The sequence below is a fragment of the Cyprinodon tularosa genome, unplaced genomic scaffold (genome assembly GCF_016077235.1).
Source record: "Cyprinodon tularosa strain WSP-4 unplaced genomic scaffold, ASM1607723v1 ctg417, whole genome shotgun sequence".
In the NCBI taxonomy this organism is placed as follows: Eukaryota; Metazoa; Chordata; class Actinopteri; order Cyprinodontiformes; family Cyprinodontidae; genus Cyprinodon; species Cyprinodon tularosa.
In genome coordinates this window covers 806,049-950,227 of record NW_024039138.1, presented here as the reverse complement: position 1 = coordinate 950,227, position 144,179 = coordinate 806,049, and the positions used below count along the sequence as shown (strand labels likewise).

Sequence of the window (144,179 nt, the reverse complement as noted above, 5' to 3'; positions counted from 1 at the left end):
TCCGGAATATTAATTATTGGGAAAGAAGATGATATCAATGCAAATGGATCGCTCCAACTGACTAATCTAAAGAAGGACCAGACAGGAGTTTACACTCCACAGGTTTTTGATCAAACTGGAAGAAAACAGGCCACAAAGAAAACACATTTATATATACTGGGTAAGTATAAAATGTCTTTTAGTTGGAAATGTCTCACTCTAGAACACACTAAACCTCCCAATTCATATTTGAAAGCTTTTAGTTGATCTTTTTATTATTGATTGGTTTTTTGAAAATATCCAAATAGAGGCTAATTTCAGGTCAGGTTATAGAACTATAGGTCAGTGTGTTAATGCATCATAAAATCCTAAACATGCATCAGCAGCATTTTTACATTTCCATATAATTTCTTGTGTCTTTAATCAACCATCTCAGATCCTGTGAAGAAGCCTAAAGTAAATGCAACATGTAAGGATAAAACAGTGGTCTTTACATGTGTTTCTAATAAGGTAAGAATCTGATTTATTAAATATTTATAATTCATTATTTTTAAATTAGAGAATCTGAATATTTATCAATATTTGTATGACATGTATTTTTTTGGCATGTCATCGGGAGTGATGGGCTGGTGATAATAGAGCCGAGCTTTTGCATTCTGTAAGGTCGCTGCTTTGAAAAACCTTAATAACCACTTTGAGTCCCTGAGCTCCAGGTTGATCTCCTGGTGCTGCAAGCAGCTCACTCCTCCTGGGGGGATGAGATGAATGCTGAGATTGAAAAATTGTAATTTAAATTTACAATGACAAATAAAGGGGGACATTTTTTTAGAATTTTTGTTCACATTCATTTCTCCTGTCATACAACCTTATCAAAGTAAAAGCCATAAAGATATGAGCCAAAACTGAGGTCTTACAAATTTGTTTCATACCTATCGCTGTCTTTAGCATTTTTTTTACACTGAACAGCCCTGAAATGTTTTCTTTTTTTTGTTTCTTTTAGCAACCTAACACTGCAGAATATGAATGGCTACTGAACGGTGACACGATGAAAAAAGAGAAAGGCTTGTCTCTTGAAGTGTATGCTACAGAAACTGAAGCGGACAGATTTGCCTGCAAAGTTTTCAACAAAGCCAGTTCTGAAACCAGCGAATATGTCATTCATACATGTTCAAGTCAGTATGCGGTGGTAGTCACCATTTACCATTTATTATGGCTTAAAGCGACTGTTGCACAATGTGTTCGAGCTAACAACTGTTACCTAAGATAAAATGAATCAAATTAAAATAAAATGTATTAATACACTGCTAAAAAAATTAAAGTAACACTTGAAAACACATCAGATCTCAATAGGGAAAAAAATCATGGTGTTTATTTATACTGATATGGACTGGGTGATGTGTTAGGAACAAAAGGATGCCACATCATTTGATGGAAATGAAAATTATCAACCTAAAGAGTGCTGAATTCCAAGACACCCCAAAAATTACAGTGAAAAAATGATGTGGCAGGCTATTCCATTTTACTGACATTTCATTGCAACTCAAAATGGTATTCAGTAATTTGTATGGCCCCCACATGCGTGTATGCATGCCTGACAATGTCGGGACATGCTCCTAATGAGACGACGGATGGCATCCTGGGGTATCTCCTCCAAGTACTGGACCAGGGCATCACTGAGCTCCTGGACAGTCTGAGGTGCAACCTCGCAGCGTTGGATGGATTGAAACATAATGTCCCAGAGGTGTTCTATTGGATTTAGTTCAGGCGAGCGTGGGGGCCAATCAATGGTATCAATTCCTTAATCCTCCAGGAACTGCCTGCATACTCTCGCCACATGAGGCCTGGGCTTTGTCTGGCACTAGGAGGAATCCAGGACCCACTGTACTAGCATAGGGTGTGAAAGCGGGTGCAGGGATTTCATCCCAATACCTAATGGCGGTCAGGGTACCATTGTCTAGCCTGTATAGATCTGTGCGTCTCTCCATGGATATGCCTCACCAGACCATCACTGACCCACCACCAAACCGGTCATGCTGAACGATGTTACAGGCAGCATAACATTCGCCACGGCTTCTCCAGACCCTTTCATATCTGTCAAATGTGCTTAGGGTGAACCTGCTCTCATCTATGAAAAGCACAGGGTGCCAGTGGCGAACTTGTCAATGCGGTGTTCTGTGGCAAATGCTGATCGAGCTCTAAGGTGCTGGGCAGCGAGCACAGGGCCCACTAGAGGACGTTGGGCCCTCAGGCCACCCTCGTGAAGTCTGTTTCTGATTGTTCGGTCAGAGACATTTACACCAGTGGCCTGCTGGAGGTAATTTTGTAGGGCACTGGCAGTGCTCCTCCTGCTCCTCCTTGCACATAGGAGTAGATACCGGTCCTGCTTATGGGTTGTAGACCTTCTACGGCCCTGTCCAGCTCTCCTGGAGTAACTGCCTGTCTCCTGGAATGTCCTCCATGCTCTTGAGATTGTGCGATATGACACAGCAAACTTTCTATAAATGACACGTATTGATGTGCCATCCTGGAGGAGTTGGACTGCCTGTGCAACCTCTGTAGACTCCAGGTAGCGCCTCTAACAGTAGTGACAGTGACTCTAGCCAAATGTAAAAGGAAAAGGGGAAAAATGTCAGTGGCCTCCATCTGTAAAACCATTCCTGTTTTGATGGTCGTCTCGTTGCCCCTCTAGTGCACCTGTTGTTAATTTCATTAACACCAAAGCAGCTGAAACTGATTGACAGCCCTCTCTGCTACATACCTGGCCTAATCAATATCCCAGAAGTTTAATTAACTTGATGCTATACTCTGATTATAAAGTGTTCCTTTATTTTTTTTTTTGAGTGGTGTATATAGCAGTAGCCATTTAAAATTTCCTCACTTTCATTAATGGGCCCTTGGCTGGTCCCCTACAATTCCTTTTTAAACATCAATCTTTGTACTAAAATATTCTTTTTTTAAGATTTGTGGACATTAAGATCTAAAGAAAAGCGTTATTTCCTGTGAAAGGATGGAGTCAGAATACAAAAAAACATGTCTACCCAGGAGAATCCCAGTGGCTGGAAGCTGGAGGGGATTTTGCTGGGAGTTGCAGGGAATTGGGCTCCCATTTGGCTAGCGTTTGACTGGGAAGGGCCATTTTGATTGGCTGCTACTGTAGCATAACTAAGAACAACTACACAGGCTAAAAAAACAAAAGAAGTAAAAGTGATTTGAACATAAGAGAATATAGAGACAGATTTTAAAACAGAAATTAAACATAAAAACCCATAAATATAAAACTTGCACACTGTTTTAAAAGCCAGTGGATGCAAATATGTTTTAAGAAGTGGCTTCAAAACATCAAGATGAAACCTAATATAAAGAGGATGATTTAAAAAGGCCCAATACCCTTTAAGGATCAACCTGGGCTTTGGGACAACCAATCACAGATTAGCTATCAAGAGAGCACCTAAAGCTGCAGGAGATCAGACAAATATAGAAGTAGTTTGCGTGTATATTTGCCTCTAAGCTTTATATGTAAAAAAGACAACTTTGAACTCATTTCTAAAACAAACACTAAGCCAGTAAACGTTGTCCTGTTCAAACTAAATGTTTGCATTCTTCTAATTGTGGTCATCATAATAGAGGTGGACACTCAGGCAGCGACAAACAACAGCAACGGATAACATCATTGCTAATGTTAAACCCAACAGACATGGCTCCACACCGATGGTTACATTTCATGCTTTTTGGTCACTTGTCTCTGAGGAATTTAATTAGCAATGGAATTGGAATTGGAAGGATTTAAGAAGTCCATAAATTATAAGGCAGCAAGGATGAAAAGTTAACAGGTTTAGTTGGAATGATCAGAAGTCTTGTCGCTGAGAACTTTACAGAAGAATAAAAACAATGTATTTATCCTGTAAGTAATGTATTAGTTTTTCTCTAAATTGTTTCATGCCCCAGCATGTTTTATATATACATATATTGTTTCCACATTCTTCCATACGTATCATCTGGTCAGAATGTATTTTATTTTACTTCTAAGGGGAAGTTTTGTTGACATTATTGACCACATTTTCTTTTCTTAAGTCTTAATTACAATATATCATAATATATAATATATTGGTACACTAAAAAGGATTGATGTCTGCCTTCTATAAAGTCTTCATCTTCTATGGATCCTGCTCTTATTCGTAATGCTTTTTCTTTCTGATCCAAAGTTTGTGACCAGTTTGCTGCAATGGGCCAGAACTTCAGTGTTCCTTTGGGATATGAACTGAAGTCTACCGACACCCTGAAGTGGAAGTTTAAAGAAACAGTAGTGTTTTATAAAAAATCCGGAATAGTAATTATTGGGAAAAAAGATGATATCAATGCAAATGGATCCCTCCAACTGACTGACCTAAAGAAGAACCAGGCAGGAGTTTACACTCCACAGGTTTTTGATCAAACTGGAAGAAAACAGGCCACAAAGAAAACACATTTATATATACTGGGTAAGTATAAAATGTCTTTTAGTTGGAAATGTCTCACTCTAGAACACACTAAACCTCCCAATTCATATTTGAAAGCTTTTAGTTGATCCTTTTATTTATTTATTTGCTGAAAATATTCAAATTATTTCAGGTCAGGTTATAAAATTCTGAGATGAAGTTCATGTATAAGAAACGCGGATCAGCAGCATTTTTAATCTTCCTGATTACTTGTTGTGTCTTTATTCTAATCAATCCTAGATCCTGTGAACAAACCTACAATACATATAACATGTAAGGATATAAAAGTGATTTTTACATGCCTGTCTGATAAGGTAAGAACCTCATTTTGCAACTTTTTTACTAAAGATTCAACACTTAAAACATTAGCTAAGTTTACTTACGTACTTCAACAGATTGAAATGTATTCTGATTCCAAATAATAGTGATCTGATTGAATTGTTTTTTAAGCAATAAATGGTATTGTAATCACAATAAAATTGCTGATCAGACTAAAACAATGTCTCCTAAACCTGTAGAACAGAATACTCTGATGTCAGCTAGCCAGAGCAATTAGCCACACAAGGCGGAAATACCAACATTAACCACATGCTCACTTAGTTCAGAATAACTTAAGGCTGTCTGTATCTACATAAACCACCACTATCAGTCAGATAACAAATTAACTTATTTTAAGTCCAGTCAGCTATCTATTCTGATTACTTACATCCATGTAAACATAGCTACTGATGTCTATATTGTATAATATATTTTCCGTAAAAGTTTAAAAAACAATCCACTGGACTTTGTTTCCAAGGTTTGAAGACATTTCACTTCCCCTCCAGGAAGCTTCCTCAATTCAAAATGTCTTTCACCGAATGACTATGACCTGGATGACTGAGAATCTTCACCAGTGTATTAAATTTTCTGTCTTGTCATGGAAAGTGGTGGCCTAACTGTTTGAGAGCAGGGGGTTTAATTAGTGGGAAGGCAGCGAGGTTGCCAGTTCAATATACAGACTGACACTCCAGGTCGCTGAGCAATGATGTGTTAAAACAGAGGACAAAACTCACTCTAATGAGATTTTTTTATTTCAAAATACCCTTTACATCTATTCCTCCTGTAAGGCCACCCTGTTAAAATAAAAGCTAATATATAGTACAAATTTAAGGTTTTCAAAAATGTATGTATGTTTTTATGCGTTATTGTTGTGGTCTGCGGAATAACCTGTTCTGATCACTTTGTTTTCTCACAGAAATCTAGCGATTTGGAATACGAATGGCTTCAGAATGGTAACAAGTTGGAGAAGGAACAAGATTCTACTCTTGGAATGAATGCTGCTGAAACCAAAGCAGACAAATTTGCTTGCAAAATTTTCAACCATGCCAGTTCTGAAACCAGTGAGGCTGTCACCCATAAATGTTCAGGTCAGTCTGAGGTTGTGATCATGGCTTAAAGCTACTGTTGCACAATATACTCCAGCTAATAACTCCTACCTAAGATAAAATGACTCAGATCACATTTGTTTATATAGAACATTTAGAACAACAGCACTGGACAAAGTACTGCACAACAAAAGAAGAGAAATTCCAACATTGCAGAACATAATGACACAATATAAAACAGAAATGTGAACACAGAAATACCAAGAGATGAAACTTTGTTTTAAAGCCAGTGGGTACAAATGTGTTTTAAGAAGGAACTGAAAAACACTAAGTGGAAGCCTGCCTAATATAAAGATGAAGCTGGTTTTACAATTTAGGAATATTCTAGACCTGAAAAGGCCCAATCACCATTGTGAATCAAACTGGACTTTGGGATTTGTTTAATTGTGGTCATCATAATGGAGGTGGACACTCAGGCAGCGACAAACAACAGCAACAGGTGACATCATTGCTAATGTTAAACCCAACAGACATGGCTCCACACCAATGGTTACATAAAAAATCATGCTTTATGGTCACTTGTCTCTGAGGAATTTAATTGGTGATAGGATTGGAGGGATTTAAGCAGCCCATAAAATAAAAAGGAGCAAGGATGAAGTTCCTTATAAAATTAACAAGGAGAGGCTGCATCACTTTCCATGTGTTGAGAACTCACACCCATTTCTCTTTTCATGTGTTTTTTCGTATCCCTTTTCCTGTAGGCGTGTCAGGAATGAAGATCTCAGTTTATAATGGCTGCAAATTGGGTATGTCTTTAAATTGCTATAGATTTTATTTTCAAATACATCGCAAGGGACATTGACATGAACAAACCTACATATAATGTGCACAGATGTGTCTGAACATTAATTCTGTTATTTTGTGATTTTATTTTTCTAGGTTTTATTCTTGTATTGATCATCACTGCCATTGTGAGGTGTGTCAGAACTGAACGAACAAGCAATATTCGACTTAAGGGTATGATGTTTCAATGTACTAAACAGCTGTTAAATGTTGTAACCTTGTACACTCAAGAAAAAGCACATGAACATTTTGAAGGCTTTTCATGCTCCATATTTAAGGCAATTTATAATTTTCAAGTAGAAAAAGTATAGATTATGTAGAATTTTAAAACAGCTTAAACTGTTGTTGATGGGTAAATGAGTGGCTTCCTGTGAAGTGTGAAATAAATGCTTCTTAACAGCAGAGGCGTCAAAGGTATTCATGTTTATTACTCAAGTAGAAGTATAAATACAACTTTTTAAAAACACTTTTGTAAAAGTTAGAGTATAAACTAATGCTTTTTACTCAAGTAAAAGTACCATTTTTAAAGCTATTATAAGTATAAAAGTAAAAGTAATGTAGGACAGATGCTTTACTGCAGGAAAATTTTTCTACAATTCTGGATAATTCCCTTAGACATAATTTTCTTAGTTTTGCAACTAATGGTAACAGGCTCAATTTTAGCAACAAGTTGGGGCAGTACCAACCACAAAGAAATACATTTCTGAATAAAACAAATTTTTTTAATGTTTTTTATTCAAACAGGCTATAACGAAAATGACCTTAAATGAAACAAAACTAACAAGTATATTTTTAAAATGTAAGGATTAGAAAGTAGAGAAGTAAAAAATAAATAATTACTCCAATAAAGTATAGATAGACAAATATTCTACTTAAGGAAGGTAAGTATTTGTACTTTGTTACTTAAGGCCTCAGATTAACAGAAAAGTTTGCTTTATTTGTTTGATTTTATTCTATTTTGTCATCTAACATATTATCTTTACTCTCTGAACAGCTGAGGAGGAGCTTCCTTTGGAGCAGATCAAAGCATCATCCCCATCTTCCTCATAGATATCATCAGTCTCATCACCATCAGCCATTCAATAAATAATCATATCCATCAATTCTTTGCACTCTCTCTGATTTTATGAAAGCCATTCTGTAAAATCCAGACAGACTTTGTGACATCTGCAGAGGTTGGTAGTAATTAGTTACATTTATTCAGATACATCTACATTAATAACTTTTTTGGGGGGAAAAAGGAACTTTATAAGTAGTTTTACTTTATTGTACTTTTAACTTTTACTACCTTTTGGTACTCAAGCCTTATTGGTTAAATTACTTGCTGTGTGTTGATTATGCTGCCATATAAAGGTCAAATAAAGATATAGCAAACAATATGCTGTATCTTGTTACCGGAAGTAATTTACCCCAACCTAACCTATATACATGCTGTAAGTATTAATTTCATAATAGGTATTTGAGTATATTTTGATTTCTTCCAAGTGAAGCTTTTATTTAGTAAAATTTGCATGCTTTATTTTATTTTGGTATCTAATTCTTTAAAATAATATAATTTGCATATAACTTATGATGTATAACTGTATAATTTTTTTTAAATATAAAATCACATGTTATGATCATAAGTAGTAAGTATGTCATTTACTCAATTTTTGCTTTTACTTGACTGATTCCTTCAACGACTACTAATTACTTTTACTTATTAAAAAAAATGAAGTAGTGCTAAATTTAAGTACAATGTTTTGGTTATCTGTAACCAGTGGCGGCTGGCCAATAGAGGATGCTAGAGCACCGCCCTACATCCCCAAAGACCCTGATTAAGACATGGAAAATAAAAAAAATATTTTTTAATGACGAGTAAAGTGTCATTTAATTTTTCATCAGATTGGTGATGCAAGGGTGCAAGAATGTTTACCCATTGACTCTTGTTAAAAGCTGTACATGTCATGACTGAGACAGATGAACCCAGAATTCAAGGTAAGACAGATGGTGGGAAAGTTCAAAACGTTTAATACCAAAAACATAACAGAACTAAAGTGCAGCGCTGTGGATCTGCAGGGGGAAGGAGTGGCACCACCAAATCACTGACACTCTGGAGGGAGAAACACAGGTTAAGCAGTGATGGGAGTAACTGTGTTGAAAGTTACTAACGCTGTTACCTTTTTTAGTAACGAGTAATCTAACTAATTACTATGAGTGTCACTATAATGCAGTTACCATTGTCGACACCCCGTTGCTTTTTTTCATGATAGGACTCGTGCGCGCCTTGTCATGAGTGTTAGGTTTATTCTTTATACATCATGTGCGTTATTACTTTGTTAGTCAGATTAGACAGAGTAGAGGGCCTTCCTTCACATTGTGGATGTCACGGTGTGTACGGAGGTCATCTAATCAGGACAGCCTTCGTGTCTTTAAGAATACACAGGATATGGGCACATCTTGGAGCCGGTCTGATAGAGGATAGCTATCTGTAACCCTGAAGCATAGAAGCAAGTTGCATGAAGTTCAAGACATGGATGGCGTGTCAGTTTCTGATACGGCCAGCTCAACATCAGCATGATGCAACACATAGACCCATGAGCTATAAGAAGCACCTTGTTCGGGGCTCAAACTTTGCTGGACGCTCACGGACATGATTTTTGAGACCACAGCTGTGCAAGCTCTGAGCATTTTTCTCTGTCCTGTAATGACCTGATCTGGAATAAACTCTGTCATTTTTTACTCCTGTTTTTATAGTCCTTTTTTATAAATAACTGTAAATAACTTGCTCCCAGGAAAAGAACCGGTGAGAAGACCCCGGGGCGCTACAGCCTTTGTCACAACCAAAGGGGACAAATCCTCCTCATTTTAAAATGAAAGAGGGGAGGATAAGAATGGCTGATGTATAGTGAGATTTCGTCTGTGTTGGGATCTGGAGGCTTGTCCACTTTCTCCACCAGAGGGCGCCTGAGATCTTCCTCCTGAGGGCATGAGCTTACTCCTACACACCTGTTTCCTGTCTGCTCATCAGGAGACCTATTTAAGGAGGAGGAGGCTGACACTTCCCTGCCAGAGTGTTTGCCAGTAATGGTATAGCAAGACCTGAGCCAGCCTGCCTGATCTGAAACCCTGATTTTGTGAACCTGTCTGATCCTGTTTCTCTCTGCCTCACAGATCATGACTTTTCTGGAAACCTGAAACCCTGGAGATAGAAATCTCTGTCTGGAATCTGCCTGCCTGCACTCCGTCTCAGTCTCTGCCTCTGCCCTCAGCCCTCTGCCTGCCGACTAGCCTCTGGACTCACAAGGTTCCCCCCCTGCTGATCAGAATCCTCTCTGAGCAGGTATTTATTCCCATCATCTGTAAACTGCAAGTTTCCTGGATCAACTCTAACTGCTCTGTCCTCCTCAGTGGCTTCCCTCCCGTGACCAGTCAGAAGAACCCAGAACCTGAGCTCTATTTAACTTATAAACATTGTAAATAAATCATTTAAACTTTTTCCCTGTTTCAAGAGTGTTTTCTGCATGTGGGTGAGACGCCTTGAACCCAACATGACAGTCTGTCAGTTGGGTAGGTCGGTGTTTCCGCTGGCGGGTGTTACGTACAGCACACACAGAGAGATGGAGAGTAAGGATGACTCCAGCAGCAAAACAGCGTTTTCCAGATGTGTCATTTTTTGCTGAAAGCCCTCAAAAGAAAAGGCGATGATGTATTTGGAAAAAAGACATGGCTGAACGGACGTGGCTACTGCGGTCTGTCAATTTTACAGACAGAACTGCATTTCACTCATTGCATCCCAAGAACAATCCTTTGCGCATGCGCCCTGAGCAATTTGCCCACGACGGTCGGGAGAAAATCAAACATGTTTGATTTTCTCCCGACCTAATGATTCCTGATCGGGAGGTGGTCGTGGTAGGCTGATCGCCGCTCATAACCCCCTGTACACTACCTGACGCATGATCAGGCTGAAAGATTCTTGCACAACTGGAAAATCGCCCTGAAAATCGCAGTGTACGCCAGGCTCTATACAGCTTTTCTCTCAGCTACAAACAAGCCATTGCTCCAGCAGACAGCTCTATAGAAGATGGCTGGTGCCAAAACAGGGTCATAGAAGGTCTTTAGGAGCATCCCCTGCACTCCAAAAGGCCTCAGTCTCCTCAGTAGGAAGAGTCTGCTCTTACACAGAGCCTCTGTGTTGTGAGTCCAGTTCAGTTTGTTATTCAGATGAACACCTAGGTACTTATAAGAGTCCACTATCTCAATGTCCATTCCCTGGATGTCACCGGTGTCAGTGGGGTGGGTCTGCTTCTGTAAAACTCCACCACTTCTCCTTGGTTTTCCCTGCTTTAATGAGAAGGTGGTTCTGCTGGCACCAGACCTCAAATTTTTGGGTCCACTCTCTGTATTCTAAGTCTTCCCAACCTGTGATGAGGCCAACTATGGCAGAATCATCAGAGAATTTCTGGAGGTGGCAGTGTGGGGAATTGATGTAGAAGTGTGCAGTGTAAAAGGTGAGGAACATTGCCAGCATTGTTTCCTGTGGGACCCCCGTACTGCAAACCAACCTTTCTGAGACACAGCCCTGTGCCCTTACATACTGGTAAATGGCATGTACTTATATAGCGCCTTTATTCAAGTCAGGAGACTTGACCAAAGCGCTTTACACTACATTCATTCACCCATTCACGCACACACTGATGGTGGCAAGCTACATTGTAGCCACAGCTGCCCTGGGGCTCATTGACAGAAGCGGGGTCGCCGTACTGCCCTCTGGCCACCATCAGTAGACAATGCAGGTGAATTGTCTTGCCCAAGGACACAACGACACTGAAAGTCAGAGCCGGGGCTTAAACCGTCAATCCTTCGATTTCAGGGCAAACTCCTACATCCTACGCCACGGTCGCCCTAGTAGAACACAGTTCTACTGGCCTGCAGCTGCTAAGGTCTGTTGAATGTTTTATCTTTGGCACCGGTGCCACACAAGAGGTCTTCCACAGCTGTGGTACTTCTTCTAGCCTCAGGCTTAAGTTGAACATGTAGCATGAGATGCCACACAGTTCATCTGCACAATATCTCAGAAACCTGGAGCTGATACCATCTGGACCGACGGCCTTTCACACCTTGATCTTTTGCAGCTCATTCCTCACATGTTTTCTTGAAACCCACAAAATGGATGGTAGGCTGTGTGATGGAATTCTATTGAGTAGGGGTGTTGGGTGATGGTTTGGAGCCGGAAGGTGTGAAGTAGTCTGTCATTGAAAAAAGTGAAGGTAACAGCAGGGGGTTCTGGGCTGGAGAAGGAGTGCGTGGCTGATCAATCCTGTTGAAAAACTGGTTCAGGCCCCGTCCACACGAAGACGAACCCTGGCCTAAACGCACAAATTTTTCACCAAACCAGCCTCTCATCCACACGAAGCCAGCGTTTCGGGGGTCTGTAAACGATCTTTTTTTTATTCAGCCTTCAGAGTGGGAAGATTTCGAAACGCCGTTTTCGCGTTTCCATCTTTACGCTCTAACCGCATTTTTTTTTTACACGCATGCGTCATAGCGTCGCCTCTAAACACGCATGCGCGACACATCACAACAACAATGGCCCCGTTGCTGCTAATGCTACTCACCCTGCTGTCGGGCTTACAACAGAATCTTCTTCTTCTGGAATATCTCCAGGAAGAACAGAGCAATATCGACGACATAGTTCACCACCTGAATTTGACTTAACCACGAAAAATGACCCGCAGGGCAACCATGTATAAATATTAGTGCGCATGCCCAACATTTCGTCGCTTATTTTTGCTTTGGCACCACAGCGCCACTTACAGGCCTGGCATACATTTTGCAGCGTTTTCATGCATTCGTGTGGACGCTCACATTTATTTTACGTCTCCGTCTTTACGGCAAACGTTTTGGAAAATATCAGCGTTTCGTGTTCGTTTTGACTTCGTGTGGACGGAGCCTCAGTTCAGTAACCCACTTCAAGTCTCCAACAGCCTGGGTGGTCTGATTTTGGCCTGAGATTGTCTTCAGGCTTTTCCAGATCCCTTCTGATGTTTTGCTGCTGCAGCTGATCCTCAATCTTCTTCTTGTAGCTGTTCTTCAGATCCCTGATTTTCTTCCTAATTTCTTTCTGCACAGCTCTCATAATAAATAAAGTAAGAAAAACTCAGAAAAACAAATGGTGCTGCTGAAACAGGATGCCTGCTCCTTGATGGTGCCAGTAGAAAAAATTTATTTTTTGTTTTCTTTACATTTAGACTCATAAGACTGGCAACCACCCAATTAAGCTTTTTCTAACATACATTACACAAAAATATGAATGACTTGTGTTGATATTGTATTAAGTCTATCAATATCATATTGGAAATAAAGACGTTTTATTCGAACGACCTAAAAATAAAGATTTTATATAAAACTGATTGGTAAAACAGTAGACAAGGACTTAGTATACAGTAAGTTAAAATCCTTTATGGAAGTTTTTAATAACGAAAAGAATAATCACTATTATCATCAAGTCTGCAACTAATCATTGTTTTTCTTTTTAATTAATCTGACGGTTATTTTTTCCAGCAGACTGTTTGACAGAATTAGAACCAGATTGGCTCCTATCGGCGGTCCATGATACTACAGCTCTCAAGGCAGGACTTAGGTGTACAAAAATCGCAGCGCCTGTTATGTTCAGGAACTTATGTGCCTGGATAGCATCACTCCACCCAAATTTCAAAGAGAGCCTCAGTCTCTACATCAGGCATCCCCAAACTCGGTCCTCGAGGGCCGCTGTCCTGCAGGTTTTAGATGTTTCTCTGCTCCAGCACAGCTGATTTTAATTGATAGTTGATTAACAGGCTTTTGCTCTACTGCAATCATCATAATCAGCTGTGCTAAAGCAGAGAAACCTCTAAAACCTGCAGGACAGCGGCCCTCGAGGACCGAGTTTGGGGATGCCTGCTCTACATCATCCCAGGTCACACCACGCTCTTCTGATGACATTTATTGTTATTAGGCTGAGAAGAATTTTGTGTTGTGAACAGGTTAAGAGATCTGTGAATTGCAAAGCAAGACCTGCTGGAAAACCCACAAAATGAGTCAGTTGACGTCAAACAGGAGCTGATGCGGTCTGCTTATGTACTTTTTTTATCAGAGAACAGAGCCACAGCTGAAATGTGGCGAGCCATACGGTTGAACTAGTACTAGATTTCCAATGATTCGGTTGTGTCTGGCATGGCCGAGTTCAGTTGCGTTCAGTTCACACTCAACAGTTATCTCAGGTTCACTACACTATCACTATCACATCACTACATGGTAATCCAGGAATAGAGATAGAAAACATTTGAACCAATCTGTCCCTTTGGAACACCGTTTACATACAGTTAAATGAAGCATTCTTGTAGGCCTGCAGAATCCTGGATTTTTCTGTCCTGACATTTGTTCCCTAAAAAATTAATTGGTTAAAATGTTATGCAAAGTTAAAAATATACACACGTTTCTATTTGAATAAAAAATATATAGGAAATAAAAACAATAACAGCAACATGAGAGAAAACAAAAAAGGGGGCATCAAAAAGAGATTGCTTGAAATAATACGGCAACATGGCTTTACTACCCAGGGGGACTTGGCCAAGGAGTGCAGCAGAAGCATTTTCCAAAGAAAAAATAATCTCCACGTTAAAAAGATATTGCTGTTAGACAGAACACAGCCACAGTTATGTGTCAGTAAATCTAGCACTAGTTCAACAGTATGGCTCGCCACATTTCAGTTGTGGCTCTGTTCTCTGATAAAAAAAAAGTACTTAAGCAGACCGCGTCAGCTCCTGTTTAACGTCAACTGACTAATTTTGTGGATTTTCCGGCAGGTCTTGCTTTGCATTTATCAGATCTCTTAACCTGTGAATTTATGTAGTTATGTGTCAGTTTGAAGTAGGCATACGTGAAGCCAAAAAATTGGGTTTTGTTTCAGTCACACGGTCAAATAAAACACAGCTCAAAGATTTGGTATGAGTGTTTTCTTTTTTCTCCAACACAAACAAACATTTAAAACTACATATATGATCATTATTTTTTCATAACTGCAAAATATATAGTCAGTAAAACCAGGTCATTACATTCAGTAGCCATTAAGGACCTATGGAGAAAATGGCATATGCCACTTCTCAAATTGAATATGCCTCTTTTTTTTTAAGCGACATGCCAGATGTCACTTTTGGATTCCTCTGTCACTCCCACTTCAGCTCTATGTTTTGTCTTATTTTTGGAGGCTCCATCAAAAATTAGAAAAAAAGTTGGCAGCTATTCTGGTCATTGAAAGGCTGCCTGGCATGTGTGAGGTGATCTGCAGAGCCCTCAACAGCCAAAATGAGTTGTTAAGTGAGTAGAAACGCAAATAGGATGTGATCCTCGCACAGGTTCGCAGGGTGGGTGCACTTACTGGACTGAGAGGCGAAATGGTAAAAATAAACCTTCTTAAAGAAAGTTTTAAGCTCAGATTTTGATGAAAAACACTAGAAATTTGTTTATTTGGATTTGCCAAGGCGAGGCATCAGCAGAGACTTAAGACTTGCAGGGAAAATCTGCAGTCAACCTGACACAAGCAGTCTGTTTCTATCTAGAATCTGGCTCTCATGTGCAGTCTTGGGAGGACACATATTCTTAACTCCTCCTGGATATTATTTAAACACAACACTCTGCCCCCTCTTCCCCTTCCTTCCCTAAGGACGTCTGTGAACCTGCTCTGTTTGCAACCATTAAACAACTCTGCTAACTCCAAACTTTCTTTCTTCTGCTTGATTACTGTTTTTGGCTCCGTATTTTTCTACTTGCAGCTTGTTCTTAGCAGAATATGATTTTCTTTTCTGTGCCAGTTTCTCTGTTGTTTTTATAAGTTAACTAAATGTTGAAGTTGTCAACAAAGGCCTAGAGCACCCTCTTGTGCTTTTGTGCAAAAATAACATGTGAAATTCTATAGTAATGTGTTCATATTTCACAGTCGCTCCAGAGTATAAGTCACACCCCCAGCCACACTATGAGAAACACTGCGAGAGAGCATTAATATGCACCAAGTGCTGAATAGTAATATATCTTAAGTTAACCTAATACCTGAGTCACTTTAAGGAATTAAAAATCTGATATGATAATTCAAAAATGTTCAGCTCATTGTCATAAATAATTTAAGTTATGTTATCTCCCATATGCCACTGTCAAAGTTAAAGCAGGACAGTAAAATATGAGCTTAAAATGCATTTTTCATTGATACATTTTCTACTGATTGTTCAGAGATTTTTGGGTTTTGTCTAGTTTTACTATTATTTAAATTTAAATTACCTGTCATGATCTTGGCGCAGATGACTGGCTTAATTGTTCATTCCATTCACCTTCCTTGCTCCGCCCACTTTCTTATCACCGTTCATTTGTGTCACCTGCTCCAGTCTCTATTTAACTTGCCTGATTCCAGTCATCAATGCCAGATTATTCAAGCCTTTGGTGAGGGTTCTCTAGCCGACCTGATTGTGTTCTGTTTGCCTGATCCCGACCCGTTCTGCCTTTGAAAATCTAATCCTGCCTGTTCCTGTTCTGATTGTCTAACTTGTCTTCGGACTCCTGCTGGATTTTGCCTGTTGACCAAACTTGGATCTGCTTTCTGACACCGACCTGGATTTCTGTTCGGTACTCCTCAAATATTTGTTCTTCTGTTCTTCAGTAACTGTATAACTTGTATCTGTAATCTGCAGATGTCTCTTTTTAAATAGATACATACAGTGCAATACAAATAAAACCCAGACCTGGAACACATTAAAAACAAATTAAAGACTTTACCAATCTGACAAGCCCAATATGCTTAAAATGTCAAAAATAAAACATCTGAACATGATGCCACATCATGCTTTCTGTATCATTGGAACTAAATCTTATTTAATTTTAAAGCTCTTGGATTTGAGTTACAGCTTCACAGCAATGCCCTTCAACAAATAAAGACAAAGACAAATTAATAAAAAAAAACTTTTTCACTAACTTCCTTTAACTATGGAAAAAAGTCACGCAACCGTGCTGGTTCTTTGAAAATAGAAGTCACACGCTCATTGAATCACGCATTTATTGTTGTTGTTTTTAATCATACATTGACAGTTACTATCAGATCTCAGAAACTTTTGGGACCTGCCTGAAAAAATGTGTTAAGCCAGAAGATCTCAAGAAAAAACTATTTTTTTAAATCCACATTTTAGGCCTAACCCCCTTATATGAAACAGCCAAGGTGTGGCTTTATTAGGTCCAACTGCTCGTTAACACTTAATTTCTAGGTAGCCAATCACATGGCGGCAACTCAGTGCATTTAGGCATGTAGACATGGTCAAGACAATCTCCTGCAGTTCAAACCGAGCATCAGTATGGGGAAGAAAGGTGATTTGAGTGACTTTGAACGTGGCATGATTGTTGGTGCCAGAAGGGCTGGTCTGAGTATTTCAGAAACTGCTGATCTACTGGGATTTTCACGCACAACCATCTCTAGGGTTTACAGAGAATGGTCCGAAAAAGAAAAAACATCCAGTGAGCGGCAGTTCTGTGGGCGGAAATGCCTTGTTGATGCCAGAGGTCAGAGGAGAATGGCCAGACTAGTTCGAGCTGATAGAAGGGCAACAGTGACTCAAATAAGCACCCGTTACAACCAAGGTGGGCAGAAGAGCATCTCTGAACGCACAGTACATCAAACTTTGAGGCAGATGGGCTACAGCAGCAGAAGACCACACCAGGTGCCAATCCTTTCAGCTAAGAACAGGAGACTGAGGCTACAATTTGCACAAGCTCATTGAAATTGGACAATAGAAGATTGGAAAAACGTTGCCTGGTCTGATGAGTCTCGATTTCTGCTGCGACATTCGGATGGTAGGGTCGGAATTTGGCGTCTACAACATGAAAGCATGGATCCATCCTGCCTTGTATCAACGGTTCAGGCTGGTGGTGGTGGTGTCATGGTGTGGGGAATATTTTCTTGGCACTCTTTGGCCCCCTTGGTACCAATTGAGCATCGTTGCAACGCCACAGCCTACCTGAGTATTGTTGCTGACCATGTCCATCCCTTTATGACCACAATGTACTCAACTTCTGATGGCTACTTTCAGCAGGATAATGCGCCATGTCATAAAGCTGAAATCATCTCAGACTGGTTTCTTGAACATGACAATGAGTTCACTGTACTCAAATGGCCTCCACAGTCACCAGATCTCAATCCAATAGAGCATCTTTGGGATGTGGTGGAACGGGTGATTCGCATCATGAATGTGCAGCCAACAAATCTGCGGCAACTGTGTGATGCCATCATGTCAATATGGACCAAACTCCCTGAGGAATGCTTCCAGCACCTTGCTGAATCTATGCCACGAAGAATTGAGGCAGTTCTGAAGGCAAAAGGGGGTCCAACCCGTTACTAGCATGGGGTACCTAATAAAGTGGCCGGTGAGTGTAAATAACAGAATAAGGTTAAGGTTAATTCATGAAACTTTAAGAATATTTTTTAATTAAAAAACTATTTTAAAGGTTACTGGGTAATTCCGTACTGAAAACAAAAAGATCCCAATCAAGTTTTGAAACTACTGTAGCTTTTCCATTTGCAAGATGTGCAGCAAAAAAAACAAAACAAAAAAAACAGTGTTGTGATAAATAAGAGAGTTTAGTGAACTTTTGATCATCTCTGTCCAAAGATTTCAAACCAAAGGGAACATTTAGATGAAATCAGTAGCATGCCCTGGCATGCACTGACATGACATGCAGCAGTTGGATGATGATTAAAGCTTGAGGGCTGTAATTATATTTAGTAAGTAAGGGGGCAGAAGTAAATAAAGAAACACGCCTCTGTATTATAACCACACAACCTCACTATTAAACACCTCATTGGCAAAAGGGCACAAAAGCACATATACTTCCTGCGGAGGATGAGGAGAGCCCACCTGCCCTTCCCCTTCCCCATGACCTGCTACAGAAGCACCATAGAGAAGGTTCTGACCAGCTGTCTCACTGTGTGGTGTGGAGGCTGCAGCATCGCAGACTGGAGAAGAATGGTGAAAATAGCAAAAAGGATCATCGGGGCTCCTCTTCCCTCCATAAAAGACATTTCATCCCCCGGAGCCCGTAATATTATCAAGGACCCCTCACACCCCCGCCATGGACTGTTCTCGCTTCTGCACTCTGGGAAGAGGCTTCGCAGCATTTGCTGCAGGTCCAGCAGATTCAGAAACAGCTTCTTCCCTACCGCCATCAGACAGCTGAACTGTTGAGAAAACTCTGAATCACTGACAACTGTTGTCATCGACAACACCAAACCAAAACACTGAATAATTACACCATATATATCTAATTCTTTGAACCTCCATATCAATGCGTTTTTTGCACCATGTTTCTCTCCCACGCTGTTTACATTTTATCACTGCTTCACTTGAAGAAATGGAAATGTCATGAAAGCTGTACAAAATGAAATTTCTTTTTGTATACACTCTGTGTAAACAAAATGATAATAAAAATCTTCTAAGTCTATTTCTAAGTCTAAAGGGCAGATAAGACTTCTGCAACCGCACACATCAGATGTGGCTTGGGTCTGGTCGCAAACCAGTTGTGCTGTTATGCTTCTGTACCATCAGTCTGGAATTTCTAGGGATGCATAGCAGTTTCCCGCCGAAGTCCAAAGGGGAGCCTATTCGAGAACTCGGCGGATGGTCACGAGAACTTTGTTTTGGCAGAGACCTTAGCATCTTTATATAATTTGTCTGAGGCATCATACAAGTAGTTGTACTTTCAAACCACCTGGATTAACCTGTTTTTGTATTTTTCCATTGTAGTTGTTCCTCGGTTTTCAAAAATGTCACGCCCCGGCACCGAATCAAAAGAACCACAAAGCCAGCCGGAAAGGCATACCGAGGACAAATCACACCTGCTTTTTGTCTGCGCACTATCAGTCGAGGTCTATGCAGGTTTGCGACCGTCCAACGTATAGTCAGGATTTTTTTAGGTGTGCGACGACGGTTGCAGGACCTCTGCGCACAGAGACAGATTTGACGGTTGAAGAGGCTATATGTCAGAAGCATAAATTAGCCTTAAGGGGTCTTGGATGTAAAGGTGCCTACTGACGATGCTAAGGCCCTTCACTTTAAATAGGATTTAAATCAGTTGATTGATGTATCAGAAAGGCTCACAAAGTTTTCCGAGCACTCTAATAAAAGTGAGTGATCATCAGTGCTGAATGCTGCACCTAGGTTTATCATTTTCACCACTGTGGTTCTTTCACAGTCTGGATTTATCTGAATCTCACTGAACTCCTTGACATTTGTGGTCTTTGTACTTGTCATGATTTTCTTAAGAGATCTGACCCACAGGCAGTAAATCACTCAGAGAACCAGGGTAAAAGTTGAACAAGTTTATTGAGGAGGTGAACAGGGGTTGGATTCAGGAAACTCAGTGTACTGGTGAACCAGAAGTTAGTGGAGAAAACCTTCTTCCCAGGATCCAGTCTGTGTGGGTTTAACCAGAGGAAGGTGCTCGTTGGAGGGCGGACAGGTTTAGACTTGGTTGCGTTCTGAGGAGCTATGGAGCGGACTGTCACTCTGAAATCCAGGAGGTCTTGAACGGAATTTGTGGAGGTTAATCCCCTGCTCAGCGTGAGACTCAAACAATCCTTCCAGGGGTAGAAGGCCAAAACATCCAGCTTGTAGGATGATTTCCTGCTGAAAAGGCAAAGATAAAAAAAACAACGTTAGGCTCAGTGAACAAAGACTCAGTTAGACTCAGCTAATCTCAGTTTGGCTAGAGTACCCAAAACTGGCAAACACTCTGGCGTCGAGGTAGTGACAGTCCATCACTCAAATAGTCCTCAGTAATGAGCCAACCAGCCACAGGTGTGTGGGAGGACCAACGAGAACAGGGCACCACCTGGTGGTGGAGGGAGAGAAAAACACAAAAACACAGCCCACACAAACTGGATTCCTAACAGTACTGTGATGATCACAGAAGCCTGACTGGTAGCAGCTGAAGCATCTGTTCATAGTTAGGAAGATGTTTTTCTGTTAAAATTAAGCTTTTTCAGTAATTTTACTGATGGAGGGGAGTTTTAACATGGGCCTATAGTTCTGCAGTAGTGGCTTGTCCAAGTTGTTCCTTTTGAACAGCAGTTTAAATTTCAACTTTTAAAGCCTGGGGAAAAAAACCTAACCTAAGAGATACATACATAGTTATTATTTGAGTTAACTTAAATGTTTTGTCAGGTAGCGCTCTCAAGGAAGGCTGCGTGTAAAATATCGAGGCAGTAGGAGGAGAAGCTTAGTCCGTGTAGAAATTCTTTCTAGTTTTTTGTAGTTTATTTGATGAAAATAGGATATTTTGTAAAGATCAGTTATAGTTTGAGACAGCCTTGACACATGATTTGATATGAGTGTACAGATTGCCCCTCTAATCCTTGGTCATCTAAAGGAACAACTGAAGATATATTAACATCACCACGAATTAAAATGTTGAGTAATGAAGAACGGTAAACAATAATATGTAATCTTGCACATCATTCCATTTTTAAGTAAGTTAAAATTGTGTAGGTTTGTATATATATATATATATATATATATATATATATATATATAGCAATTTTTATAAATGCCTGCATTTATTAAAATTACTAAAATTAATTAGACTAACAACAAAAAGTGTTTCTAGGTAATATAAGGGAAATGGTTATAGGAACAGAGAATCGCTGCCGACCAGGAAGTTTTAACTTCTGCTTTAATCCCTTCATATCCCAAGAAAAAAAAAAAAGTTTAGTATTTCTTCTTTCCTTTATCTCCATCGCTGCTCGTGATAATCACGATATCCTTTTTTACATTCCTGATGGTATTTAGCACAGTTTTCCTTGTTCTTGTTAATAGACCTGTACAGCTCATATGTTTAATAATAAATAATAATATAAATAAAAAGAACTGGAATAGTTTTTTGGGAAAAACTATTTATAATGCAGATGGATCACTCAAATCCACAGAAGAACCATACAGGAGTTTGTACCAATGAGGTTCTTTATCAAGCTGGGAGAAAGCGGAGCACAAAAATAACAAATATATGTATTTTAGATCTGTAAAATATATATATTTTAGTGACATATGTCTCTCTCCAGAACTTATTTAACATGACTATACTGTACATATTTAAAAATTTGTACTTTGTTATTAATTTTTCCCATTGAAAATATCCAATTAAATATGAGATTCTGGTCAGCTTTTAAACTCTGTGTTTAATACGTTTATCCCTCAGACAATTCTAAGAAAGCAAGAGAATCAGACAATTTCTTAGAATCAGACAATTCTAAGAAAGCAAGAGGTTTGAAATAAACTTTTTTCCCAAGAGGGAACGACTAATAAAGGTGTGCTAAAGCATGCAGAGCCCATTTTTCCTGGTGCACGCTCTGTTTAAAAGTGCTGTTCTCATAGCAGCTCATACAAGCTTATTGTGTCTGAACGTCCGCCCTAACCCCTAAATCCCTCAATCACTATATATAGTGAGGACTATATAGTGGACTTTAAGGCAAAATGCTTTTTTCTCCCCTTTGGTCACATAACTCCTCCTCCAATACGCAATGCCTTCGCAATCTTTATTATTAGTCGCCGCTGTCTGGTAGCGACAGCAGGCTGCTGTGAGATCACATCCCATAATGCTTTGCAAGGAGACCTCTCTTGCCTCTTCTGAGGCCGTTTTTTCTCCTCATACATGGGCTTTCAGACACAATAAGCTTGTATCAGCTATGAGAACAGCACTTTTAAACAGAGCGTGCACTGGGAAAAATGGGCTCTGCATGCTCTAGCAGACCTTTATTAGGCGTTCCCTCTTGGGAGCGGGTACAGGGTTGTGCATGTGCATTTTTCTTTTAAGTGAAGAGGGAAGGTCTTTTAAAAAAATTGTGAAAATCCTCCACTGTTAGGATAACCTAGGTTGGCTTAACAGCTCATTTTTTTCATTTTTCTTTTTTTATTTCAAAAAGTTTATTTCAAACCTGCACACACAGCTCCAAAGTAGATAAAGCAAATGCAACTACTAAATGTTGGTCGTCATCAAGTCAGTGATGGAAAAATTATTATCATAGCCATACAATAGAGAACAAAAAACATGTCTGATCAGATAACTTTCATATCTATTTTGCTGCCTAACAATAACTTTTAGCTTAGCTGGGTTTCTTTTTTAGTGATGGATCCTGCCCTCCCAAGCTTTTTAGAAGAGCAGCCTGTAGAGAGCATTAATATGAACCAAGTGTTGAATATTGACTTGAAAAATAATTCATTATATCTCAAGTTAAGCTAATATCTGAGTCACTTTAAGTAATAAAAAAATCTGTTACGAAAATCTAAACATGTTCAGCTTCTTGTGATAAAACATTTAAGTTATGTTATCTCCCATATGCTACTGTCAAAGTTAAAGGAGGACAGTAAAATATTAGCTTAAAATGCATTTATACATTTTCTACTGGTTATTCTGAGATTTTTTGGTTTTCTTTAGTTTTTCTTTCATTTAAAATTTTTAAGACTTGAAGTACTTGTCATGATCTTGATGACTGGCTTAATTGGTCATTTCATTCACCTTCCTAGCTCCACCAAGTTTCTCATCACTGTTCAATTAACAGTCATCAATGCCAGATTATTCAAGCCTTTGTTGAGAGTTCTTTAGCCTACCTGATTGTGTTCTATTTGACTGATTCTGACCTGTTCTTTGGACCTCTGGTCCTGCCTGTTCCTGTTCTGATCTGTTTGTCTGACCTTTCTTCGGACTCTTGCTGGATTCTGCCTGTTGACCAAATCTGGATCTGCTTCCTGACTCAGACCTGAATTTTCCTTCGGTACCTCTTCGAATCTTTGGATTGTGCTGTTTCCTTCGCCTGCTTTGACCTGATCTCCTGTCGGTTCTGCTGTCTTCAAGCTTTCAGTGTCTGGAACTCTCTGGGCAGCATTTGTTGCATCGTTTTGGCAGCCGTGTAGTTGAAATCCACCTCCTCCTCTGGGTATGGAACGATCTTTAAGACAGGGTTAGTGACTCACACATTTGTAATCCTCCGTCAGATTACGTGATCACTAACCTGTTTCCCTCCTGCGGAGTTTCCTGCCCTAGATGCCCTAGCTGCTATTGCCCATCCATCGTTTTTAAATAAACACTTTTTTTTATTAATCTTACTGCTCCCTTGCTTTGAATACTGGGTCCTCTGTTCTGAGCCTTGACAACACCAAATCCACAATCGTTCAAATACTACTAGATCAAAACTTCTGGAGCACCCCAGGGCTGACTGTTAGGTCCATTATCTACCCTATGGTCTTGATCAGCTCTACACCCTCTACAGAGAGCTCAAGGGTTAATGGGAGTTTGTCCAACCAGTCCATATGTGCTTTGCAGACCTGGTGAAGGCATTTGACCATGTCACTCGCAGTGCCTTGTAAGGGAACTCAAGGAGAATGGAGTCAGTGCCTCTTCACCAGGGATTATCAGGTCACATCTTAAAAATGACATCCAGTCTTGTTTGGGTCATTTTGAATTAGAAATAGAAAATATCTGATTCTATAAATGGGTATAGAAAGGTGGTTTGTGTTTCGCTGAGAAGAAATGTGTGTGGGGGGAGTTTTAAATGGTTGTTATTGACTGTTGCCAAGGGGCTATTTAGGTGGTGGGTAACCAGGCAAGACACAACAAAGGGCAAAAAATAGAAATAAGCTGTAATCTTCTATTTTAGTAACTTTATAAACTGTATCTGTAGTCTGCAGATGTATCTTTTTAAATAAATACATACAGTGCAATACAAATAAAACCCAGACCTGGAAAATACTAAAATCAAATTAAAGACTTTACCAATCTGACAAGCCCAATATGCTTAAAATGTCAAAAATAAAATATCTGAACATGATGCCACATAATGCTTTCTGTATCATTGGAACTAAGTCTTACTTCATTTTAAAGCTATTGGATTTGAGTTACAGCTTCCCAGAAATGCCCTTCAACAAATAAAGCTGACAAAGACAACTGAAAGAAAAGTTTTCCACTAACTTCCTTTAATGAAAACGTCACCCAACCATCCCAGTTCTTTGTAAAAGGAAGTCCCAAGCTCAGCGAATCACCATACATTGACAGTTACTATCATACCTCAGAAACTTGCTGGACCTGCCTGAAAAAAAATGTCTTAGGTTAGAAGATCTCAAGAAAAACCTATTTTTTTATCCACATTTTAGGCCTGACCCCCTTATATGAAACAGCCACGTTGTGATGGCTTTCTACTCAGAGACTTTTCATCTTTTTTTTTGTCTTTTATGAGTAAATAAGGATAAATAACATTTTTTTTAGCTTTTGGTGTTGCACTAAAGCTACAAATAACTGTTAAATGTATATATAAATAACACAGAATAAGGTATAGTTTAATTCCTAACGCTAACATATTATTTATAAAAAACTATTTTAAAGGTTACTGTGTTTTTAAGTGCTAAAAAAAAAAGATCCCAATGAAGTTTTGAAACTATTGTAGTTTTTCCATTTGCAAGATCAATACAGCAAAAAGATGTGCAGCAAAAAAGAAAAACTGTGGTGATAAATAAGGCAGTTTAATGAACTTTCTATAATATCTTTCCAAAGATTTCAAAACCAAAAGGAACATTTAGATGAAATCATCGGCATGCCCTGGTATGCAATGACATGCAGCAGTTGGGGGAAACGTTGATGATGTATAAAGCTTGAGGACTGTAAATATATTTAGTCAGTAAGGAGGCAGAAGTAAATAAAGACACACGCCTCAGTGTTCTAAAAATGACATTATAAACAACTCTTTGTTCTTGCTGCTTTGAAAGTAAACGGTGGGGGGGCCTCTTGGATCACTTCCTTTCTAAACCATAAGCTCGAGCATATGCGCAAATGTGCAGTGACAAGTGAGATAAGTGCTGCAGAGGCAGGAAATAACCTCGATGATGGAAAGTTCTTCTTTTCAGCCAAATGTGAGGAGGACGACAATGAAGATGGCATCGATGTCTCTAGTCTCTGTGTTTCTGCTCAGCTGCCTCGCTGTCACCTCCATCAGCTCTCAAGGTATAGATTAATATAAGTAATCTCTATTTACTGCTAAAAGGAGAAGAAGTGGTACTAATGTAAAGCACGATTTAGGATTGGTGTGATTTTAGTAGTTGGTTCTCTGGAAAGTTCTATCTTTTCTTCTTACTTCAAGCTGTCCTTTGCTCTCTTATTTGTTAAAAACATAAATTATTCCATGTGGGATGTTTCTATTAGATTTTATGCAGTGAAATCCAAATTCAAGTAATTTTTTAAAGAAAAACTAGTTTATATAAAACTTGTTAGTTTAAAAACCCATATTTAATTAAATTAAGTAAATAAAATCAATTGTTTTCAACCACAAACCTATAGAGTATATTTTTATCTTATTTAGATTGTATATTTAGTCACTTAAAAAGAAAAGAGGATTCACAGCTACAGCAGACCTCCCATCAGTGTTTTTTACATTTCATCTCTATATGAGCTGTAAATCGCCCATTTGTTCAGGTTTTTACAGCACATATAAATTCCTTTATTTTATTTATTTAGAAAAAATGTTGGCCAGAATTTGGAGATAAAAATGGCAGCAATGAGCTAACCAGCCATATATAGAAACATCATCCCTGAGTGGTACTTCAGCCGACAGAAAAAGGTGCTGCTGTGGTCTGAAATAAGGTTGCAGAGGACAAACAGGAAGACGCTGCAAAAGCTAAAAAATGAAGGTGACCGTGCAGCATATAAAAATTTTTTCTAAATGCACACAAACGTAATAGTACCATTAATCATATATATTAAGGTAATATACTCAGATAATTAAAAATAGAAAGTTTCGATAAAATCTGTTTTATAAAATTTAATAAAGGTCTTAAATGAAATATATAATTATTGAGTTTTTGTAAGGTATTCTTACAATATTAATCTTTTGCAATCTGATCTGATGCAATATTGACTAGAAATGCAATAAGTTCAAAATATGCATTTAATTTTGTTTTGTTATCAGTATTTAAAAGATTTTCTGTGGCATCAATGCTCAAGCTTGGGTGTGTATTTTTAGTTGCAGATGAATTCAAATTAAACTTATGATTGCACAAAGGGAAGGAAGTTTTATCGGCATTCAAAAACCATATCAAAACCTGAAGAATTGGTTTATAACAGCTAAAGCAGCACAGATCAGCCTAACCACATTCAGACGCAGCAGAACCAACATGTTTCTGAATCTTTCTGGTAGTCATGGAGGAAAGTGGGTTGGATCAAGGAACTAAACCATTTCTCCTTTAAAGGTCATCAACTTCAAAGCTTTACATTTTTTCAGTTTTATTTGAAACAAACAAACAAACAAACAAATAGCATTCACCATCTCAAATGGTTCTGCTTTGCTTTTTTTTTTGCAGCGATCGGATTTGGTGTTGCTGTTTTCGCTTTTTGGTGTTTAATAATAATAATAATTGAACATAACTGATCTCACAATGGAGAAATTCCCTTCGGCATCTCAACCTATCCCCTTAGGGAGCAGTGGGCTGCCACTGCGGGGCCCCCGGGGAGCAGTCCGGGGTTAAGGGTCTTGCTCAGGTACCCAGAGTACAGGCTGTGGGGATCAAATGTGTGAGTCTGGCTGCCATGTTCTGGCTGTGCCAATCTTGCTTTTATTTTGCTAAAACCTTAGAAGCAGTTATTCAACTGAAATGATTCTTGTTTATTGCAATGAGTTTTGAGGTTAGAAGCAAAATAGAAAAAAGAGAACAATTTTGGTTAATGTTGAGGGATAATTGTGGTTTTTGATTAAAGTTCCAGATAACACCAGATAACACTGGGTTTCTGCTTATTTTCAAAATTTTTTTTAACTTTTATTCACTTTGGCTTAAAAATCAAAAGAACAGCAGACCACTAAGAGGAACTATCTTCTTAACAGAGAATGTACAGCTTTTTTATTGTCATACAGACAAATGTGGTGCCGTGAAAGAATGACTCAGATAACAGTTAATTTCCCGCAAGGTTATTTCACAGACAGCCAAAATCATCTTAAGTTGTTGAGAAATTGCATAACAGTTCTGCTCCTTAGAACCTCTGCCATGACAAATAAAAGTTTCCATCCACTTTGAAAAACTTCATTTGTAATTCTAAAGATTTGCAGCTGTGAGGCTGCAGTGATCCACTGTGAGGGAGCCCAGGCTTGGCTTTGAGGCGCTCTAACAGAGCAGTGTGGGAGTTGCGCTCTGAGCGAGGTGCTGTGGTCAGAACAGAGAAAACAGGATGCACCGCGCATATCATCTGTCAGCAGCAACATTTTAAAACACAGGTTCTGTGCAAAAGGCTGCAGTTTCGTTTTGACTTTCATTTGGCTTTGAATTCCATGTTTGCACTGAAGAAAATAACTAAATAAAGATTTTAGTGTATCTCCCTTTTTTGCCTGTAATGCATTGGAAAAGTATTCTCACTAGGGCTGCAACTAACAATCAATCAATGTGTGGATTTTTTTTTTTTCGATTAATTGATTAATAATCGGATAGGAAAATGTTGCTGGTAAACACAGTCATCCAGGTCATAGTCATTCCAAAAAAAAAAACAAAAAAAAAACAATCCACTGGACTTGTTTCCAAGACATTTCACTGCTCATCCAGGAAGCTTTTTCAAATTAGTATGTCAGAATTAGCGTTGAGTTTGAAGCTTTATATACTAGCCCAAAAAGATTGTTTTGGCTTAGAAAACATGCAAATTGAACCAGAAGAACTGTTCAGCCCCTTAGGAATAATAGCGGGAAGGAAGGAATCAATGATAGAGTTGATTCCTTCCCACTATCATTTCAGGTGGCTCGCCAACAATTGCCCCTAACAACCCCCTTTCAAAGGCATATACCAGTATCGATTATTGCACCAAAAACGACTCCCCATTCCTAAGGGGCGGACCCGTTCTTCTGGTTCAATTTGCATGTTTTCTAAGCCAAAACAAGGCTTTAGGATACCATATTAAGCTTCGAACTTAACGCACATTCAGACATTTTAAATAGAAAAAGCTTCCTGGATGGAATGGGAAGCGAGATGTCTTTAGATTGGGAAAAAAAGTCCAGTGGATTGTTTTTCAACTTTTTTGGAATTGCAAAATGTTCCGTAAAGAAGTCATTTGGGGAAATTAAACCAGGTGAAACTTAAACTTATTCACTTGAGGAGTTCTGGATAGGGCATATTGACAGATGGAAAAACTTGTTTAGTTCTTTTTTTTATAACTTTGGTATAATTACTGCAATTATAAGTGGGTTTTTTTTCTGTCAGCTAAAAGCCCATTTTAGAGCCTCTTCACTCCAGTTAATGATTGATCGATTACTAAATTAGTTGACGGTTATTTCAATTATCAATTAATCACGATTTATCTGATTAATTGTTTCCGTCCTAATTCTCTTCTACTGAAACTTTTCTCAATTTGTCAAATTTTTTACAGTAAACTTCATTGTGTTTCACTGGGATGCTGGTCAACCTACTGGGGATACGATTTTGGAATAGTTGATAAACAATATCTACAGCAGTAGGATAAGGGACTACAAAAAGTGATGAGAATAAGATAATCTGGTTTAAGCTGCTAACACCTGTTCTTCTCCCCTTTTCTTTCTGATCCAAAGATCCTGAGTATACTGCAGTGGGTCGAAACCACACTGTTAAACTGGGAAACCTAACCCTAACTTCTACTGATACCCTGAAGTGGTGGTTTAATGGAAAAGTATTGTTTCATAGAAAATCCAAAGTAATAATTATTGGGGGAAAAGATGATATAAATGCAGAAGGATCCCTCAAACTGACTAATCTAAAGAAGGACCAGGAAGGAGATTACACTGCTGAGGTTTATGATGGTAATGGAATAAAACGGAATACAAAGAAAACAAAATTAATTGTGCTGGGTAAGTATGAAATGTCTTTCAGTTTTACATGTTTTACTCTAGAACTTAATAAACATTCATGTTTATATTTGCAAGCTGTTTGATATTTCTCTCTATACCCTTATTGAAAATATCCAAATTATTAGAGACACATTTCAGGTCAGGTTATAAAGCTGTAAGGTCATTACTTTAATGGATCAGAAAGTCCTAAACACGCATCAGCAGCAGCATTTTCACATTTCCTCATAACTTTGTCTCTAATCAACCTTCCCAGATCCTGTGAACAAGCCTACAATAAAAATATTATGCAATGATAAAACAGCGAAATTTGAATGTGTTTCTACAAAGGTAAGAGCCTATTTTTTACATCTCTCTAACTAATCAACACTGGACATTTTCTGTAAAAGCTTCCTGAAAATCCAATCCAACTAAATGCTTATCAAAACTGTAATATGTGATTTTAAAGACATTAAACCCTCTTCTGCTTCACTGTGAATAAACTGTAAAATAAACTTTCTAGGATATGGCCCTGTCAAAGTAAAAGCCACAGAAAATCCATGAGATATGATACATTTCTGTCTTATGATATCTTACATTTCTTGTATTCCCTGTGTGACATTTTAACATTAAGTTGTTTTTTCTTTTCTTCCTTTTTTTAACTACTTGCCCTCACTGTAAGTTTTAAAGTGAGTGTTTGACTCTTATTTTCCTGTAGCCACCTCGTGATATAAAGTATGAATGGCTTAAGAACAATGTTAAGCTGGGGAAGGAAGTACAAGGCAAACTTGAAGTAAAACTTAAAGAAGCTAAAGACAACACATTTTCTTGCAAAGTTTTCAACGAAGCCACTAATGCCATAAGTGAGCCTGTCTCTAGAAGTTGTCTTGAGAAAGGTCAGTATTTTTTCATCACCTTGACGAAAATATGGTGGCTAGGGGGTGCAAATGTAAATACACAATTTCACAGCAAATTCAAAAGATCTTGCAAAATTAAAAAAAAAAAAAATAGTAGAAAACTAAAACACAGGCAAAGGAATACTGCAAAACTGCTGAAGGGCAAAATAACTGCAAGTTTAGAAAAGCTGCAATCACAGAAAATAGAGAGCAGCAAAGTGGGAACATATGCTGCAAACACAATAAAGCTGCAAGTACATAAACTAGGCTACCTTACAACAAACACCTGCAAAGGAAAAATGCTGAAAGGTAAATAAAGCTGCAGGTTTTAAAAAAAAGGGACAGACAAGCGCTACATAAGGAAGGTGATCCAGACTGGGAGCAGACTCCTAGTAGAACCATAAACTGGATTCTAAGAGAGATTTATAGTTGACAAAAGACTCATAGGAAAACTTAACTGTTTTTTCCTTTCAGACTGATTTATTTGATTCCCACTGCAAACAAGCATTGGGATCTTGAGATCCAATATAGAAAACAAATTTTTGGATTGCTGAATGATGTTTTCACCCCTCGACCACCATAGTAAAAGAAGCTGTTGCATAATGCACTCTAGCTAATAACTGTTATCTTAAAAAGGATAGAACATTTTAGTACAAATCCTTTGGAACAAAAGTGCTAAATTGTGTATACGTATATGTAAATACAATTTAAACACAGTTAAACCTGTTTCTTTTTTTGTGTCTATGATTTTGTAGGTCCATTAGGTTTGCTGGATGAAGATCTAGAAATCTGGGTTTTGATAGGTGGCGGAAGTGGTAAGTTTTTATATGCCTTTGCAGTACAATGTTAATCAAAAATGAAATACCTTTGAAATGCGTTATATTGGGGGAAAGCTGCACCTGATGGAGATATCTAAATTTTTTTATATTTTACAAGTGGAGAAATAATCTTTTAAAAATCCAGTTGTTGATTTGAATGCATTTATTTAGCTTAGAATTGGCAATAAATCTCTAACTGTATAATAATCCTGTTAAAACTGGTAAAATAGTTGTATTGATGCCAAAAAGATAAACCAACAGATTTTGCTTTCACAAGTGGAGTAGTACGGCTATCGTCATAGTGTTCTGCTTGATTTATGCATAGAAATAGGTTTGTTCCCTTTTTTTAAAAATGATCTATGTGCAGATTTGTTAAGTGTTTGTGTATATAAATACACAAAGCTGATCTCCCCTCAGGCCTCATGTGTAAAACTTTTCCTAGGCAAAAAAAATATATGACACAATGTTTTACACACATATCAGGTTATATAAAGGTGATAATTCTGCAAAAGTGTTCGAAAAATCCATGCAGACTTCCAGATATTTTAATGAATGAGAAAAAAAACAGTTCCTACTATATGTTGAGAAGCTCCATGTCGAATAAGTAATGTCAATGGCCCTGTTTTTTTTCTCTTTACAGTTATTTTAATTATTTATTTTACTATAGGTTTTGTTTTCTGTGTTGCCTTTTTTTATTATATTAATTTATTTAATTGATTTCCATTATCTGTCAAGCTACAGTATCCCCGCTTTTCATTGTTAGAAAATCTGCTGATTTTTCTTATTGTCATTAACGCTAATACTTTTGGTAATCTAATATGGTCTATCTTTATTTAAAAAAATGTATACGGATTTTATGGTGTGCATGCATTTTAGTTCTTAGACGTTCTTGAGCTGTGTGTGCAGCTGTAAATGTTATAAAATACAATAAAAATATTCAGAATAAAAAAAATAACAAATTAGAGTACCAAAAGAATTCCCCAAAACTAAAGTGTGACTATTTAGATTATTTCAACTCAAGGAACAACCCTTTTTTCCTTGAGTTTTAGGTTTTATTTTAGTTCAAACCCAATTGATGAAAATGAATCACATTTAAAAGCTAACAAGTAAGGAATGAGATAAGATCAGTTGGATGTAAACTATAAATACACCCTAGATTTTAGTTAGGTGAACAGAAGTTGATTTGTGGATCAAAGAGCATAAAATCCACGTGTTTTCTCTGCCCACTTTTATTCTAACTGATCTAAAAAGTTGAAAAATCAGCAGATTAATTCCAAGCAAGTCAGGAGTTATGATTTATCAGGGGGACGAGCGTTGGAAAGTTATACATGTGTATATATCGCTGCGTGATGCCATGCATATTTGTAGAAAAATAACAACATTGGCAGATTGATAATATATAGCACTCAGGTTTAGTTTTACACATTATTAATCTGTGACTGCTTCCTTAGAATCGGTTCAGGAAAGAAAATAAGAAGAGTTCAGTAGAACTTCTGAGCTAATTGGGCGAAGCAAAACCAAAATACCACATGAAATAGCAGCAAACACCAAGAGCAACCGCAACAATTTACGCTTTTATACTCTTCCTGTTCTTCTTTCAAAGATGAAATTTTGGATTCAGCAGCTAAGCGTACAGCTACACATAAAGTTTCGTGTGCTGCCATTTTAAGTTTTTGGTTAAACTGTGGGTTTGCATATGTACCGCCTTAAACCGCCTTCCTGTTTTTATTCTATCTGTAATGGTTAAAACAGGATTAACCTCTAGGTTTATCATTAGAATAATAAGATTAATGATAACCTGTTAATCAGCTCTACGCCTGATTGCCACATCTTACACAATATAAAGATATATAACAGTCTCGGTAATTGTGCTGATATTGGTATCAAAAGTCCAAATTTAGAAGCCAACGTCCAAATGTAATCAGAGCTATGACTGCTTTTATAGTGGGGCTTATCTCTAAATGTCAACTTTGCATTGAATTAAAAGCTATTTTATCAATTTAAAGAATTTTTGAGTGAATTTCAAGCATATTTATACCAATTTTGTGTATCAGAATTGTGATTTGCAAACGTGTGGTACAGTAGTGGTTCGACTAATCTTCCCTTCAAAGGCTATTTTGAATAATAATTATGTCCAATTTTAAAATAGTTTTATAAGATGAAGACTCTAAGCAGGCTTAATGGATGTTTTTTTTTTAGGAATTAAGTTTTCCATGACGGTCTGAATCACTTAAAAGAGTCATTGTTCTTCATATAGTATGTGTAGTCACGTGTTCCTAACAGGAATAATGTGGGTGGGGAATATTTACAATTTGGGATACATTAAAATGATCAGCATTAATCGGCAATTGAGTACAATGCAGCAGTTAGACAGTGCCAATTTGATTTGATACAAACACTGTAGAATGAAACGGATAAGAGACGACAAACTTTTATTTTTTTGCTCTGGACTAGTGGTGGATGTCTTTTAGCTTTTTACACTGATTTACACAAGTACTTTGGTGCAGTAATGGAAAAGTCACAAACATGTCTGCATTCAATTCCACACTTATTAGGATGTATAAAGGTAGAGTAAGCAGTTATAGAGTTTACCAAGTTTTGATGCAAAAGCCACCAACTTTTATTTTGAAAGACTTTTAAATGAGCAGAACAGCTGGTGCAGAAATTTTGTGAGTTTGCCTTTATAAATCTGCACAGGATACGGCATCCCTTGTTCTTTTAAGTTTTACTTTAATAATTTTCAGCATTTTAAAGGCTTTTACTCAGCTTATTTAGCTTTTAGAGAAACCTAATATAATCAGCTTTACAGATAATATGAACTATTAATAATATTGCTATTACCATAGCAGTGTTGGCCCCAGGGCAGCTGTGTCAACACTGTAGCTTGACACCATCAGTAGGAAAATCTTTGAATGACTGAATATAATGTGAAGCGCTTTGGGATCCAACTTGATAAAGTGCTATATATGTACATGCAATTTACTATTAGTTCAAATATCACTGGTTTCAAACTTTATGTTCATTCTGCAGCTATTTCTCTTGCCAGAACCAATAGAGACAAATGCAAAATCCTGATTTCAATTGAACAATTAACCACTTTTGCACTTGTTATCAATTGTGCATTTTTTTAACAGATCACTTGCAACACTGTAACTGGTTTCCAGAAGCAATTAATAGCTCCTCATTAGAAAATATTATTAGACATGGGCCTTTTTCTTATGAAATAATTATAAGTGTTTGGTGTATCAAGTACATGAAGATTACACTCCCTCTAAAATATCCAAAGTCTCAGGTTCTCTGAAAAGTTTCCATTGCTTTAGCTGAATTCATTTTCTAGAAATTTGGACTTAAATAGGAAAAGAAGGGCTCTTTTGCTGGACCATTTGTGTGCTAATGTGGCTATAAAAGATGTAATTGTAATTCAGGTACTTGCAATGCAATCTGAGAAAGTCCTTAAGGTTTTGGTAGAGTCCTTTATTTATCATCCTTGTGGGAGAGAAATAAAAAATGTTTACTCTATTTAACAGCTATAGTGGGGCAGCAACTAAATACATTTATTTAGTTACATTCAAATATTTTGGGAGGTGTTTCAATTCCCAACATTCCTTACTTTAATTTGAGGAATATTATAAATGTTACGTCTGATAACTGAACTTTTAAATATTTATTCAAACGTCAGCGTCAGAAACTCAGTAGTCTTTAATACTCTTGCTTGAGTTTTTTCTTGATAGATATTTTTACTTCTACTTGACTAAAAATGTGTTGTGAGAACAATTATTCGGGTTATCTACCCAACCCTGTTAACAAGCTTATCAGAGCAAAGTCGACACTTCGAGCTACAGTTCTGGTGGATTTTAGCACCATGGTTTTAAAACAAAAAAAAAAAAACATTTTCACATACATGCTTAAAAAAAACATAAAGATAGTAGCTAATGATTATAATGGAAACCATTTTAATGTAATAACTGTAAGTGGGTGCTCTCTAAATATAGATTCCCAACAAGCCTGGAGACTTTTCAGTATAAGAAACTGATAAATAAGAACGTGTTACATGTATTTTAAAGCAATTGTTTTCCAAAATTTTCTCAGTTTTTCTCAACTGAAACCTAACGAAATAATTGAATTTCTTTATTCTGCACAACTGACATCATTCCCTATCATATTCCCCAGGTATTGTTTTCTTGCTGATCCTTATTGTCATTATTTGCTTCATCCAAACCAAACGAAGAAGGAGGCTGCGTCTGAAGGGTAATATTTTTACTTTAACATAAAGGCTAGAAATCAGTGTAACTCATATATTTTCTATCTGACCATTTATCTGATTGAACTGTCTGGAGAGCCCCAAGGCTCACTGTTAAGACTATTTTTGTTTATGATCATGTTTTTTAATGTTTCAAAACATGAACATGTTTCTTTTCTTTACCACATATCCAGCTTTAGTTAACCTAGTCTTGCTTCAACCATTTTTACTAGTGTTTATTGATACAGATAATGAAGGAGACTAAAGAACTAGATTATTCGAGAAAAGTCAAGAGTCAATCAAGTTCCTAAATTTGACATTAAAAGAGGAAATGACGCTTAAGCATGAATTCAATCTGGAAGACTCTTATCAGCTTCACTTGAACCACCTACGATGTCCCTCTTTCGGCTCCAACCAATAAAGTGGGGGGGCCACTCCTTCTTCGAAGTCAATCAATTTTCAATATCCCCTTCACTTAGCTCCTGGCCTAGCTTCTCTTTCCCGCACACAAGCAAACTTTCAGCCACCTCCACCCCATCTCCTCCCTTATTCTCAGTCCCATTAATCCTCTGACTTATTCCACCACCAGGCCCCCGGGGGAAGAATACTCTAATCATTTTCTGGGATCCTCATCCAAGCGTACGTTAATTCACAGCATCAAACTCTTTTGCCGGGGCCAGACCGCCAAAGAACATTTTTTTATTTATGTTATGCTTCTGTCTCCTTGAATCCCAGTCATCATCGGCAGATGGCCGCTCACACTGAGCCTTGTTCTGCTGGTGGTTGCTTCCTGTTAAAAAGGAGTTTTCCTCTCCACTTTCGCTACATGCATGCTCAATAAAGGGAGTGTAGAGAGTCAATGAGTCTTTGTAATCAGCTGGTTTTCCTTAGATAGGAATATGTTAATAATATGATTTTGTTACTTGTATGAATAAATTTGATATTTTATAATTGTAGCTTTTCTCTGTGTGAGTCTCTCCAGGTTGAAATATCCAATCCATAATGTGATTCAATGGTTTCTTTGACAAAATCAATGCGATTCTTATCCTTTGAGAACTCAAACATATTTTCTGAACAGATGAAGATGAGCTCCGTTTGGCCTGGACCTCCAATGAGCAGCATAAACGCCTACATGATTGTCCCCCTCTTCCTGATCATCCTCCTCCTCCCCATCCCAATCGTCACAATCATTCCCAGCAACAGCAGCAGGCACCCGGTCACACTGGCCCACGACAAGGCCGCTCCAATAAGAACCGCCAACCGCGACCCAGAGTCCCTGAACCTAATGGCCAACCTCAGCCCAGTCCACGGCGAACTGTACAGGTAGGAGGCTCAAGGGTTAATTCATCTTGACTTGACGTGATTATTAAGATACATTTCATTTTTACTGGATTTCATCTCTAAGAGATGTTTCAGCTGTTGATGTAAGGATCTTAATTCTTTGCCAGCTGACCTTCTGGTTTCCATCTCCCTCAGGCCAAAAAACCTGACGTCACTGATGAAGAGCAGCCTCCTCCTCTTCCTCAGCCCAGAAAGAAAGCCCCCAAGGGACAAGTAGAATAGAAAGCATGTGCGTTTAAACAACACAAACAGACATTTTATCTGTTGGACGCAGACCTGGACCGCTACCACCTCATCTTATATTTGTTCAAACTAAAAAAGGATGTTCACACAGATGTATGAACACGAATCAAACTTCAGTTTATTTGAAAAGTCTGAACTCAAACTAGAACTTTTTAAAGCCTTTCTGACTCAAAATGTAGTTTGCTACATGTAGGATAATGCATTAGGTTATTGTGAGTTGAAGGGTATGCTAAGGTTTAATTGCATGGTTTTAAACTCCAGAGATTTTCTAATTATTGGCGATTAGAGACTATTCTTATTAAGATTATCATTAGCCTCGTGGTTTATATTTCTGACTATATTTCAAATGACCGTTCCCATTGTCTTCATCAGAAGTTTTATCAGTACCTGTACTATACTTGAGTCTTTTTCTGTGGACCATTGACTGTTACTCTCTACATTTGAGCACATATAGACATACTTTCTACTCTTTTCTTCCTCTTAACTGGCCTTTACTTCTATATATATTAAAATCAACTTGACTTAACTGCTAGAACAAAGCAGAGAGAAAATAAAGTGTGGAGTTTGTTTGTAGAAAACACTGATAGCACCATAGATAATGAAAGTTGTGCTGGCAAACATTGCAGATTGATTACGGTAAATATTCAAGTTATCACCAATCTATTCACAGTTTATTAGGCTTTAGATCTACATGTTTATTGTGTTTCATTTTCTATTCTAATTTTAATGTTATTTGCTATTTTAAGGCTGTGTATACCAGATTTCTAAAAGTTAGTCAGCTGCTCATATGACTTTTTTCAGTTCTATCTATATTATCTTCCCATAGAGAGAGCGAAATAGAAAAATGACCAGATTTTCTATGCCTAGAGCAGTTTTTTTTTTAATCTAGTATTTTAAAAGTACTGTAATATCTTTCAAGAAAAAATATATATATATGCAGTATATGTTTTACTTTTATACTTTAAAAGGCCACAATGTAAATCCTGTACTTTTTTACTTTCACGTAAGTAAAGGATTTAAACTTACTTACATTTTTACCAGTATATTTTTTTACACAGGTATCTGCTTTTACTTTAAGAAAAGAAAATTGATACTTTTCACACCTTTGGGCTTAATAGAAGCTTTTTGATGTCTCTGAAAATAGACTTACATATGTTTTTGGTCCTATTTGATGCAGAACACAGCACAGGTGCAGCTTCATACTTTGATAAAACAAATCTTGTTTTTTTTTTTTTTTTTTTTTTTTACATATAGTAGAAAGGTGTAATTTTAGCATGGCAGCTGGTTTGCTTTTTTATCTTTGGTAACCATAAAGATTAAATGAAGGGAAAAATAGATTAGTTTTGGTTAATCTTTCAATTACTATGTTTTGACAAAAAAAATATTGTTTTTAAAGTATTTTTTTATCTTCATATCTAGTTCACATCACTATTATGGGTTGGTCAATTAAATCGGTTAAATTAAAGCAGCTGATATGCTTTCTTTAATAAAATGTGAACTTTTTCTATAAAGAACTAGCAACTGCTGGAGTCAGGCCCCTTTCAGTTTCCTAAGGGTGTATAAATGTGTTCAAGTAATTATTTCCCATGTTAACCTTTACAAATCAATAACATAATTATGATTAGTTTGGATTTGCTTCAGAAAAAAAAGAACGTGTGCAAATTTACTTTTGCGATTAAAAATATGTTTGTTAATCTCTTAAAAATAAGTCTTAAAGCATTCAGGTATAGTTGAAAGATAAGTCCTTTTTTGTACTCATCCATTTAGCCAGTCGAATTTAGCATTCAGACGAGTCTTTTCCTGCTTCTGGTGGAAAAAAGATTATTTCATTTGTGAGGGTGTATTTAGTTTTTTTTTTTTATGTTTTTTTTTTTTTTTATTTTACATTTATTTTACATTTGGCTAACTGTATGTATAAAAAAAACAAAAAACTTTGTCTTAGCTAGGTTGTTCCAAATTCTTTCAATATTTCGGTGATGCATGTTTCTGTATGCAGAAAAACAGTCTTATTCAGTCCATTATTTATCTATACTGTCATTCTTCTTTGTACCATGTTACTCTATGCTGTAAATTAGTTTCTGAACATATTTGTTAAATAAAAAAAGACCAGAAAAGTGTGATTTGACCTTTGACTTCGATATACACACAGGTTAGTTTTCACAATGAGTGTGCAACGAAATGATAGAAGACAAAATGTCTGCATTTCTTCACCATTTCCTGTTCATTTTTGCTGAAAATGTGCTTGTGGTTTGCTGCTCTGTTTTTGTGTCAGTGAGCTGACTGCAAGATTGCTGCCATTCTTTGTGACAATGAAGAGATGTTTTCCTGCACTTCTGCTTCAGTATCCACAGACATAAACCTTTTCATTCTGATCAAGTAAATTAGTTAGTTACAGTTTGTACAATCAGCCTAAATGCACTAATGCTTCTGCAGACTGTATCTCTACACCCACACGCTTGATACTAGTGGTACTGTTTCATTGTTTTTTTACACCTTTCATTTATAAAAGAAAAATTAACAGCCTTTTTTCAAACATGCACAGCTTGCGTGATACCATACCAGTAAGCAGTTTTATTTTTAGGGTGTCACAAAAGTGCAGAACTTATGAGCCAGCTCAGTTATCTTTTTTAGCTTGAAGTGGAAACAGAAATGCAAATATTAGCTAAAATAAAATAATTGAATACGCTCATAATACAATTGGTGATCATTTAAAAAAATCTTTGTCCCTAAAAATGGTTTTTAAATCTTCATTATTTCAAAAAGCGAACCTTGCGTTCTGCTTTTTCTGCGACCATTTGGATGTGTGATACTCTATAGCGTGCCGAGAATAAATACGATGTAGAGTATAAGTTCAATATGGTTGAGTGAGTTGCAATTAACTGGACAAACTGACCAGAAATACCAAATTGGGGCTTCATTTTTCAGTTTCCCAAAAAAAAGAAAACTTTAAAGGATATATAGTCATGACTTTTTATTTTTAAGAGAAAGGCGCATGCAGCTTTTTTAGAGGGAAGAGAAGAGAACATTTAAAAAAAACAGAAAGGTATAACTGTAGCTGAACGTATTGTAGATATATTTTTTCTGCACATCTTCTTTTCAACTGCAGCAGTGTGATATAAGGAAAGAAACAGCTCATGGTTTATAGAGGAAAAATAAAAAAAAAATAGGGCTTTAACTAGCATTACTACAAAATAAGGGCTCAATGCCTGCCAGTTTTGTTGATCCGACTTGAAAAGCAACACATACATTTTTTATTCTGACTGGTATAGTGGAGGATGTTTGCCAGTTCTTGAAAAGACCCACCCTCTCCACTTAAAAAAACAAAAAAACAAAATGCGCATGCGCATCTCTTTACCCACTCCTGAGACCTTTTACACCTATTAAACGCGTCTGAGAGCATGCACGAGCCCATTTCTCCTCGTGCATGCTCTCTTTAAAAGTTGCTGTTTGCATCACTCAAACAAGCTTACTTTCCAAAGGATTAGCAATTTTTTTATTATGTCAGACTCACCACCCGTAAGTGAGGGGAGCATGTGGGATGGCCTTACGTAAACATATCACCAGAATGAATCACAATTAGGGGGAACATCCTCCAAAATACCTTTAACTTATTAGCCTGACTGTAACAACCGAATGCATCTGTCTGAACAACATGAAGGGTCTTACCGATGCAAATGTATATTTCTGATAAATATGACCACACGTTATACATCTTTCCCTTCCTTTGCATGTCGCCCCAGTGAAGCAAAAAAGTTAACATTATGAATTGCCGTTTATTTTTCTGTTTAGACCATTTGGTGTGAAGTCAGTGTGAAATATTTGTCGGGTAATGAAAACCCACAAACTCCCAGATCAGTTTTCTTTTTATCCATTTCCTCTGTAAAGCTCAGTTGAAACCCAATGTGTTGAGGACTGAAACTGGTCTGGGTATGCTTGCCTTGCAAATGCAACTATTTATCCCTTCTCCTATCCTCAGAAGAATAACATTAGAGGGTTGTATTTAAAAAATCTATATATACATTTTTTTTTTAATGATTTGTCTATGAATATGCATCTTATATATGTAGTTCCATATAATACGCAATAGGAGTGGGAGTGTTGGCCTAGTGGCTGGAGCAGTGCGCTTGGCCTCTGAGAAAGTTGTAAGTACCCATTTTTATCCCCACAGCCTTTACTATGTGTCCCTGAGCAAGACACTTAACGCCACACTGCTTACCAGGCGCCGCACAGTGACAGCCCACTGCTCCCCAAGGGGATTGGTTAAATGCTGAGGTAAATTTCTCCAATGTGAGATCAATAAATCATCAACAAGGTTTTTATCATGATTTAAAGATGTATCTGTTATTAACAGTTCTTTTGCCAACATGCAATGAAAGTAACACTTTAATTATATTCAAAAGCAAGAATTTACATATATATATATATATATATATATATATATATATATATATATATATATATATATATATATATATATATATATATATATATATATATATATATATATATATATATATATATATATATATATATATATACACACATTTATATTTAGTGCTTAGGGTAGTAAATAGTTAGTAGTTTGTCTAAAAAAAGCAACAAAAAAAAGGTTTTATTTGACTGCATTCCAACCAGTGTTCAGCACAATGGGCATCCCATTAACTGGAACCTGCTTGAGTACAAGTGTCACCATCAACCATTGAAGCATTTATAAAAACCTCTCTGGAATGAAACAGTGCCGAGCAAAAAAGAAGTCCCTGCTCTAAAATCACAACTTCAACCCAACCTTTAACTATGTGAGCAAGAGGTTCGCAGAGTTAGCTTTTAAAAACAGAATTATAGTATATATCAGCTGTCAAGCATGGTGGTGGTAGTATCATGCTTTGGGAGTGCAAACCATTAGACATTTTACACACAGCAAGAAAAACAACATTCTGTGAGAAATGGTAGAGAAGTTGACTGGAATAGACGGAGCTAAATGTAAAACATCCTGCAGGAAAGCCAAACTTACATTCAGGTTGTTTAAAGCACAGACCATCCATTTGCTATAACTGCTACATATACAGTGAAAGATAATTCTACAAAATTGTGGTGGAGCACATGGTGGAGCTGTTGTTTCATTTATGCACCAAAACTAACCTTTATGTGGCTGCACACAGAAACTGATTTAAAAAATGAATAAACTCTTGTGCGAAAAGCCAGGATCTTATGCCTGTGTCTATACTTCAATTTTTCAGTGCATTAAAGTCCATTGTGATCAAAGCATTGTTTCACTTTCTTCATGCATTCTACAGATACAGCTGTTAAGAAGAATGGTGCTGCTAAAAGAGCCCCTGAGCTGCAGTCCACACTCATTACTGACGATGTGTTTTAGGATAAATCTAATAAAGAGAGCGGTGACCCCGTTTTGTTGCACAGCATGTTTGCAGCCAGAGGATGGCGATGCAACTCCAAGTCTGCTTTGACTGACGTTGCACAAATCATGTCAAAGCAGTCAGGTGTTATCTTACCAATGATACATTAACCTTTGCCAGACATACCTACTAGATCGAGTTGATTGTTTTGCATATCCTATGTAAAGTATGCACAGATTAAAGGAAAAATAAATAGATAAATTGTTTGGAATGCATGAACTCCTAGATGACTGAGCCAAACGTAACCAGATACAGCTCTAATGTCTTTGTTTTCATTTGCTGTGTGAAAAGCAGATACAAAGCTGTGAAACCAGATCCAAACACTCAAAACACACATCATATATAAGAAAAACGACCTTTGACCCAAAGATCACAATCCTGAACTTCTCCTCCTTCGTCGCCTGCGGAGCGACTGACTGAGGTATGAACTATGTCCCGGGCAGAAGCTCTATGTAAATTCCCAGCATGGGCCTAACCCAAGCTCTGGGACGGACAAGAGGGCGTCAACATTGTAAAAACATTGTGACGTCAAAAGAAAGTGAAACTAGTTAAACATGAAAGGCTGATTCTAGAGAGATAAAAAGCTCAAAAATATTAAAAAAACAACTACCCAACACTCTGCACAGCCTTCCTATTATTCACTGAAAGTCTTGCTCTTTCTATTCAGATGTACAGTACATCTTTATATTTGTTCTCACTGCAATCTGACAGCTGTGAGGTGTGCCAAGAAATGGTCTGATTTTATTTCCCAGGCAATTTCTCTTTGCATCTCTGGTAATGGTGATTTTAAAGGACCTAGAATTTTTCATAAGGAACAGCTCCATGATTCCCTAATTCTGTAAAAAAAGATCTACAAACTCACAATGAGTCCTCGACCATTTGGACCCGCTATCCAAACCTCTGCCTTACACTCTATGTTTATACCGGAACTAGTCTTGGAGGCAGACACCTTGTCAACACCAAAGACTAGGCTTAAAACATTTCTTTTTGATAAAGCTTATAGTTAAAGTAGCTGATATTATCCTGGACTATCTCTATAGTTATGATGCTAGAGGATTAGGCTGCTGGAAGACACAGGGACCACTTTTCATCATTTCGTTTCATTCTACATCTTTTCTCCCATTTTGCAGTATTTGTTAGTTTAACTTCTAACTTATGCTCTCTCTGCTTTTTCTCTTGATGCTCTAGTACTGTTTGGCTGTGAAACCATCCTGCAGAGAAATAGCAGCCAGGTCACTACTATCATCCCCTTCAGTTATAAATGATAGAGTGGGGCCTCTATTCATAGTGTTCCTCTCAAAGGGGTGGTTTCCTCTCCCTTGTCCTGGCATGCATACTTGCTTGGTGTGAGGGATTGCTGTTGAGTCAATGACAAACCTTTGAACCTATCCGACTGTATGATCTGAATGAACTGTATTGTTTTAAAGTGCCTTGAAATGACATGTTGTGAATTGGCACTATATAAATAAACTGAATGGAATTGAATTGTTGCCGCTGTTCCAGTCAGCACTAAAAGGTAGAAGAAGAAAAAACCCACATTGCTCAACAGGTAGAGGGAGAAATTATTGGAGCTGGCTAAATGGGTATGAGTTCATATTGCATGCAGTGATGCTATATAGGCTACACGATTGACTAAACTTAACACAACACATAAGAATTTTATGTTTATTTGTATTTTCCTTCAGTCAATTCTACAAATTTTATCTTATTCATAGAAAATGTTCATAATGTGTGCTGCATCCAGTCAAGATGAACTTGTTCTGCTACTGACTCTTGTTTAGTGTGGCTTCTTGAATTCAAAATAAAACATGTCAATTTAACAATTGCTCCACTTGGGGCAGGTGTCCTGCCCCAAGTGGAGGAGTTTAAGTATCTTGGGATCTTGTTCACGAATGAGGGAAGAAGGGAGCGGGAGATCGACAGGCGGATTGGTGCAGCGTCTGCCGTGAAGCGGGCGCTGTACCGGTCCGTCGTGGTGAAGAGAGAGCTGAGTCAAAAAGCGAAGCTCTCGATTTACCGGTCGATCTACGTTCCTACCCTCATCTATGGTCATGAACTCTGGGTCATGACCGAAAGAACGAGATCGCGGATACAAGCGGCCGAAATGGGTTTCCTCCGTAGGGTGGCTGGGCTCTCCCTTAGAGATAGGGTGAGAAGCTCGGTCATCCGGGAGGGACTCGGAGTAGAGCCGCTGCTCCTCCACGTCGAGAGGAGCCAGTTGAAATGGCTTGGGCATCTGTTTAGGATGCCTCCTGGACGCCTCCCTGGTGAGGTGTTCCGGGCACGTCCCACCGGGGGGAGGCCCCGGGGAAGACCCAGGACACGCTGGAGAGACTATGTTTCTCGGCTGGCCTGGGAACGCCTTGGGGTTCCTCCTGAAGAGCTGGAAGAAGTGGCTGGGGAGAGGGAAGTCTGGGCCTCCCTTCTTAAGCTGCTGCCCCCGCGACCCGACCCCGGATAAGCGGAGGAAGATGGATGGATGGATGGATGGATGGATGGATGAATTTAACAATTTATCGCTTAATTAAGCTCAGTACAGTGTGGGAGAGTTATGGATGGCTGACACCTCCTTCTCACGTTGGTCAGCTTGGCTGTAGTATTACATCCATTACGTTTTCAAAGGCTGCTTTTTGTTGTGTGGTTTTTGCTTCTAAGCCAGACTCACTGGTGTTAAGCTCTCTGCTGCTCTGTTTTAAGGGGTTTTATATTTAAATATTTTGTGAAATGTGGTGAAGACTGCTATTTTTGATCAATCTGCACAACTTGAACATGCCTTAACCCACCATGAAAGAACTGTTTTGATTAATGTTAAAGATTACTCCTCGGTTGTCTCACTAATTTGGTCATGTCTTCAATGATTGCAAAATTACTGAGATAAGGGTTAGGGACATAGCGTGCACACCATACATGAGGTACAGTATATGTGTTGACTGACATTATTGATGGCTTGAATGATAGAGTATTGTCCAGAAAAGTATAGATATGGGATTGATTCATAATCCCAAACAAAAAACTATCTAGCAGTGGCAAAAAAATTAATCCTTACAAATTCATCACCATTTTAGAGGACATTAATAAGGTTTTAACAGTATCAGAGCTATTGCCAAAAATAATCGTAACAACAACAAAATAGATAAATTACCAAAAGGCAAATGCTAATATCTTTAACTTTACTTTTATTATTATTTGGGGGGAGTGTTGGCTTGGTGGTTAGAGCAATGCGCTTGTGATTGATCCTCACAGCCTGCACTCTTGCAGGGGCGGAACTAGATGAGGGGCCAGGAGTGGCCATGACCCTTAGCCAATCATTGGCCACCCCTACCATTCTCTTCCCTCTGATACAGATAGTGGCAGCAGTAATACTTTTAAGTGGAATGTTGAAAACATTTACATTATTCATATATTAACAGTTACTTGACAACAAAAACACTGTGGTTTATTATGCACATCAATATACTAATATTAAATATGATAATTTTACATATATATATATATATATATATATAAGAGAAAATGGAAGTCATCTAGGAGTCTTTGGTTATATCATAAATAAATAAATATTTTAATAAAAGCATATTAAATAATCAATTTATGACTTTATTGATCTCACAATGGAGAAATTTGCTTTATCTAGATATTAGTAGATGAAGAATGATTACTGATAAAAGTATGTAAGTAATGACAATGGAAAATATGTTCGCCCCAGAACTTAACCCTGAAAGAATTTAATCCACTATACCTTTTATCTATGTTTAAATATCTGCATCTATTTGTTAGCAAAGGCTTTCAGAAAATATAGTTAGTCTTTATTTAGAAAATATGGATGTTTTGCTTGTTAATTTTCCCGTTGGAACAGATTGACCCTGAGGTTCTGGTGCCTATCTACTTTTGGGCCGCCCCTCAGTGTACAGTGGTTATTGCCTGGGCACCCTATAAAAAATTTCTGCCTACGCCTCTGCACTCTGGGTCCCTGAGCAAGACCCTTAACCTTACACTGCTCCCCAAAGGGAATAGGTTAAATACAAAGGTACATTTCTCTAATGTGAATTCAATAAAGTTCTAGTTATTTATTATTTTAATTTAAATATGAGTAGTTGTTTTTTTTTAGGATCCACCAGTTTTCTTGTGCTTTTCTCAATAATTTCAAAATGTTGAATGTTGAAATGATGAACGTGATTAACCAAAATCATGATTCATGCTCCATCCATCATATGATCTCTGAGTAATAAAATGCTTTGTCATGAAAACTGTCACAACTACCTCCACCTGGGACCTCCCTGCTTCCTCTTTTTCCACCTAACTTCCGGCCACCCTCTCTCTCAGTCTGTCCCTCCTTCATGCGTTAGTCAGCCCGTGGATGTCTGCTTCGCTCCCCATAGTCCTAAAAGCAGCCTAGTCTTGTCAGTGCGTGGAAAACCGTGGGAACGCTCTCTAACACGGACCTTCTTTCTCAGGTTTAGGAACCGCCGGTGTGCGCCCTTTTTTCTTTAGGGCTCTGCGGTTCCGCTCAGGGCGCAGCGGACTGTCCGCCAAGAGTTTTATTGGGCTTTGACCCTCCATCCATGGGAGGATTTGTCTCTCTTGTCCCAGCGCAGGACAAAGGACGCGGGGAAATCAAGGAATAAAAGAGGACAGCAGAGTGAGACAGACATGGATCCCAGATTTCTCTCTCTCGCCTTTGGTCTTTTCCTCATCGGTAAGACACCTCTTGTTGTTTTTTCCTTGATTGCTGATGACTGATTAACTCCCTTGGCTTGCACTGGTCTAAACGGTATGCGGAATCCCTATTGAGGAACCTGCACATTTAAACATTTCTTGATATTTTCACTATTAATTTATTAGAAATTGGGTGATTTAAAAATAATTAAGATAAATATACTTTACTAGACAATTCGGCATTCACTAAATGTATAATAAAGCCATTATGTGACTACATTTTTAACTTCCCTACTCCTTACCTACTGCTAGCGGCTGGTATCCACTTTAGGTTTCGCAGGTAAAAGTAATCGGCAGCAACTAAAGCACAGTGAAAAAGACGCTTTTTTGGCAGTTTTTTGCCCTTTCTGATTAAGCCGAATTTTAAACGAAATTGAAAACTTGTTGATATCAGCAATAAATTGAAGTTTAACCTAAGCTGTGCTTTGAAATGGTAAAATAACCTAAAAATGCAATATTTCTAAATGGAATTTGGTTAAGTAATCAGGCGCACCGTGAGAAATAATCTAAATTACTTTGATTTAAAGATTTTTCTAAAGAAAAAAAACCAAAAAACTAAAATAGGTCAATTTTTTATTTCTTTTTATCACATTTACAAAACAATCAACATAATATGGGTTAAATCAGAAGGCTTTAATTAACCAAATTTGTCAAAAACTGGTAACCTATTGAAATTAGTTGATGTAAAAGCAGAAAGGTAAATTGCTGTACATGATTAGTGACTTAAAATCATTTAAAGTGGGCTAAACATACATTTCTTTGTGATTCTAGCAAAAAAAAGCTAATTGAAAATGTTTTTTTAGTATTTGTTGAGCTTCTTTTCCTGTTCAGTTGCACACAAATGTTGAAAATATGTTGGAAAGTATAAATCATGACACTTTTATTTGAAATGTACAAGTTGAGTTCAAATAAAGGGTATTTCAATTAGTATTTTAAACTTTTAAAACAATTTCCTGCCACCAGGGTCTGCAAACTGAATATTATGAAAAAGTTAACTACAACCCAAGTAAAGTTGTTTCTTGTTGTTTAATAAAAACCCAATTGCAAAAGGAAAATGAAAATACCTGATATTAAAGAATAACTTTTTTTTCAAACAAATATCAAGAAAAATTAGAAATAAAAAAAAAAATAATTCATTTTAAATTGACTTTAAGCATTTAAATGCTCACTGCTTGCAACAGTTGCTGAATTTCTCATTAAATTATCGACTCAGACAAAACGTAAAACAAAATCATTGCATTTTTTCTTGTAGTAGTTGCATCAAATGATGCCAAATTTAAAAATACAAGTGAAAACATCTTAAACATAAGTGTCGTTTTAGTCCTGGAGGGGGTATTGAGGGCACACTAAGAAAATTTGAGAAGGTAACGTCCATGTTGGACCTTAATTAACTGCAAGTCAGGTGATAAACTCATTATCTACTGAAATTACAGTGTCATCAGCAAAACATAAACGTAGAGCAGATTCAGCACATAGGGGTAAGACGACATGGCCCAATTAACCAATTTTATTAAAACTTGGCCAGTCTCCATTATAAAAAAAAGTATTATATGTGTATGTATGACCAGCACTGTCTTTATCACACTAGTTTGAGTAATGTAATTAAGCCGGTTTTCCCTGCAGAGGATAAACCGGGACTTGTTCCCTGGCCTACCTGAGTGCTGAACTTGCCATATGTTGATGAGCACTACAGTAAGGGCCACATGGGGTTGGCCAATGTGCATGCATGTGTGAGACGTGGGGGGGAAGTTGGCTTAAATTAGTTCAGGGGAAAGATGATCAGATGTCGCTAACACGTAAGCGGTTCGGTTTTCTTTATATATGCATGCGTCAGTCAGATACGGAAATCTGCAGCATGGTGGTTTTAAATCACTATATTTTGGGTTCCTGTTTTTTTGGTTGCGAGCATATCATGGATGCAGTCATATAAAATGAGAAAGCAGAAGCCTGTAGGTCAGTTTTCTGTTTAAATGTTTCTGCCAGACGGTAAAAATCTCCCTCCTGAAATAAGCTGAGTGTATCACCACAGCTTTTTAGTCATTCATGGCCTGGATCCAGGCAGTAAACAAACAGATTTCCATGATCCTATTGCATTTTTTACACATTTTTCAGAATCTGCAAGAAAAACAAATATTAATATTGATTGAATTTGAGTTAAAATGAGCACAGAAATAGTTAGGAATCATATATTTTTTCCTGCTTCAAAAGCTGCAGGGATGTGTAATATGCATGGTTCAAATGCAGGTGTTTGTATTATGGTTGGTTTGGTTTTACAACCATGTTTATGTTTATTTAATGACCCCGGGGTCACACCAGCGGTGCTGTTCGCTGTACGAGTCGCTAAAGTAGAGCAAGCAGCTTTTGTTTGGACAGTTTAAAGACAGAGCTTGATGAACATGAGGTTTAGGAAGAAGCAGACAGCTTTAATGGGTACATAAGATGAGCTTAGATATAGATGCACATTTACTTTGACCCATGATTTCAAATAAAAAAATCAATCGTTGACCTCATCATTGGTCTTACGGCTGTTATCAAAATGGAAAATACAAAAACAATTGTAGAGATAAAGAAGGAAGAGTGTGTGGGTTAAATACATGGCCATTTTCTGGCTTATCAGGCCTTGGTTTGCTTCTAACTGAACAAACAGTTTTTGCATGAAGGTCAGTGCTGCCCTGATGCTCTGTTTACTCTCAACCAGATGGTTTTTAGGTTGTTCTTTTGATGCTAGACCGTTTTTGCGCTCAACTTTAGGAATGTGACCCAAAACCAGCAGTTTGGGTTCATTTGATTGTAACAATTTCTCCTGCAGGTTCATGGGAGACTTTAACCTGGTAGAGAGAGGCTTTAGGTTGTTTAGTCTTTCATTATTGCAGCTCTGATGATGCTTACAGTGAGATCTTTACACATTTGGATCCTCTCTACTTCTAATGCAAAGATCAGGTATACAAATGTCTGGACAGTCCTTCTGGAATCTGGAATTTTAGCAAGGCTTGGAAACTTTTTGCGGCTCTATTTCAGGTAATTTGTATATGTTGAGTAAAGAAATTAAAAGGTCTAGGGTTGAAAAAATAAATCGGATTAATCACGATAAATCGATTGTTGACATAATCTTCAACTATTTTAATAATCGATTATCGTTAAAAAGGGAACATAGAGACTTTAAAACATAGCAACACATCCTAAGCAGCAGTTATATCAAAATTGTAAAAAAAATATATTATATATTAACATTTTGCATTTAAGATAAAAAAAAAACTTTTTGTCTGTCAGCATATTCCCTCCTTAAGTGGAAACACTTTAGTTTCACCTGGTTTAATTTAGTAAAAAACTCTTTTTTTTAAGGAACCTTTGGTTGTCCGATTATTAATCGAAAAAATGTTTAGTTGCAGCCCAATTATCATCTTTAATAGAAACTTTTTAAGCACAATTAAAAGATGAAAAAAAAGTGTAGAATAAATAACTATATTTAAATCTATAGGTTTATAGCCTCCTGTTTCCTAATTCTCGTCCTTTCTCAGTTGATTTATTGGTTGGTTTTGGGTCGTTGTCTTATTGGAGGATCCAGTTCTACTCCAGCTCAATTATGGTCTAACAATATCCTAGGGTTGTAAATAATAATTGTTTTGTATCGATTCATCGATCCAACAGCCGACGATCCGATGCATCGACACGTCTGCAAGAATATCAATTCAGGTTTTTTTTTTCCCTCCGGTATATTTTTATCCATTTGCTCCTGGACGTAATTCTGACTCCCGTGCTGCGGTGGCGCTAAACCTATTTTGCCCTCTTACCTCGCTTCCTTTAGCCACTACCCTCTTTCCGCTTGCACACACACAGTCACGTAAACAAGAGGCAAGATAGACATAGCGGAAAGAAGAGGTAGACAAGACAGACGTGGCGGAAGAAAAGATGTATTCTTGAGTATCGAAAATAATCGAATCGTTGGGTTAGGAAATCGATACTGAATCAAATCGCCATGATAGGTGTGACTTACAGCCCTACAATATCCCCAATAATACTCTAATATAATGCAGATTCCATAGAAAGTTAAATGAGCTTGACAGGCCCAGTTGCAGCGCACCATAATACTTCCCCCTCCATGCTTCACAGCTAGCATGGAGGCTTTTTTTAGCATCTTGCAGTCAATACATGCCAGGATTGCCTAATACATTTATGGAAAATACACTTTTTAACCTCTTTATATTCCCTTATATTAAAAAAAATTGCCACAGTCTCCCAGATAAATGTTTCATGCAGATTGTTGGATCTCAAGGGTTTTCTTTCTCACTTCAACACACAGAAGTAGGGCTGTGTTAAAAGAAGAAATATCCAATTCTGAACTGATTCTCATAATTCCTAAATATTGATTCTTGAAAATTAGTTTGGCTTTATTGATTTGCTCTTGAATGTTTTTATAGCATTATCATTAATAATGCTTTTAACACCAGGAATTTAATCGAAAAGAAATAATCAATGCTCAATCTTGGAAAACTGAATCAAGTTAATTAGATTCATTAAAGCACTTAAGTTAAAAGTTGATGGTAAACATCCATATGTGTAGATTTGCAGGTTTATTCACAAGAACACATTTTCTCTCCCTCCATATTAAAAAGCGGGTCACTGGAAAGGTTTTAGTTATTGTTTAAAATCATAGCCTACCAACTATAACAAGATTTGCTTCCTTCCCAGTGAATCACCCTGTAGGCAGGCTGCTTCCTCAGAAACCCACATGTTAAGGTTCAGTAGCTGAAGAGTTACAAGTTAAAGATGAATTCAGCTATGGGACTCCTCCAGCATACAGTAGGTTTCTTATTTTACAGCATCTTGGTACCTTGGCAGCAGAAGAAGCCCACACTCTGCAGGCTCACAGAAATAACAGCTGGCTCCCTGCCATTAACAGTGGAGATGAATCCTTAGTTGTATTGGGCCATCTCACCTAAAGTCCTCTTTATGTGGATTTTCTAAACCAAAACTAATTTAATTTTCAGCTTTAAACCCAATAAGACCGATCTGATGACAGTAGCACAGAGCATTTAAACACGGTGAAGATTTTTGAAGCATTAAAAATGGAAAGAAGGGTAACTGAAGGGACTTTATATTTGCATAATGTTTAGTTCCTAATCTGGTGGTCTAAGCTGATTTAAGACAACAGAGGTGACAGAAGTTGCTAAAGAAAGCTTGAAATCATCTCGAAGATGCATGAAGCCTTGAATCACAGTTGCAGAGTACCTCAAAAGGGGTATATTCTGTCAGCTAAGAATGGAAAGCTGAGGTTCACCCAAAATGGACAAAATTGTTACCTGCTTTTTTGAATTCGGGTTCAATTTTCAGATCCGGGGTAGGCAATTCTAGTTTCTGACGGCCGGTATCCTGCAACTTTTACATGTGCCTTTGGTTCAACATACCTGAATCAAGTAAATAGATGATTCAGAGAACTCTGGAGGAACTGACTGCATACTGAGCAGATAACTCAGCCAGTTGATTGAGGTTTGTTGAACCAAGGATGAATCTAAAAGTTAAAGGATACTGGCCCCAGGAACTGGAATTTCCCATCCCTGTTTCACATGGTATGGGTCAGACACACAATATGGAAGTTCAAATTAACGTGTGCGCTTTGGATGCTTTAGTATCAACAGAACATCTTTAAAATCCAATGTCACAGAAGGGTTGGGCATCGATGATTGATCGTGACCAGTTCTTACCTTTCGATTTTTCCCGGAATGGTTCAAATTTTTAATTTTGATTCCTAGCTTCAATGCCCAGTCCACTGACAGGAAATAGAAACTGCCTACCATCTACTTGTGAAGCAGTATTTCAAAGTGCGGCTTACAGATTGGATGAAAGTTTAAGTCATTTGAAGAATGGAGCCTTCTCTTTTCATAAGGAGGACTGTACGGTTATTATTACCCAATGGCAACATTTTTTTTTTTTTTTTACGTTATTCAAGCAAATCCAGGAACGAGCTATAGCAATCATCTTGGCAACCGAATGCTTCGGTTGCAGCCCCGAAACCAGTGACATCACACCAGATAATCGGCTCTGACAGGAGCTAAAGAGTTGGATGTTGGTTTTGATTTTGCTGCTATCTGCAATCACACAGAGATGTTAAGTAATCCATTGCTCTAAATATACTGCTGTATTCTTTTTGTTTTTTTCAGAAAACAAAAAGCCTAAAAATATTAATCTGGCGAGATTGTCAGGGGCAAACATGTGGGGCAGCAGTTGCTAGACCTGTTCATTGACAGGATTCTGTTAATCATCCATCGAAAAAGTGCTCGCTTGTAGAAGGTTCTCTAGTATTTTTGGTTGCTATCGCCAATAATTTCCGTTTGTGGTCCGGCCATGTTGGCTAGGTAATCTCCCAAAGTGATGTTACACATCCAGATTTGGTATTGGCATAAAAGCCAAAACTGGTGAAAGAGGGTTTTTCCTTTTAAGAAATTGCTTTCTTTTTATTCAATGGTACTGAATATGTCCAGACTCTAGTATTGATGGTAATTCAGGACAGGAGAGCACTTTCAAATAAATATTTCATCCCATCTATAAAGTTAAAAAAGAAATGACCAGTCGGCTACAGTTACACAAGTAAGATGTTCAAGGAATTACATCTCATTGAGAAGTTTAGACCATTTCATTCAGACAAATCACTGGTTAGCCAGCTGATTAAGGACATGTAAACTTTTATGATTCTTTTTCTTAAAAGAGTCGGAATCGAGAATCGAATGGAGCGGGAATCATTCAAATTCAAATAATGTCCAACCCTACATCCCAGCTTGGTTATTGATGCTGACCGTATCTTCATGACTACATCTTCTGATCGGCCCTTCTAGCACAAAAATATGCCATTTTACAAAGCTTGAATCATTTCCATCTGGTTTCTTGAGCATGGCAACCGGTTCAGCGGTCTGTGGCTTCACTAGATCTCCAATAGTGCATATTTGATTTATGGTGGAACAGGAGATTTGCATCCTGGATGCCAAACCACCAAATTTCTAGCTACTATATGATGCGGCCATCTCTGTGTGATAAGGTCTTGCCTCTGATGTGTCAAAGGTGTGTTCCGGGTGTTGTGGTCAGCTTGGATGAAGATGTCCACGGTATTGTTTTTACACCCTGTTGGGAACTGAGACGGTTCAACAAGGTCCTGGCATTGTGTCCCAAATAAAGTAGGCAATTGAATTTTTGGAAAACACAATACTGTGCAAATGTACGTTATTGTGGAAAAACTACCTGTAGTTTGTTTCCACTTTGAAGCAATGGTGTTGAAATAAAGCCTTTGAAAGACCTTCAGAAAGCCTAGAGATCCAGTAATCAATGTTCCCTTAAAAAATGACAAGGTGTGTCTCTTTAGAAGGAGAGTAGCAAAAAAACAAGTGATGACTAAGGCTGCACCAAAGTCTGCATACAGATTGTGCTTTGGGTTTGGCAGATTCCTGAATCATATCATTATGAAAGTCCTTGACAGTGTTCACCTCAAGTCACAACAAGCCCTGAATGTGAGTCTTGGTTTCTGTTGTACATGTTGAAACAGATTTATAGTATGAAAACATCATCTGCGTACCTCAGAGTTTGACGTGTTGCAAACCACAGTCTGACTGATTGATTAAACAAAGATTAGGGCTGGGCGATATGCCCTAATTAATCTAATCTAGAATATTTTTCCTACCAAATCGGATTAATCAAAAATTTTCTCCCTCATGTTTCATGTTGACAAAGGGCAACTGGGTTGACACTAAAACAGGCAATTGTTTTGACAGATTTTTATTTTCGGGTACCTTTTTTCTTCTGCTCCGCATTTTTTGTTCTCATAAACCCCCCAAATATATATCAGTTTCTACTGTTGCTATTCATACATTGGAAGTATGACATCATAGCCTGGGTATAAAGTCCAAACAAGCCTTTCTCCTGAAATAAGAGTTATTTTGTCTGTCCTTCAGGTGGAGGCGCGGCACGTGTGGTGACTGTGTCTCCAGGTCCGTTAACCAGAGTTGAAGGTCAGCCGGTTTCTATAAGGTGTGACGTCAGGGACTATGGAGGACCTAGTGAGCAGGTAAGCGCTGAACGGGTGCTGATGATGTGATCCACTCAAACACAGTGATATAAATATAAATAAAATCAAATTTTGAGCCAGTTTAATTTGATGATGACTAAAGATCTTATCCATTCCTCTTTACCCTGCAGGATTTCGAGTGGGAGGTGTCCAGGGAGGCAGGCGGTGCAACGGTTAAGATGATCTCCACTTTTGATTCAGCTTTCTCGGATGCTTCCTTCAGCAAGCGCATCGCTTCCGGCGACATCTCTGTACAGCGGCTCGAGGACAATGTGGCGGAGCTGAAGATCGGCGAGGTGAAGGCGCGAGACGCCGGTGTCTATATTTGTCGAACGCCGAGCACCGACTCTATCATCAGCGGCAACTATGAAGCTCAGGTCCAGCTTAGGGGTAAGAAGGAGCTTTTATCCAGACTCCCATGACAAAACATCCCACATTATGGTGCTGCCACTTCCATGTTTCACAGCAGGGTTTTCAGTGTTTGTCTGCCACTCATACTGTAACTGTGCTGGTTCATTTTTCAGCTTTCTCCACTCCTTATAACCCCCCTGCTGTTCATCTATTTATATCCTCCTGCACACACACACACAGAGCGCTGGTTCTAGACAATTACTGGCTTGCACAGACATTCAGCACACACACTCTGGTGGTGGGGAGCAGATGTCAGGTGGGAGTACTTGGCTCGTGTCAAATTAGAACAAGTGAGATGGAGATTTGCAGAGAATATGGATGACATTGTACGTCTGAAAAGGTGTTGGACATACAGCAGTGACATACAGCAGAATGAGGGTTATTTTCTATACCTTGTTTCAGTTCATTTCATGCTGGAAAAAAAGGCTCATTAAATCCATATGTGCTGCTTTTTAGCTTCAAAAACCATTTAGCATTTTTTTTGTTTCAAACTTGTGTACATTTGGCAGGGAAATCTTCATCTCTGTCAGTAAATAACATTGAAAATTTGATATATTGGTGTCATTTAGTTCTGGAAGACTTTGCTGAGGGTTTCAAGAAGCCTATGTTGTTTTTGTAGTGGGCTTGTTGGTTCTCTGCTAGTGGAATCGATTTTGCAATATATCATGATTTGTTTTGTTTTTTTAAATACGTTTTTCCCTAAAACACTACTTCTGCACCCCCGCCCCGGTAGATGGGGCCTTGCATAATGACTCAAACAACATGGCTACCTAAATAACTCGACGATGAATATCTTCTAACACAATATATTTCACAATATATCTTGATATTGCAATTTGTAAAAAAATATGGTATCCTGACCAGAGTATCGCAATGCATATTGTATCACATCGCTACCAATACTCATACCCTACTTTCTGCAAGTCTAAAAATAAAAAGTTGGTGCTTCGTTGCTTTATACTGCAATACATTTAGTTTGCAACATGATTTTAAAGATATTAGTAAAAGTTTGACGAGGCCATCAAAGCTAAGTCAGGCCCTCCGTCTTGTCCTAAAGCATACAAAATGTCATTATGCGGTTTCCGCTGGTTAAAGCGACTGATACAGTTTTTTAAGACCGATGCCGACATCTTGACATCAGTCTACCCGATCCTGGAATTGTGCTGCCGATATTTTTAGAAGTGATATTTTTCTTCCTCTATTTACATGTTAAAATGACACAGTTGGAGAGCAGATGGAGGGAGTGGGAATGTATGTCCTTCACATGATCTCAATGGATTGGCTGCTGAATGCACTTATTAATCAGGATGCAAACTACGCATATACATTTTATGCATTTAAATATGCTACCTGCCAAAATTGGCCAAACATTGGCCAATCCTCTAGAACAGGCATTCCCAAAGTTGGTCCTGGAGGGCCGCTGTTTAATTGAAAGCTGATTAACAGGCTTTTGCTCTACTGCAATCATTATAATCAGCTGTGCTAAAGCAGGGAAACCTCTAAAACTTGCAGGACAGCGGCCCTCGATGACCGAGTTTGGGGATGCCTGCTCTAGAAGGTTCAGTTGTCTCTGCACACTTTTTCCTTCCAGGAAACTTTACTTTATTCAAGCACTCTGTGAGTAGCAAGCTTCTTTAAATGCTTACTTTGCCTCGGCTGTTTGCTAGACAACTGTTAAATTTACATCCCCATGAAATGGGAAGGACCTTACATAACAGTGCAGTCCTGTGCTTAGTCAAGAGACGTTTTTTTGGATTGTGGTTTCAATAAGATAAACCAGTGAGTTGAAAGTGAAACTTTAAGCTTAAATATCAGGAACATGACAGCAGCCTGTGGAAACAATGAGAGTGAGAAAAGAAAAAAAACACTTTAGACAAGGCATCTGATTTAATACGAAGGAACTGATTTACCAAAACTCAATTTAAAAGGAAGTTTTAATAATTATTTTGAGGATTTAGGAAGTTTTAAAAAACGGACACCAAAAAAGCAGATCAGCTTTAGTTTATTTCTGTACATTGTAAAAGGAACTGCTCTTAAAGGAGGAAGTATTATAAACCAGTGTACCATAGGAACAACCTGTTTGACAACTGTTTAACCACCTCGGAAAGTTTTGCTTTTTCTCCTGATAGACATTTGCAACTCAAACATAAATTGATATGATCTCACCCTGCCTGATCTCACAGATCACCTGTGACTCTTCCTCATCTGATAGCAAAATATCAGCTATGTGTTGCATAACATCACATTTCCCTCCCTATAAGAAAGTGCTGAAAATGAGAAGACTGATGATGATTATCTTACATGCAAACATACAGGGACTCTCTAAAATCATGTAAAACACACACAAACATGAAGAATTAGTGTTTGGTAATAGACTGCAAGGTAAACCAACAGACCAAACAGTCATTAGCATTGATTTGCTAATTAGCACTTCAAGGGATTCTAATTTTCTTTAAGGTTTAAAAAAAGAGCACATTATTAGCTCAAACTTTAATTTCCCAGCCTTAAACATCACCACAAAGATTTGTTTCAAATACAAAGTCAATAATTCCTTTAAAGATCATAGACATTTTGTATTAAAACCTGTTTAACTGTTCCCACATTATATCTAATTGAAACTAACATGTTTATATGTTTGAATTTTATGTGATGATATGAAGTACATACAATACAAATGTATAGACTGGTTTGGAAAACTTTCATTTTCAATGCATTCTTTAAGCAGATTTCAATTGCAGTTACCCAAACAAACCATTCTGGAGCAACTTTATCCTCTTGTTGCCCTTATAGTCTCTGAAAATTGTAATTTTAACAGCAATTTTCAAGTCCTGCTACTGACTCTCAATTAGATATAGGTCTGGACTTTGACTAGGCCATTTTACCACCACTAAAGGCCAATTTATGCTTCTGATGGATAGCCTTTGCAACCGTCAAATCTGTCTCTGTGCACGAGCTTCTGCAACAGTCATCGAGCACCCTTAAAAAAAATCCTGACTTCGCTTTGGACGCTTGCAAACCAGCACAGACTTCAAGCGGAAGTGCGTGGACAAAAAGCAGCTGTTATTTGTCCTTGGTATGCCTTTCCGGCTGTAGGTGTAGTCGTCCTTCTCGATTCGGCAAAACTGGTTTGCGACCAGACCCAAGTGACATTTGATGTGTGCGGTTGCAACCGAATGCTTCGGTTGCAGCCCCGAAACCAGTGACATCACACCAGATAATCGGCTCTGACAGGAGCTAAAGAGTTGGATGTTGGTTTTGATTTTGCTGCTATCTGCAATCACACAGAGATGTTAAGTAATCCATTGCTCTGAATATACTGCTGTATTCTTTGAGTTTTTTTTAGAAAACAAAAAGCCTTGGTATGCCTTTCCGGCTGTAGGTGTAGTCGTCCTTCTCGATTCGGTGCGGGTTGCGCGATTTTTAAAAACTGAGGAACAACTACAATGGACAATTACGATGAAAGGTTAATCTGTCTTTTTGCCAACTCCATTAACAGAACCTGTTCCTCTTCAATGTCTAGCAACTCTAGATCCATCTCTGTGACCGTGACATCTTGCAGATGTGCCATTGTTGTTTGGGAAAATAAACACTCCCACCGACGCCGTCGAAGTTCTTGTGACCATTCGCCAAAGTTTGTGAGTTCCAGCGAGTTTGCGAGTTCCAGCCAAAGCGCTAGGCTCCCCCTAGTGGTTTGGCTGGAAACTGCTGTGCGTCCCTAGAAATTCCAGACCGACGATGCAGAAGCATACCAGCAAAACTGGTTTGCGACCAGACCCAAGTGACATTTGATGTGTGCGGTTGCAACCGAATGCTTCGGTTGCAGCCCCGAAACCAGTGACATCACACCAGATAATCGGCTCTGACAGGAGCTAAAGAGTTGGATGTTGGTTTTGATTTTGCTGCTATCTGCAATCACACAGAGATGTTAAGTAATCCATTGCTCTGAATATACTGCTGTATTCTTTGAGTTTTTTTTTAGAAAACAAAAAGCCTTGGTATGCCTTTCCGGCTGTAGGTGTAGTCGTCCTTCTCGATTCGGTGCGGGTTGCGCGATTTTTAAAAACTGAGGAACAACTACAATGGACAATTACGGTGAAAGGTTAATCTGTCTTTTTGCCAACTCCATTAACAGAACCTGTTCCTCTTTAATGTCTAGCAACTCTAGATCCATCTCTGTGACCATGAAATCTTGCAGATGTGCCATTGTTGTTTGGGAAAATAAACACTCCCGCCGGCGCCGTCGAAGTTCTTGTGACCATTCGCCAAGTTTGAGAGTTCCAGCGAGTTTGCGAGTTCCAGCCAAAGCGCTAGGCTCCCCCTAGTGGTTTGGCTGGAAACTGCTGTGTGTCCCTAGAAATTCCAGATCGACGATGCAGAAGCATACCAGCAAAACTGGTTCGCGACCAGACCCAAGTGACATTTGATGTGTGCGGTTGCAGAAGTCTAATCTGCCCTTAAGGGTTAGGTCTCTTACTACCAACAGGTTTTATTTATTTTTTTTGCTTAACACACCTGCTTATCCCCTCTGAGCAACATCATTATCCCTTTTGCAAGAAAGCCTTCCCACAGCATGATACCACAACCATTGTGTTCCAGGTAACAAGCAGTGGTATTTTTTCTTTATTTACTTTTACCACAGAGTTTTTCATGTCAGATAAAAAGTACTACTTTGATCTCTGATCTCATCTGGGTAGAGCACTTATGGCAAACTTTGGACAGGATAACTTATGCCATCCTTTCAACAGTTGTTCTTTTCTTTCCTCCCCAACTAGGTTTTCCTGTAAACAAAGAGCAGAAGATGTTTGGAAATCAAAGCCCACATAAAATTGCCCTAAATGGCAGCATTTCCTCTATGTTAACTGTAAATGCCCTTTATTCATATAGTACTTTATTATGTCCAAGGAATCCAAAGCATTTTACACTGATAGTGAAAAGTTACATTGTAGCCACAGCTGCCCTGGGGCAGACTGAGAGTAGTTGCCATACAGTTAGACTTTGGCTTAGACTCAACTTTATTGTACTTTACTTCCATTATAGCACTTGTACTGCAGAGATATACCGACCTTATAAATAAGAAAAAATTGCACAGACTACACAGTAGTTGGCATGTATTATTGCACAGTGAAAGAGTAGAATATTGCACGAATGACAATAGGTAATGTTTTGCATAAGATGTCTGAGGAGGGGGGTGCTTACCCTTGTTGGTGAAACCAGTTGCCCTCTGCCCACCAACAGCAAGCAATGAAGGTGAAGTATCTTGCTACTGTTGATAACAAATTGTATGGATAGAGTGTAGGCTCAATCAGCAACCCGTTACAGGACAAAACCCTACCTTCGGACACATCGTCGTTTTAGAGAAAGAAAATGCAGATCCTTCTCCAAACCTATTGGCTGGCTTCACTGTAAGTGGTACCCTAATTTATTACCATCTCAACTCAGCTAATTCATTATTCAGGGTTAAAAGTAAACAGGATTTCATTTTTTGGCATTTTTAACATGCAGGCTCTATGTTTTTACAGCTGCATGTGTGCGTGTACAAGAGTAGCTCCCTCCCTAAGAAACTAGCAGAAAAGAAGTTGTTTACATCGTTGATGTCTGTGCTTCGTTTTAAGGTTCTAATTTCAAATGAAAGTAACAGCCGGTTCATTAGAGGGCGTAAGAAGAGAAAACCCTGACTTTAGATTATAAGCATCACCTCCTGGCTAAATATATGCTCATGTGAAAATTGTTGCATTAGACTTTTCCTAGTGTCGTCATGGTTCACAAAGAATCAAACAATGTGGTACAAGTTGTATTCTCTTATTTCCACTTTGGAGATCTGGACAGTTGAATTCTTTAATGAGTACTGGGACAATGTCTATGAAGTTGCAGTCCTACATGGTGGTCCCATTCTTTTGAATTGGGTGGTTTGAAAAAGAGGCCATTCTTAAAGAAAACAGACACTTGGGGAGTGAAGTTGGACATTTCTTCTTGAAGCTGGAAAATAATCCCACATTTGGATGGTGGACGTGTAAAAGGATCATGCTGACGTCTTCTGAGGCATTGTTGAACTAATTGTTTGGTTAAAATTGGGTTTTATTCTTTTTATACACCGTTAAGATGCACCACCTACCGCCATACAGTGACTTCCTGCATCGGATTATTCTTTTTGATAAACTGAGATGTACCAAAGTTGATTTTTACCTTTCAGTTTGTCTCCTTTTTCACACCATAAATCCTCTCATCAGTAGTTTGTCCTTGGTTTAATTAGATTGCTGTTTTCATTTTGCTTTTTTTTTTTCTTGATGGTAATTAAGAACACGCTCCCTGAAAACAAAATCCCCCCACAGCTCAGTATGTTGATTCTCTCTAAAAAAAAAAAAAGAAAAAAAATAAGCAAAAAGCCCTCTTGTGGGGCAGGAGAAGCGGGAGTTTTCTCACTTCGAAACCTAAATTTTTACGAGATAAAGTGATGGAGAGCATAATCAGACAGCAGGTTAGTTATCTCCATAATGCACCATCATGTTCAGCTGCTCTCTGCTTCCCAGCGCAGCTCCCCAGACACCTTGTTAAATTTAGACCTGAATTAACAAGGCAGCCGTGTTTATATGCGAGAGCTTTCATCTCGTACATGCAAAGCATATGTATTAGCAAGTGCAATGATTTCAGTGTAGGTCGAAGGAAATATCTGTAAACGATACTTGTCTTTAGGCCATAATGAATGAGATTTCTACCAGACCAGACGTGTGCTCCGTCCTCATCAGTTTAAACATGTAATTCTATCATTCCTACCCTCAGGATGTATCGTTATGTAAGAACAGCTGAAATGAAGTTTGCTAAAGGCTTGAAAAAGCCTTTTAGGGTAATTTTAGTAGACACAGCAAAACAATTATTTCCACCGCTCTTGTTATCTGCCATAGCTACTCAACATAGTGCAGCAGCACTTCCCCATCAATGAGCGGTTCAAACGGGTTTCTTTTGAAAATGACTTCTTCCTGTTTCTCCCGTTTTAAATCTCATCCTCCACGAGCATCTTGGAAAACTCATGAAGTAGATCATCCAACATCAAAGTTCAATCACAAAATGTAATTAAAAGTTTGATGACGGCTTCATAAGATTCATGTTTAGTCAGAAAATACAAACTCTAACCAACACCTGACCGGATTATCAGTCAATAATGTTAATATTCATGTTTTAAAGAATTTGCTATTGGTTGGTTTCTTATAGTTAGAGGTAAACATGGTCCTATGAGTCAAGAGAGACTCATCGTCACTTAGTCAAGGTTGAAATCCCAGGATTTCAAAATAAGAATGTCAAAGGATCAGCTAAATAAATCAAGCTTAGGGGTTAATTATTCTGAAATCATTAACTATGCCTGTTTCATTCTAGACCGTATTGCTTTCTTAATTGAAGAAGTACTGAAAGTTCCCCCTGAGCTGTTAAGATAATGAAGCTGTTGAGCTGTGAAAACTAACTCCAGATATGAGATCAAGATGAATAACTAAACAGTTATTAAAGTAAATTAAACCCCAGATTGTACTATCATAAGATGACATATAAATTGTTTTAGGTCTTTTTTATCTCAGTAAGAGGAGATAATGAAACTATTTAAATTTATCTTCTTGAAATATTGATGATATCCTATCTAGATCAAAAGCTACAGATATTACTATTCCTGAAAATGTGGTAAAATGTTTCAAGATTAATTAAGCTGAAGGTGACCTCATTTTTAGATATATGATATAAATGTTAACCTTAAAATCAGAAGCTTGTGATACAGGTGTCTCATTATAACCAGATAAAGCTTGAAGTTAACCAAGCTCAGGTGAGAATTAGGGCTGCAACTAACAATTATTTAGCAAATTTATCAATTTTTTTTTCCATTAATCAGATCATTAATATTCGGTTAGCCAAAGGTTCCTTAAAGAAGACTTAATGAAATTAAGCCAGGTGAAACTAAAACTTTGAGCATATTGATGAATAAAAACTTTTTTTTTTATCTTAAATGCAAAATGTTTATATAGTTTTTTTACAATCTTGGTATAGTTATTGCACCAAGTGGGTTACTCTGTCAGCTAAAGGCATGTTTTAGAGTCTCTATACTCCAGTTAATGATTAATCCATTACTAAATTAGTTGACTTATTTCAATAATTCATAATTAATCCAATTAATTGTTTCAGTCCTAGAGAGAATTTGAAAAACAAGCAAGAAGTATTTATATCTCAATACAATAAGGATTAAAACAGTTTTTTTTCATCAAAACAAGCATTTATTTCTGAGAAAAATGTAAAAAAATAAAAAATAAAAAAATAAAAAAATAAAAACTGAGAAAACAAAACAGTTATGAGAAATTAAAGTCAAGATAACACTACTTTAATTTAAGATAAAGAAATTACTGTCACAACAATCCAAAGTTTAGACACTGGTATATCAGCATTATTAATTAATCATTCAAAAGGTTATGCTCAATTTCTACATGTCTAAATGTTTATAAAATATATCCAGTTTGCTTCAGGAAATAGGAAAATTGCCACATTGTTCTCTTTATCTACATTCAGCTGAATGCATTTTGGAGTCCAATACTTTACAAATAAAAATACTGAGAATTATGTCAGCATTTATACTTATTTTTTCAAAACGGCTGGGCGATATAGCCGTAAAATCTTATCATAATATTTTGACCATGTTACCATACGATAATGATAAAATCCTTGATTCAAAAGATTCTTTGATTAAAAACAATCATTTAGCCTAGACTTCTTAAGGACTACAGTTGCATAAAGAAGTGTGATTTATATCACTAAACATACTGCAGTAACCAATGCCTAGTTGAAAAAAATAAAAAAATAAAGATATTAAAAATAAAACTCACAATTCACCCAAATGTATTTTTTATATGATTTGTTATCCTGACTAGATATTTATTATCATATAATAAATGCTCACCACAATATTTTAAAATGCATAATACATTGACAAAAGATTTTGAAGAATAAAGAATTTTAATATAAAAATATTACATTATTTCTATTTCTGGGCATTATTTGACAAATACAGTTTTTGCTAAATAATATGCTTTTTTCACAATGAACAATGGTGCATTTGTAAAACCTCACTATAATCATCCTTCCCCAGCCCTTTTTATTCTTTAAGGCAATATCATTAAGTTTGCCTTTAATTTATTGGATATTTATTAATCTTTTTAGAAAATATATCTTAGGTGTATTGCTTTTTGATGGTTTAGCTGATCACATATATGCTAAATAAGTTTGCATCAAGCTGCAAGTCTTTAGTTCTATCGTCAGATCTATGGGATCTGGCTATTTCCTTGTTTCTTCAAACTGAAAGCATCCAAAGCAGTCCTTCATATGGGGTGTAAATGTGCCACCAGTGCATTTCCAACAATGCACAACTATGTAGTTCTTATTCAGAGCCATCTGCCTCTTGTTGGGCAAAATTTCAACATGACTAAAATCTGCTTCCAAACTGGACGGATAAAGAGATGAATCTTAGATCTCTAGGAGCTGCTGGGACTCTTATTGGGTTAAAATAATGAGCTTGTTTCCCAAAGGAAGAGGTTTAAAAAACAAAACCTTGCCAGAAATTCACAATGTGGTTGAAGAAATCATAGTAAGGTAAAAGTAACTCTAAGTGTGGCTAATTTGCCTGCAAAAAGAAAAGCTATCTTGCACATAAATAAATTTTTCGATGACATGTCCTGTCAAATGTTCGCTCCTTCACAGAGGTCTGGCTGTCGACTTCTTTCAGCCATCTATCATAGCTGTGGATTTAATGGTGTTTTGTCGTTACCCCTTTGAGTAGTTTTTATTTGTCAAGCAAACATTTTAATTGTGTCAAAGCCCTAAGATGCCAAACAATTTTATAACTGCCTTACATTTATATCATATAATGAATGTATGACATAAATATAAGGGCAAAAAGTGGCAGTTGTGTGTTTTGAGTCATTATTGTCCATATTACAGCCATATATATCGTCACTAACTTACTGTATTTCGTTTTAACCAGACATGTGGAAGCATGTCTGGTTGTGTGAGAAAACGGAAAGTCTGGAGCTGACCCTACTAGTCATAGATCACATATTCAAAAATGGTGGAAATGGGTTTCGATTCTTCTTGACTTAGTCACCAGTACCGGAAGAGATCATAACTGCCAAAATGTTTTCTCTAAAAGTTTGTTTTACAATCTTCTCTAAATGATGTTTTTTTGTTGGTACGTATTAAACTAACAATGGAGGATTGTGTTCAGATAAGTAATTTAAAGTAAATGACTCATTTCTTTGCCTCTGTGTTTGCGACATTGTGTTAAAAATCTAAATATGTTGGTGGAGATAATGAAGCGGAGTTTGTGTGCTGACATGCAAACCCCACTGTGAGGTTACTATTCAGCATTATTAGCCCCCCATATCCCCACTGCTCACATTCCGATCATCAAAGAATCCGTCTGTTCCTCCACTTTCCCTGTTGTGAAACGATGAGACGTGGATTCAACTGAAAACAGTCATAAAGGATGTATTTTTTTTTTTTAGAGTTCTTATAGTGATAAAGAAATCTGGCTCTGCTGTACTAGAGACTGCATTGTAAAAACCAGTTTGAACGCCTGAATATTACCCTGAGCTGCAAATTAGAAACAAAAGAAGCACAGCATGAAAGAGAGGAACGAATTCTGTTGTTTGGGAGTGAAAGCGAGAGTTTACCTGAACACTCCCCTGGGTGTGTGTCAATCAGAAATGTACTTCTTTATCCTGAAACTTTTCACTTTGTCTCTGCTTTAAGCAGTTGAAGTGGTCAGATTACAGTAAATGAATCAGCCTTATTTTCACCATTGAATTCTTTATCCAGCCCTATAACGTAGAATAACTGCACCACATGAAATGGAAAGTTGTTTAATGAAGCAAAGATCTATGAGGTCATCATTACCATTATAATATTAAATGGTTCTTTATTTCATCCGCTTGATATCTCACTCTAACGGCTAAATGTTGAGTAATCTCCCTTCAGTTTAGCTTAGTAACCCTGCCTTATGGTTCCTCTTAAACATTTAACATGGGGGAAGAAACTGGGCATTGATGCATTCAAGGGCCTGAAACAGGGTGGGACCTACATTTAATAAACCACCTGGTTTCAAATATATCGTTTATCAATTATATAGTAAACTTTAAATGATTATGGAATTTATATTATTTTTTTTCCAAAATATATAATTTATAAATTACATAATTAATAAAATATTAATGAATTAATTTAGGTAAATAGTTTTTTGATTTTTTTTACTGTATTTTTCCGGACTATCAGCCCCTACTTTTTTTGCCACGCTTTGAACCGTTCGGCTTATTAGAAGTTGCGGCTTTTCTGTACATTTTTCCTAACCACCAGAGGGGGGGAAGTCAAAGTTGGGAATGAAAGATTCAGGGGCTAATTTTCATTTAGCACAAGAAAATTCTAGCAGCATGCATGGCAAATGTCCCAACTTCACACATTTGGACAATTATTTGCCATATTAAAGCCACCTAAACCAATGAAGAGACTGGGTTCAACTACTGCAGAGCTGAAATAAAGAGCTAAAGAAGCCCCATCTTTCATTAAAAGCTCTTACTGCTGAGAGCCAACAAGCTAACGGGAGCTAGCATTCTTCTTAGTTCCTACAGGTTTGGTGTGGGACAGTTCAGTTGATGTAATCGGCTTATAGCCTTGTGTGGCTTATATATGTACATTTCCAGTTTTTTCAAAAAATTTATCGGGCGTGGGTTATAGTGCGGTGTGCCCTATAGTCCAGAAAATACAATATTTATTTTTTTTACTGATTTAATCTCTCCTTGGTTACATAGGTTTTTCTTTCATTTAGAAATGTATTCTATGTTTTTCATCCCTAAATGTATTCATTGTCTTTCATCTTTCAAACATCCAGCTCATTTAACCATAAAATGTTTCTTTTTTTTTTCTCATTAGTGATCCCCAACACCCTCAAGGTGTACCCCGAGACTCTACCCTCCAGTGTCCCGGAGGGAAGCGAACTCACACTTTCCTGCAACGTCAGCCGGGAGCTTACCTACCCAACCTACCTTTCCGTCTCGTGGTTGATGAAAAAGGGCGCCACTTCGGAGGAAATCCTCACATTTGGACCTCAGGGAGATGTCACCACAGGTTCAAAGTACTCCAGCCGTTACTTGGACGGCGGAGTACGGTTGGTCAATGGCAGGAATGGCGTGTTCAGTTTGGTGATTTCCAGAGTCACCGTGTCTGACCAAGGGACTTACGAATGCAACGGGACCGAATGGACACATGAAAGCGGAGGGAAGTGGACGAGGATTGTGGCAAGCGTGAAGGAGATGGGGACAGTTACTGTTACTCCTACAAGTAAGGAAACTATCCCTTGTTTACATTGTGATGTTTCTATAACTATCTATATATCAGTTAACTACTGAGTATGGAGTCTGAAATGGTTTTTTGTTAAAAAAAACCTGAGCTTAGCAGCTGCCTCCTAATCGCTGCTTCAGGCTTTAGGCTACATTAGACACAATTTGTGTGAGAATCTCATTCCCAAATGTTGGCAGTCAGGCTGAATTGTGGGTAATGTAAGCAGCAGGCTTTAACAAATGGGAAGAATGTGTGAAAAGGAAAGATGCCTGTTTCTGCAGAACAGATTTTAGTGCAATGTTCTCTTAAAATCTATCAGTTTTGCTCTTTTAAGACAAATTTTACATGAATAATTCAAATGAATTCCTCTCGTTGAGGAAAGTCTTTTTTCTATTACGTTTTGCATGAGCAATACCTTTAATCTTTTACATTCACTGTATTTATGGGAACAAAATGTAAAAGTTGCACATTTTAGCATAATGATACAACACATACAGCCAAAGCTTCAATAAAACGTGCAAATCCATGTGCAAGAAGTCACAATTTAGACCCAAATCCAATAGAAATCTTTGGCAAAATGTAATGTAATGAAATATTGGTGTTTAGGGGTGCTCTCTTTCCAGTTGGATTAAATTTGGAGCCCTTTTGCAAAGGCAATTGTCACATTTCTAATGAGCATAATATGAACATTTCCAATATAAAATTCTGGCACCTGTTTGAGTATCACTGTTTGTTTTTCATTTTTATCTATAGATGATTAACTTATTTTCCTGAAGCATAGGGAACTCTGCCCCTGACTACAGCTTTCTTTGTACAAGGCAATAAATTTAGTTAGCATCCTGATGAATAAATGACTGTGTTTTTTGCTGTTTATTTTGGCCCCTACCACTCAGTGTAGAAGTAATCTGTCTCCTGGGGTGTGTTAGAGTACTGTCAGTGTTAACATACAGGATCCTCAGATGGTTTCAGAGTGGGGTGAAAGAAGAGTACTGAAAGAACACAAAGAGAAGGAGAGTTAATTTGTAACTTGCTTGAATGACATTGTGCAGAATCAATCTGTGTCGAATGGCACCTCATCAAAAAAAGAAAAAAAGGTGACTCATACGTCCATTGCTCATAAGCCGATTGCTTGGTGGAAAAAAAAAAATCAATTCCTGCAGGTCTGTGCCTTGATGCTCGGTGCTTTATTGGACTCCCTGGACTCCATTTGTCCTTCGCTTCAAGTCTGAATACCTTTTTAGTTCTGTTTCTTAAAACAGATCAAAGCTGGCTGGCGTGTCTTCAAAGGATGTCTTAAAAAATCTTCAGAGTGAGACACATGTGCTATCATAATGTTTCTGCAACAGATAGTTTTCAGATCCTGCTCTTGATTTTAAGGTTACCATGGGTAGGAATGGCTCTTTGTGCTAATGAGTTGGAAATGAAGTAACATTAGAAGACAGTGTGAGAAGAGCGAGGGACGTGGGAGAGTTCTCTGCCTGTTTTGTGGCTCCTTTTGTTTTAAAGGGATCCTCTTCAGAGTCTCTCTCCACTCTCCATCTTGCCCACTCCCAGGAGGTTCATGACCCTAAAAAAAGGCCTTCTTTCTGCCTTATCCTGTCTATAAAAAGCCCTTCCCAGACAGTCATTCACTGAAGTTGCTGTGGAGACCATATCTTCTTATCTCTCTAGGTTACCTTATATCCTCTGAAATGCTGAAGAGCACCCAGTGGTTTGTAATGAAACCAAACATGAACAGCACACACAGGTCTAGGACTGGCATCCATTGTGCCCCAGTCACTTCATATTGACTTACTGGCTTTGGTAAAGAGGATGAGCAAAGTTAAACACAGTCTTCTTTGTACCTTTTGTCTTTCTTCAGACACCACACAGAGACTCTTTCCCATATCATCTCTGTTGATGTCGCTAGTGGAGACTATATTTAAACCCTTGATCTGGTTGATGGCTTGAAGATACACAAGAAAGACTGACATTTTTAATATGCGGGGCCTTTTTTAATCAATGGGTAGGATTGTAAATGTCATCCTGAGCATCTTAGCTGAGGAAAAGCCATGGGAAAGGGAATGGCCGCCCTTCATCATGTCCCAGTTGGGTCAGTCACCGTTTTTAAATAACAATCTTAGATTAGGTCTTTATTTTTCTTTTATCACATAGACACTTCAATTAAACTTAAATTGTGTGATATACCTTTGATTTATCCGTAATGATAGCTAAGAGAACCCTATAAAAGCTAACTAGGCCCTTAAATATGAATTGTATTCCTTAAGCAAAATACTAATTCAATGACTCTAGTTGGATAGCTAAGCAGCTATCCAACTAGAGAAGCTAGTTACTAAGCTTTAGCAAAAGTGAGCCTTCCCAAAATGCCGACTTAATTGGTAACCCTTCTACCATAATGCGTAAAGTTCTGCTTTTATGTAGCCTAGTAAACTAGCCCCACCCGTCAGCGGCCTAAATAATTTTTGCCTGCGAGTGGTCTAGCCTCGATCAATGCCCCAGGCAGTTGAATCGTGAGCAGGAAGAGGCTCTACACTCATTAATTTTTTAAGAAGGACGTATTCGCCGTTTTACCGACAGGCTGTTTGTTTACACTCCCCCCTGTCGCGCTTTCTATGTCACTGTCAGTTGCTCTAATTGGTTGACGTTGGCCAATAGGCACAGACATGGTTTGAGAAAACAATGGGTTGTTCTTATCAACAATCTTCCCATGTCTCATTCATCGGGGCCAGACTAAATTACACATTTAATCTTACATTTAGTCTGGTTTATCAGGCTAGCTTTTATGTAAATTAAGCACTTTACTTGTAGCTCTGCTAGTGATACAGCTACTATAATGCTAGCATAGAGCCTCCATTTTTAGTACTATGCTAACCACTTGGCTAGCAACCTGAGCAATCGTTATTGTTGGCCATGTGGATAGCAGTTTGTTGCCGAAAAAAGGTTTAAGCATTGTCACTACCCAATTTGTGCTGCTGGCATGATCCGTATTAGCTAATTTGCACATGTGTAACCAGAAATACAATCGGGATGCTCTCAATTTGACTTTATAAAAAAGACCTAAATTACTTCTTTCTTTCCTTCCTAACTAGTGTACTTCCTGTTCCAGGAATGGGATTCTACCGTACATCCGGCTAAATGTAGTAATTCTGAGTAATTCTGTTTGCCTTTCAATTTACTTCAATACTTTTATGGTATATAGTACAAGACTGCTTTGAGCATATCGGATGATGATGCCAAACAAGCTATTTAACAGAGAGGATCTAAGATGCATCTCGTTCTCTCAAAAGTTGTTCGATATTTTTGGTATGATGTAGTTTAGCATTCTTTTGTGATTTAAGGATAGAAAATAAATAGAACAGTGCTTCAGGTACTGTTATTATGGCGAACTGATGAGTATCTTTTGCAGATATTCCTAAGAGCCATTAGTACGGATCGTCCTCGCAGTACAGATCGTGTAGTCACTTTAGCTTCTTAGCCACTCAGCTAGTGCATAACCTCTTACATCCTAAGGGGGTATGAATAAATTTCTGCCTGACAAAAACACACAAAAGTAAATAACTTATAGCCTCAAAGCTATTAGATTTAAGAAGAAACTTTTGGTACGTCTGTAAAGGTAAGATGTCATAGAATGGTTTTCTGGTGTCAGCACCTGTAGCTTTGACCCTGCCTGAAATATTAGGGACAAAATACAAAATATTTTGCATTTTTTGAACCTCGCCAAAATTTTCTTTGAAATAAACATTGCAAAACACTACCAAAATATTATTTATAGCACAAAAAAGTAGTACAGACTTTTAAATGTAAATATTGTGTAAAAATATACCAAATTTGGACTCAATCAGATGAATCATATTTATTTTAGAATGGTATTAGTGAGAAATTTCTTAGGCGGAGAGGCCATTTTGGCACATTTATCCATAAATGTCACCAAACTGTGCCAAATATGTTTTTTACATCAGTACTGGGGGTTTGGTAAAATTACGAGGTCACGTAGCAGCTGGACCCGCCGGTGGGTCCGTAGGGTTCAAGGGGATAAGCTAGTGACTGAGCTAAAAGCTTAATAAGCTTAGTAACTCTGCAACCATAATTGTTTTATTTAAATTAAGCACTTAACTCTTTGTTTAGCTAGTGATATGGCTGCCATAATGCTAGCATATAGCCACCATTTTTAGTATTACACTAACCATTGGCTAGCAACCTGAGCTATTATTATTGCTAACCATGTAGGTAGCAGTTTGTTTGGGGGGAAAAAGTTGAAACATATTTTTTTGTAAACACATTGTGAAGATTGCATTTTTTTTTCTTTTTTGTTTTTTCTTAACACTTGCTAATTGGTATGTTTATCAATAGAGTTGTGTAATTCAACAGTCTGTTTTGCAACTTTAATCTGTATTCTCTTTCCTTCTGTCCAAAGGCCATTCTCTCACTGTGAGAGCTTCTTCCACCTCTACATCTTCACCGTCCCTGCTATTGTCACCCGGCAACACCCTTTCCCTTTTCTGCAACATTTTTGCTGACAACCTGGCTGCAATTTCCCTGGAGGTGACCTGGCTGGCCGATAACAGTACAATCATCAGTATGGATCACAGCGGGTTGGTGATCTCCAACACTTCCTCGAATGGAGCACGAGCAGGGAGAGGGGAGGCGAGTCTGGAGAGGATCGGAAAGGGGGAGTACAGGCTGGGGGTGAGGGGTGTGACCGGCAAGGATGGAGGGAATTACATCTGCCGGGTCCGAGCTTTTATTGAGGAAGAAGGACCCAGCACCGGAGGAGGACGGAAGTGGCGCAAGGTAGCGGAAAAGATCTCCAATCCTGTGACGGTGAAGGTCTCAGAGATCAGTAAGTAAATCTAGAGCATTTGTTTCTTTTTTTTAACTGAACATGACATGATAATTGTTATCCTTTTTCAAATATTTTCTCCTAAGTCATATGCTTGCATGCACTTTATTTAAAGAAAAGAACACAAAACCTTTTGGTAAATTCTGAAATTTGATTCAATTAGGGTTATTGATTATTTGAACAAAACATTTCTTCTAGATTTCATTTATTGTTTTCTTCAAATTAAAGATTTTGATAAATTTTTGAAAGTCCAGACGATGTCATCTGGTACATTGGTGGACAAATTTGATGACAGCGCCTTAAAGATGTGGTTTCCATGTGTGGAATAATGGCATATATTCTAAAGAAATTGACTAAGATTTCAGGAAGAGTCCATTTTATCACCAGGTACAATTTCCAGATGCAGGAAATGATTTGGGGCTGAAATAAATGAAGGCTGGTATTAAAGGGTCATTATGAACAGTGAACTGATTCAAATGCCATGTAACCATGGTAGCATTCAAAGGGAGAAGGAGCAATGATTGCCAACATGAGAACACCATCCCAACTCCGAGGTACGAAGGTGGCATCATTATGATATGGGGTTGTTTTGTCAGACAAGAAAATGGTGCTCGTTTTGAACTTGATAGGGTCCTGGAAAAAGGACATTATATGAAAATAAAGGACATCATACAAGTTAAAGCTTAAGCCGAGCATATACTGTATGATTTTCTGCCCTTTTCGGGACGATTTTCCAGTCGTGCAAGAATTTTTCAATTGGGCCAACTTTCAGCCTGATCGTGCGTTGTGTAGTGTTCGGGGGGTTACGAGGGGCGATCAGCAACTCACGACCGCCTCCCGATCAGGAATCATAAGGTCGGGAGAAAATCTAATTGAAATAAAAAAAAAAATTTAATTCAGTCGGCCGTCGTGAGCAAATGGCTCATTGGGCAAACAAGGATTCTTCTTCTTCCTCTTGGATGAAAACACAGCAGCATGGCTGGGGTACGAGTGAAATGGAGTTCTTTCTGTGAAATTGACAGACCGTAGTAGCCGCGTTTGCTCAGTCATGTCTTTGTCCAAATACGTCGCCCTCTGTTTTTAGGGCTTTCAGCACAAAATTGCACAATCTGCCAAGACAGCACATTCCACTCTAGTGAGCTTCAGTTTAGTCATCTACTCATTTAGCTTCGGGATAGACAAGTCTAAGTAGCTAAATCTCACTCCGACGTGTTTTTTAGATGTACAGTGGGAGCAGGTAGATCGCATCAGATAGTCGGGTCGCACATTGTTAAACATGCATCGTGAGCTGTGAACTTTTAAACCCTGTAGATGTGTGCAACGATTGGAAAAATGGTACAGTGTATGCCCGCCTTTAGACCCAGTTCAGACAGTGATGCTAAACATGCTAGCAAAATGAATCAGTGATTAATGACTGATTAATCATGGCAAAGCTATAATCTTAGTCCAATAGAAGGTTGTTTGCAGAGCTGAAAAGGTGTGTTTATCAACAAAGCTGACCCAGTTAGACCAGTTCTGTCTGGAGGAATAGGCCAAAGTTCTAGCAAGCTATTGTTAGAAGTTCATTAAGGAACTCTAAATAGTTTTGACAGATTTTCTTTAGGTTTAAATCTTTAGGTAAATATGAAAGACATGTATACAATTCTAGCTTTAAAAATTGTAAAAAAAAAAAAAAAAAAAAAAAAAAAAAAAAAAAAAAAAAAAAAACAACAAACATCTTTATGATTATGATTGTACTTTGAGATATCAAAGGCCTCATTCGCAGGGCAGCCTGAAGTGACCCCCAAATCCGATTTTTTTTTCCATTCTGAACAACACAGATCCAATTGGGCTATGTGTTCCTTAATCCGATACATATCTGATCTTTTCAAATGCGACCTGTGTCGCATTCATCTGATCTGGGGTACAGGTCAGATGAGGTTGGGAAAGATCGCTAGATACGATTCAGCACTACCATTCACGTTTACTTCCATAAACCCAGAATGCTTGCTTGTGACGTCATTATGACCTCTATTGCACGTGCAGGACACTTAAGTTGTATCAATGCAGTTCAGATAGGAGATCACGTACAAGTCGCATATATTGAAATGTGAACGACCAGGCAAAAGAATCGGATGTCACAAAAAAAAATGGGAATTTTGCATTAATGCCTGCAGTGTGAAAGTAGCCTTAGCTAATTAGGTAATCCTAGCTGCCCTAAAAAGCTTTGGTCCTTAATTATATCAGAAAGTTTGAAGATAATCCATGTATTTGAATGTTGTGCATGTAAATATGAGGTTATGTACCTTGCATCTGAAACAAGAAATAAATGCAGGGGTGAAGGAAAAACAACCTGCATTGCATACACAACATTGTCCTGTTGGCAAAACGTTGTAGAAAGAGCTCTTAGGGAGCTTTCATTCTGAAATGGTGTTTGAAATGATCAGAAAAATGTGTTTATTAATGTATTCTGGAAGTGTTTCTCTCTTAGCGTCTGAGTCCTGAAGCAAAATGAATAGTTAATAAGTGGCACAGCTTGATTTTTTTTTGGGGGGGGGGATTTAAATTATGGCAGAGACTCAGATGTTTTATGGTGCTGCTGTGGAAGTGACTCTTTAATTGTTGGTCAATATTATTTATTATTGTTATTCCCATATGTATATCAAAGATTATCCCACTGTTTACGTTGTGCTCCATTTTAAAAGACAGAGGTTACATTAGAGCAGGTGTACAGTAACAGTGGAGGGGCTGAAGTGTGTTGCATCCGTACTGTTTCAAAGTATATGGATGTGCAACAGAGCTGCATGCGACTTTAGAAACTCAAGGGGAAACTCTTTAATCCTCCAGTCACCCTGTCGACTCCCGCTGTGAGGACGATTGATTAGTCATGGCTTTCCTGCTGTCTGCTACCTCTGGGTGAGCTGTTAATGTGTATGGTGGTGTGTGCGTGAGATGCTCTGATCCTGCCTTCTAGAGTAGCGATGTCAAACATAGTCGACGCAGCAATCAATTACCAGCACAGTGGGCGGTCTCAGTGTCTAGAGGTTTGTTACAGATTTAATTCTTTTTGTTAGATTCCTAACATAATGTTGCCTTCTTATTCTCTGTATGCTATGCTATGGTTTTGTTGTGTGGGATTGTTGTGTGGCAATTAGTTCCTGAATTTAATTTTATTATGCCCTGCTAAATATTCAAAGCCAAAGAAATAAGATCTTTATTGATGCTTATTTTCTAGATTTTGCTTTTACTGCATCGTTTTGTTTTTTATTTGAGATATCTTAAATAATTTTTCAGGTCAATATACAGCACTTGGTGGGTATTGATGCTCTGTGCAGGCTGCTCTTAAAAAAAGCAATGTATCTTGGGAAGGTTGGATCCTTCTCTAAATGAGTCGTATGACCCAGAGTGCTGCTTAGAGGCAGATAGAGCTCAAACATTGCTATCTTTTTAATAAGATCGAAAAGAAAGATTTCTCTCCACATTCTCCTCTGTGGCGGTAGTTTTCTTACCATTTTCAAGTAGCAGGATGTCGTACAAACACAGCTGGCATTGGAAAAGATCAGATGCGTATCGGGTTTAGGACCACATAGCCAAGTAGCTTGGGTCGCATTTGAAAAAATTGGATCTTTATTCTTTACTGTCACTTTGGGCTGTAATGTGAACATAGGATGTAAGGAAAAAGTGAATTATTTTAGTTTTATTACAGAAATAGTATCGTTGAGGAGGCCAAACCCTGATAACTAATATCTCAGAACTCAGGGAGCACAAACTTCTCTGTTTTCTCACGTCCTGTTTTAAATATTCATATATTGGCTCCAATGCAGACTATGAATGAGTATCTTTGAACTAGGGCTGAAAGAATTAATGGAATTAATCGTGATTAATCGATTATTGAAATAATTGTCAGCTAATTTAGTAATCGATTAATCGTTAAATGGAGTATAGAGACTGTAAAACATGCCTTTAGCTGACAGAGCGGCCCACTTAGAGCAGTAATTGTATGAAAAATGTAAAACTAATTTATAGAAATTTTGCATTTAAGATAAAACGTTGTCGTCTGTGAATATGCTCTATCCAGAACTCCTCAAGTGGAAACGTTTTAGTTGCACCTGGTTTAATTTAGTAAAAAAATCTTCTTTAAGCGACCTTTGGCTATCCAATTAATAATAGATGATCAAAAAAAAATCAACAGATTAATTGATTTGCAAAAAATAATCATTAATCATTAACCCTACTTTGAAATTTTTCCAAAACAGACAACTTTACATGTGTTTTAAGGTATAGAAGGGGTTGAAAAGGACTGAAAATCAATGGAAGTCAACATATGGTCCTCAATACTATATATCTATTAATGTTACCCTAGTTGCAGCTTTCAATATGCCCCTTTACTGCAGCTAAGCTGTGCTGGATCCAAGGTAATAATCTGACTTTGTTGGCTTAGCAGGTTAGGAAATAAAAGCTTGCATTTAGAGCTGAACAATTTAACAAAAAAAAAACTGCAATTATTAAAATATAATATTGTGATTTGGTTTTGATTTTTCTCGGCATGAAGCACAAGAATGTAGATGTTTTACTCTGACATTGAAAACTTTATTTTCCAGAGTCTGTTGTAGTTGTACTGTAAACTTTGTGTGAACCAGTGCTGTGTGCTGGCTCCACGTTTCGTTGTCCACAAATCCACTTCAAGTGTATTAATGCCACCTATACGGCATGAGTGACAAATCTAGCGTCTTAATCTTGTGAAATGTAAAGTAACTAAACTCTGCAATTTGAAAAAGTTTCGTTAAAGCGATTATATTGCAAATGCAAACAATTGCCTAACTCTACTCTGTATCGGCGAAGACTTCTACTCTACTCTAGGCTTCTGGTACTTCTACTCGATTAGAAGGAATCTGGTATCGGGACATCCGTTATATAACCTAAGGGTAAAACAGTTTATTCAGGATAGACTGAGGCTTATTACTGCAGAACAACAGTCCTCTTTAATGCCACATATGCTGCCATGTGAAAGAAAAGATGTTTTTAAATGGAGCCATGTGATATTGGAGAAAAAACAAGTAAAGAAATAAATCACAGCTTTTCTGCTCAGTGTGTAGCCTATATGAGATGCAGTCGATAGAACCCTAAGATGCAAAAAATATCAAAGAACTTACGCTGGATTCCTGACAAATTCCCAGTTTCCTCATCTAAATAAAATAAGTAGACTTGAATGAATAAATGATCCTTATATAATCACTCCTCTCAGCTTGGCTATCTTCTTAGGTTTACTGGTTTGGGGAATTCTCGCTGGGCTGGGTGTGAACTTTGACCCTGCTATTTTAGGCAAGTGGTATTGGTCTTTTTGTTTCTGTCTCATTTGGGTGAAGCGCCTGGCTTGAAGAGAAATAAACCGTATTTATGAGTCCAGTTAGTTTTTGTGCTTTTTTGGCTGCAGCATTGTGTGATCAGATCAAAACGCCTCTTATATTCCCTCCATGGAATTTGGATGAATTAGATGCCAAATAAAGCTGGCATTAAAAGGAACCCAGGGAAACTGCACTTTGTGGGCTCTTTGGCTACATGTTGGTGAGCTCTACAGTTGTTCACATTGTGTTACTGTAATTTTTCATGCCATTTTTGGGGGTTTATTTTCTTAATATGATTGCTGTGACTTTTTATATTAAAAAATTATCTGTTTTGCTGCCAGATTAGCTTTTTTCTGCAGCTTTCAGCAGGGGAGGGGCGGCCTAGTGGTTAGGCTATAGAGCTTGGAATCAAACTCAAGCCCCACACCCACACTCTGGGTCTTTGAGCAAGACCTAAACCCACACTGCTCCCCGGGCGCCGCACAATGGCAGCCCATTGCCCCCAAAGGGGATGTGTTAAATGCAGAGATTGAATTCTGTTGCTCTGTACTTGTGACGGTGTAATGACAATAATAAGCTGAAAAAAAGCTTTAATATTTCCTCATATTGGGATCTTTATTGGTTTATAATACAGTTTTGGCCGATTACTGACTTCAGCAAGATTCTCTCATATTTAACATAAATGCTTTGGTATGCAGTAGACATTTAAATCATTTTCAGTTACTATGGTAAATGACCTGTACTTATATAGCGCTTTTTCAAGTCAGGAGACCTGACCAAAGCGCTTTACACTATGTTCAGTCATTCACCCATTCCAGCACACCCTGACCACCATCAGTAGACAATGCAGGTGAAGTGTCTTGCCCAAGGACACAATGACACTGAAAGTCGGAGTCGGCGCTTGAACCGTCAACCCTTTGATTTCAGGGCAAACTCCTACATCCGACGCCACTGTAGCACTATAAGGCAGCCTGGTCCTTTGTCTGCCAAATGAGCTTCAAAATGCCTCCACCACTGTGCTTTAAAGTTTATTATAAAGAGTATTTGTCAGGTTGGGTCTAAACTAGGGCTGCAACAACGAATCGATAAAATCGATAAAAATAGACTTTTAAAAGCGTTGGCAACGAATTTAATCATCGATTAGTTGTGTCGCGCGATTAATGCGTCATCCGCCGCCGCCGTCATCCCGGGGAAGAAAAAAAAATATGAAGGAGCGAGTCAGCGCCGCAGTTGCAGTGTTGCCAACTCAGCGACTTTTCAGACCCCTCCAGCGACTATTTTTTTAAAAAGCGACTAGGGACAAATCTGGCGACTTTTTACGGTGTCACTGGCGGCTTTTGGAGACTCTTACGTGAAAGCATGTATCGTTCCTACTCTTGTCCTCCAGCGGCAGCTGCTGCCGTGGGGCGCCTCCCCCATCCCAACGCCTTTCTCCCTCTCCCACAGGAATCCCTCTCAGCGTGCAGTCCGAGCCGCAGGATTTTAGTGAGGAGTTTACCCTCAGCGTCCAGACTGCAAATGAAGCGCGCATGCGCCGGGATTGACGGCGCAAATTGATCACAATAATTAAAATAGCCTGCGCTTTGTAAAGTGAAAAAAGTCGTAACATGCAACTTTTGTAAAAAACAAATGAGCATGGCACGGAAGCACCACTGTTATGACGCAGCACCTGAAAAGAAAACACGTTGGAGCCTTCAATGGCAGTGAAGATAGCTGATCAGCAGGATGAGTAACCATGTTTGTTTCATTTTAAAGTGGGGAAACGTAAGTTAGTTTCTCAGGTAGCTCATCTGATGCTTTCCTTAGCTTGTTAGTAGGTTACAGACAGTGATAAGGTTGGCTTCTTATTTTACTTTTAATTTCATTTGAATTAGCTTAAGCAGCATTTATATTTTCTTTATAAATAAATAAATTTGCAAATTATGAGGGCAAGGCTTTTAAAGCTTAAATCTTCTGGCAAAGAAAGTAAAGAAGATCCTGCAATTTATGGAAGTAAAGCAGAATAAAATCCAGCAAGATCAGTAATATGTCAATTAATTATCTGCCACATTCCCATGTAAATATCTGTCTTTGGAGGATGTGTTTTTTAGCACCCCTAGTTCTCTCATTTTTATTCCAAATACAATTTATAATTTGAATCACAGGGCTATTTTTATCTCTATGGTTAAGTATTTTCTTAAGTAGCAACTTTAACTGCTATACTTTCCTGTCTTAAAAGGCAGAACTCTTCTAGTCTAAAAAAAACTCATTTGTTGAAATGGGGGGGCCTATTGTTTGAACCCCTTAGGGGCTTTTAAAAACAAAAATGTCTTTTTTTGCGCTTTATGAAACAAAGTACCCTATATTTTGTGGATGTACAGCTACATTTCTCATGTAAGTTTGCATAGTTTTAACACAAACATTTATTTTTCATATAGCACCAGTACAGTTAATGAGAAACCTGTACTTGTGTGCTTGTTTGTTCTGTCTAAAATGTTTATTTTGGAATAAAGAGGTTAATATAAAAAAAATTTTTTGTGTCCGATTCATCGATTAATCGAAAAAATAATCGGCCGATTCATCGATTTTTAAAATAATCGTTAGTTGCAGCCCTAGTCTAAACATTTTTAGCTGAGTATTACATTTCTTGCTCAATTTAGCATCTTTGCCATGCTAATGAGCTACTTTGAAAAAATGTTTTTTAGCCATAGGTTGAATTCTCTCATAATGCCTTGGGTTGAATTATCTATTAATTATCACATAATCTGTAGTAGACGGATAAATCTACTACTCTGATCAGTTGGATATTTTGCCAGACATAAAAAAAAACATTTCTGCATGATCAGTACCATCAGCTCATATGCGTGTGCCCAACCAGATATACATCAGGGTCGCCCAAGATTTTATTTAGTAAAAAAATACCTAAATGATGTTTCTCCCTCCCTAAAAGTAGTAAACGTACTAAACTATAATGTGTTCAAGTTTAATAATGTATTTCCTGAGAAAATAAATGCCCGATCACTCAGTGCCCGATCTGTACCGGAAATGGGATCCTACGCTACTTCCGGGAGCTAACTTTTTCGGCTTTTGATTTAGACCTAAATCTAGTCTTTCCGAGTTTTATTTTTTTCCTTTTGTGTTAACAGTATTGTATATGGTGCGTACCCTAAAGAAAGAAACAACTAAAATGCAGATAAACATGGTTTATTCATATTTTTCCGTACTATTCTGAGCATGTCCGATGATGTCAGAGAAGCAGTTTAATGGAGAAAATGTAAAAAGCATCAAAATTGCCTTAGAAAAGATGTGTATTAGCATTCGTTAGGGATTTAAGGGTAGATATAAGTAATTTCAGTACCATAATTACATTTTTTATGGTGATATGGTTGCATATCTGTTTGCACATGCACAACTAAGCTGATGGTACGGATCGTGTTTCTGGGAAGGATCGGGTAGTGACAGCCATATATTGATTTATTTGACTTTATTGATTTCACAATGGAGAAATTTAATCGTTAGATCAGATCAAATAGTCAAAAGAGAATAAGGTACCAAAGGAAGAAAAAGATTTCAAAATTTTTTCTATAATGCTTTGCTCAAACACCTGCTGCCGCCGTATTTAGTGTGCAGGTTGCTGTTGTCTGTGTGCCAATAATGCAGTTTGAAGGAGGGGTTTATGATGCATTCAAAGTGTGTAGAGAAAGTGAAAACTGTTAAAATTGATACAGAAGGCTTAACTTCGTCATGCAAATTTATACATGTTGGTTGCGATAGCTGTGTGAGGGAAAACTTGCGATACAAATCGGATATATTTAATGTATCGTCCAACCCTACTTTCAGCCACTTTTCAATTTTAGAATCAATATTATGGTGGGATAAGTTATTTTTTTGTTGTTTTCAATCTTTAGCTGTTTCTGTAGGCCTTGTAGATCTTAAGATCCTTCTTGTCTCGCATGAGGTTTTTCTCCTAAAAAAGGAAAACTAATCCAGATATAACTCGGAAAAACGCGACGAAATCTTAAACTGAATGTCTTTTTTTGTTTGTTAAGCAATTCTTGAACCGCAGATGCATTCAAGGTTTGCAGAATTCTTAGCTTTAGTCATTAACCTTTGATAACATAGCACGGCTATCACCTAAGACGCTTTTTGGGACACTTTTCTGATGCAGACCAACAATTTTCTCCAACTATTTGAGCTGGAGTTATTTTTTTTTTTTTCACATGAATCACATCATGGCTTCTCTTTTGGTCCTTATATGCTTCAGTGGACAGACATGATCCTGTTTCCAATTCAATGGCTTTCTTTCTTCAGTCGACTCATGGTAAAATTCTACAGCTGGAGGCAAATCTAACAAGAGCTGCAGTTTTGAAGAAGTATTGACCCATTCGTCCAGGCTTTACAATGCATGTTTTAGAGGAGGCTATATTCTGTATACTTGCTCATTTGTTTCCTTTATTTGCAGTTGATAATAATGGCTGATCACTTAGTTATTGTATTCTTATCTGGTTTTATACTTAATGATATTAGCTGAATATTGTCCTTGGTGCAGTTTTGATTTTTAGTTTCTTTCTCATTTTTGAGTTTTTTTATTGTGTGTTTCTATCTTTTCTCTAATTATTTATTAAAATCCTGTGAAACTGCTTTAATATTTGATATTCTCAAATGAAACGGATGGAATGAAAGCCTTAAAAAATTACATAAATGAAAGGCATCTAAAACTTGAGCTTGAAACAATGTGTGAAGATACTCTGAGCTGCTCATTCAACTTTAAATTTCTGTTCTGTTCTGGCAAAGCCCCACTTTAATGATAAAAATCTTATTTTGTAAGATTTTCAATTTGAAGCAACACAAGCACGCAGATCTCCAAAGCAAACATTGTGACATAAAAGCTCAGAAACAATGAACACAGAGATACAGAGCTTTTAAGAGTATGCTTATGTTCAACAGTAAAAGCGGTTTTAAAGAGATCTGGCAGCTGTTGTTGAATAAAGACCCAAAGTTAGCCATTTTTAGTATAAATTAATCTAATCTCATTTGCAGATATTACTACTCAGCAGTTATTTTTCTCTGCTATGCAGATGATCTATAGGTCTAGAATTAGCTGATGCTATTTGCATTAAAGTTCTCCATTTGCTGCTAGTTTCGGCAGAGTTATGTGTTTTTAAGGAAGTGAGACTCAATGCATTTTATTTCAAAGCAGTGCCACTTTGTAGTGTTAGTCTTTTGGCTGTTAATCCAAGAAAACGGTGAAATAATGATTTTACATTTCAAAATAAAATGAAAACTTAGACGGGATAACTAGCTGTTTTCATCTTAATCTTCTGGACAATGAAATAGTTTCTTTAAATCATCTTGACCAGGAGAGTATCATTCATGTCTTGATTATTTTTATCCTCGATTATTGTACATGTTTTATTAGTGTTTGCATCCGTTTAGCTTGAATCACCTCTTAGTGAGTAATAGTAGTTCAGACCTCTTTTATTAATTTGTTTGTGTTCATTGCAAGTTTACTTTTTGTGGATGTTTCAAGAACTAAGCCTAAAAGTGCAGTAAACTAGCCTTTGATGGTGACCCAACATTAGGAAAGTAGGATATTTACTTTTAATCTTTTTATGATTGAACTCCTTTGTCTGAGGATTTGAGTTTCTTTGAAAAAGAAATCAAATGAAAAACCAAATGTTGGGATGTATGCGGTCCATTGCTGTGAGAAAGAGGAAGACTTCCAGCAGGTAACAGTAAGGCTACGTACGCCTATGTTGCTCTTTTTTTCCCTGTAGAAGAAAACTCTTAATTTTTCTTAGAAAATGTCGGATTTGCAAATGTGATATTTGCAACCTAAACCAAATGTACCTTGAAGAGACATTTTGTAAGTTTTTACTGAAAATACCTTTAAAATAGATTTTTTATTTGACCCTTTCACCACCGATGCATACATTTTTTTAGATTTACTTCGAGTCGTAAGTTCTTGTGCTGTTAGGAAGTGCGTGAAGTGTCTCCATGTTTAATGGGCCTAACCTAGCAAACAATTTAAGTCTTATATTAAGATAGAATTTGTGGATACTTGGAAGCGACTGGCATCAAGCTGAACTCAAACACCAATGGCAACTCCAGGTGAGGTTAAAAAGTATGAGCGCTGGCCACGAGAATGAGCAGAAGATGGCTGCAGTTCTGTGTTTTTGCCACAGGTGGCAGTATTGATACAAAACTCCGTAAAGCCTCTAATCTCTTACAGGGTTTTTGCATATGGCTCAAACTTTTGGCTAAAGGCTTTGGGAATATGATTAGACTCCTTTTTAATGAAAAAAAATACTCTGAACTCCCAGAAAATAAAAGAAAAATCACAAGAAACTGTACAAATCTCGGTAAAAGGCTGTATTGTGATGTCACAAAAGGCATTTATAAATGGAAGCTTACTTTTTGATTGAATAGGGATGTACGACAAAATGTCAAACAACTATCAAAACTGCAAAACATTGCTGTTTAGGTGATAAACTGCATCTAAAGTCAGTTTAGTTAGTTTTACAAGAAACTCTGAGTTGTAGCTTTAACTTCATTTAATGTTAAGCCATTTTGATAGTATTTAAATGTATTTGTTCTCCTGCTTTAAACTGTTTGGAGTAATTAAGAAAACATAATCCCGCGGCTGACCTATGCAGTCATTTAACACAAACATTTATTAAAACAACTCCATCTCAATGGACAGAGCGATGTGTCTCTGCAGGCTCTACCACATCCTGTGTTTATGTCAGCAGGAGCCTTTAGTTAAAATAACAGCATCCTCCTCTCCGTACCCAGAAGATTCCTCCAGCCTCCAGGTTCTGTGTTGCATTTAGAAATATCAGCCCAGCTTTCGGGGCGCACCAGTGATCAAAGTCAGTTTGCACGAGGGCAAAGCTGATATATAAAACATCGCCATCAACATCAGTTTGGTCTATCTTTGCTTTGCTGTTAATTTAAAGCTGCATGCATGAAAATGTCTGCAGGGTGTCTGAGGGGTTAAAGTAGCTTGGTTCCTTCAGAGTACATGGCGCATCCTTGCTTAAGACACTGCCTTCTGTTTGTCCCACATAGAGAGGGTAAGCTCTTATATTTTAGCCTGAGGGTGCACATTCCTTCATACTTTGCCACAAACACACACACCACTGAAGCGCCACTTCTAATTGGCCATGTATTACGTCTCCCAAGGGGCTCTCAACCAGTCATTTCCAGTTCTGCTGCACAGCCTTAAAAGTTGCCCCTTCCTTCCCACGACACCATGCTAAGGGCATGGCCTTCCAGCGATCGCAGAAAGAGTTGGAGAACTTGTTTTAGGATGTCCCCCTTGGCAGGAGCACGGACATGCATGCACAAATACATTCCCCTACCACCCTCCCGGCTTTTCCTTCCCTAGTGAGGTTGTTGTGTCAGCTGGAGTTATTGTCAAAAAGGGACATATTTCATTGAAAAGAAATATCACTTTGATTTTATTTAGACCTGATTGATTTGATGAACTAAAACAGTGCACTGGCATTTAAAAGTATAATTTTTTTCTGTAGCTCAAGGGAAATTTAGGCAAGCTATATAACATTTATTGAAAAATATATAAAAAATAAATAAATAAAAAACTGCGTTAGCACTAGCATGTAGGCACATACTGGCTAGTTGTGCACCAATATAGTTTGCATGTAACACTGATTTTAAAACCACTTTTAAAAAGCTGATTAGAGTTCCAGCACTGCCCCCTCTCCTACTGGTTTCTGTGCTCTGCTAGTTAGCTGGCTGCTGTATGTTTGCATGTATGTATATGTTTTTTGCCTTTAAGTGGCTGCCAAATTAAAACTTTAAACAAATAATTAGAAATGTAGAAACATGACAAACATTTATAACAGTCAACGATGACGTACATAATTAGGATCCAGAAACAAGAGCTTCCAAAGGGTTACACATGCTATTTTGGCTTTGAATGTATTAAAAAGGGTTTGTTGCATATTTGCAACAATCGGCTTTAAGAGGTTAAAGTTGGAAGCCCCAACCAGCAAGCTCCTGGAGCAGATAGCCTCTCTAATTAAATAGGTAGCGTCTTATATGTTGTTACTGTAAAGAGTAAATGCTCTTGTATTATTTAAAGGGGTCATAGAATGCAAAACAGAGTTCACATTGTCATACTGTAGATGAATAACGACAGTTCAGTGGGTGAAATGGACGTAAAGAGAAGTTCAAACCCCATTGACACCTCCTTTCTCTGTAAATCTCACAATTATAAACTTCTACCATAAAATGGGCAAATCCAAGCTAAGCCCTTAATTGAGGTCTATTCGGGGATATTGCCTTATTTGGTTTGTGCCTTTACTTTTGTCCCGCCCCGAAATTGACATACAGACCAGCCCACTAGTTCACTGGGGAGGGGGGGCTTATGAAGTGTCGGCTGCTGACTGGACCGGACTTCCGTAGATAGCCAAGAGAAAGAGGGGGGAAGTATAGGGCCAGGCTACCGTCACTTGGTCAGGTTCGGTTGCTCCGTCCCCTGCTGGCTCCCTGCCCCGGTCTGCTGGGGTTCCCGGAACAGCCCCAGAGCTGACATCTCAGTCCGAGTTCCTGGTGTGTTTCGACTACCTGCTGCCCTGTAGTCGACCAAAATCCCGGATGATTTTGAAATCCCCTCTGGACATTTTTTTTTAGGTATGAAAAGTAGGACATGTCCAGGAAAAAGAGGACGTCTGGTCACCCTCCATATTAACAATTTCAATCCTTCAGTGAGTCAGTGCTTGTTGTTATGTGTCTTTGCTCAGCAGCTTCGCTCCTTGTAAACCAACTAATCAGCACCCACCTCATCTAAATATTTGTGAGCATACCATAAAAAGAAGAAAACCTGTCGTTTCACTCTGGGGCTCTTAACCAGGCTTGCATTAGGGCTCATAGAACAACAAATATGCCACTTTCAGCCCAACCAATGTTACACACCCTATTCAGAGACATTAAGGCCCAGCACCAGATACCCTATAGAATCATACTATGACCCCTTAAATGTGACTTAACTGTTTTAAATAAAAGGTTGGCCAATTAAAACTATATCGTTGAACTGTTTCCATATTTGAAACCTTAGCTACTTCTTACAAAAGAATGCAGTCATGACCAACTTAGCAATAACTGCCTCTTCCTGAAGTTGAAGTCATTTTGCACGCAATGACTCACACCTAATAAACATAATTATCACACTAATTCTGCCCTGGTTTTAAAATCTGGATTTAAATGTGAGCAAATAGGAAATTGGTCTGATATGAGTCAAATTGAGTGTTGGAAGATATCGACCTGCATCTAAAATCTCTTCTATCAGCTTCCCTTTTTAAGCCTCTTACCCATAATAATATCAAATATATAATAAATCTGGTCCAAATGGATATCGGTCAGTATTCAAAGCTGCAATATTGGTAAAGTATCATAAATGAAAAGGACTGATCTGTACATCCTTAGTTTAACTTCTTTTTCTCCTACCATTGTTTACATTTCTGTCTTTTACACCCTTTTACACCTACATCACATGATCATGTATGCAGATTAGTTGAGAATGTCATATAGCAGCTTTTTGGATTGTCAACAGCTACTTTATTGCTGTTGGCAGCGGTGGATCATTGTGGTATTTTTTGGGTTTTGCAAACAAAAGACAAGGCTTAAGCAGACGGTTTGTATTGCAGATTATAATATGCATGATTGAAACCTTTATTAAACAGGAAGTAGTTATGCAGATCACGTGTAATGTCTAAGGAAAAACATTTACAGACCATCTTTTGGAACAGGTATGATGTCTAAACAAGCAGCTATAACTTCTATGTAAACGATTGAGTGTATGATTGCCTTCAGAAGGTCATATTTAACATATTTGCCAGCAGCTTATCATGAAATAAACATCTTGAAGTTGAATGCCATCTGAGCAGAGACCTTGTTTTGTTGCCTTTGTCTGAGGGATCCTGCATTGTTTGGTTGATAAGTTGCAGTCAGATAAGAGGAACAATCTTGCATGCACACACAGAGAGGGAGTGGGTAAAATAAACATGTTTTTGGATAAACATGCATATGTGCATGTCAATCTCTACTAGAAATAGTGTTGCTGGTGGTTGAAGAAAAACCAAATATGTGCAATTGAAACATATAATTTCTTAAGCTCTAAAGGATGGAATGGGTGCTTTTCACTGCAGTTGAGCTACTAAGGCAACAGCATGGGGTCAAAACAGTTTCATAACACTTGTTCAGTGTTAAAAAGTGGTTTGACTAGAGTTTAAACACTCAAGGAATCACAGTGGTGGATAAGTTTGAACTGAAATCATCAGTCATGGTGACAAACATGCTGACTTCACCTCATGCGCACATGGTGGAGAAGTATTTGCTTAGACATCTCTATTATAAGACTGGAAATAATATATTTGGTTCTTTAATTAATGACATCAAATATAAGATAAGATTTTTTTTTTTTTTTTACTATCTGATGCAGAACTTGTAAAGATCAAAAACAAGGTTTTTGTCAAGCAGAAAATTCCGGTTTTTCAGATAGTCTAATTAATGACTTCCTGTCACTGGGAGGTAGCAGCAGACATCCTCCTGTTTACTTCAGTCTTATTTCTTCCAGTTCTTTATTTTTGCAGCTTTTTCTGCTGCAACTTATATTTTTAAAGGCTGTAAAAGAGAGCAAACCTCTACCACCTGTACTCTGATACACTTACATAAAATCTAGCACCACCTGGAACCACCTTATTAATAGATCGTCGAGCTGTTTTATGTTTTTAGTTTATTAAGGGGAATGCAAAACACTGTAGCTGTGCCTGCATGCTCTGTGCTTGGTTTCTGTGGCTCCCACAGTCCAGCTCACATGTTGCACAAGAGTGCTTTTGTTTGTGCACAGATGCAAAATCTGCAGAAGGTCAGAGTTCAACCATGAGGTTAAATGTTGACTGTTTTGTTGTTGCTGCTTTCTTTTTCACCCGTTTTTTGTACAAAATAACGAAAAATTAAAATAAATGTTTCTAAAAATATCTAAATATTTTTAATGGTTTCACTTCTGACAAGTCAGGGGTTAAAGAGGGTTTTGTTTTCTGCAGCGTTGTGGCTCGTCCGTCACGGAGTTCAAAAGAGACAGGTGTCTGCTTGCTTCTAGTGTTGCATCATTTCACTCTCAGGCGGTGGCGGTTGAAAGGAATTTGATCGCCCTGTTAGAGGAACGCTTCACTGCTGACAGCTCTCGTATCCACGTGGAGCTTTTCTGCATAAGGAAATGGTCTCCGCTGGTCAAATAATGTTGCATTTTATTCAAGGCGACAACATTTACTGAGTTTACAGGATGAGCAGTTGTGTTTCTTAGAACCACAGCTTGCATTTGAAAAAATAAATATGATATAACCTGATATACCTGCTGGCTTTTTGACCCCCTGCCTCCACATAATGGGGACCTTGGTACAGGTATGACACGAGGACGCCCACCTGCTCTTCTCCACCCTAGGATGACTTATTGAAGGTCATTCAACCCCTCTGGGAAGTCCCAACCCCGCTCCTTTCTGTTGGAAGTGTTAACAATGACCTTGTTGCACAAATCCCACCAGTTGACATGCAAAAGGCAGATGGAGCCACAAACGCATCTACATTTGATTCAGCAAATTAAATATGACAAAGAAATGGAAAAGCCATTTTTACTTGAAAGATTGATTCTAACCCAGAGTCATTATTAAACTTTAAACCTTTTATGCTCAGTCTCATTTTTAAAGCTCCACCTTACAGAATTGTTCACTTCCTGTTGATTTTAGACTCACTGACAGAAACTCAGATGCAAATTTTGTAGCATAGCTTTGACTATCTGCTAAAGAATTATATATTTCTTCCATAACAGTTGAAGATTGAGAATATATTTTAGCAACTAATAATCTTTTTTATAAAGTTTAGAAAGAAACAGTTTGAAATAAATATTTGACAGGTCTCCACTCTCTCATCTGGTTTTTCAGCTGTCCTTTGCTCGAAATCAATCAAGCAGTCAATCTGTAGAGCATATACAATTTCACATTTTAGTGGATTGTCCGATAGTAGGTGATCAATATTTAATTTTTAAAATGCCAGGTAGTTCGTAAGCCCACAGCTCTCAGCGGGATTGAGTGGTTGCCTTTTGCTGGGAATCTTTTTTTGTGTTTTGCATTTTATCTTTTCAGTGCGGGTCAACCCTTTTCTTCCCCTTCGTCCTAAGAGATTCGCTGCGTTTTGACAGGCAACAGGAAAGACTCAGCCACTTTTTTATAGCTTCGTCTCACACACACACACACACAGATCTTTACACGTGCCTGCGTGCAGCAGTGAAACTGGATCGTCTCTTGTGCCTCTGCTCGGTTTGGACCAGTGCACTTCTCTTGGAAATTGCTTATTTGTGCAACAGTTGTAAACTCCAGTCCAGTTCAACAACAGAGCCCGCACTAAGCATACAGGACACCTCCATCTTTGTAATGATAACAGTGTTATTGTGATGGCACACAGCCCACCCGTAAATTAGCCGCAGAAGACAAGAACAGGCAAAGTGATTCCTGTAAAAGTCGAGCGTCGCGCCTCCAGAGCAAACATTAAAACATGGCTGTTGAAGGCGCCTCTTTTTCTCCGTCTCATCGTTCTATGAGAATCTGAACACATGGGAACCAAACATTGGTCGCTTTTTGTCCTTTTTTTAAAGATGAAACACAGTTTTGAAAGAATTAAAAATCTGCATCACACTCTTCCACTGGCTGAAGCTCTTTTATTGAGACGTTAAAGCTCATTTGTAGAATTCACTAGGCTCTAATTGCTTCACTTCTTTTAGCTGTTTACAATTTGATCCAAGCGAAGGCGACAGTTTAGATTACTGCAAAATGCTACCTGCAGCAGGTAAAGAAGTGTTTTTTTTTGACACCTGTCACTCCTAAGAAGCTCACTTTACAAACATCTGAGTCTGGTCTGTGATTGAATGGCCACAGCGCTGCTCAGGTGGAGAAGAACGTGTGTCAGAAAATAGACGGCGAGGCAATCTGCTGTAATCTAACAGGGTTGTAATATCAGGAGTATTAATTTGCACGAATCTTTGCATTAGTCTCGTGTGTGCGTGTGTTTGTGTCTTCGATAGTTAGACTCTCAGCCAGCATGTCTGAAAAAGAACCTCTTTAAAAGTCAAATTGTTGGTTACAGTCAAAGAACTGTCAAATATCCCTGCTAAAAACACTCTCACTGGCTCCATAAAGCAGCATTTTCACTTCGAGACCCTCTTCCGAATTATACAGCTCTCAATAACCTTCTAAAGTATATTTAAAGTGCTGATAAATATGCATTATTGTTATATATTATCATCAATTATTTTATATATCCAAGCTCATAATAATTGTAAACATGTGTTTTTAATCTAGATGAATTGTTGCCACCCAAATTGTCCAGTTTTCCATGCATCCATTTATTTTGTCTGTAGAGGGATAACTGAGATGCAAGGGAAAGTGCAGGAAACTAACACAGAACTACTAGAAAACACGCTATATTAGTTATATTATACTTCCGAAATCAAAATTTCGTCAATGCCGAAATGCAAATGTCATTTTCCTCCAACCTGACTCTACCTAGCCAACTAGTGGATTTCTAAATCGTTTCATATTTAATTCCCTATTTTGTAAGATTTAAGTTGATTATTTTGCTTATGCATATTTATTATTTTGCGCTGTTAATCTGATCTCTAGTTTGGACCGTAGACTGGAAGGAAATACGAAGTGTTGTTATCCCCTGAATTGATCTAGAATAACCCTGTGAACTCCAGCAGGTAGATTTGATTTAGCAGTTGCGGATCCACACGTCTCCCACACAGACTGAGCAGATTATAGTGAAAATAATGAGATGCTTACAAGCGATGATAGAAAAAACCCTGTGGAATGAAGCTTTTCTTTTTTTTTAACTTGAAGTTGACTCTAAAAATAAAAAAAATAAAGCAAAAAAGCTAAAGGCATGCAGGATTGGTAGCTATTATACATCTAATATAAACATGGAGGGTAAGCCATTATGATCTGCAGGGTAAAAATCGGTTGAAATGCTTCATAAAAATATTTTCCACTAAATCATTACTAAATTAATCAAGCAAAACATTTATTCTCACAGGGACCTTTATATTGGAGATATTGTGAGCTTTTCAGCAAACCAATCACCTCATTAATGGTTTAGAACCTCTCTGCCTTGCTTGATAAATTACAATCCATTATTAGTTCATTCGCCTGATGGTGATGCTCTTTTTCCCACATTTTTCTTGGAGTATAGCTCATTTTCAGCATGTTGACTTGAAGCATATTGATCTGCTTTCTCCTTTTTTTCAATTTTATATATATAGAAGCTTTTGAATGAAAAGTTTTTCTATAAAAATGCAGCAACTTCTTGGTCTCCTACCATTAGATATGACTGGAAAACCTCCACAGGGAGCAGGGAGGAGCTCATGAGGGATCCTGATCAACTGCCTTAACTAAAACCCTTAACCAGCAGCTGTACTTTGAGCTTCGAGCCTTAACTATAAGGCTGATGCAGTGGAATGGTAACGCTTTCTTCTACAGTACGTCAATAACTATGTAATAACATGTAATAAAATAGCAAGTCGTACTATAGTACAAGGTAACAAGGTAATGGTGGGTAATTACCGCAAGATTAAGGTATATGATTTCAAAATAATGACCTACATGTAATTATTGCAATTCTATGTGACTATGTAACATTGTAATTACCCTTAGGTTCCCACATAACGTTTTCTATTATTGGCCAACACCTACAAAGTTAAAACTGAACTCAAGTTACATATAAATAAGAGTTTAGTTAAGTAAATTGGCTTGCTGTAATCTAGATTTGGTTTGCTGCTATATACCAAGTAATAAACTGGATTTTAACAGATAACACATTCATTTATTGCTTTCTGCGAAATGAATGTTACCTGGTAATAATGGTTTGAAATCTACCGCGTCCGCTTAAAATTTGAAGCACAGCGCTTAGTAAAATTCTCCATAAAGTTTTTCTTGTCACCTAGTAATATAGTGTAACTTGCTATGTTATTACCAAGTTATTAGATGGTTATTGATGTACTGTAAAAGAAAGCCTTACAGAGGGAGCTTTGTCCTATTTTTGTTGATTGCAAAACCATATGATAATTGCAACTGGGAAATAAATCCATGAAAAACATTTTAAGAAAAAAAAAAATCTCAGATTTTATTTCAAAATATTTATTGTATTTTTTCAAATGATGCATTTAAAAAGGTTTTACAGATAATAAATATATATTTTTTTATTTCTCTCTTTTTCGGATTTTATTTTACAAATTGTATTCTTTTCAAATTGCATTTTACAGACAACATTCTTCTCACTTCATGCTTTCTTCTGGATTGGAGAAAGATGCCTTTCTATTGGTCTGCTTGGACTTGGACTTGGACAACATTGTATTGGTCAATGTGTTGATCAAAAGCCAGTGTTGGGATTGGGTTTAAAGGGAAGGAATGTCATCAGTCAAATGCAATTAGAAAAGAATGCAATCCCTGAAATTAAGTCTTAATTTAAAAAAAAAACAACAAAAAAAAAAACATCTAAAATACAAAAAAAAATCTTCAAGTCAAATATGATATGTGTAAAAAAGAAAAAATAGATACAAAATTTGAAAAAAAAATCCATGAAAAATTTTTTTTGAAATAAAAGTAATGAAAGCAGTATTTTTTTATTTTTTTTATTTCCATACACAAAATGTGTACTTTGCTTGCAACAATAATGCAACAAAGTTTACTCCATATAAGAGCAGACTCTCGAAGAAAGCTAATTTCTACTGTTTTTTTGGCATCTCGTTCTATGTGTAAAGTCTATATCTCATGACCATGGTGAGGCTCGGATCGTAGACTGTAGATCATCAGCTTTGCTTTTTGGCTCGGCTCCTTCTTCGCAGCAGTGCTGACATTACGGTAGATGAAGCCTCAGCCCGTCTGTCCATCTCTGATCCATTCTATCCTCGCTCATAATCGTCCCACCGATAAGTTTAAACCAGACAGCTTGAGGCAGACTGACCTCCATCCTTTTCTGTAATGTCCTGCCCGATCTCTGAAGTCGACTTTATCAGATAAAGATTCTGGTATATGTTGACCTTCGGCCATTTAATTTGCTAATTAGCAACAAACTGAACAGAAATCTAAAAAATGAAGTTTTATATTTGGTCTACAGGTATAATAGTCAGACCCAACTGAGATATGCGTTGTCTGAGTTGCCCTTTTTTCCCCTGTTAAAGATCATCATAGATTAGAATTATGTGAAATCCTTGCCCTGAACATCCAAGCTTTGCATGACGAGAACCAGCCTTGCGTCCCGCTGCACCCGAGCCCTCGAAGCGCAGACTTGGCTTAATAAGGCTGGGTTTCTGTGTGTGTGTGTGTGTGGGCATGAGAGAGGGACGCGTGGCTAATTGGCAGAGAAACTTCGCACATTCTCATTGATCAAAGTGTGTGTGTTTGGGAGCAGATGGCGGCAGTGCATGAGTCAGTATGTGTGTGTGCGTGACGTCCAACTGACATCATCCACACCACTAACTGCCAAATTCACCCTGGTGCGGCTGTATTTATAGCTTTGTTCTGAGCCTGTTTAGTGGCATGTACCTGATGCGGTGAAGCAGGTTCGTGTCATGCCCCCACCCTCCCCCTCTGCAGAGGTGTGTGTTGTATATACATCAACTCCTCGTGTCGGTGCTGTTCGGTGGAGATCATGGTGTGTGTTTCCTGCTCGTTGACGTGTAAAGCTGCAATCTGGATGTCTGGCTGTGAGGACCTTCCTCGCCGCCCACATGCACTCACTATTAACGCTGCGATACACACCTCCTCTCGCACAGTTAACTGTGTTACTTCAGGTCTATTTATGTCCTTTGGCTCAGACAGCCAGCTCTATTTAAACCTGACACCAAGTAAATAAAAAAACAACAACCTAGGAATCACTTTGTATTTTCAGGGTGATGTTGGACTGGTGTAACATGACAAATGGCATGTCTGAAGGAAGCATGGGTTATTATCAGGTTGGAGTAGCACCCTCTCAGAGTCCTGCTTTGCATTAAATTTCAGCTGTGTTGGCAAGACTGTAAAGCACGCTATATGTGTCCCTCTGGGAGTCGCTGTGAGGATGTTTGCTCAAGCTCAACATGCTGCGAAATAACATTATCTCGAAAAGTAGGGGGAAAAGTATGAGCAAGTTTGTGTTTGCTCAATTATTTCTTTATTACAGAGGTCTGAAACCTGTGGCTCTGGAGCCATAAGTGGCTCGTTAGACACTCTGCAATGGCCCTTTATCATGTTGGCTAAGAAGCCAAAGAGCCAGCTAACCTTTGGAAAAATAGACACGCTAATACAGGGGTCTTCAACGTTTTCCAGGCCCTTATTATACATATTGTATGAAATTGTGTTATATCAAACTGGTCCTATAGTCACTCCATTACAGATGGTTTCATGTTACGAAAGTAATTTCTCCCTGGGATTATTAAAGTATTTCTGATTCTGATTCCTGGTTGGTGGGACAGGTGTTGTGAATGAAACGGTGCCCAGCTTGAAAGAGCTCCTGTGTGTCACTGAATGTGTGCATTGATGACTGAAAGATATCTTCTGCCTCCTTTTATCTCTTTACAGTGTTTTGAATTCATACTAATGTGCATTTAAAGACATTTCAATTAGTGGAAAAAATTGGAGGGGGGAATATAACAAAAGTCTAATCAACCAGAACTTTCACGACACCCATGCAGTACCTCTATGGACCCCTAGGGGTCGTGGACCCTCTGTTGAAGACTAGGGGTGTGGGAAATAATCGTTTTGGCGATATATCGTGATATTCGGCTGCCCAATATAATATCGATCTTTCACTTCTTAGTATCGATTAAAAAAAAAAAAAATGGTTACATAAAACATTGATGGGAAAATGGGCTACCTCTGCACCACCACTCTGGCAGAAAGCGCTGTGGAGCCCTTTAACTGTGCGTGCAGCACCAAATCTGCATTTGAGGCAGTCACAGTGGAAGAAAACCCCAAACAACATGGATAATAATACCTAATCAATATTTTCTGATGAAAATATACAGCACTTGCTGTTTTATCTCATCATTTGATTTTGATAGCTGGGGAAAATATGGCAATATATAGTGATACTGCAATATCGGGATAATATCGTATCGTGACCCAAGTATCGAATCGCATCACTCATGCCAATACTCACCCCTATTGAAGACCTCCGCACTAATAAATGCCAGTTACCATTTTATCCACTGACTAATTGTGTTCATTTTTCCAATATACATTTACTCTGAATAAATCTTTCATTTAAAGGGAAAATGTTTTTAAAAAACTTAAGCAGACCATCTAAAAAGAATGTTTGTTTCCGATGCTGAAAGTGTGGTTGCTTTCGGGTTATTCTAGGATAGGTGAAAAATTTTACTCTGCCATGTTCATTTACTGTAAAGACAAATACAAAGTGAATCCAGTTGAACTTGTTATTGCTTACCTGGAATGGGTGACAATAGTTGAATAAACTTATGGCTCTCAAAATGGTATAGGTGCCCTATTTGTCAGTACTCGCCCATACCTTTACCACCATTTTAGTACAGTATCGGAGCCCCGCCCAAAACTGGTATCTGTATCCGTGCAACACTAATATTTATCAAATATAAGTTATCTGGGTAACGCTTTACCATAACTGTCTCTTATAAATGTAAAGATACCATTTCTTGATGATTAACAGTGCATTCATGTATGATAATCATATACAAACTGCATCTAAACTATTTATAAAAGGTAAATAGATCATATTGTCCTGACATATTAGTTTAGCCCTAACCCTAACTTCAGTTGGCTAAATACCTCAATACATTTTTATTTACGGTTTAGATGCAGTTTATACAGCATTGTCTAATAATTATCATGCATAATTATAATGATGGCAGATGGCAAATTGTGAGGAAAATTTATTTTTCTGTGGAAGAAGGCTTTTTTATAACCGATGGTGAGCAGAGATCTTCAGTTTGGGGAGGCGAGCTCCGTTTTCCGGTTGCTTAGGGTCACTATTATTGAACAGGGTGTTAATCCATATCTGTATAATTGGGAATAGAGGTGGATCTGAGGAGAACAGTCTTATCTTTATCCCAAATCAGCTTGAGCATTTGTTTGAGTTACCAGATGCTTGTAGAATAGAAGGCCCTGTTACACAGCAGTATGTGACGAAGCGAATAAAATGCAATTAACTTTTCAAATTAAATTATCTTTTTTTAAAGTGAAGGATATGCAAGATTGTGGTTAAATAATGAAATTGAGCAAATTTTTTATTTCCTCTACTTTTTTCCTCAGAGCCAAACTTCACGCTGACCCTGGAAGCCTCCGTGAAGCCCCAGAAGACGGGCGAACCCATAGAGCTGTCCTGTGATGTTACCAACATCTCCAAGTTACCGCCAGGCGGCAGACTGGGTGTCAGCTGGGAGCACACCAGTCTTCCTGGTACTAAATAGACATTGATTCTCTTAAGGGAAAAAAAAAAAAAAAAAAGAATTCTAGGTGCAGTTATTGATTTTTATCATCCATAGATAAGGGGGCTAATACTCCACCCCCAAAGCTCATTGGCTCCTTGGACGGATACGGCAACCTGTTGTCCGATTCGACGTACAAAAACAGGCTTGATAGCGGCGCGTTAGGCCTGAGCAGAGTCCCACCCGACACGTTCAAACTGCGCTTCCTCCGCACACAGGTAAGAAAATACAACCCTATTATTGTTTTTTTTTTTTTTTTTTGTGATGAGGTGCGGTCAGAGTATTAAATAGATTTGATCCTAAAATACAGAATTAAAGACTTATTTCAATTTAAAAAAAATTAGTTTACACTTTTACAGAGACAATTAAACCAGATCATACAGTCAAATTGATTAAGTTTCTATCTAAGGAAAACCAGTTGATTGTATCGACTCATTGACTCGAAGGCAACCCCTCACACTAAGCATGCTTGTAGCGACAGTGGAGAGGGAAAACTCCCTTTTAACAGGAAGTAACCTCCAGCAGTACCAGGTTCGATGTGAGCGGCCATCTGCTGAGGCCGACTGGGGTTCAAGGAGACAGAAGAAGACATAGAAAAAGAAGCAGAGATACTTAACAGCGACTGGCAACTACACTGAAAAACAGGCCAAGCTCCAACATCTATAAACAAAGGTGTTGATGGCGGCAGCACAGCATGGTGTCACAGTCAAACAGGAACAGACCAGATGAAGCTACTATGAGTAAAAGCAGACAGAGCAATCAGCAGAGTGTGAGAATAGAGAAAGAATGATGAAAAAGGGTCCCCATGTCATCCAGCAGTCTAAGCCTATAGCAGCATAACTTTAGACTATAACTATAAGCTTTATCAAAAAGGAAAGTTTTAAGCCTACCCCTAAAATTAGGCAGTGGGTCTGCCTAACGGACTAAAACTGGTAGTTGGCTCCACGGGAGAGGAGCCTGATAATTAAAAGATGGCAAATTTTATTATACTAAAAGGATGTTTGTTTTTTCTGTCCACAGAAAATCGACATGGGTCAGTATGTGTGCATCGTTACTGCTTGGAGTGTTAGCAGCCAGGGGGACGTAGTGAATGTCACCAAGGTCAAAAGCTCACCGCTGACCCTACGCTGGGACACTAAGAGTAAGCAAGCTTCAACAAAAAAACATCCAGTACCATCAATTCAGCACAGACATGTCACTTGCTTCTTTTAGGTGAATGAATAAAAATATCATGCTCACAGCAGGGCCTGAAGTCACTTCCTCAGATTGGATTCTTTAGACTGCTTTTCAGACTTCAAAGAGAAAATCCAACAAAGAACCGCTTGTTGTCTCAGCTTCTCACCAACAATACACGCACACATTTACTTCCTGTTCGCCCTAGAACTTTGTGACCCTAGTTCACTAATTGGGCCATGATGTAACTGTTGCATTATGATCTGTCTGTATCAGTGCCAGAAAGAAAAAGGGTCCATTTTAGTCTTGAAGTCTTGATTTCACAGTTTTCAAGGTCTGGGGAAATATGTAAAAATAATGTAATGATACAGAAAAGCATTTCCATTCTTGTTTCCTCTCTCTTTTTTTTTTTAACCCACTTTCCCTCCTTATATCCTTCATTTCTTACTTCCTTTAATGATAGACTTGAACATTTTAGTGTTTAAAAAAGGACAGTTCTGGAACTTAGAAATATTGTGACCTCTTCTTCTGAGGTCATCATTTTCACGCTTGCTTGTGTTTTCAGGTCCGACTTTGAACATCGTCGCCAAACCCATTCGTAAAGCTTCAGTGGGCGGGGCTACCTTTGAGATGAACTGCACCGTTTATCCTCAGAACCTCGGTGACTGGATCGGTTATGCCGTCTACATCAAATCACAGGAAGGCTTGGAATCCAGCGTGAAAACCATCATGTCTCTCAGCCCTGATAACGTGGTGCAGCACAGCAACCCGAACAGGAGGTACTCACATAGTCCCTCTTTAGGAAAAAAAGCATAAGTTTTTTTTTTCTATTTTAATAGTTCCTCCATTTTGTTTCAACAGAGACAGTTTGGTTCTGTCTAAAACTGGCGCGACAGAGTTCCAGTTCCGCCTCGCTGGCGTCCAGCTGTCCGACAGGGGTTACTACTGGTGCGACGTCACCGCCTTCACCAAACAGCATCCTGAGCAGTCCTGGACGACCGCTGCCAAGTCAGAGTCGAACAAAATTGAAATCGACTTTCAAGAAAACGGTGCGTCTATGTTTGTTCTCTTGTTATTTTTTTCCTAGCTCACACTTTTATCTGTTCTAATACCATGAAAAGTCCTTGAATAGATTAAAATAACTTTCATTCTTAATCGTTTAGCTTAACGCCACACACAGATTTAAGCTATATAAGAACAAAATTTTAAACTGGTCTCTCATAGATTAGTGAAAAATGACTTGCTCTAATAAAATGTTGGTTATCTTTTTCATATCCATGTGCATGAAAGCTTCCCCATGGCGGAAATAAACAGCAAGTTTTACTTAGGAAGCTGGCTTCAAGCTGGATCCCAGCATTTCACTGGAAAGTTTAGTGGAACCAAAAATCTTTCTATTTAAAATGTACACAAGTACATTTTAAATGTATGCTGTGATGCTAAAATTCTAAAACTATTTTGATATTAAAGGAATAGTACACCCAAAACATGATTAGCCTTCATTTTCTACTCACCCCCATGCTGAACAACACTCTGGAGTACTTTTTTGATATCTCAAATGCATCTGGAGATCTGGGAGGCTTCTTGCTGTCTGCTGACATTCAAATAATGGAGGTCTACGGTGCCCGAGACAGAAAGGTCCATAAAAGTCCACAAAAAACGTGTCAATATTCCTCCATACTGCTAGTCCAATGTATTCCAAGTGTCCTGAGTGGGTAGCATCCAGAATTTACTCGAAACGAAGTCATTTAGAATGTTTTTAGAGCATAAACAGTAGTGTATAGTATTTCCTGAAAGCGCGCACATGCGCATTCAGGACGCTACGGAAGCCGGCAGAACAAACCAGATGAAAGTGCGCATTCAGCGTCTGCTCTGCCGATAATGCAAGCGTAGAAGAAGAAATGTGCTGTTTACCTGTGCAAAGAAAGAAACAACGAAAGAAAAATGTCTGAGGACTTCAGTGTTGAGGATGAGCATGAGTTCTTTGCCGAGCTGAATGCGCACTTTCGTCTGGGTTGGTCTGCCGCAGTTTCCGTAGCGCCGTGAACGCGCTTTTAGGAAATCCTATACACTACTGTTTATGCTCTAAAAACATTCTAAATGACTTCGTTTCGAGTAAATTCTGGATGCTACCCACTCAGGACACTTGGAATACATTGGACGACCAGTATGGAGGAATATTGACACGTTTTTGTGGACTTTTATGGGCCTTTCTGTCTCGGGCACAATAGACCTCCATTATTTGAATGTCAGCAGACAGCAAGAAGCCTCCCAGATCTCCAGATGCATTTGAGATATCAAAAAAGTACTCCAGAGTGTTGTTCAGCATGGGGGTGAGTAGAAAATGAAGGCTAATCATGTTTTGGGTGTACTATTCCTTTAAGGTTGAAAATTAGACAGTGTTGCATTAAAAAGACAGAAAGACAGAAATATTGAAGTGGGACAAAGCCAATAGATATTAAACCAGTTGAGATCCATTTTGATTTAAAAAAGAAAAAGGAAGATTAGAGTTTTAGGCAAAACAGTGAATGAAAATGATAAAAGTGTTAAGAAGTCTATGGAAACTCTGGACCGGACCACCGGATTAGGTGTTGGAAACCTTATCATCAAAACTCTCATTCAGTCTATTGTAAAAACCAAATTATCAACCATATTGTTAAATAGTTTGTTTTTATGGCAGTAAATTTATTTTAATGGCCAAAAGGAGTCAGTAAGGTTGGTTCATAACCATCTTCAATCTTTGAATGTTTCTCCCTCTCAATAAAATCTATTTCCATGACGGCACCTCTAGCTAAGCGCTCAGTCACCTGGAGTAATGGAGGTTACACAAACTTCAAACCTGGACTTGCTTGTAGAATTGGAATCAAGTGCAAATACCTGTTATTTGTTCAATCTAAATCACTGAGCTACCTTCTTCATGTCCACTCCCTCAGTGTACACAATTTTTCATCATCTTTGCAGAAAATCTGCCCATATTTTGAAATATTTAATTCAATTACAGTCAAAGCAAAACGTCTATATTTCTACACTGCCAGCCGCATTTAGAAGATTTGATTTATTACAAAGCAGGGCGCAAAAAAACTTGACTTTTCACCCACTAATAATTGCTACATATTTGTTACACTAATAAAGACTTCAATCTTAGTTTGAAAACTTAATAGTAGGAGAAGCAGAGTCCAGCACAAAGCCACCATCTGCTTTCGTCCCATTCAATAAAATCTGATCAAATATAATATTTTCCTTTTTGCAGCTCTATTCATCAATTATCCAAGGCCATTTTACAGTTTTCTTGTCCATTTTCATAAAGTTCCTCACATTATTTGTGATTGAACTAATGACTCTAAAGCCAAGGAGTTAAATTATTGTTGAAGGAGCGACAGAAGCATCTCCTTTCTCTTAAAAAGCACAGAAGTCGGACCGTTTACAGGCTGGAGATTCGGTTTTGGTTTTGAAACGGGAAATCTAAAATCTGAAAATAAATTGTTTGCAAAACGATAGAAAAAAAATATAAAACACGCCTGTTTTTTGTTGTTTTCAATCTCAAAACGAAAATTCCACCTGTTACCAATTTTTCAATTCTAAAATGAAAAAGGAGCCTGTCCATTAGATCTTTATTGCTTTTTATTTCAATGCAATGTTTTATTTATTAAAAACGAAATTGGCAAATTGGAAATAATGTCTTAAAATATAATAGTTTTGCCAAAAAAGAATGGTGCAAAGTCTTTCTATGCTGGTGTTCAACTGCTTCAGGGTCGCACCAAAAACAAAATGGAGAGGACGGGAGGGGAGGGGGGAGCTTAATCAGAAGAAAAAGAGCTCTAAATTTGTTTTGTATTTTTTCTTTTGGAATTAAAAAACATTTTTTTCTTCTCGTTTCCAATTCTGGATCTTAAAAGAAAACCAAAAAAAAAAAAATTGCATTTTATTTTATTTTTAAATCAGGGAGTGGTTCTCAGATTTTGGATTTCTCATTACATGTACACGGACACACATTCCCCACCTACTCTGTGTTACTCATGAGTCATATTAAGTTCCTAATAATGTGCAAAAAAAAAAAAAAAAATCCTGCACACACCTAAAGCCCTTTGACGCCCACCATTGCCGCTGGCCTACTTATTGTCTTTGATCTAACTGGGAAGTTGGGAACTAGATGTGTGGCTAGGAGGTGATGAAGTGGACGAGGAGGACAAAAGGAGGAGATTTATTGTATGTTGGTGGTAAAAATAATCAGAATAATATAGGAGAACGAAGACAGAAACGACGGAAGAAGGGGTATAAGATAAACAAAAAAAAAAAAGATTGAGTCTCAGTTTGTCGACCTAAATTGACAGATAAAAATGATAGAGAGCAGCCATAAAAATGTTGCATCTGCTTCATTCACATCAGCCTTTGCATACTATATATGAGCAAATCAAGTCTACTACTTGCAGCTGTTTTTACGTCGGGTTTAAGTTATGCTTGCAGCTTTAAAAAAAAGAAGAAAAAAAAGCAGCTGATGTAAAAATGACCAGAGAAGAGCGAAAATGTCTCTGGGTTCTAAGAAAGCAAAAGCATTCCATAAAATGACATTTGAATGTCTTTGTGTGCGATTATCTTCTGAATGGGTGCATTATAATTCTCTACTACAGGTTTTGTATGAGCATTTCTTTATTCATTTAACTGATTCATTTGGAGTTTAGTAAAGGTACATCCATTATAGATGGATATTTACAGTGGCGGTGAAAGCGTGCTAATGTGCACAGAACGAGCTTCAAAAACATGCATGATGCAAATTTCAACACACAAGAATAAAAGACAAATGCAACAAATAAATACTGCAAACAAAAAAGAAAAAAATGCAAATTTCAACACACAAGAATAAAAGACAAATGCAACAAATAAATACTGCAAACAAAAAAGAAAAAAAAACAAACGCGTGTATGAGGAGTCAAACGAAGAACAAACCATATTGGACCAAAGTGTTACAAATATATATATTTACTATGCTGTTATTCTGTATTCATGTGAAACTCTGTTTTAAAATTATCTAAAAGATAAACCTCTCCTTTCTTTTGTTTTTTTTTTTAATCCTGCATGTCACTACCCGATCTGTCCTGGGAGCACGATTCGTACCTTCAGCTCATTTGCGCACGCGCCGCCAGATATAAATCCTCGTTGCCCTCAATTTTACTTTTCAAAATAGACCGTAATTAAGCTTTTCCTTCCTTTAAAAATAGTAAGCGTACTTAACTATAATGTGTTATAGGTTAATAATGTATTTCCTGAGAAAATAAATGGATTAAAATCCTTTTTGTTTTATCACTGATCTGTGATAAAAGTGGGATCCTACGCTACGGCTTTGAATTTAAACATAAATCTAGTCTTTTCAAGTTTTGTCTTTTCCTCTCATGTTAACCTTATTGTAAATAGTGCATAATCTAAAGAAAGAAACAAAAAAAAAGCAGATAAACATGGTTTAATCATATTTTGCCGGATTACTCCGAGCATGTCCTATGATGACATTAGACAAGCAGTTTAACGGAATAAATGTAAAAAGCTTACAATTGTCACAGAAAAGTCATAAATAATTTCTTTAAAGATCTCTATTAGCATTCTCTAGGGATTTAACCTCTCAAAACCCACCGGTTTTGAAGCGTTTACAAGTAATAACTCAGAATGCATGAAAATTACACTGGTACCAATATAACCGACATGTTAGACATCGTTAGAAAGCTTAGATTCTCCACAATTCAACCACCTTGTTCATTTTATTGACATAGGGAGCACCAAAGAACAATTATAGCAGCATGTCGAAATGTAGCCACAAAAAGCAGGCACAACAAGCAAGCATGTTTTTATCACTTCTGTTCAAAAAAGACTATTTTGAGTCATGTTTGAACTGATGCAGTTTGTGCGTTTTACTCACCCAATTTTCATGTATATATTCAGAAACTAGAAGGTGTTAACTTTCAAATAACGAATCATGCGTGCAATTTGGGCTTTGGGTATGTAAAATAGGCAAGTGGTGGATATTAAGAGGTTAAGGATAGAAATAGGTACTTTAGTACCATAATTACTAGGGGCGTAAATAATAATTGTTTTGTATCGATGCATCGATCCAACAGCCGACGATCTGATGCAACGACACGTCCGCAAGAGTATCGATTCCTGTTTTTTTTTTTTTTTTTTTTATTTCAGTCTATTTTTATCCATTTTGCTCCTGGGCGTAATTCTCCCTCCCGTGCTGCGGTGGCGCTAAACCTATTTTGCCCTGCTACCTCGCTTCCTGGTTATACTCTTACAGCAGTTTGTCGCAGTGAGCTTGACGCAGAAATTTTTTATTTATGCACAATATTAAAGCGTGGTCTGTGCTACACGCTGGGGGTCTAGATACGGTTGAGGCGGTGATGAAGAAGGGGCGAGTTTGTCCAAATACGGAGGGACATAAGGACCAAAAAGAGCAGGGATCCAGGTGGAAAAGGGGTCCCAGCGTTCTCGCGCACCTCGCTCTTCTAGCGGGTAAAACTTCACGAGCTGTTTTCCGCAATTTCGGTCATAAAAACAAAACAAGCCGGCCTCCTGTCTGCGGCACCGTTTGCAGTCAGCTACAATTTGGGAGAGGTGCAGCGGAGTGTCTGCGGAGGGGGCGGGGACGTCTGGAGCCGAGGTATTGAATTGAACTCATTGCACTCATTTTGTGCAGTATTTTCTGATGCAAAGCCTTTCAGAGTCTATAACTATAACATTATTTTCAGTGAATGAGGTTTTAATAGGCCTAGGTGGAGTACAACTTTTCTACTTGTTATTTGCTGTTATTTCTCAAATAAAATGTATAACGATATTACAGCTTTCATTGATTTATTTCAAGTTTGAAAAATTATTTAACCTGTAAGGAAAAAAACTAAATAAATAAATAAAAAAACAATGAACCAATTAGTCAAATCGTATCGTATTGTGGTGTATTCTTGAGTATCGAAAATAATCAAATCGTTGGGTCAGAAAATCGATACTGAATCGAATCGCAATGATGGGTGTGATTTACACCCCTAATAATTACATTATTTATTGGGACCTGGATGAATATCTGCTTGCACATGCGCAAATAAACTGATGCTACCGATCGTGCTTCCGGGAACGGATCTGATAGTGAAACTGCATTAAAGCTTGACCTCCCATTTGTACGGAGGCCCTTGTCCAATATTGTTTGCTTTTTGTTTGATTCCCTCTATAGTCTGGAGTACTTTCAGAATTTTCTTTTGTTTTAACTTTTTTTTTGCCTCCATGTTTGTTGACTGCACCGTTTTTGTTTGCAGCTTTTTATCTCATTTGGTTTTGGGTGTTTTTTAATTTTTGCAGCTCATCAGAAACACCTAGTTGGTGTTTATGTCGCACCATCTCCAAGTTCCAGACAGTGTTGGTCTCATTATGCTACAGCTTTTTGATCTACTGTTAAAATTACAGTTAGACAGTATTTGTGAAATTTGGGCTCAAATACTTCAACAAATAATATTAAAGGAGCTGATGTAAACAATTGAAAAGCTACAAAAATCTGTTTGGACACATTTAAACTAATGTTATCCAGCTTTGTTTTTGGCATTATTATGTGGGTGATCTTTTACATTGGCTCTATTCATATAAATTTAGGAAGATTTCTATTTATTCTCTGCTACTTGTCTGAAACTAACAAAATAAGAGAATATAGTGATTCGTAAAGCTTGATACTAAAGGGTTAAAAGTGTTTGAGATGGTGAAGTATGTCTGAAGTGGGAGTAGCATCATTAGAAACCTCACTAATGTCTGGTTGCTCTCTCTCAGGCCTTAGAAAAGGACACATGCTTCATATGTTTGCTCCCTGTCAGAACTCTGCTTTGGAGCCGTTTGTGTCCCAGATTAGTTCCTACACATAAGATGCCATGTTTTGAATTATCTTAGAGATTTGGAGGAGGGAAAGACGCTTAAGGGCTGTAGGAGGGGAGTAATGACGCTGAAGGCGGGTGGGTAAATGACAGCTTGGTATAAAACATGTGGAAAACCAGATGATAAATCGAGGGCCGTCTTTGGGACTTTCTCTGGGGAGAGCAGGAGCCTTAAGCCTCACGTATATCTCATTGTTTTGTCCCGCTCCATCTTTCACTCAGTCGCTCTTCTACCTCTCCTCCTCCTCCTCCTCTCTCTCTGGGACATCTTCAAAGTGAAGCCCTTTGGCCAATCAGCCGGCTTCGAAGATCTGCACCGCTGCTTTCTTTTTCTGTCTCTGCTCTCTTCAGTATATGTGGAATCTTTCAAGTGTCTGAGTGTGTGTCCAAGTCGAATATTTTAAGTTGACCCCACACAACAAAGCCCACTTTACACACAAACACACCCACATCGACAGTCGGCAAGCTGCAATCTGAGCAGTTTAAGAGCCCCCATATTCCTGCCTCAAGGGGTGGAAGCTCAGCTCGCTCACTCGTCCCTGTTTTGAGCGTTTCGTCCTCCATTCTTCCAGCTGTATGTTGAATGTTCCAGAGGTGTTGTCTTCTTTCCTGCTTGTGCATTTAGCTTATGTGGGAATGCAAAGTCTCATATTCGACATAAACCTTTCGCGTGGGGTCCTAGCTTTGTTTTATTTGGATTTTATATGAGGTGGGAGCAAAGTAGGAACGCCAACATTTGTAAATGAGAATAAAAAAAGAAGATTGTGCCCTGTTTTTTTGGGGTTTTTTTTGACATTCTTTGCTCTCATGCAGATAATTAAATAAATTTCCAGGTTTTATTTAGATATGTCCTCAAAAGAAGATGGTCCAATGAGAATATTAGTGAAAAAGCAGATGATTAAGTTAGTTAAAATGGGTTTTTCCTTTACACTGCCACCATGTGCATGCCTAACATAAGGGATTGCTGCAAAGTGAATTACTCAATGCAATCCGCCTGGTTTCATTACATAAAAAGCTTGAATAATGAACATTATTTTTATAAAAGATAATAGAAATGGAACGTAGAGCTTTGATACCATTAACTAATTGGATTAAATATACCATATATCATATATTTTACATAAGGATTTAATCCTTTATTTGATGACAAACGATTAAAGAGGATCTGTTTTGCATGCATAAACTACATTTAATGAAATATTTAGTGGAGAAGGAAGAAACAAGGCCACAAAAAGTACTTTGCTAGTTGGCTTTAAACCATTTAGGAGATGCAGCAAACAAACAAGAAATAAAAACCTGCCTGTCGGTAATCCTGGTCACACTAATGCATTAGAAACACGGTGGTGGCAGCATCATGCTGTGGGGAGGCTAGTTATTAGCTGGAATAAAAAAAAAAGCTGGTCATGGGTAAATTGATTTAATGAAACAAAGTAAACGACAATCATAGGCTGGAAAGATGTTTTCCATGTTGATCTACCTCTTGTTGTTCTATAAAACCAGATGCAAACAAAATACTCTCAAGTGTAGCTCTGGGATGTAAGACAAAGCGAGAAAGTATTTCTGTCCTAATTAAAAAAAACAGGTTAACTCTTATGATCAACTTTTGTTTAGACAAGGGACATGATCGCATGATCGCATGATTGCAGCTTTTTAAGTTATTTTCTTTGACTCCTAGCACTTAGAAAAATTCTCCACACACCTAAATGAGCTTAATCGTGAATTTTATGCAAGAAAATCAGACTTTTTGTGAGAGATTGGTGAACTTATCTCTTCATGTTGCTCTCACCAACCTAACTGTCTTAAACACTTAAAGACAAAGTACTGGAGGACTAGCTGACTTGGGCAACAGTTACGACTCGTAGCCCAACCTGTCTGTCTATCCAAAGCAAGGTTATTTTCTTTTTTTTTCTGAAACTAATAAGACTTCTAGTTTAGTAGGACCAATTCCAGATAATATATGAAAATTATATATGAAGACTGGATATGTTTAATAAGCACATGTTTTTACATTAAAAGGGTTTTGTAGATTTTGCAAAAATGATACCCTAATTAGGGAATTTCTTTCCAAATATAAGAGCTGTGACTTGATATGAACTGTAAATGGAAACAATATGAAGATTTTTAAGCAACAACTAAGTGTCTTCAGTTAGATTCTTCCCAGAACCGGTGCAAGGCAGACCTCTACAGGATATCGCTCCTACCAACTGCTATCAACACCTACAACAACTGGTTAAAAAAATGAGAGTTACATAAGATTTATTTTCGCTTTAAAGTATTTTATGAATTTTGAATTGAAGTTACTGTCTGCACTAATGACGACTCACTCACCTCAGCAGACTGAATGCTTAAAGTTGCTTACAGGACTGAGGAACTGGCCATGAATCTTGAGCCTTTATCCCAAAATGTTCAGCAAAGGTGGAATCATTAGAGATCCAATCATTAGAGATGCTTATACCTCATAGATGCAGCAGGACTTTATATTAGTGTTGCACTGATGCCGTATTTTGGCCCCGATACCTGGCTGTACAGTATCGGCCGATACCCCAGCGATACCATCTGTTTGAAATTGATGTGTGAGTATATGAAGAACTGCATACTACTTGGATTTAAAATAATTGCCATCATGGCTTTGTCAAGCTGCTAATACAAAGTGAATCCAGTAGAACTTTTTATTGCCTACCTGGAATGGATAGTTGAATAGTTGCTGTATCGGTGCCCGGCCCGATACTGTCATCGGTTTCGGTGCAACACTACTTTATATATGGTTCCTTTGTAGCCACAAACATACAGTTTAAATCGACCAGCATCCAAAGCAAAATGAGAAATTGCAGCTTTTAGGAAAAAAGGACAAAATGCTTCAGATCGGTTCCCAACCTCCTCCTCTTGATTTAAAAAAAATAAATAAAAGAATCTGATGATGTGAGGTCCCACAAAATGTAGCAGAAAAATACTGAACAAACAGAAATATAAGCTTCTCACAACATTACAGCCTGTTTTTTTTTAAGCACTGAGGGCCAGCGCGGCTTTTAACACATTTCAATGTGCGACTGGGCGGACTTGGCTGCACTCTATTTTGCTCCTTCCACTGGGAGTATCCACTTGAAGCACATGGCAGGCCAAAAGAAAAATGCATTGAATAATTTACTTTAAAGCATGAGTAGAATAGAGAGCCAATCCGCAAACAGCTGTTACTCTGCAGGTTTTTGCAAGGTTTAAGGCGTCTAAATGTCAAATATGAATGTGTTGTTTATGAAATGTTGGGTTTAAAGCTCAGCTCTGCCTTATTTTTTTTTCTTTAAATATCAGAGAAATCACCGGCTGTGCCTTTTGCCTTTTTAAGATGGTGTTTACGCTTTAAACATCTGCTTTTTGGCCTCAGGGGAATGAATTAAAGTTCTACGTGGGTTTGGGTAAAATCTCGGTGCTTAAATGAATCTTTTTGATCACTTCCTTTGATGTGTGGATCCTGTTGTTAAATGTTAAGCTCACTGGAAAGCCGTGCGCTCGGTGTTTGCAGGCCCGTCATTCTCCATCGCCATCCACTCCGACGCCACCAGTGTGTATCCGTGGGAAACGGCCAAGATGGAGTGCTCCATCAGCGTCTCTGGATCCTCAACAAGAACCGGCGCAGCACTCGGTCAGAAAGGTAGGAAACATGAACGCACACCTGTTAATAGGAAACACTGTTTCCTATTAACAAGGAAATTTGCTCCTGAAAACAATCGGGAGCAAATGGCGCCTCTCAGAACCTCACAAACACATGATGCATTTCTACTCATTACCTCTGAGCTCTTCACCTGCCAACCTGTCAGCAGATCTGCTCATAACAATGCTGGGACCCCTGCCTCTATACAAGCAATAGATTCTTCTCAGCAGTGTTTCACTTTTTATTATTGGCTTTAAATGCAGGATTATCCCTGTGCTCAACGTGAGAACGGGTTTATCTCTAATGTTGATGCTTTTTTTACCGTCGGTTTGCTGTCATTGCAGATTGGTTTAGTCAGATGGGAGATGATGAATTGTGAGTAAAAGCCTTTGGGAGTAAGGAGAGTGCAGTTTTAGTTTAGTATTTCTGTTTTTCTCTCTGCAGATAGCTAAATTAAGAGTTTGTGGTTCGTCGAAGTTCTGCTTATTTAGTGTTGAAACTTCATCATGGAAGGTTGATCAATGGTTCTATCATAACCCGTCAGAAAAAGTCAATATTCAGTTATTTCAAGGTTAAAAAAATCAAAATAAAGGAAAACAAAAACCTAGTTCTACTTAAAATCATAGAGCTGCATATCTAGTTCATAAATTTCCATCCAGTTTCCAGCCATCATCCTGACCCTTTTCCCCCTTTGATCTTTTTGAACATATTCAATTTATCCTTTTGTTGTAATCCACCCATACTTCCATCTGTTCAATCTATCCAAACATATCAATTTGTTGGTCATCCTTTCATTCCCTTGGCTCCTCAGTCTATGCATCCATTTTTTTTTCTTTCATGCAAGCTCTATATATTCTTTAGTGTCCTCTCTGGTTTTGTGGCAATAAGAATAATTGTCTTGATGTCCAAAAGAGCCCAACAGATTTCACTTTCACAAGTGGAGCAGTACGGCTATCGCCATAGTGTTCCGCTTGATTTATGCATATAAATTGCTTTATTATATTTATGCAGGGAGTTTTACATATTATATGTACACTGCAATGTAAGTAGAACAGGAAAGGGAAAAATAGGGGAAAAAAGGAAAAAAGATGAAAGAAGGAAGATAAAAGGGAGATAACGATAAAACATCTTCAGTCTGCTTCGTGTTATTTAAAAAGAACAGCGCAACCAACGAACATGACACAAGACATACAATAAAGTAACCCCTAGATACTGTATAAGTAGTATCATTTAGTTTGACATGTATTCTGTGGTGCCTGAAGATAACAATATGCAAGCTCTATATCTACAACCTAACCCCTGTAGAGATATCTTTCATAAAATGATCTTGGCGTCATCCATTCATTAACGATGGAGTATTGTAGCAGAAATTCATTTTAAAAAGTGAAAAAGAGCATTAGCACTGTTATTATACAGCAATTGATTGCTTTCACCTTGGTTCATAAACTTTGATCTTTATTACCCATAAAGCTGCATTGGCAGATTTATTCATTTTGGCAGTTGAGGTATAAAGATATTAATAAGGCAAAGTGATGACAACCCAAAAAAAATTATTTTATTTATTTATTGTATGTTTATAAGTAAGGGAATTTCTTAAAAAAAAAAAAAAAAAAAAAAAAACGTAAATCCGAAGGCCAATGTTTACATTTTCACTGTAAGATTAAACTAAACCCATGAAGCTTTTATTTCTAAGGCTTCTTACACTGGTTCCAATAAGTATGGAGGGAATATGGTATGATGAAAGGATGAGGAAGAGGTAACTATCTATCAAAAAATCAACCTTACAGCGGAAATGTAATAAACCGAAATATTTTAGCTTTGGAAACCATCTGAGAAACAACCTTTAGTTTACCATTTTCTTCCTCCCCTCTTCTTCCTCACATGGCATTAGCTTTAGCTTCCTACAGCCTCCTGCCCATCTGTCATAACAGCTCCCCACTTCCTCCTTCTTTTACCCTTTTTTATCTTCTTCCTCATATTAGCTGGTTATTATTTTCTTTTTTTCTTTTGGGGTGGGGTGAATCATGCAGGTAATATAATTTCCTCATGTAAAAGCAAACAATCATCATTGCACGTGTGTACCTCTGAGTGAATGCATGTGCAGCTCTTTCACCTCCATGTAAAAACTCATGTTCCCTCACAGCAAGGGGGAAGCTGCAGGGGTTAGATGGTTGCTGCAGGTCACAGACAGCTGCACTGTGGAAGGGAAGTAAACTTGGCTGCTTACCGCAGAGATGATGCTGTGGCAGGCATGTGTTAAGTAAATGGAGGATATGGAGGAGGTTATGCAAACCTGTAACCTGTCTTATGGCTGACATTTACATTTGAGGGCTTTTTTTAACAAACACTCATCTAGAAACATATTACAGTATATACACAGATTCTATGTGTTGCTTGGTGTTAATCAGTCTACAGTATTCCACGCCAGGGTTGACTCGCCTACATTTTTTTTCTTTTTACTTGACTTTGTGTTTTCACTAAAGGCTACATGCATCTAAAACCATGAATTAAAGACTAAACACCTAAATCAGCCTTTTGTTTAGGTGCAGATAGTAAGCTTAAAAGACGGTCCAAAGTTTTTTTGCAAAATTAGCGGCTAACGGTTAGCTTATCAATCACTTTATTAGCTATTTGTAAATCTTTTTCTGTGCCAAACATGCTGACACAGACAGTTTAAAACTGTTGAATGCTTCTTTAGTGGTAATGTTGAGGCTGGTTCAAACAGCATAATAATAAGCTTGATTTTTGCCCATTTAGTCCTTAAGATAAGTTTCCAAGATATCCTGGAAATCCAACATGTTGGAATGTCTTGGACTGATATCCAAGTTTGTGAGGCGTTCCCTGACTGCAGACGAGGCAGAACCCAATGAATGCTTTAGCAAGTTTTGCTTACTCAATCTTAGACCAATGTCTTGTTTTAGTGTTTTTTTCCCTGTTAAAATCAATCGAAATAACCTATTTTACCATATCATGCTAACAGCTAATGATGTTCAATGTAGAAAACAATAATTTGACAGTTTTGATCAATTGTAAAATCAAGATAGATCTTCTGAAGATGAATGTTCATTGAGTTAGACTGAAGCTAGAAGTTTAGGTGTGGTGATGCCCTTTTGGCCCGTTTCCTGTTAAAAGAGAGTTTTTCCTCTCCACTGTCGCTACAAGCATGCTTGGTGTAAGTCGATGCAATCAACTGGTTTTCCTAAGATAGAAATATTTGAATCAGTTTTACTGTATGATGTGTTGGAATTATGAAGTGCTTTGAGATGACATGTGTTGTGAATTGGCGCTATATAAATAAACTGAATTGAATTGGTGAACCTTCTCCTAAAATTGCGTTTTTTGTCCATGAATATGCTCAATCCAAAATTCCTTCAAAGGGAACAGTTTTAGCTTCACTTGGTTTAAATTCTTTATAAAATATTACTTGTATTTCACCATCCGATTATTAATCTATTAATCCATAATCTAAAAAAGTCTTAATTAGAATGTATTGCAATACCCTCTGCTTAATAATAATGTCCATTATAATAAGTGAAAATATGAGTTCAAAATGCTTTATTACAAAATATGAATTAGGGATAATAAAGTAAGATATTTATTAATTTTATATAAAGCGGAGCTCTTTCAAACAAAAATTATGCTCATTTCAGTTCAACAATCCTGCACCTAAAATTGCATTTTGACTCTATTAATGATGTATAGACTTTTTATATAAATTATTTGCAGATCAACAATCTTACAGTAAATGATTTTATTAATAGCTGACCTAAGTGCTGTACAGAGAAAAAATAAATCAGAACGGGTAAAAAGAAAACAGCTAAAACATGGATAAAAATAACATTTACACAATCAAATCAATAAAACTAAGTTAAATATGTTATTTTGATAAGTAATAAAAGATAAAAACAATAAAAAAAATAATAATAATAAAGCTCACTGTCGTCTTTTTACCCCCTGGCTATATAATCCTTCTGCTCTTAATTAGAGGGATTTTTCAAATCTTTAATTAAGTTAGTTGTATTGTAGATCATAAATGAGCTTTCTTTTGCAAAGTCTTTTTTTAAATATTCCATTTTGCCATCTTGCTTAGTGGTATTTCTAGTGTTAAATATTTTCAAACAAAGAGCAGGTGGTTGTTAAAAAGTACTTTAGCCAGAGAGCTGCTAACTGTGGAATCAATCCCCTGAGCGAATTCATGTGTTTTTAATTTGTGTCTCATAAGATCAGACTCCGTTCAGGTAATCTGTTCCACAGTAGCATAAAGTTAGGAAAGGAGCATGCAGAGGCTGAAGACTTAACCAATTAATCAATCATAAATGTCTGCAGGCTGGATCACAGCCTTTGTATGGGAACTGATACCGGATCAGATTGATCCCCTCCTTCTTTCCTTGTGAATTTTGTTTTCTCTATAAATTACCTGGAGTGCTCATAATTTAATCAAAATATTATTACAGATCCTACAGCTGTTTTATACTAATTACACTGTACATTTTAGAATACAGAATATAAGTATATTTAAAGCAGGGTGTGATGATCAAACACCAGTGAATTTATCTCATCTTCATTTAATTTCTGCTTGTTCATGATATCAATGTTTTGGAGCTACTTTCTTATGCATGCTTTGGAAGGTTTCTTTTATGTCTAATGATCTTAAATTTTGACAGTTTTTTTTTCTTAAAACTTAAGTTATTATTAATTCATCCAACACATCTTCGTATTCAATTAAAAATCTCCCTTTCATGCTTTGATCTGTTGATTTTTATTCACAGTTTTTCAGTATGTCAGGCAAACGTCTCAATTCTGCAGCTATTAGCAAATTCACCGCTGCATCTTTATTGTGTGTTCAATCCATAGGGATTACCACTGATGTCGAATAAACAGTGCACATGTTTATAATTCATGAGACTATCTTGTTTATTAATGGTGAGAAATACTTTGGACTGTTTGAGACATTTTTACAACTTAAATGGAGAACCAGAAAATAATACAAATAATGTGTTATCAAAAAAAAAAAAACACTTATTTGGGTACATTGAAATGGGAAGCTGAAATAAAAATGTTATAAGGTTAATTCAGTTTACTGAAGAATGGAAATTATGCCATCACGGTTTACCCAACAGAGCAAATCCAGATCCAAGTTACCCTAGTTTCCCCTCCCATTGAACATGTGCAGAAACGGCTGAATAAATTGAGCTTATTTCAATCTTTCATGAATGAAATAGAAAATTCTTAATGAAGATTTTTGTTCTACATTAAGCAAAATGTTTAGTTAGTGAAATGTAATTTTTTTGTAATATTATATGACAAGCCGACGCAAAGTACTGTGTAATTCAAGGAAGGAAAAGATAATTGTGGCTCTTAACTATTCTTAAAAAATCTGAAATCTATATTGTCTACTTATCTTCACTCCTTTTTTACTAATTCCCTAGACTCAAGTCAAATGTAGGCTGTTATCTTTAAGAGTAACCTAATTTATAAAAAAAACAAAAAACTAAAGAAGAAGCAGAAATTCCCAATTCAGGTGGCTCAGTCTGTTGTTCGGACACATACCAGTGTTGTACTCCATAAATCCAGCCTTTATGGAAGAGAAGTGATTGTCTTTAGAGCCTAAATTATGACATACAGAGACAGATTTGCATTTTTACACATCTAATACAGAGAACGAACCAAATTAGACAGTTGTTCTAGACACTGGAGACCAAAATTAAACTTTTTGTACTACTTGTAACCACGGTATTCTCTAGAATCGTGGTTGGGGTGCTGGGTGGAGGGATGGAACTCAGGCTTTTAGCTAGCAAAGCGTACAGCCATACATTGTACGGCCTTTACTAAAGAAAATGACACAAGAAACACAAGAAAATGAAATTGTACACCCCGTTTTTTCCAGCAGAAGCTGGAGTTGGAAAAATTTTACTTTTGCTGCTCAACGTGCAATCAAGGTATTCAGAAAAGCCTGATCTTGGAGCTGGCAGGGGGGCGGACAGATCTGCTCATGCAGATTGTTGTGATCACTTCACTGAAACGGTTTATTAAGGGGAAACGCAGTTTTTTTTTACATTGGGCCCTTGATTTTATGTCATTACATCACGTTCTACTCACCCATACTGTATGTGTTTTGTGTCATTTGGAGCTGTTCTAACCCCCCTACGCAGTGCAAAGCCTAAAGATGTGATATACCAAGGTGTACACCCTATGAAATACTCCTAGTTAAAAGCTTGAGCTAAATATAGGGCACTTACCAGACTTGAAAGCAAAGAGTTAGAGTAACTTGTGCCTAAATTTGAGAATTTGACAGTCAAGAGTTCAGTCTCTAGATGTCTAAAACTGGTAAAGACAAATTTACTCAGGAGGGCTAAAAGTAAACCCTTGCCTTCTCCCAAATATTGGTCTGTCACTTAAACTACCAATAAAACACATGTAGCGGAAAAAGGCTTAAAAGAAGCACATGTTTAAAAGGGTATACAGAGAAAGTAGATTTCAAACGCTTGTGTGTGTCAGTTAAAGGCGAGGTCAGAAGACCAATGGAGACAACTGGAGTGGACTAATGTCGGTCAACAAAGGCATGGTTTTTACTGTTAGTAAGGCTTAGACAACCTGTTCTCTGTTGTTCTTATCTCCTGTCATACTTCCTGTTGATGGGTGTGGCACCATAAACCTGTACCTTTTGTTCCTGGAAGTATGTTTTGAATATTAAGTGTCAAAATACTCCAGGTAGGACTGTTCTTTGGAAGTTTTTTTTTTTTTTTTTTTTAACAAGGCTAGAACAGAGCTTTAGTATACGTTGAACATTAGTCACAAAGTGAACAGCTGTGCATAGAACAATGCTCGTCTCTCCTGTCAGAGCTTGCATTTACAAGCCTTATGGAAAAAACACTAAGTGTCTTTTGATTCGTCGTTCTTGTCATGATTTTATTCAACCCTTTGTTTATTATGTAATAAACTACTCATAAAGATTACCAACCACTTCTCTATCATGTTGTCATATTGAGTGTATCAAAGGCTACATTCACACTGCAGCCTGAAGTGACCCAAGTCCGATTTGTTTTTGTTGGGTTTTTTTGTTTCCCATATTCGACGTGTATCTGATCTTTTCGTGACAGTTTGAACAACACAGATCCGATTTTTCCTAATGTGACCCAGGCCACATGCCTTTGTGGTCCTACATCCGATACATATCTGATCTTTTCAAGTGCGACTTGTGTCTTACTGGTCAGGTCGCATTCAACCCGACCTGAATGTCTTCAATACTCAAAAAAGGTCCGTACTCTGCATCTTGCATCGCAGAGGCGGGAAGAAAAACAACAACCAATGCGGACGATAATGCGGAGAGCAGTCTTTCTTTTTGATCTTGAGAAGATTGTGTTGCTAAAGCACTGGCTTCAGTTGGAAAAGAAATTGGCCGCTAGATGCAACGCCATTGCGTCCTCTATTGCGCATGCGGGACACTTAAGCTAGCTCAGTTCCCACGGGAAATCACATTCAAGTTGCGTGTTTAGAAATGTGAACAACCACTAAAACTATCACAAAAAAGATTTGGAATTGAACATCAAGGCATGAAGAAAAATTAAAATGAATAAGAAGTTAAATGTTTAGTGCACTTCAAGAACATCACGCACTATGTGGTGGTTGTGCTGGTCTGGAGAAACGAGGCAATTTCCTAGTCCATTTGTTGATTGCTTCATAGTCTTTTCTGCATCCATCTTTCTTTGACTCTCTTTACTGCCACTCATCCATATCTTCTATTCATTTGTCTCCAATCTGTTACCGCACTGCCAGTATTTCCTTTTGTCCTTCCCTCTATCCAATCACCTGCCTGTCGTTCATCCGTCTGTCTTTCCAGTTACAAACCATTTGTCCTTCAACCAGCCCACGGTCAAACCTTCTGTCCTTCAGTCCATCAATCCACCTGTCTTAGTCCCATTTTTGTTCTCTTTTTCTCCTTGTGACTCTCACTTTATCCATCCATCCAATCACATAGCGGTTATTCATTCATCCAGCTTTTGATTTACATCCCTTATGTCCGTAGACCAGCTAATCTATCGTCCGTCTGCCATCCATCCATCCCCTGTGGATTTTTCATCTCCCCCTTTATTAGTATAGGTACCAATTGTTTAATCTCTTTTTATTATTATTTTAAGCCGATAAGGGCTACAGCCTAGTTTTTTTTGGCATTTTTGAAAACCTGGTTTGCTTGTCCTGAGATTTAAGGGGGATACAAAAGGCTAAAAGTCAATTTAATATTCTGGCGACTAAATCAGAAGTTCCCATTTTATTTCTGCAAGGTTTTGTGGTACTAGTGGTCTTTTGGATCAAGAAAAGGCTGAAAGAGAAGGGACAAGTTTGGGTAAATGGTCCACGTTTTGGAACTAAACAACGGAACTGCTTGACCAAACAACTATTCAGCCCCAATAGTTCCCCTTTGACCTCATTCTTATTGGCTGATCGCAATGGACCAAAGGGTGAGTAATTACATCCAACCCAAATACAATAAGCTAAAACAATCAATCAGATTAATTGCAATTAATCGATTATTTAAATCATATCCAACTAATTTAGTAATTGATTAATTGTTAACTGGAGTATAAGACTAAAATATGCCTTTAGCTGACAGAGCGACTCGATTAGAGCAGTAATTATACAAAAATTGTAAAATTATTTTCTTCTCTCAAATTGCTCTACTCAAAAGTTAATTTTCAACTGTCTAAAATATAGTAAAGTAGTGAGTAAAATTGGTTAAAGAGAGTGTCTTCTATCCTTAACCATTCTTAGAGCAGAATTAATCATTTTTAAGCATATATTCCAAGCATCTAGTTTATTTTTAAGGTATAAATCCCTCTGTGAATTGTTCAGACTTCTAACTTGTTAATTTCTTCTTAGCACTTCCAGACTGAAGCCCCCACACAGCAGCTGGTGCTTTTCTTGAATCTTGTGTTGTGTGGGTGACTGAAAGAAGGTCAGACATGATTATTAGCTTTGGTTTCGCCTTACAGTCATTGCCTGCATGGCAGTCTGTCTGAAAGGTCTTTATAAAGAGTTAAACATAGCCTATATGTGTCAGACCTGCTCATTAATGCTGTTCTTTTTCCTCGTCATAAAGCTAAAAAGGCATCTTTGCAATTATTTGATAGGCTCTAGTAAAGTGGTTAAATATGCAGACCGACATGATGCCTGATGTGGACTTATTGGTCTGCCTTGGGTCGCATAACCCAAGGTCAAAAACTGATGCACAGGCAGGGAGGTGACCTTAGCAGGTACAAAGTCATACAGCCTCAGAGCATCATAATTACACCACCGTGTTTGACCCTGGTTAGGGTGTTGCTTTTCTTTTCTGCTTTTGTTTTGGGGGTTTATTTTGTGGCTCCTGTTGTCAAGTTCCACTTCTAAATCATAAAACTCTGACCTTTGATGAGATTAAGTTTCGTAGCACTTTAGATGTTTTTCTGGGTTGTTTTATGACCTATATCTTGAGTCGTCGATGCTCTTGTTGAGTAATTTTTGCAGCTTTTTTTCATGCTTTCGGGATTTGTGGAGGCTTGTTCCTGTTGTGGTTCTTTCAAATTGCAAAACCTAAGAAGTAGATTTGTTATTCTATCCTCTCTTAGTTAATAGAGACTTTGTTTTATATCTCTTACATTTCTGCAGGTAGAGCCCTCCAGGTAAGGCCTTACCCTGCAGGAAAGGCCTTCTGCGATCTATTACCTTTACATAGGGTTGATCTGATCAGGTCTTTGCACCACTGCTTTTGAAGTGATCCTCATTTGAAAGATATATATTAAAGATTACCTTTGATTTTAAGTTGAAATAATCACAAATATGCAATCTTTCTTCCCCTCAGTTGTTTTTACTTTGAGTTTTTTAACGTGCAACCACATGTAGACCCACAGCATTCATTCTACAGTGGAATGAATGGCATGTTATTGCACTCTTGGAAGTCTGTCAAATGCTCCAAACCTGAAGGGAGATGTGGGGAGATGACATCACCATTAGAGATGTTTTTTTTCTCTCGGTTTTGATGCACTGCCTCTGACACTGTGACAGTTTTTTTCCCCCTACTCTGAAATTCTTTTGTAAAAATAACAGCATACCATCCTGTTCCTCCTGGGAAAAAATAAAGCTTTGTTGCTTGCTGAGTCTTAGACACAGACTTAATGTTGTTTTCTCTTGGCCTACAAAGACGGCAGAGTTTATAACTGAAGCAAGGAAAAGAAAAAGGTCTGAACAAATATTTGATAGCCACTATCATCAAACATCTTTAAAAATGTATATCATCACTTTTTGACTTGAAGTAGACATTTGATTCATTGGTGTTAGAATATAATGTGTGGAGAATAATAGTGAAGACAAGTGCAAGCAGGCAGAAGTTTCCAGGTATTCTTCCAAGGAAAGGGGAGTAGTTTCAGAGAACTCATGGTGAAATCTTGGAAATCTTATTTCCCAGCATTCAATCATAGTGGCTCAGCGTCCAACACTCTGTATGTGTGTGTATCTGCCAAAATCTTCTGTTAAGGCTTTTCACCAACAGTTGTAGCTAAAAAAAATTTTAATAAAAAAAAACTATTTTTTGGTTTTTAATTTAGCTGTGCTTGGCTTAAATCCAATTATATCCAACCGATTGGTCTTCAAATTGGCATGACACGACATTGCGCTATTAAAATAAACATTCCCCATATTAATGACAAACTATGCCCCCATTCGGATGGCAAGCCAGACTGACTTACGCCTTGCGTATTGACAGCTTGTCAGTCTGGGTAGGGCTAGACTGTCAGAATTTAACTTTTTGGAAAAGTAATGCTGCTTTTCTCGATGGAGTGATGATTTAATGCGATGTTTTAATAATTTATCATGTATAAACTGGATGTATCTCTAAAACTAAAACTTAAAAAAATTCCCTTTTTGGGGGGTATTTTGCATTACATCTGTAGCTATCTGATTCGTTCTACATAAGAGATCGACTGGTACATGTATTTAAGGCCAATACCAATTAGAGATGCGCCAATCCAATACCTGGATCGGATATCGGTGTTTTGATATCAGAGATCCAATCCAGTGCACTTTACATGGAGCTGTTTTGTTTGTTTTTGCTGCCTTTTTCTTAATAAATAATAGAAAGTTCATTTATAACTGTGTTAATTTATCTTTTTTCAAACGTTTATGTCAAGGCTTCAATTCCCTGTCAAGATAAATGGTTAATTCATTCATGGGATAGCCGATACCCTCAGCCCAGGTCTTGGTAACGGATTGAATTGAAATAACAAGGATTGGTGCATCTCTGATGCCAATAGAGGTTATTGTATTAGGACTCACAAAGAAGGGTGTATTTTAACACAAATTTTACTAAAATACATATTTCTTCACAAATCAAAGAAAATATTAATGAATAGCAGGCAACAGTCAGAGCACTTTACCTGATCTCAAGGCATGGCTGTTAAATACACTAATGAATCAGCCAACTGATGCAGGCATCAGTCAATACTGATCCAAGAAAAAAGACCCATATTTCAATCTATTTCTAGTTCTAACCTTCCCTGCTGACCCTGTTAGTCCTGTCCTTGTCCAGCCTTTGAAATCAGGCTCTATCTGCTCTTCGCCGGACTGATAGGCGGTATTTATATGTCCCAATAATTACGCCAGTGACTTGTACCTCTACGTTGTAACTGGGACTTTGAAAAAGTCTTGTTTGTTTTGTACTCAAACATACAGGATAAAGTCAAATATTTTATATGTACTCCTGAAAACACATTTTCCTGACACAGGAACCTGACCATTGCCATTTTTGGACAAATATGTTGCATACAGCAATGAATTGTGGGTGGTATATGTGAAGGAAATCTGCCTAGATGCATGCTTCACCAAATTTAACCAAGGGCACAAAGGGGGCGGTGAGAAAGACCACTCTGTAGAATTGGGACACGCTGCACACTTCAACCAGCGGGTGGAGACATGAGTGGAAGTGAGTATTGGAACAAGGCCTAAAAAAGGATGAAAACATTCTGTGTTAGTACTAACTGGTCTTCCTCAGGGCAAAAGAAGAACTACTTCCTCTGGTACTTCAAAATAAAAGCCTAAGATGTAGGCGGACGGTGTCAGGTTTAAAATATTCACCTTCATATCCTCAGCTAATAGTCATAATCTATTTCATTAGATGAATTAGTAGTTTCATTTTTTTTTTTAAATCAACATTAATAATTGTTATTGATCTCATATTGAAATACAGTATAATGTAATATTTTAAACGGATGCCTTGAAAGGACTTGAAATGAAGCAGCACTATTTTGGAAAACCTATGAATAAATGGAAAACCTAAAAAGTTGAAAGTCGCTTCGATGTAACAGATACACCACTGCCTCCTTCTCTCCTCTTTTTGCTGCTGTACTCCTCTCTCCACTTTCAGTCTCTCCAAATTACCCAGCTTTCTTTGCAAGGCCACCAGGCAGCCGTTAATTAGCAAATCTCACGCTCCGTTAGCTGGCAGGGGAGACAGAGTGAGGTAGAGGAAGAATAGATGGCAAGTTGGAGAGAAGGTTGGGGTAAGTTGCAGGAATGGAAAGGGACCTAGTGAGAGAATTAAAGGAAACAAGAGTGAAAAGAGGAGGCTGTAAATGGGGGGTAGAGAGGCTAGAAAACACGGTTCTGTTTCCTAACTGCAGACATGAAAACGAGGGAATCTGAAGTGGTGAGGGAAGAGGGTTGAAGTGGTGAGAACGGATGACAGAAAATGATTCTCACTCCACTAACGGTTCCCACTGAACCAAGAACAGCTGGGAATAAAAACATGACCTGAATTAATTCCAGAACTGTCAGTTCATGTTACATTTTGCAGGTTTAATAATTCCTCATAGTTTGCTGTGAAGGCCACAAGTATGTCAAAAGACAGCTTCAGCTGGAGAAAGAAGTTTCTGACGCGCTTTTATATCTAAAACGTTATCAGAAAATTTTTGCTTGTGTAGAATATTGAGTAATAAAGTTGCATGTAACATGACAGCAAGAAAACTATGGAAACATTAAAAAAAAAGCTAAATCAAAGATATGGCAAATAGGTCTGTGTATATTCAGTCGGTTCGTTTTCTCAGTTGAAATAAAAAAAAAAAAATATATATATATATATATATATATATATATATATATATATATATATATATATATATATATATATATATATATATATATATATATATATATATATATATTAGAGTTTTTGTTTATATAACCAAAATGAGAAATCAAATTTTAAGCTAAAAAAAAACAAAGTCCACAAAACCAAGACCGATCTTTAATCTTTGATTAAATGCCTGGCTGTGTGTTTCCATGATGTTGCTGCCTGTGGAGCTGGTGACAGTTGACATTTGCATCTCTTACTCTTTTAACTAAACCCCAGTCGGCCTCGGCAGATGGTGACTCTCACCGAGTCTGGTTCTGCTGGAGGTTTCTTCCTGTTAAAAGGGAGTTTTTCCTCTCCACTGTCGCTACAAGCATGCTTAGTGTGAGAGATTGCAGAGAGTCAATGCAATCAACTGGTTTTCTTAATATAGAAAACTTCAGATCAATTTGACTGTAGGAGCTGGTTGAATTGTCTCTGTAAAGTACCTTGAGATTACATGTGTTGTTTATTACCGCTTTATAAATAAACTGAATTAAATTGACTTCCATAACTGATCTTTAGTAGAAGGCTGTAAATTTTGCTCTTTGTAGCCGGGAGATTGACGAGCAGCATTGCAATGTCTACTCATAATGTCTAGGATGCTTATGCACAGTTTGCCAAAACGGGAAGTAAGCATTTTGAACCTGATCTCCATGGCAACTGTTCTCATTATTTTATCGTTTTACCAACAAGTTAATTAGAAATCCCGAAAACACTGACGAATCCGCGTATGGTATTCTTGTGCTGTTCTCAGGTCAACCTCTGCAAGATGGACGCAATAATTGGCCATTGCGGGGTCAATTCTACACTTATAACTGCTAATTGTCAAAATATGATCAGGGAAAATGAGAACTGTGTTTTGTGTCTTGTTTTTTTTTTTTTTTTTCATTTTCACGTTTTGGTTAAATAAAGGAAAATTTCTAATGTGTTTTTGTTTTTTCATTTTTGGTTTCAAATGACATAAACTGCTTGATTATAAACAGACCCAAATATCTGATAAATTAGCAAAAAAAGCTTTTAATCTGAAGCGGACTGTAGCCAACATTGACATTCATTCAGATGAGAATAGATATCATCTACCATTATTTTTTCATTAATACAATGCAATGCTAAGTCTTTATTTACACAATTTTCAAATAAAATTTTTCGTTATTCTAATCTACTTTTTACTTTTATCTCAATTTTTTGTGATTATCTATACAAGTACATAGGAATTTTATTAGGAATTTTAAACGCAAATCATTAATTTTTTAAAATGTATTTGATATTATTTATTTTTTAAGTATAACTTGCCTGCATCATTAATCGGAAGGTGAAATAAGTAATTGTTCTGCTTAGGTCTGCATCAATTTCAACTGTAATAATTTTTCAAACTTTACAGTAAATGAATCTTCATTTCACAAGGATTAAATAAAGAAATACATTTTTAGGGTATTGTAATCTGTGTTAGTAATTAGATAAATAAATTTCTGTTTTAAAATATAGGTCTTATCACAACTAACCCTGTTTAGACTGCATTAATCTAGTTTTACAGCCACACATTATTAGGAGATCAAAATCAAGCACATGAATGACATATATGACCTAGAAGTGTATATAAAAAAAAAAAAAAAACTGTTGTTGGCTTGCGCTTTATGGAATTGGGTCAGATTGATGCAATTTAAGCCGTGTTCAATTCTCTCTGATAACTGGGAACATGATTTGAGCAATTTGGTAAAATTAGAAAAACATAACCCGGTAGATAACTTCTGTTGACAAAATGATACAGTAAAGTACAGTAAAAAAAAAAAAAAACTATGTGGAGAAGGTAAATTTGCTTTATTAGTTCCTTTAAGACATATATTTATTTATTAAATTAATATGAGAATAAAAAGTGAAATATTATTTGTTTTAAGATGTTACGGTAATCATTTTTCTTCAAATTTCAAAGTCATTGAGATGGTTTAGAGGCAGTCTGAAAGAAGTAGGAGCATTTTTGGTAATTAAGGTAAACTGTTTAGAGAATTAGCGACGGTGGAAAAGAGGTAAAAAAGTGTGTCCAAGCAGGTTGGAGTAGGCCAAGGTTTCTGGTGCTTTGCATTATAACAGTATTGGCGATAATGAAGTAATACTGTATGGTTTAGACCAGCGGTCACCAGCATTTTTAAGGCTGTGGGCTACTTCATGGGTACTCCCAGGCCTCTGGTAGAAGATCCGAGCTTGGAGAAATTGTCCCACAATTTATAAAATTTCTATTTAAAAAGAAAATCCCTTCTTAAAAACTGTGGGGGGGGTTTTCGTTATCTTATGCAGGCCAGTTAGTTATTCGTCAGCTTGTACACCTAAATTTGGCCAATCATATATGAACAGTCATCTGTCAATCAAATTTTTTTTGTCATAGCATCTTGATTCATATGTCGCAACTAATATACGCAACTGTTGAAATAAGAATCCTTTACTTTCCCATTGAGTTCTGTCCCAGTGTTCACGGGGATGGACGTCTTTGTCTTCAGCAGGCGTAGAGCTAACAGAACTGGCAGCATTGCGAGGCAAGGGCTCAAACATGTATGGCTGTAAGCCTTCTACACCAAACCAAGCTTCTGCCACTCTGGCGTCCTCTTCCACAACATCTTCATCCCCGCTTTCCTCCTCTCAATTAAAAATGTATGACTGAGGAGACTCATCCACGACCTCTGACACAAAACTCTCCTCCTCTTGCATGTTTCCGCTGTCCATAGAGTTCCTTGATAATGTCGTTGCTAAGGGCTACTTGGTCCCAATGTAATTTCCCATTGGGAACCTACTAGGACTAAGTTGCTAACTGGTTGAAAAGATGCTTCCGAGGCACCGGCCACAACCAAACTTGCTTGCGAAAATTCCGCCACAACAATCCCGCCCCTTTGATAAATGACCAATCACATTCACTTTATTCACTCGTGTAAAGTCGTGCACCACTCAGGAGAATTCTGAAATGCAACGGTTGGAACAGCCGTTTCCCTACGACTTTAAAGATCATTTTGTAGTCGTGGCTTCCGAAAGAGACATTTTTTTTGTTTGTGTTTTTAGCAAAAGCAAAGCAAGAATTTAAACACGAATTTTTAGCAGCTCTTCAAGATTTTTCATAGAAGATCAAAGTAGCACATATCTGCCAACAAGATAACTTAAAATAAAAAAAGGCACACAGATGGAGGGTATAAAAGCAGCAAACCAAGAGCGAGAAGAGTGAAGTGGTGACAATGAGGTGCAAATTGAAAATGTAGAGCCGTTTGCAGCAGCGAAGCACCGCAATCATTTTCACTCCATTAGTTGTTTGAGTTAAACAGAACCGGGAGATGGAGATGCTGCTTGTTCACTTAAAAGGGACGGTTTCAATAGCAGCACAATGGAAGCACAGTGGTTTTTAAATGAAGTGTTCAAAGCAGAAAGGTGAGTCGTTGTGGCAGCTTACTGTAGGCTTACCTGTTTAGAGAAGAATTTTACAGAAATATGAGGATTTTCAGAAAAGAGTCTCACATATGCCTTATTTTTACTGGGATAAATCATTGCTTATTATATATTAAGTGGGAGTTTCCTGTAGCTTGAACCAATCTTTGGATTTTGACATTTCATCCCCAAAGTTTCTTTGCTCTCCTCCTTTAATAACCAGAGATTTACCAATTAGCCAAAATGAAGCATGTTTTTCTGACCTACCGAACTGTATGAGTTGCAGCAGCTGCTTCTTTTAACTCAAGGAGATTGAATGGAGGATGTTATTTATTTTTTTTAGAGCCAGTTCATAAATCGTCAGGTTGTAATACGGAGTGTTTATTATGTCAGAATCATGAATTTGAAACAGAGATGACTGTTTAAATATCTTAAATTAAGCAGATTGTTTTAGACGGACCAGGGAAAAATTTTCAATGCCGTTTCTCAATATATGTACTTGTGCGTTCTCATGTGAAACGTCATCAGCCTCAGCCCTAGTACTGTTCCAATTCACAAGAATACAAGACCGAGAATGGACAAAGTCCCCGGATGTTGTTCTGGCCCCTCCCTCTTTACCCAGCATGCATCTGAGCATACAAGTCTCACATATGCCTTACCTTGAGTTTGAAAGCTGTCCCAGGATGCACCACAGCAGCAGCACTTCCAAGGGGAATTCTCCCGGAGCTCAGAGTATTAACTTAAAAGTTCTCTTTTCCGGGGTGTGCTTTGGTGGCACAGTGGTTAATGCACACGACCCGTGTAAGGTGGCCTTAGTCCTCGACCCTGCCGACCCCGGTCCGAGTCTGGCCTCTGGTCCTTTGCCGCATGTCTCTACCCCTCTCTTCTACTCTTTTTCCTATCAGCCTGCTGTCCAAAAGTTATCTTTTCTGTTTCCGTTGTTCTATAAAAGCACATTTTGAGGCAAGAACATTATACTTTTATGCTTCACTATATGGTCCTATTTACTGATTAAATGCACAATTTAAAAAAAAAAGTTACGATGTTGAGGACCACGGCAACCAGCGGAAGTCCGAGGCTAACTGCAGCCAGGGGTAGTTTTAGCCCGTCTGCAGCAGCCTTCTCTCGGCATAGCTGTGTGAGAAGTATTTGATTTGTATTTATCAGACTCTGTTAATTATTATTCACCCAACAAATGAAAAAAGTGAAAATGTATTATTATCTAGAAAACTATTAATAACAGGAAGAGAAATGCAGCTCCAGACGAGCTGAGCGTGTGGTGACGTCACAAGTACGCCCATATTTATGCTGCGTGCTCCCGTTCTCCCCAAGGCCATACTTTCCTGGGTCCTTGTCAACAACATACTTGCCGAGAACACAAGTCCGCATTCGCATTCTTGTGAATTGAGAAACGGCCCACGTTATCAGTTAGAAACCACTGCTAACCCAAAGGGTCATCAGTGTTTGCCGCACATTAATCGAAAAGGTCTGAGGCATCCAGACTGTCCATACAATCAAATCTGGTGGTGGTGGCATTAAAAAGGCTGCATCGGGACCTGGACAACTTGCTGTAATTAATGGAACAATCACTTCTTATTTTTTTTTTTTTTAAAGAAAATTATCCAAAATGTACAAGCAAGTCCAGATGAAAGGATGGCCTAGTCAAAGTTCTGGCTTTATTCAAGTTGAAATATGTTGATATGACTTGTAAAGAGGCTAATTGTGCTAACAAAACCTCCTGTCAAGCTAAAGTAATACAATTCTGCGAAGAAGAGTCGGTTAAAACTCCTCTACAGTGATGGAAAAGAATTATCAGTTATTGGATATAGGGGCAGGTACTTTTTTTCATTGCATCAGGTACATTTCTATAGCTGTTATAAAAAATCTGCCCTTGCAGTCCCTTTACTTGTCTTGTTTAAATTAGTTCCATTTATTGAAATCCATTAATATGCTAATCTGTGCTGGAGCCATTTAATTCACTGTTTTAGGAAATTCATTTTTCTTTCATTTTGTTTAAATCTTTTCTTCTGAATAAATAAAATAAATGAGCCTTTATCCTGCAAATCATAACCTTTTCTGAAGAGAAACAATCTAGATGAGTTTGATTTTCAGAAACGCCTCTCTTGCATTTTGGGAAATCTTAGGATGTAGCTCTTTGCTTGGTGAAACAGACATCAATGTAATGATTTGTTTAGAAAAAACGCTGCCGGATGCAAAAATAATCCCAAATATGAAGCAAAGTTAGCCTCCATTTTGCTGGGGTTCTCATTAAGCATGCTGCGAGTAACGAGGGAAACTCGTTTTCCCAGAGGCTTTGTTTCTGTGAAGCTAAATGTTGTTTTTATAGTGTTTAGTATTCTACTCTACCAGCACTGTCCTGCTTTATGGAGCGGAGAACACACGCACACACTCTTACACACACATACACGGGTTCATTAGAAGCAGTAGGGCTAATTGACGTTCTTTTGTGCCGGAGTGAGAGGAAGTTTTAAACTCCTCGGACCCTCCTCAAGGGATTAATCCAAAGAAATCCAATCAGACTGTCTTCATTTCCACCGACGGCCATTTTAGTTTTATTAGCCAGATTGTCTGCTAGATTCGATGTAGATTCTCAGCAGAGCACCCCCCACCATCCCCTCCTTCTTCCTGCTTAATGAAGCCCCTGCATCAGTTAAACCCAGGCTGGAATATGGGGTCGTTTCAACAAAGCTACGTTCACAAACCCTCAGAGATTACACCAAGAGGCCAGCTGTCTCGGGCTGCATCTCCGTTTGTTTTTTCTCCATGTGAGGGAAAGATTGCAGCTCGCCGATCGGCTCTCCCTCCTTTTTTTTTTTTTTTTTAAACTTGTTTCTCTGTTGCACCGAGTTGCACACATGAAACGTGATGGAGGCAGTTGTGTGAAGATTGGAAAAAAAAAAAAAGAAAGCGGGGATTCAGGGGAGATGTTTCAAATACGGTTTGACGATCTGGCTTTTTTTCTGAACGTGCAGCGGCCTTTTATGTCGACATGTCACATGTCAGACCGTGCAGCAGCTATTACTTGATATGGTTAGACGCCTGCTGCAAAATGTTTCACTAAATGCTGCTGAACCACCTCAAATGGAGACTTCAAAAGCAGCATTTACATTGACTTGTGCACAAATAAACTAATGTTTTAAGCTTTTCACGTTTATTGTTGTGTTTCAGAAGATCATAAGTGCACAGAGGGAAGGAACAGCTGTGGGGTTCAGATCTAGCACCTCCAAAGAGAAGCGAAGGGAGGGCTGGTTTTTCTGCCGTCCTTCACAAACCCAGCCTGAAATGGTTGCATTCAATGTTGATTTGTAGCTGCGTATTAAACCAAATAATCTCCTCTGTCTCTGTAAGCTCTTGCAATCCCCTCCCCTCACTCGGTTCGCTTCGCCGGCAAGAACAAAGAAAGTTTTGGGCAGACTCTGAGAAGGCAGCTCTCTAATAATAGCTCCGATATCGGTGACACCAGCAACTGGAGTTCACACGTCAGTCCCGGGGAATTATGCAAAACAGTTCTTTGATCATTAAGATGAAAACTAACCTTCTTGAGGAAAGTATTTACTCTTAAAGAAAAAAAAACTTTCTACTCTTAGCTAAGCAATTAAATTATGTAATTTGGAGAAAGTGTAGCCTTTTTTTTTTCTTAAATACCTGAAAAACCCATATGTAGTGCATCAAGTCAACACAATTACGCCTAAATGAGCAGCAAAAAATCTGTTTAATGTACAGTGGATGCATCACCAGTTTTATTTTATTTTAGATTAGATTAAGAAGTTTACATTTAATTGTCGGCAATAAAATATGATGTTTTAAAAAGCATCTGGAATAATGCAAAACAAACAACCTTAAATTTGAATGGTATTTAGTAAAACCCACAACAGCCAAATATGTTAATTGAAATATGAAAAGCTGATTTGTCCTGGATTTATCCCTAAAACTCCCGGCTTTTCTCTGTAGTTTTTTTTTAATCTGTCTTCGGCGTAGCTTTGAGGAACGGCAGGGTGTCAGAGCGCCGCTTCTCATCCTCTCTGGTTGGCCAGTCTGAAGGTTTTGTGTGTGCGTTTTGGTCAGTTGACCTCCTTCACCTCTCCTCTTAGTGTCGCCTCCTGTTTCCTCCGCTTTGGTCTGATGCAGCGCTCGGCTACTGGCCCTTAGTGGAGGAAATTGTGCCCCCTCTCTCTGTGCTGTCCCAACGCATCTTCATCACTACTTTCATCACTGGAACCAACAAATTAATCCGAATAGCAACAACTACCAGTTAAGTTTTTGTGTCGGGTTCTTTTCTTCTCACATGTGAGAACTTTTTAAGTTGTTAGAATAAGGGATCATAGCTTCTTTGTTTTTGATACCATAAGACAAAGTAAAAAACACATTTAGACCTTCAAATTAAGATATTATTTTTAAAGCTCACACTCTCAACAAAAATATAGATGCAACACTTTTGGTTTTGCTCCCATTTTTTAATGAGATTAACTCAAAGATCTAAAACTTTTTCCCGTACAAAAATATTGTTCACAAACCAGTCCAAATCTGTAAAAAGGAGCACTTCTCCTTTGCTGAGATAATCCATCCCACCTCACAGGTGTGCCATATCAAGTCTCTGATTAGACACCATGATTAGTGCACAGGTGTACCTTAGGCTACGTTCACACTGCAGCCTGAAGTGACCCAAATCCAAATTTTTTGGCCTATATACAACCTGAATCTGATCTTTTCATGGCTGTCTGAACAACACAGATCCAATTTTTTCCAATACAACCCAGGCCACTTGGGTATGTGGTCCTGGATCCAATACGAAACTGATCTTTTCAAATGCGTCCTGTGTCTGAACAGCCAGGTCGCATTCATCCGACCTGAACGCCATTAATACCCGACAAAGGTCACTATTCTGGGTCTTGCTATGAAGAACCGGCAAGAAAAACAACATCCATGGCGGACGATGATACAGAGAGCAGTAACCATGTTGAAGGATAGTGTTTTTATGGTTGGGAAAGATCGCTAGATGCGCTCCGGCACTACCATCCATGATTACTTCCGTAAACACAGTACACGCCGGCCTTTGACGTCATTGAGTCCTCTACTGCACATGTGGGACACTTGTATTGTATGACTGCAGTTCACACATGAGATCACATACAAGTCTTATATATTTGGATATGTGAACGGCAACGCAAAAGAATTGAGGCCTGCAGTGTGAACGTAGCCTTAGACTGCCCACAATAAAAGGCCACTCTAAAAGGTGCAGTTTTATCACACAGCAAAATGCCAAAGATATTGCAAGAAAGGCGTTTCGGAGAATTTGACAGTACATCGAACCAACAACCGAAGATGTGTAACCACACCAGCCTAGGACCTCCATATTCAGCACGTTCCCCTCTAAGATCGTCTGTGACCAGCCACAGCTGCTGAAACAATTGGGTTTACATAACCAACGAATTTCTGCACAGACTACCAGAAACCATCTGAGGGAAGCTCATCTGTATGCTCGACACCCTCATCGGAGTCTCCGCCTGACTATAGTTCATCATCGTAACCGACTCGAGTGGGCAAAAGCTCACATTCGCTGGCATCTGGCACGTTAGAGAGGTCTTCTCTTCATGATTGAATCCCGATTTATACTGTTCAGCACAGTGGCAGACAGCGTTTGTGGCGTTGTGTGGGTAAGCTGTTTCGTGATGTCAATGTTGTGGATCGAGTGGCCCATGGTGGCGATGCGGTTATGGTATGGGCAGGCATCTGTTAAGGATGAAGAACACTGAAGCGATTCTGAGGCCCATTGTTGTGCCATACATCAAAGAACATCGCCTCGTGTTCCAGCAGGATAATGCACGGCCCCAAACGTCCCAGTTCTTGCATGGCAGCATACTCACCGAACATGTCACCCATTGAGCATGTTTGGGATGCTCTGGCTTATATGACAGCGTGTACCAGTTCCTGCAAATCTCCAGCAACTTCGCACATCCATTGAAGAGGAGTGGACCAACATTTCAAAGGCCACAGTTGACTACCTGATGAACTCTATGTGAAGAAGTGTTGCACTGCATGAGGCAAATGGTGGTGACACCAGATACTGACTGGTCTTTCTGAGTCCCCAGTAGGGCTGCAACAACGAATCGATAAAATCGATAAAAATCGACTTTTAAAAGCGTTGGCAACGAATTTAATCATCGATTAGTTGTGTCGCGCGATTAATGCGTCATCCGCCGCCGCCGTCATCCCGGGGAAGAAAAAAAAATATGGCGGAGCGAGTCAGCGCCGCAGTTGCAGTGTTGCCAACTCAGCGACTTTTCAGACCCCTCCAGCGACTATTTTTTTAAAAAGCGACTAGCGACAAATCTGGCGACATTTTACGGTGTCACTGGCGGCTTTTGGAGACTCTTACGTGAAAGCATGTATCGTTCCTACTCTTGTCCTCCAGCGGCAGCTGCTGCCGTGGGGCGCCTCCCCCATCCCAACCCCGTTCTCCCTCTCCCACAGGAATCCCTCTCAGCGCTGCAGTCAGAGCCGCAGGATTTTAGTGAGGAGTTTACCCTCAGCGTCCAGACTGCAAATGAAGCGCGCATGCCCCGGGATTGACGGCGCAAATTGATCACAATAATTAAAATAGCCTGCGCTTTGTAAAGTGAAAAAAGTCGTAACATGCAACTTTTGTAAAAACAAATGAACATGGCACGGAAGCACCACTGTTATGACGCAGCACCTGAAAAGAAAACACGTTGGAGCCTTCAATGGCAGTGAAGATAGCTGATCAGCAGGATGAGTAACCATGTTTGTTTCATTTTAAAGTGGGGAAACGTAAAGTTAGTTTCTCAGGTAGCTCATCTGATGCTTTCCTTAGCTTGTTAGTAGGTTACAGACAGTGATAAGGTTGGCTTCTTATTTTACTTTTAATTTCATTTGAATAAGCTTAAGCAGCGTTTATATTTTCTTTATAAATAAATTAATTTGCAAATTATGAGGGCAAGGCTTTTAAAGTTTCAATCTTCTGGCAAAGATAAAGTAAAGAAGATCCTGCAATTTATGGAAGTAAAGCAGAATAAAATCCAGAAAGATCAGTAATATGTCAATTAATTATATGCCACATTCCCATGTAAATATCTGTCTTTGGAGGATGTGTTTTTTTAGCACCCCTAGTTCTCTCATTTTTATTCCAAATACAATTTATAATTTGAATCACAGGGCTATTTTTATCTCTATGGTTCAGTATTTTCTCAAGTAGCAACTTTAACTGCTATACTTTCCTGTCTTAAAAGGCAGAACTCTTCTAGTCTAAAAAAACCTCATTTGTTGAAATGGGGGGGCCTATTGTTTGAACCCCTTAGGGGCTTTAAAAAACAAAAATGCCTGTCTCTTTTTGCGCTTTATGAAACAAAGTACCCTATATTTTGTGGATGTACAGCTACATTTCTCATGTAAGTTTGCGTAGTTTTAACACAAACATTTATTTTTCATATTGCACCAGTACAGTTAATGAGAAACCTGTACTTGTGTGCTTGTTTGTTCTGTCTAAAATGTTTATTTTGGAATAAAGAGGTTAATATAAAAAAAATATTTTGTGTCCGATTCATCGATTAATCGAAAAAATAATCGGCCGATTCATCGATTTTCAAAATAATCGTTAGTTGCAGCCCTAGTCCCCAGACTTTCAGAGTGGCCTTTTGATGTGGGCAGTCTAAGGCACACCTGTGAACTTATCATGTATATTGATATGGCACACCTGTGAGGTGGGATGGATTATCTAAGCAAAGGAGAAGTTCTCATTTTCACAGATTTAGACTGGTTTGTGAACAACATTTAAGAGAAATGGTGACATTGTATATGTGGATAAAGTTTTAGATCTTTGAGTTCATCTCATAAAAAATGGGAGCAAAACCAAAGGTGTTGCGTTTATATTTTTGCTGAGTGTATTAACCAGGCTAACTGAGAAACTAGGTGGTTTGTTGTGCATAAAATCCAACTTTCCCCTTCAGAGGTTTTGTTCTGTAATAAATCGGTGCTTTGGAGCAGCTGGGGCAGATTTATGGATTGCAGCACCCTGTGAGTCTTCAAATCTCAAAGAGGCTGTAATAGATAGATTTATGAGCAGGGTTTGGTTAGTTTGATGGCGGATGTTTCTCTGAGAGGAAAGGTTCGAAGCTTGTAGGTGAAGCTGAAGCTGGTGGTCATCCCTGGCTTTTTTTTAGATCTGGATGCTTAAAGAAATGTATCCAGTTCTCTTGTTCCTTTTTCACATGTTCTTCTAGTTTCATCTATTTGGTTCAGCATGCCTACCTTTTTTTCTACATAGCTTATCAATGATCTATTGGGCCGTCCATATATTTTTCCTACTATTCCTTGTTTTGTTTGTTTGCACGTTGATATCTTTTCTAAGCTCTGCATTTGCTCTTATGCATTTATATGGCTGTCCTTTGATTTCTTCATTCATCTGTACGTTTCTGGACCTCTCTGTCATATATTTATTCTTCTATTACACTTTTTATTCAATCATTTGTCTTCTGCTAATAAATCCACCTTTCTATCCATTGTTTCTCTTGTCAAATCATACTTTTATCTATTTGTTTTTCTGTCTATCCACCATCCATCTATCTGTATGTAAAGCCTGAAACCTAATGATGGCCTGATTAAACTCCTTCCACCAAATTTTCTCAGTAATCCTTGTCATTGTTATCAGATCTTAAAAAAAGACAAATGTTGCACTTCTTTTATTTTTTTGGTTTGTACTTTTTATTTAAAATAATAAAGTTTTAGCTGTAGCTGACTGAGTCTCAGATTTCTATAAGTATGATGCATCCTGCTGTGAACCATCTGGCCTGCCCTCCTGGATCCTCCTCCTCTGACCTTGTTTGTATCGAGTGGCCACTTCGTTTTTCCATTTGTTTCCTATCCGATTGGAGATGTTAATCTCATGTGACCTATGCTGAGATTGTAACCCAGACAATCTGCGGATTATGGAATATATTTGTTTGGTAGATTAGGCCCTAATGTTCAAATCTCCAACTTTGTTTTATCTTTAAATGCTTTATTTAACCTTTTCAGAAGGTCTAACCAACATTTCTGACTTTGATTTACTGTCCTGAAATGTGATGCAGTAGAATTTCTTACATTTTTATATGTTTATATTTATATTTTTCTTGAGTTTGAGGAACTTTTTTAGGAAATGTGGTCCTATCCGAGGACCCTTTGCTCCTGGGGCCCCACTGCCTCGCAGAGAGACGATTAGGTGGTTATTGCAGCTGCTGCTGCTACTCCTGATTTTTAATGATGTCGCTCTTGAATATTAAAACCATTATGGAAAAGAGAGGGCGAGAAGAGAGGAGAAAAATTGTGGTGTGATTTATTATTCTGCTCTGGGTGAATCCCTTCCTCTCCTCCGTCTTTCATTTCATTACATTCAATCCATCCGTTCTTCTATACTTGTTCTTCTTGCCCCTCCTCTCTCCATCTCCATTTTCTTTCATAATTGTTTTTCATTATCATCTTGTCTTTTTTTTTTCCTGGATTGATTTTGGCAAATGGTCGTTTTATTTATTCTTTTTTTCTCTCTCTCTCTCTCTCTCTCTCTGTGTTTCATCCGTTTCGCCTATTTGTCACCCCAATGACAGAGGATGACTCAGGCTCCGTGGGGTTTTTATTCTGTGTATGTGTGTGTAGGAGGCGCTGTGCTAATAGTCCCTCTCTCCCTGACAGACTAATGAGTAGTTTGGGCTCCCGTCTATCTCACGCTCTCCGTTTCCCTTCCTACCTCTGGCTCTTGGAAATGATGAGCTCACTCGCACCCTCCTTTCAAAGACGGCACCTAATATGACAAAAAAAAAAAAATGTTTTTTTTCAAACTTGTGTCTCCTTTTCTTCTGTTGTCGTGGCTGTCATCGTCTCTGTGATGCACATGCGTCTCTGTCTTCTTTGTAGTAATAAAAAAAGCACGTTTTTGATGTTTGGTAGCAAAACTGCAGCAAGTTAAGACCAATAAAGAGTAGTAGAATACATATCTGTAGGTATTAGTCAACTGTGGCTCCGGAAAATGTAAGCAGAAGCAAAAAGGCTGAACTTAAACAGGCTCTGTAGTTTGCATTGTTTAATTTAAATGGATTATATGCCATTTTTAAACATTTGACATAAATATGATATAATGCAGCTGGAATTCTCCTGACTGATACCTTTGAAGGCATAACCTTTTAATCCTTTCTAAAAATGTTGCCCATATCTAAAAGGATGTAAAAGGATGAAGTTTGATAAGGACAAACAAAATCTGTTTCCAATTAATCAGATTCACTATAACAGATGGATGCTGTGAACTGAAAGCTCTGCCTACTTCATGCTGTCGGTCATAATAAAAACGTATCTAAAAAGAAGTATAAAATTTATTACAATAAGAATATTTGCATGTAATTTCAGTAGGTAAATAAAATCATAGCCAATAGAATGAGAAATATACGGAAGAGGATTAGGGCCACTGAAAAAAAAAAAAAGTTAACTGATTTTAAAATTTTATTTCAGTTTAACATGAGAAAAAAATTTAGAATTCTGACTTTAATCTCAGAATTCTGACTTTTTTCTCAGAATTCTGACAATAAAAAAAGTCAGAATTCTGAGATTAAAGTCAGAATTCTAAATTTTTTTCTCATGTTAAACTGAAATAAAATTTTAAAATCAGTTAACTTTTTTTTTCCCACTGGCCCTAATCTTCTTCCGTAGAAATAAGATCATGTTTTCATTCTTATTTTAAATATAAATCATCTTATTCCATTGCATATTGTCTTACATGTTAAAAACAATGGAAAACAACGTTATTTCAAGAGAAATTGACTTACTTGGATTTAAATGCTTGCAATGCAGACACTTATGTGGTTTATTGATTCTTCAGGAGTTTTAACATGTAAAGGTTGGGATTATTTGGTTTTTATGTCTCTGTTAACCAGGGTATCACTAGTTTTAGGTCCAGCTATTATTTGCTTTACTCCCTTCTTTTTTTTACGTTTTGACAGAGGGAAAGGGTTTAGAAACTGTTCTCCAAATTGTCCCAAATGCTTGATGGCTTTCGCCTTCTCAAGTTATTAGTTTTAACGTAAAAACAAAAACTCACTCAGCTTGAATGCCAAACTTTAGCTTAAAAAGAAAAAAAAAAATAATAAACTGCTGCATTCCTCCTTATTTGTTGACGTCTGGTTTTGCTTTTCCCCACAGAGGAGCTGGAGTATGAGGTGAGGTGGTTCTTCACCCGCTTCCGAGGCGACCAGGTCATGAGTGAGGTGGCCAGCGTTGGCCGTAACGGCGTCATGAAGAAAACCAGCCGCAACTCATCCAGCGATGTTTCAATAGAGCGCAAAAACAGTAACACCTACCAGCTGAACATTTATGGCACTCAAGATACGTAAGTGGGTCGATGCTATGGGGTAAGATAGCTGTCAATGAAATTGTATGCGTAGATGTCCTAATTTGTAAATATAAGTCAATACGTGAACCTAAATGCTTAATCTGTGATGAAAATAGTTTGGAAGTTAAAAAAACAATTTACAAAGTTACAACTTTGCGTGCAGTACTCGTGCAAATCACAAATTTACGAGTACGGATCTGAAAGTGATGGTGTTACACTCCTTACCAGCTGGTGGCGGTAATGCCCCTGAACGTTCTTTTTTTGCCAGCCACCGTTAAACAAGATGACAACCTAAGCTAATGGCCATTTCTCAATTCACTAGAACGCGAGTACGAACTCGTGTCCTCGCCAAGTATGTTCTGGAGAAGAAAATAAAGGAAAGTATGGACTCTGGGAGAAAGGTAGCACGCAGCATAAATCTGAAGCTACTCATGACGTCACCACACGTCTCTAAATAATAATAAATGATTACTTTTTTCATTTAGTGGGAGAATAATAGCTAACACAGTCAGATAAACATCAATTAACATTTTGCCAAATAAAACAAAAGTATTGCCATCAGAGCCAGCGGTCCTTCACAAACAGCTATGCTGAGAGAGGGCTGCTGCAGACGGGCTGCGCTTAGCCCTGTCTGCCATTTGATTCGGAGCTCCGCTGGTTGCCGCGGCCCTCTCAACTTTGGAATTTTTTTTATTACGCATTAAATCGCCGCAGTGCATGCTGGGACAGCTGTCAATCTCAAGAGAGGACAAGTCTGCTCCGATGCATACTCTGTAAATATGGAGGGACGAGAACGACATCCGAGATCTACGGCTGAGGTTGATGATGTTTCACGAGTACATGAGAACGCACAAGTACACATAATGGGAAACGGCCTGGGAGTACTAGTGTTAATGGAAGCTGTCAAACTTTCAAATAACATTACCGCCACCAGCTGGTAAGGAGTGTAACAGCTTCATCAGGAGCTTTAGATTCGTACTCGTAAATTTGCTTCATAAATTTTTGATCTGCGCGTAAATTGGTGCAAAGTTGTAACTTGGCAATTTGTTTTTGTAACTTCCAAACTTGCATTGTCACATGTGATGTATGAGTTAATAACATAGAATCAATACAAATCTGAAATGTATTCATGTTTATTGACTTATATTTACAACTGAAGATGCCTACGCATACATTTTTATCAACAGTTATCATACCCTATGGATTACTAATCCTTTTTTTGGCTTAAATGTTTATTCTTCATCATACCTATAGTCTGAGCTCTGGTGTTGAACTGTTTTTGTGCTTCCCAGTGACGGCGGAGAGTATCAATGCATGGTCACGCCATGGTACAATTCAGCCTCATCAGGACTTTGGACTCAAGCTGGAGAGCTGACTTCTGGGAAGGTCTTCCTCTCCGTCAGGATTGCAGGTGAAGACGCATTTAAATAAATCACTCTTGGTTTTTCTTACATAGGAAGAGAAAGCATTATTTTATCATAAACAAAACCCTGTTTCTCTTTTCGTACAGTTGCAGAATCCTTAAAGTTACCTCTCCTATACGGTGCTGCGGCCTCCCTAGGTAAGATTATCCCTAAATGGCAATGTGTTTTATATACCAGTGTTTTTTTGTATGTTTCTTTATTTTACAAATCCAATGTTTTTTTTAACCATATGCTTATTCTTATAAAAAAAAAAAATCAATTTTAAAATGATGTGATTTTATTACTATGTCACCTTTATTTCTGACCTAAATTTAAAAATAGATTAAAATAAGTTAAAAATGCTTCTTTGGGGGTTTCTAATGACCCAACAAGTTTAAATAATTTATAGATTTACAATAACAAATAAAACAAATAAATGATCTTTTTGAAATCATTTTGGAAATTATGTTTTATGCTTGATATTGCCCATATAAAATATAATAAATCTTTAATGTAATTTTAACAATTTGACTTTTTTAATCATTTGCATTTTTAAGCCCACTTTAAAAAAAAAATATTATGTATTCCTGTTTCCATTTATTTTTTCTGTTTCTGTCCTCCACTGATTTTTATGTATTTTATTTTATTGCTGCATTTCCAAAGTATTTATATTAAGTAAGTATCTTAAACAGCATCCAAATGTACATAATCCATGATTTTCCATCCTTTTTGAAAAATGTTTCTCCTACGTTGGTGCTAAGTCGTACAGTGTAAATAAACTATAATAAAGATTCGGTTGAAGTTGGCCAGATGAAATATTAAGACAGGCTGGGGAAAATATAAATGCAGCCAACAGCGGCTGAAAAATGCAACAGAATCTGGTTTAAAGGGAGTCGAGCTGTGATCATCAAAACTGAAGGCCGATGGAATCTCTTTGGAGCTCGTCTTCATCTTCATAGCACATAACACTTATCTGATACTCTTTTAGCTCTGCTGTTTCTCATTGGATAAATTTTTGCTGAGGTCAAGCTCTAGTTTCAGCTCTTATAATAAAGTAACCTATGATTAAATTTATTTTTTTGTTGTTTTTTTTTAGGTGTGGGGATCTTCTCTCTGCTCTTGGGTCTGATTTGCGCCCAATGCTGCTGTCGCAACACAGCACACACTCCCCGCTCACGCAACAAACTGTTGGACCTGGAGATGGACTGACAAACACTTTCCCCTGCAGCCACACACTGCAGCACCCACAAAAAGCACCACACCCAGAACAAACACACGCCCGTCGACGAGTTGTGGGACACCCACTTGTTTCCCGACGATCGGTGTTGGGAGTGAATCCGTCTTTTGGAAGCAACCGATCACAGTGCTTTTAAAAAAAAGGTGCTCTGGGACTTTTCTGCACTGCAGTGGAGGCGCAGGGGAGGAATAGCCTTTCAGACTTCTGTTTGCTTTTTTTTTTTTAAATGCATTTGTTTTCCCAATAGAATTTCTATCCGTATAAGACACTCTAAGGAAAACGAAGCTTCTGAGATGTCACTGCCCGCTGGGACAAAAGGACCTCGACGCAGATCAGCTGCGTCTCTGTAACCACTAGGAATAACAAATGAAGTGCTCAGGCTGGAAACATTTTCTTTTTTTGATTACTCACTTTTTTCAGATGCCAAGGCTCATTGCAAACCAAACACTTTTTTTTTTAATCTGATGGAAATAGGTTCTTCAGTGCATCGGCGGACACCAAAAATGTCCCACGATGGATATTTTCTTCAGGATTAATTGAACTTGGAATTATCCTTTACTTTTATTTCAAAGCCTGAGCCTTCCTTCTGCCATAAAGGAGTCTGTGGAGTTAAGATATAAAAAATTAAGTGCTTCATCTGAGACATTGCACCATCATCCTAGAGTGTTTCTATTTTAACAAAAGGAAAATAACTAACTCTATTGTCAAGACTTTTTCTTTTCTTTTCTTTTTTTTTTGAAAATTATGAGATTTTAAAGTGAAATTAAAGAGACATTTTTAAGCTTTACAAAAAGATATGCAGTTGGTGTGTTTGTGTGTGCGATATACTGTACACGGTGCCAATATTTGTGGAGTGTGCTTAGTTCAGACTATCGGACCGACACTTGAACAGTCGCCAAAACTGGCGGCAGAAAGCTCTCCTCTTTTATAAGTATTCTGAAATGTATCCAGATGTTATTTTTCCCGGAGTCTTGTTTGTGTTTTGTACAGTGTGTGAGTGCCGTGTGACTAAGGGTTGCATGTAACAGTATGATGGTTTTTTTTCATAAGCAACATAAATCTCCTTTCACATTAAAAGCCTGATACCTTCCAATTTTACAAACTGGCTGCTATATTGCTAGCTAGCTTGAGCATAAATGGATGCTAGATCTGGATGACACAAGAATATCAGCTAGTTTTTTTTTATTACATTTAATAATTTTGCATGTTTATCAGCCTCAAATGTTTGTTTTTAACAGATTTCTACATGTGATTAGCCTGGAGTATCTTAGTACAGACTCAAGAAGCAGGGAACATGGTAACTTTGCTAAGTACAGATCTTAGTGTATGAACTACCCAGTTTTATTATGTGACTATTAAATTGTTTTTGTTTTTTAAATGAACCCCAATTTTTTTTATATTTTGTACTCAGCACATGTAAGACTTCAATTTTTACTTTCCAAGGCCAACGTTTTACATCAGCTAAGCTAGGCTACATCCCGCGTCAAGCTAGGATTTATCCCAATTTAAGTTAGCTTTATTCATTTCTAGCTACATCCTATATACTTCGTCATGCTAGGCTATGCCATGCTTTATGCAAAGCTACATCCTGCTTCATGCTAAGCTATATTCCATTTCAGGATGGGGGTTTTGTCATTTTGAGTTAGCTATCTTAACGTCAGCTAAAGCCGGGCGTACACTGTGCGATTCTTTTTTTTTTCCCTTTTCGGGGCGATTTTCCAGTCGTGTGAGAATTTTTCAATCGGGCCGACTTTCAGCCTGATCGTGCGTTGTGTATTGTACAGGGGGTAACGAGGGCGTATCAGCTTCTCACGACCATCTCCCAATCAGGAATCGCAAAGTCGTCGTGGGCAAATCGCTCAGTGGGCATGCGTTAACAAGGATTCTTCTTTTTCTTGTTCTTCTGAGATGTAAACACAGAAGCATTGCAGGGGTGCAATGAGTGAAATGGAGTTCTGTCTGTAAAATCGACAGACCGTAGTAGCCACTTTTGCTCTGCCATGTCTGTGCAAATCCATCGTCGCCTTTTCTTTTTTGGGGCTTTCAGCATCAAATTGCCAAGGCAGCGCGTTTCACTCTAGCTAGCTTCATATTCCTCTTCTACTCATTTTGCTTCTAGATAGACGAGTCTGAGTAGCGCCATCTGGTGCTGGAGTAGGTAGATCGCATCAGCGAGTCAGACTGAACATGCATCGTGAACTATGGACTCACACTGTACGACAAAACCCTGCTGTTGCGTCGTACAGTGTGAGCTGTAGCTGCGTGCAACAAGTGAAAAAATCGCACAGTGTACGCCCGGCTTAGGAAATGGGTGGATAACCTGCTTCAAGGCAGGAAGCATTTCCTTTCTGGTCAGGACCCATCATTTCAACCTAATCTATTAGAAAAAAAATTATTTTGTTAACTTTAATGTTTTCTTGTTGGAAAGCTATATATATTTGGAAAATTTAACCTCTTTAGTTTCTACTGCTGTGTTCTTCCATGCCAGGCTAGCTTCAACATCAATACACATGTCAAAGATATTTCTTGAGAAAAAGTCTTTCAATAAAAGCATACAACTTGAAATTAGTTTAAGGCCTTTATCAAACTCTGATAAATCAGTCAATGTCATTCAAAAAAGCCTAGAAATGATTCTGAAAGAAACATTTCAGTTCATTACTGCTAATTTCAGAAATATGTCTATTATGTGGTAGTTAAATTATAAAGTTTTGTAGTTGTACAAGTGTTGTATGATAAAATACAGTTTTCTTGGCCAATTAAAGGTCAAAAGAAATTGGCTAACATAATAAAGGAACTAGACTTAGCTATCGACTTCCTAGTGTCAAATATGAAAAGTTACATTAGATCCTGTTTACACTTAAATGATCCATTAAAAACCATACCACCCCCTATTTTTTCATTAACACAGGTAGAAGACAACCTGTTGACTCCAATCTTTATACACATGGCACCAGTACAAATGTTTAAGTCCCCTGCCTAGCTACCATTTGGCAATATGTTCTTTAAAACTCGGTAAATAAACGGAAGAAAGTGAGACGGGGAACTGTTTTTTTTTTTTTCCGATTAGTTGATATTTGGGAGAGTCGGCCGCACAAATACTCTGCACTCTCCCATTGATAGTTCATATCTTGTTCTTTTGTGTGACTTGAACTGATTGGTAACCCATTATGTTCTTTACATGCCCATTAATTTCCACAGATTTTGACCATACCATGCATCAATCAGAGCTCTTGTATACAGAAAG

At 37.9% G+C, this 144,179-nt stretch overlaps 3 protein-coding genes across 3 annotated transcripts in view; all 3 read left to right on the top strand.

Moving 5' to 3' along the window:
- The window catches only part of LOC119792290 (T-lymphocyte surface antigen Ly-9-like), an 8,136-nt gene extending 99 nt beyond the window's left edge, over positions 1–8,037 (top strand). Inside the window, exons 1-9 of the mRNA XM_038298875.1 lie at positions 1–160; positions 416–489; positions 980–1,151; positions 4,182–4,457; positions 4,695–4,768; positions 5,689–5,860; positions 6,580–6,624; positions 6,758–6,835; positions 7,656–8,037. The exon at positions 1–160 is cut by the window's left edge and continues 99 nt beyond it. Coding sequence (XP_038154803.1) covers positions 1–160; positions 416–489; positions 980–1,151; positions 4,182–4,457; positions 4,695–4,768; positions 5,689–5,860; positions 6,580–6,624; positions 6,758–6,835; positions 7,656–7,711 — 1,107 coding nt within the window. The 3' untranslated portion in view covers positions 7,712–8,037. The remainder of the gene's footprint in view (positions 161–415; positions 490–979; positions 1,152–4,181; positions 4,458–4,694; positions 4,769–5,688; positions 5,861–6,579; positions 6,625–6,757; positions 6,836–7,655) is intronic.
- Positions 8,038–25,455: 17,418 nt separating this feature from the next.
- LOC119792291 (T-cell surface antigen CD2-like) lies at positions 25,456–37,187 on the top strand. The gene is made up of 8 exons (XM_038298876.1): positions 25,456–25,696; positions 29,268–29,543; positions 29,797–29,870; positions 30,238–30,415; positions 31,171–31,230; positions 35,404–35,481; positions 36,552–36,796; positions 36,950–37,187. Exons 1-8 carry the CDS (start codon positions 25,576–25,578, stop codon positions 37,034–37,036), a joined length of 1,119 nt encoding a protein of 372 aa, XP_038154804.1. The 5' UTR covers positions 25,456–25,575; the 3' UTR covers positions 37,037–37,187.
- A 9,588-nt stretch (positions 37,188–46,775) lies between these two features.
- Positions 46,776–142,317, top strand: si:ch211-132g1.7 (prostaglandin F2 receptor negative regulator). The gene is made up of 15 exons (XM_038298896.1): positions 46,776–47,167; positions 55,125–55,237; positions 55,369–55,627; positions 67,595–68,002; positions 72,417–72,842; positions 97,480–97,626; positions 97,713–97,873; positions 98,676–98,796; positions 99,394–99,607; positions 99,690–99,877; positions 110,238–110,366; positions 138,106–138,292; positions 139,588–139,706; positions 139,806–139,856; positions 140,795–142,317. Exons 1-15 carry the CDS (start codon positions 47,122–47,124, stop codon positions 140,905–140,907), a joined length of 2,682 nt encoding a protein of 893 aa, XP_038154824.1. The 5' UTR covers positions 46,776–47,121; the 3' UTR covers positions 140,908–142,317.
- Positions 142,318–144,179: the final 1,862 nt, after the last annotated feature.

Excerpts from the sequence above, each read along its gene's own strand:
- si:ch211-132g1.7 (XM_038298896.1), top strand. The coding sequence starts at position 47,122 with ATGGATCCCAGATTTCTCTCTCTCGCCTTTGGTCTTTTCCTCATCG. Across the intron at positions 68,003-72,416 it reads AGTTACTGTTACTCCTACAA|GCCATTCTCTCACTGTGAGA; the intron begins GTAAGGAAACTA and ends TTCTGTCCAAAG. Across the intron at positions 98,797-99,393 it reads CCTACGCTGGGACACTAAGA|GTCCGACTTTGAACATCGTC; the intron begins GTAAGCAAGCTT and ends TTGTGTTTTCAG.
- LOC119792291 (XM_038298876.1), top strand. The coding sequence starts at position 25,576 with ATGATGGAAAGTTCTTCTTTTCAGCCAAATGTGAGGAGGACGACAATG. Across the intron at positions 35,482-36,551 it reads AAGGAGGCTGCGTCTGAAGG|ATGAAGATGAGCTCCGTTTG; the intron begins GTAATATTTTTA and ends TTTTCTGAACAG. Across the intron at positions 36,797-36,949 it reads GTCCACGGCGAACTGTACAG|GCCAAAAAACCTGACGTCAC; the intron begins GTAGGAGGCTCA and ends CATCTCCCTCAG.